Source organism: Amblyomma mixtum, chromosome 7 (genome assembly GCF_055824585.1).
Source record: "Amblyomma mixtum isolate Tamu chromosome 7, ASM5582458v1, whole genome shotgun sequence".
NCBI lineage: Eukaryota > Metazoa > Arthropoda > Arachnida > Ixodida > Ixodidae > Amblyomma > Amblyomma mixtum.
The window spans coordinates 84,811,368-84,954,496 of NC_143018.1; the positions used below are offsets into that span (position 1 = coordinate 84,811,368).

General features: G+C 43.2%; 1 protein-coding gene across 1 annotated transcript; it reads left to right on the forward strand.

Moving 5' to 3' along the window:
• Window positions 1–39,800: 39,800 nt before the first annotated feature.
• LOC149336685 (uncharacterized) lies at window positions 39,801–108,820 on the forward strand. Its single transcript, XM_089554207.1, has 11 exons — window positions 39,801–39,900; window positions 57,189–57,251; window positions 57,541–58,079; window positions 60,666–60,668; window positions 68,289–68,682; window positions 76,772–77,310; window positions 80,370–80,374; window positions 85,963–86,289; window positions 107,989–108,144; window positions 108,260–108,347; window positions 108,434–108,820. The coding sequence occupies exons 1-11, from the start codon at window positions 39,801–39,803 to the stop codon at window positions 108,818–108,820; spliced, it is 2,601 nt and encodes an 866-aa protein (XP_089410333.1).
• The last annotated feature ends 34,309 nt before the right edge of the window (window positions 108,821–143,129 follow it).

Consider the following 143,129-nt stretch of genomic DNA (forward strand, 5'->3'; position numbering starts at 1 on the left):
TCAGCTGCACACGCCGTGCCGGGTTTTTTTTCGTGTTAGTTTCCTGGAAATTTTTTGCTAGTAACGCACTAAAATGCTCTGCAGGGCATGTCGGCATGTTTATTGAGGATAATCTTATAGATATTAGTTGTACTGAATCAAATCTTCCAGCACCAATCATGCCTGTCGGATTTCCTCTTACGCGGATTTTTCGGTGGAAAGGGGACTTCATTGCTGACATCACTCGACAAGGCACTTAGGTGGGCTCCTTCCTTGTTTTCATTATCATTGGACTCTGAATTCACAAGCAGTTTTGAATTTCTTCGTCCGTCAAAGCGCGGACGAGTGTGACACATTGCCTCACATGGCTCCTGTACGGAAACCAAATCGAAGCGACTTAGATGTGGAAACATGCCCGCTATCTGTTGTGTAAAATTTACCCTACAAGATCTATGAGTTTATAGCGTCTCTCCATAGATGGCGCTGCCTGTTTGCATCGTTTTTTTTTTACACAAGTATTATCGGGAGCGGCAGGGGGTGAGTTAAAAAGCCAAATCGAGTTAGCTCAGGACAGGCAGGGGGTGTGCATATGTGGTAGCCCGAGTTATATCGAGAGTGGCGGTGAAGGGTTAAGCACAGTAGCTCATGCATTAAAGCGAGGGTTAAAAGTTTTGAATAGGGACTGCGTGATGACATCTATATTTTTAATCGTGACTCAGTTAAAGTTAAGAGCATGTAAAACATTTCTTTTACCTTTAGATCTATACTTGGGCACTGTGAAGCACTAAAGAATTTTGTACAAATTGCATTAGCCTGCCACTGAATGAGTCTTTCCTTATGACCATAAGCATTGGGACACCTAGCAACAATGTGCACAAACTTGTTTGGAACCATGGTATGGTCTTCCTTTTAACTATGCTCGCATCGTATTTTGCATTTCTTCCCTACAGCCGTATGACGATGCATTAAGTACTAGTGCCTGTCTGCACTGCTGGTGCTGCCACCTCTCGAGCACGAATGTAACCCATTCTGCAATTCTTCAATTTTCTGCACACATAAAAATCCCCTGCATGCAAATGTCAGAGTTGCCTATTCTGTTTCATGAACCTTTATGCCTGTGCAAGTGCAGAAATTGCTTTTGTGCTATTTGTGTGACTTTTCTTACTTTGCTACCATAAACCGTTTATTGGCCACCTGGATTAGGTTCTCGGTCTTTTTTGCAGGGCACTAGGTTCTCAACTTGATGCTACTTTGCTGTGGGCCTTTTTTAATCTTCTCACTGTGCATAGAAAATCCATCCTGCATGTGAAACTCGTCGGGTATATGCTAAATGCTTGTGAACCTAGCCTAGGAGCTCACATAACCAAAACAAGGTGGCTCACTGAAACATACCAGCGTCTCTTGGTGTGATGGTGATATACAGACATTTTATAATAAGGGAGTAATTACTCATTTGCATCTACCCAAGCGCAGCCATACGGCTACAAATTCGCTCTCGGCTACAAATACGGCTACAAATTCAATTCACTCTCGCCCTACCATAACCTTGCCGTCCCGGTTAACACAGTTGGTAGAGCGACTGCTCCGGTGAAGCAGTGGTCCCGGGTTCGAACCCCGGAGCAGGACGAATTTTTCTTTAACTACGAAATTTCTGAGAAAGCTATATAGCTTTCCTTTGTAGCCGTATGGCTTCGCTTGGGTGGATGCCAATGAGTAATTACTCCCTTATTACAAATTTACTCCACCTTGGAGGATTCCCCTAAACATTTGACGAACAGGCATTTTTTTCTGACTTTATTAAGTGACTAAAAACGGGCTCAGTAGTGCTAACAGTGAGATGCTTTTCTGACTTTGGAATGTTCCGACACCTCAAATTATCCCTTTTGTTAATCATTTCTCTTCAGCACATCCCATCTTTTTACACTCTGTGCTCTACCAGCTTGCCCAGATACAAAGTAGACTAGGTCCAGCTTCCAGTATTTGGAAATGAAGCTAGCTTCATTAGTAGTAGTAGTAATAGTAGCACAGCAGTAATAAGTGGTTCTAGTGACAAGTCATTTGTACGTTCTCATGAAATGGATTCAGCAGTTAACCGTACACATCTTTAATTTTGTTTTTTGTCGCACTATGGAACATTGCTCTGTTCATTTTTGCAAGCATGGGAGTGTGTAAACAATCGCTAGGAGGCAATAGTGTGAATTTCCTGAAGCCATGTTTCTTGGCAAGCTAGCTTCATTAGTAGTAGTAGTAATAGTAGCACAGCAGTAATAAGTGGTTCTAGTGACAAGTCATTTGTACGTTCTCATGAAATGGATTCAGCAGTTAACCGTACACATCTTTAATTTTGTTTTTTGTCGCACTATGGAACATTGCTCTGTTCATTTTTGCAAGCATGGGAGTGTGTAAACAATCGCTAGGAGGCAATAGTGTGAATTTCCTGAAGCCATGTTTCTTGGCATCTAATGTAAAGTCAGCATTTTAGTTTTGTTATAAGTTTAGATGTTGCAAATATAGTAGTATGAAAGCTACTTCCCTGTTAAAAGCATACTTGAGTGCAAAGCGATAAGTTCTGACTCTTCCCCAAAACTGCTGCCTTTTTGACATGCTAGATCCATGTTTTTTGCTGTCTATGCCTAATATTCACATTTCCTCTCTTCAGTGAGAAATGCAAGAAAGACTTAAAGCAGATGTTTTGAATCTTCCACATGCTTGATTTATTTTCACACGTCTTCTGACAGTGGTTGCCTCTTTAAATATCAAGTGTGTTGGCTTTGCACTCTTTTGTATCTTGTTTGTAGTGACTAGCTGAATTGTTGTTTTGAATGTATATAAGAGCTTTCCGACTGGATGTAGCCCTTTGAATCTAGTCAGCTGAGTGCAAGTACCTCAATTCTTCAGCAAGCACTGGAATGACCCAGTTCTACTGCTGTCCACATTCACCTTTGGTATCCCTAGTCTCATGAAACACTGCAGTCATTACCCTTCTTGGTCTTGCTTCCGGATTTGTGCCGTGCGTCCTCAGCTTGTCGCAGTTCCAGTTGTGTTGATGTGAGAAGTCTTAAACAGAAATGCATGAATTGTGGTAAGAATATGTCGGGGGTATATTTTCTTTTCTTTTTTTTTTTCAGGTTGTAAGCGGATCTTCTGAGATTTCCAAGAAAGTGCGAAACACCACTCCATAAATCAAATTACTTTGGGCCAGGACATTGTCACTTCCTTCCTTTTACACTGCAGGCGAAACTGTTTCACTGTGTCTTGGAATTTCCTGTTGTGCATGGGAACATTCACATATTTGAGCAGAAGTGCTACATGATGCTTACCAGCTTGCTAGTATTCCTATGGATTTACCTTGGATATCCTTATCTTATTTTCACAGCTCCTGTTCTCCTCCAAGCTGTTTCATACTTTGCCTTGCCAGCAGTAGTGTTCCCGAGGTGCAGTTATTGCCAAGATGGTGGCTGCATTTGCCCAGAAAGGGTTTTTTCAAAACTTTATCAGTGTTTTTAACGGCATTGCAGCTACACAATGCACCTTGACTCTACAATAGCCCTGCTTGAAGCATGAAAATTGCTCACCTGATTAATTTTTTTTTTGTTTTGCATGGCACTTTACTCTGAATTAGATGTGACCTTGCTATTTTCCTGTATTGTGCTTGGGATGGCTCACAGAGAATGTGTTCCACAGGCGAGTTGCGTCAAGGTGTATATAAACTGGCAGTGAAGCTTGCCTTAAATGTCATAGTACTTGTGAAATGCACCTTGAGACTTACCACTTTCTCTTGGTAGAAGCAGTTAACCTGGCCAATTGTGACGTTTTAGAAAACTGAATTTATGAGTGCTAACATTTTGGGCAAGGATTCCAAAATACTTTCCCAAGTTCACTTTTCAACGTCGTGTTTTCTCTCCTGTAGTTTGTTTTTTTCTTTAGCACATTCCATCTCTCTTCCCTCTCAGTTGCCAATATGTTGTTTAGCCAATATTGCCAATATTTTGTTTAGACTAAGTCTGGCTGCCACTGTTTGCAAGTGAACCTGGCCTAAGAGTAATAGCAGCAGCGGTGATTGCAGTAATGGTAATAATCTCTGTTCATCTGGATGTGCTCGTGGTATGCAGTTACCAGTTAAGTAGAGCTGCATGTAATATTTTATTGTTGCACACTTGATGCATTACTCTGCTTATTTTTGCAGGCATTTAAGCTAATATTAGAAAACCAAAGAAAAAAGTCTTGCAGCAAAATATGCCTCAAGACAACTGCTCTGCCTGACAGTCGTAGTCTAAAATGGCGTGTTTTGGCAATTTTAACCTGTAATGAATGCGGCTCAGTGGGCCACTTACAGTTTTTTGTTTATGGTACTTCTGTTGATGTTTTTGTGACTTAGTGGCAACTAAGCTTTGGGCGAATGTTCCTGTAAGACATGCACATAAATGCACAAAGAGAAGAGTGAGTTCAAGCTTTATGATTGCGGTTCATGAACTATGCTATGGTATTGCATTTTCATACCATGTGGAGTCTTTCCATAGCAATGTATATGATGAAATTTCCTTAAACGAGCCTGAGTTTATGCTGCGCTGCCTGAAGAAGTGATTTGTCTTGATGCTGTTAAATTTCCATAAATATGGCTGTCTTGCCACTTTATTATGATTGTTCTTTTTGAATCATATTTGCACTCTGAACATTAATGAGAGGCTGTGTATGAGTGTCCGCCGTGGTGGCTTAGTGATTATGGTGCTCGGCTGCTGACCCGAAAGACGTGGGTTCGACCTCGGCTGTGGCGGTTGGATTTCGATGGAGGCTAAATTTAAGAGGCCCGTCTACTGTGCAATGTCAGCGCACGTTAAAGAACCCCAGGTGGTCTAAATTTCTTGAGCCCTTCACTACGGCGTCCCTCATAGCCTGAGTCACTTTGGGACGAACCCCCATAAACCAAACCAGTGATAAGTGTCAGGTGTCTAAACAGTTCGACGGTGGTGAGGACCCAAGCTCTTAGACTGCCTGTTTCTCATAATGTAAAAAAGATCTGTGGGATACTTTTGGAAAATTTGGTATAAACTTGGAAAGTTACTCATATTAAAGTATTTTCCCAATTTAAAAGCAATTTTACCTTAGCAGTTGCCGAGTCCTCGCAGCTTGAGCATCCATATCACATGTGCTATGTGCAGGATTCGATCCAGTGGCGCTGGGTACCCACCAGTGATGCGATAGGTACAAGCTTTCCACTGACCTGGTGCTCAGGTTATCTGTGGTGAAATGCTTGGAAAATGGGCCTCTGACCCCACCTTGGATAAGTGCAGAGACTCTGTGCCATGGCACTCTTTGGCGACGGCTACCCTTGATCCATAAGAATCCATCATCAGCATCATAAATTCAAAGCAGGTTTGATAAGCGCCTTGCTTTGTCTTTTCTAACAATCTTGACATGCCCAACAGCGAGTATCATTTCTCAATAATAAGGAAAAGTGAGATGGATACAGAAAATATTCAGTTTACATCACTCCATGCTTTGCAGATGGAAGTGACAAAGTAAGACTGCTGCCTTGTATCTTTTGGTAGTGCATCCCATTTTAAATTTGAAGAGTGTTGGATTTTCATTGTTTTCATCTTGTATGTATACTGGCTATTAAGAGAATTTTTTTGCAAATCAAAGTAGTTCTTAAGTCATTGCAGTACCTGGAAGCTAATTTACACTGCTGAAGTATCTGAATCCTGTAACAAGCAGCTGAGTGATCCAGTTCGTTTAGTGTCTGCGTACATCTGTGATATCAGAGTCACTATGAAAACACTAGTTTAAGGCTCCTTTCTTTCTGCAACATTCTGCATTTGTGTCATCCAACCTTCGCTTGTCACAATGTTGCTTGTTATGCAAATGAAGGCTGGAAAAGAAAGTTCATGAATACGGATGCTTTTATTGGGTTTTATGGGGTTTAGCATCCCGAAGTGACTTAGGCTTTGAGGGATGCCGTAGTGGAGGGCTTGGGATAATTTCGACCACCTTGGCTTCTTTTATGTGCCCTGACATTGCACAGTGCAAGAGCCTGTAGCATTTCATCTCTATCGAATTGTGACCCTCGAGTGTGGAATTGAACCAGCATATTTCAGGTTTGCAGTCGAGCACCATAACCACTGAGCCAGAGCGGCAGCGGCAGCTTTGAATAGAGATGGAAAGCTTTGGCTGAAGATAATTTTTTCCTAATTTTTATTTTCAGGTCGCAAGTCTATCTTCTCATATCTTCAATGAAGTGCAAGTCCCTATTCCATCAAATTGTTGACCACTTTTGTACAAATTATTTTGCTTGTTTTATTCTCACTGCAGTACAGCTTGTTAGGTATTGACTTAGCACTTGGTCTGATGAGCATTGTCATGTTCCCAATTTTTTGTAATAATCTTTGGCTGACCAGTTTTGTACTTCAAGTCTGATGTCATGCTTTGGCAACTCTCCAATATTTGTAAATTTTGCCCCCCATATTTAACTTTAGTTTCACCAGAGCAAATGCTCTCCTCCCATCTCACACCTTCTCTACTGGTAGGATTGCAGCTTTGTGTCAATGTATTCCTTAGGTGCACGATATCCTTTTTGCCCATTTTCAAGAAGATAGTTGCACATATATCAAATTTTTTGATGACCAAACTGACATTGTTAAGAGGTACTGTAGGTGGTAGTAGAAAGGTTGTAGAACTGTGATAGTCATGCCGATAGCATCGGTGCATTGTCAGGTGTCTCAGCGCTGCAGCGTTGAAACCACACTTACCATGTGCATGTGATGTTTTTAGGGTGTGTGCCTGGATTGTCTACACTTTGGTAGTGTAATTTCTTCAATGAGGTTTGAGCAGTGACTTGATAATACTCAATTTTTGGATTTATAACAATAATTTTGGATTTAAAACAATTAAATGAGGAAGAACAACGCACAACACAAGGCACACATTGTGTTGTTCTTTTTTTTTTCTGTTCTATGTATCTCCAGTACAGTGGTGTTGCATTCTAAATAGTCTGGATGACAAATATGATTAGCCAGCTGTCCCCAGAATCTAGCTTACGAACACTGAGGGGTGTGACTGCGTCAGGAAGCCCCGTAATATATGCCGCTGTTCAGACATGGTTTCTATGCCATGCTTTGCCGTTAAAACTCGTGGAATAAAATTTTCTTGCTGAGATGTGAGGTGAGATATGTGCTGAGATAGGTGAGATGGTGCCTTGAACTGTGCGCAGTGGAAATCAGTTTATTTTTTCATTTTCAAAGTCTTTTTATGCCACCACTGCACTTTGTTGAGTTATGTACAGCTTTTAAATTATTTAGACGCAGCCTTCTGCAGATGCTCTTGCGAGTAAGGAACCATGATTATTAGAACTGCTTTAAAATTTTTTGTGTGAAATTGTGTATTATTTTTCATTTTCATTTCTCTGCCTTGTTTTTGCTTTTGCAAGCAGATTATATGGGCCCCACAGTTTTTTTTTTTAAGTCTTGTAAGTGGTGTGTAGATTAATATTTACACTGTAGAGTTGATCTCCAACAAATGTAACAGCTGAAAAATCAATGGTCCCCTTGCTCCATTAAAATTCATCCTGGGGGATGTTTTCATCTTTTTTACTTTTTTTGTGAGCTCAGATTGGTGAAAAGACAAAATAGGACTAACGGGGCTAAGGTCATACAGAGGCTCAGAATATTTGTAGCTTTTACATATGCAGCCACTTTTGTAGTGGCATGCTGTTAATGACCTTCTATATGCTGGATGTTATCTACATGCCAGGTTGGAATGGAAGGAATGTTTTGTGTCAAGTCTAAGCTTTATTTAACTTTGACTTGCTGACTGGCTAGAGCGAAACAGAACTGTGCGAAGACGACGAGACAAAAGAAGGCACGAATACACATACACAAAGCGCAGACTTCCAACTGACTTTTAGCAAAAGCAGGGTGCTTATAAAGGCTATCACAGCAAACAAGGAGACAAGCAGAAGCAAAGGCAATGTGCGTACGGCATTGACAGTGTCAACAAGACCACGTGTGGTTTCGACCCATGGAAAGCTCGGATGTGTCCATCTAAGAAATCGATCTCTTGCCTTGAAAGAGATAAAGAAGGCGCGCTAACACACTTATTGCCCCTTTTGGAAATGAAAGAAGCCTCGATAACTTCTCTTTTGGTTTTTATTTTGGCCTTAGAAAGGAACTTTGTTTTTTCCAGGTAAGGAGAACAGTTTTTGGTGTTGCAGCTCTTACAATGCAAGGGTAGATTGCTGCCAGTGCCGCTGCTGAGGGATCGCCTGTGTTCCAAAGCGCGCATATTAAAACAACGGCCAGTCTGGCCTATGTAGGAATTACGACCGCAGGACAGAGGTATTTCATAAACAACTTCTGAAACACATTTTATGAACTTGTTCCGGTGGTTCTTCTTGCCAGTGGTTGGTTCCTTTCTTGTTCCAGTCAGTAGAGGGCACACTTTTTTCAATTTGCAGGGTGCCGGAAAAACAACGCGAATCCCATACCTTTCCACTACTTTCTTGATTTTATGGGAAAGGCAATGAAAATACAGCATGACGAATGGTGGCTCGGGTTCTGAGCATCTTTTATCTTTTTCATGTGAAGATTTTAGCCTTTGAGGCAGGCTTTCGCATCGATTTCTTAGACACATCCGAGTTTTTCGTGGGTCGTAACCACACGTGGTCTTGTTGACACTGTCATTGCCGTACGCACGTTGCCTTTGCTTCTGCTTGTCTCCCTGTTTGCTGTGATAGCCTTTATAAGCACCCTGCTTTTGCTAAATAAAATCAGTGGGAAGTCTGCGCTTTGTGTGTGTGTATTCGTGCCTTTTGTCCCGTCGTCTTCGCGCAATTTTGTTTCGCTCTAACCATGAACCAACTAGCCCAACATCATGTCTTACTGACTTTGCCACCCAATGTGTCAAACACATAAGAGTGACTGATTGGAGGCACCTTTGTCATTTATTTCTCCTTCTTAAAGGTGGCAACAGTGTAGAACTGTGGAGTGAGGCATATCCCTAGCATTTTGGTAAACTTTTTTTTTTGTTGTGCAGGTTCAGTCACTGATGGCAAATCCAGCTCGCCAACACAAGAAAAATTGCGAGGAAGGCAATTGTTCCTGTGCCATGATTGTGGTTATGCTACAACTGTCATCACAAACTTCAAGAACCACCAGCGGAGACACACTGGGGAGTGGCCCTTTGAATGCAGACATTGTGGCAAGAGCTTTGCAGTGAAGGGGAACCTAGTACAACACCTTCGCACCCACACAGGAGAGAGACCATACAAGTGCACCCATTGCAGCAAGAGTTTCAAAGCGAAGAGTGTCCTGGTAGACCACCTTCACATCCACACAGGAGAGAAGCCATACCAATGCTACCTGTGTCCACTATCCTTTGCATGCAGGTCGAACTTTAGGAGGCACGTACAAAAACACTAGAATTGAATATGCTGCTTCCTCACTTTTGCTTGGGGATATTAGCGTGTAGGAAGCAATTTGAGTACGGTGAACAGCATAGCCATGCAAAAGTGTCCGCTATTCTATGAAGCCCTAGCATGTTATTTTGCAAGCTTTCACTGGTGACCTAAAGTGAAGTTAAGTTTGTTCATCAATGTGCCTTCTATCATAGACTGCTGTGTTATAGTCTGCCATATTGACAAGGAACATGTTTCATTTTGGGTTGACATTGCCTTGCTGAGTCACTCAGGAACTCAGGACATGAACTGCAAAGCATGATCAATGAATTTGACAGGCAGAGCAAAACGGTGGGGCTAAAATGTAACATACAGAAATCTAAAGTAATATTCAACAGTCTAGCAAGAGAACAGCAGTTCGCAATACATGGCGCAGTGCTGGAGGTAGTAAAAGAATATGTCTATTTAGGGCAGGTAGTGACAGCTGATCCAGTTCATGAGAGGGAAATAACTAGAAAAATAAGAATGGGGTGGAGCACATATGGCGGGTTCTCTCAGATCATGAATGGCAGTTTACCAATATCCCTCAAAAGAAATGTTTACTACAGCTGTGTCTTACCGGTACTCACCTATGGGGCAGAAACACGGACGCTATCAAAGAGGGTTCAGCTTAAGTTAAGGACAACGCAGCAAGCTATGGCAAGAAAAATTATAGGTGTAATGTTAAGAGATCGGAAGCGGGCAGAGTGGGTGAATGAACAAACGCAGGTTAATGACATCCTACTTGAAATCAAGAGGAAGATCTGGGCTTGGGCAGGGCATGTAATGTGAAGGCAAGATAATTGCTGGTCCTTAAGGGTAACGGAGTGGATTCCAAGAGAAGGGAAGCGTAGCAGGGGGCGGCAGAAAGTTAGATGGGCAGATGAGATTAAGAAATTTACGGGAATATGGTGGCCACAACTGGCGAAGGACAGGGTTAGTTGGAGAGACATGGGAGAGGTCTTTGCCCTGCAGTGGGCGTAGGGAGGCTGATGATGATGATTGCAAACTCTTCTGGTTCTCTGCTCGTGAAAATTTGAACGGCATGAGGAAAGTGCTCTAGGCACAGATAAGTGTGGTTATGTAGTAAAACTTCTTTTTACTTACTATAGGGGTGCTATGCAACCCAGCTCTTTCCTGCAGAAAGCATTTTCTAGGCTGCTTAAGAAAGCCAGAACAGAATACTGTATGCACTTTGAATGTTCATTTGAGTTTAATTTGCACATGAGACATCATAAAGATTCCTTTTTCATCCAAGTGTGGTCTAGCTGTATGGGCTTTGGAACTTTAAAATTTGTGTTGGGTTGGTGCAAACAGAAAGCAAATTTTTGTCTTAAGATGATCCATTACCTTGATGCAAAGTTTCATGCTAGTGAAAGAAAGACACTGTTTCTTTGATCTTTGAGTTCCTTTTTTAAGTATTTTGCCTGTTAGATGTTTTGCAACATGTGAGAATTGTTTATGATTGATGTTGTGTGTTCGTTTCGGGTTGAAATAAAGCTGCAGTTTTGCTTGCATGTTTTCACATTATGGAGAAAGTAGTTGTTATTGCTGGGCTATATCATCTTACGCTACCTTCAGAGCCTAGTACTAACAGTTCTATTAGTATAGTCATGGCAGTAGTAGAAATAACAGTAGTTCTAGTAATTAACAGTATTTGTGAGTACTCAGAATGTGCATGTAAAATGCTTTGAGCAATTAAGCACAATAGTTCATGCATGAAAGTGAGGGTCAAATATTTTAAGTAAACTGTCACATTGAAGGAATGACGCGACAATGTCAGCTGTTCAGTGCAGGCACCCGACTGACTAGCCTGGCCGCAGCGCGTTCAATATAGCCGTTAAAATGCCCCCTGCCGGATCGGCAGGTTGTCATAATACATCATCCCTCCCCTCCGCATAGAATGGGACGTGCACAATAAAGCCCACGAGCGGAACGAAACACGACCCGAAACATGGTTTATGGCGAATATCGCACCACAGCTCTCGGTGTTCGGCTGCTTTGACGAAGGGGTGTCTGCTACATTGGCTGCGTTGTTCCGGTACACTCCGAGACGTCAGCGTCCGCGCAGGAAGACTCAGACGGTGAGTTCGCGTTCTCCTCAGAATGGCCTGAGTCGATGCTTCCAGCAACCATTACAGTCGTAGTATCAGGTGACCGTAAACCCTCTTCCCCGGCAACGACGTCGCCAGCCAGAGTTCTTGGAAGAACCGCATGCGGTGCTACTCTTACATGATCGTGGTGCCTCGTCCACACGTGGCTATCCAGAAGTCTCAGTACTGCTGCAAACCCTTCATCCGACTCCACCGCGGCCGGCACCCAACTCTGCCCAGGTCGGAAATTCAGCATGAATACCTGTTTTCCTGGCTCCAGGTCGGTCACTCTGACTGATATTCGGTTCCTGCAAAGATTTTCATGTAGCTGGTTCACCATGACTGCCTTCCGGAGATCCGGCCGAAGTAAGTCAAGGGCTGTTTTCAGCTTCCTGCCCAGTAACAGCTGAGCAGGACAGTAGCCAGCTACCTCATGCGGTGTGGTCCTGTATGTTAGTACGATTCTAGCAAGCTGTGTATGAATATCTCACAATCCGGCCTTCTTCAGTTTCTGCTTGATGGTCTACTGCCCGCTCCGCTGCTCCATTGGACACTGGGTGGTATGGTGGCACCAGTATCTGCTGGATGCCATTCTGTAAAGGTACCTTGAACTCCTCACTTACAAACGCCGGGCTGTTGTCCGACACGACGTCTGGCAAGCCCTGACCTGCAACGATCTGTCTCAGGCTCTGGATTAACTGCTGCAGATGCAGTCGCCACCGGATAAACCTCTATCCATTTCGAAAATGCGTCCATCACGGTGAATAAATGCACATTCCGCACCGGGCCGGCGAAATATACATGCAAACGAGAAGTGTAACCAAAACATGCACTTCAAAAAGGATAACTATTCTTGCGAGTGAAAGAGGTGTGTCTTAATCATTTCTAGAGACTTATGGAATTTGTAAACGCAGTAAATGTAAAAAAAAAAATTATTTTCTCGTCTTCCGTCCCGACCGAGGCAGTCTTTTCCTGGTCTTTTTAAAGCCCCTTAATGAACTAAAGATAACGACATCTCCTCTCTCCTCCTCCCATGCCAGCACTCCTTCTCTCGGCTCCTCCCGGGCGCCGACGGTGGCAGCACCTAGGCAGGAGGAAGCTAGCAGACGCTCCCAACGCCCTTTGGCGCGCAGTAGACCGTGCGTGCATTTTCTGCCCTGGCTTCGCTTGAAATGAGATCGTGACATGGGAGATTAAAGAATTATTTACTCAAATAACTGGCACGAGCAGCGTTGCACTCTTTTGTCAAAACTTCTTGTACTGTGATCGATTTGACTGCGGTCGACGTGGTGGAGGTGCCGTGGGCGGCCAAGGGTATCCTTGTAATGTTGTTTCCCAATGCTCGCACAATGGTGAGCAGTGAACTGCGCGCCCAAATCAATTGTTTGTACTTTCTGAATCGATTCAGCCGCAATAGGATCATCACATGGGAGATTTTAAAAAATTATACTTATCCAAACAACTGCCTCTTCCCATGTTGCACTGCTTTATCAGAACTTTTTGTACTGCAGTCGCTTTGACTGCGGTGCACTCGGTGGACATGGTATGCGCAAGCGAGCTCGCGGCACAGCATTGAATATCCTTGGAATGTTGTTTTTCGACTGGCGTCTTTTGTCGAATCCTATTCAAAATTTAACTCCACCAAGGGGAAGTGACGCAACATACGACTTGGCGTGGGGCCTAAGCTTTATGTGGACGGATGGCGGCGTAATGCTGCAATAATATATTCTGCTCTCAAAGGCGCATTTGCTCGTGCAATCAGCTGTGTGTGGGCACCTACTCTTCTCAGTTTTAATTTTTTTTAGTGCAGAAAAGCTTAGCAATTATTTCAGAGTTCCTATATACCTCAGACACCTTGTAGGCTAACTTAAAGGACCCGAGTAACGGTAGTCCCTCACTGTTGTTTTTAAATAGGTGAATACGATGTCCTAGTTGCGGACTGTAACACAGCTGTGACGAGAATAATTTTGAAGTAGGGTTAATTGTAAAAACAGCAGCTAGGCTAATTGTAGAGAAGCAGAGGGTAAAAAAGGCTTTTACCTGGTACCTCGCGCACATCTACAGTGCTGCATGACTCACTAGAATGTTGCTTGTTCAAGTGATTGTCACCTTAGGTCAGCATGTGCAATAATGGCTTATAAGAGGACATTGTCTTCCCTCGTGTAATTGCCGTGCATAACGTGCAACAGCCTGGACTGCCGCAGATAATTAATCGCTTTCGGTCGAAGCAGCGCAAAGAAAAAAATTCAAGCGCTGAAACAGCAGAACAGAATTTACTCAGTCTCGTTGAAAGCAAAACGTTCGTTTAGGAAGTTGTTTGACGAGAAAATTGAAGACAAGTGTATGCAACGATGTTTGACGGAAGTCGTTTGCATTCTCAAGTATTATCCACACAGATATCGAATATTCAAGCTATAGTTCAGTTATTGTGGTTATAGGCACAGTAACGACCGATATTTTAATATGAACCCTGTAACGTACGGGAGTGACGACACGCACGCCAAGGAGAGTGCTGAACAAAGAGGGATTTTTATTTCGACGCGCGCCGAGGACTGGAGAACGCGCAAGGCACCTTGGGAGCTCAGGGTTACCGGCTGGGTAGTGCGCTTCCGCTAGGCTGGGCTACGTTACAAGCCCTACCAGAACAAATACTGTTAGCAAAGAACGCAGCATGAATGCTAGACCTGCACCATGAGCAGCATGAACAGCGGGGGCTTCAACTGCGAGAACCGCCTTTTATAGTATCGAGTTCGCGAGAGGAGGAGTCCAACTGCAACAAAATAAATACGTCCAGCGATGAACGCAACATGACAGCTAGACCTGCACCGCGAGCAGCATGAACAGCGTCGCTCAAACAGCGAGAACGGGCAGTTTAGTATCGCGTTCGTGAACGAAGGAGTCCAACTGCAACAAAATAATACGTCCAGCGATGAACGCAACATGACAGCTAGAGCTGCACCGCGAGCAGCATGAACAGCGTCGCTCAAACAGCGAGAACGGGCAGTTTAGTATCGCGTTCGTGAACGAAGGAGTTCAACTGCAACAAAACAAATACGTCCAGCGATGCGCACAACATGAAAGGTTGACCTGCACTGCGAACAGCGTAAACGGCGGAGCTCAAACAACATGGGCAAGTTTTGAGCCGAGCCCGCGAACGAGTCAGACTACAATCTAACCAATACGCCACGAAATGCGCGCGAGATGAAACTGCCCCTGCAGAGCCTAGCAGAGCCAGCAGCGTGAACGGCAGGGCTAAGACATCGAAGAGCACGGCTTTCGTAGCCCCTGAGCGAACGAATCCGTCCACAACATCCCAAACGGCATCAACTGCGAAGAAAGACTGCAGTCGCTTGCTGTTTAGAACAAATCCTCCGAAAGAAAATGCGACTGACAACTGAAGAACGGCCATTTACATACTAACGACGGGGATCCCGCTCATTATAAATGTTTTCCCGGCCGATCCTATATGCCAGCAGCCAAACGTTTCGGCAAGCCGCATCGCATTTTCCGGACGTAATGACGAAAAACCTTTTCCCACTGCCTCTTCGATTGTTGCAACCGCAAGCGCAAATGAAGCTCGGCGTCGCCGCAACGCGTAGATGTCGTCAAAGCTGGCGAAACGCTTCCCGCCAAAGCCCTCTCACACCAAGAAGAAAACGAAGCGCGATTTCTACCCCCGGCAATGGCGCCGGCGTCTGTTGCGCACGACTACAGCCTCAGCACGACCGGCTTTATTGCTGTTGCGTAACCAAAAAGCGCGCCCTAACACGTGACCACAGCGCCTCGGCCAATGGGAGTCTCGATTTTCCCGGCCGAGCGCTAGGAGAGGAGAAGAGCCTGAAAGTTCAAAGCTTTTCAGTCTTTTGTCAAAGGTGTGCGGGCGTGCTGGCGCGAAAAACATATCTCTCCTGTAGGTTCGTGTTCGGCGAAGGTATGTGCTTTGCATGTGCGTATGTTCACGCTCATTGGTGCGAAATGCAGCGACTGTAACTTATGTCACTGCTGCTGTTTTCCCGAGGCGGCAGCGTCAGCAAAAGTTTGAAGGGATGAAGACCTTCTTTTGCACTCCGCGTTCGAACTCCTTTTGGCGCGCTTTCTGTTGGAGCAGTGATAGCAATAATAAGGCCGGGCGTTATCAGAGAGCGTTCGAACGTTGCAAAGCGACTTATCAAGAGAAGAGCCGCGCCGCGGTGGCTCAGTGGCTATGGTGCTCGGCTGCTGGCCCGAAAGACGCGGGTTCGATCTCGGCCGCGGCGGTTGAATTTCTTTGGAGGAGAAATTCGAGGCCCGTGTACTGTGCGATGTCAGAGCACGTTAAAGAACCCCAGGTGGTCGAAATTTCTGGAGCCCTCCACTACGGCGTCTCTCATAGCCTTAGTCGCTTTGGGACGTTAAACCCCATAAACCAAACCAACCAAACCTTATCAAGAGAAGACTGGCGGCTAAATTGGTAAGTCAGTATACTGCGGTCATCGATCCTCGGCTACGGGGAAAAAAAAAGAAATGGCGCATCGACTACGTATCTTGCATCTGACTTGGCCAACACGTGATCCCTTTGAAAATACTGTGTACAAGTGTAGAAAAGTCGCGTTGTATATCGAACTGCAGTTTCCTTCTTCGTTTGATACCCGCCGCGGTATACAGTGGTTACGGCGCTCGGCTGCTGGCCCGAAAGACGCGGGTTCAATCCCGGCCGCGGCGGCTGAATTTTGGAGGCGAAATTCTAGAGGCCGTGTACTGTGCGATGTCAGTCCACGTTAAAAAACCCCAGGTGGCCGAAATTTCCGGAGCCCTTCACTTCGGCGCCTCTCATAGCCTCAGTCGCTTTTGGACGTTAAACCCCAATAAATCAAATCAACAAATCAAATGATACGTTTAATATATCGGGACTGTGCTCCAGGGTCGTCAGTGGGGTGAACAGCATCCGGTTCTGTAGTTTAGTTGTGCACCGCCCCCTTATTTTGAAAATGGAAGTTGTTTTTTAGGAAAGTGTTGTGTCCCCTTATTGCTTTTGTGTGTGTGCGCCCCCCGCATCCTCCTCCTAACGACCACTCGCATCCTCCTCCTAACGACCACTCAATCCTCCTCCTAACGACGACTTGCCCCTCGTCGCACGCTGTCACCAGATGCCCCCCCATGATGCGCCCCCGCACCCTCCTCCTGTTCTGGGAAGCCACTCCCTCCCGTGGACGCTTCTCCACTCCCTCCTTTCTTCGGGCGGCCAGTTCGGCTCCTGCCTCGGTCGACGCTGGTCGCACCCTCATCGGCTTTAAATAAACGAAGTCTTAAAGTACCGTGTGCGTCTTTCGCTGCATTCAACACAGCGACCGGACACGACAGTGGCGACGAGAAAGTGGATTCGACCCGCGCTACGCAACGCTATTGACAAGCCATGGCTACGCGAGGGTTTCCCAATCAGATACCAGAGTTCAACGGCTCATCGTGGTCATCGTGGGTTGGACGCCTTCAGTTCTACTTTGAAGCTAACAACATCACAGACCCAGCCTTGAAGAGGGCCAACCTGCTGACGCTGTGCGGGGAGCAGACCTACGATACTGTCTGCGCCCTTATTCAGCCAAGCACACCAGCGGCAGTGTCTTACGACAACATCGTAAAAGCGCTGCAAAAGCACTACGACCCAAGGCCATCCGAGGTCTACAGCCGGGCTCGCTTCCAACGACGAGATCAACTGGGAGGAGAAACTGTGAGCGCCTACGTAGCCGCGCTCAAGAAGCTCGCTGCCGACTGCAATTTTGGAACGCTGTCGACAACAGCTACCGGGCAGGAGGGAGCTTCTTCTGCTAACACCACCATGCTTCCCTTGGACGTGATGTTACGCGACAGATTTGTGTGCGGACTGAGTGACGAGTCACTGCAGCAGCGCCTGTTCGCTGAGAAGGACCTCACATTCAGCAAAGCTTACGACATCGCCGTTCGAGCGGAGAGCGCCGGTCACCAGCAGAGAGGGATTCGCCGGAACACCGAGCCGGTACACCAGACAAGCAACCAGGTGCGCAAGCCTTCTGTTGTTGTAAAATCGGTCAAAAAGGCACAACGCTGCTGGCGGTGTGACGACCAACACAACCCCCAGGGATGTCGATTTCAGTCAGCCACGTGTAATTTTTGCCACAAGCGAGGGCATATCGAAAGAGCATGCATTACGAAACGGAGACTTGCCAAGATAAAGTCACCTTCCCAGCCTAATCACAGCGTCAACGCCTCAGAGAATACGCCGCTATCTGATCTCCATGGAACAACATCAGCAACACCATCTGTGTTGTACGACCTGAACACCATGAATCTCGGCACGCGACCGAAGATTTTTACAGAAGTAAGCGTACATCACCAGCTGATTAAGTTCGAGGTGGACTCCGGCGCAGCCTGTACTCTGATCAGTGAGGACACGTTCCGAACTTCATGGCCATCTGACGCACCCGCCCTGCAACAAGACGACACGCACCTGCGAACGTGGTCAGGACAGAATCTGCCACTATTGGGCTCTGCCAACGTGCAGGTTAACTACAACGGCCAGACCCATACGCTACCTCTGCTTGTGAAGGGCACAGGATCAAGCCTTCTAGGGAGAAACTGGTTTTCTCCACTAGGCGTGATGATATGCGGCATACACCAGACGCCGAGCCAGAACATGGTTGAGCAACTGCAAGAGAAATACGAAAGAGTATTCTCGGAAGAGATTCCAGGAAACGAAGGGCCCCCGGTCACACTGGAGTTGTTGGACAACGCGCAACCCAAATTTCTGAAGGCCAGGCTGGTGCCGTTTGCTCTCCGAGATTCAGTTGAAAAAGAGTTGGACAAACTGGAGCAGCAAGGTGTCATCGAGCCGACGCAGCATTCAGAATGGGCCACACCACTTGTCGTAGTTCGCAAGAAGAACGGAACCATACGCCTCTGCGGAGACTACCGGAGCACCGTCAATCTTGCGACTAAAGCGTCCTCTTACCCGCTACCGACACCTGAAGAAGTATTCAGTGTACTACGTGGCGCAAGAGTCTTCAGCACATTGGACCTCACCCAGGCGTATCAGCAGCTGAAGGTGAGCGAGTCAACTGCTGAATTATTGGCAATTAACACACTGAAAGGCTTGTACAAAGTCAAGCGACTGCCTTTTGGCGTAGCTGCAGCCCCGGCCATATTTCAAAAATTCATGGAGACAGTGCTTCAGGGCATCCCAGGAGTTTGTGTCTACCTTGACGATGTCATCATCAGTGGCACTTCCACTGAAGAGCATGCAGTGCGCCTAGAGCTCGTTCTCGAAAGGCTAGCAAACGCTAATTTGTGCATAAGCAAATCGAAGTGCTGTTTTGCGGTGCCAGAGGTGCAATTTCTGGGACACCAAATTGATGCGGAAGGCATTCACCCTACCGAGGACGAAGTGCGAGCGATCACAGAAGCACGAGCTCCAACAAACAAGCAGGAGCTACAGGCTTTTCTCGGACTCTTGACGTTCTACGACCGGTTCTTGGAACAAAGAGCTACCGTGGCCAACGACTTATACCAACTCCTTCGGAAAGATGTGACATGGACATGGTCGCCACGCCATCAGCAGTCATTCGATGCCCTGAAAGACCTGATTCGAAGATGTACAGTCCTCCGCCACTACGACGAAAGGAAGCCTCTGCTTTTGGCTTGCGACGCATCACCGCACGGAGTCGGCGCGGTTCTATCGCAAACTGACGAGCAAGGAAGGGAAGCTCCCATCGCCTTCGCCTCACGTACGTTGTCGCAAGCAGAACGCAACTACGCGCAACTTGACAAAGAAGGGCTAGCCATCGTCTACGCGGCGACACATTTTCACCAGTACATTGCCGGCCGGAAGGTGACCTTTATAACCGATCACCGACCGCTATTGGGCATTCTGGGACCACAAAGGCCTATGCCACCAACTTTGTCTCCGCGAATGACACGTTGGTGCATCAAACTCTCAGCGTACGACTACGCTCTGGTCTACCGCAATGGGAGTAAACATCAAAACGCCGATGCGCTAAGCCGTCTGCCACTAGACGCAACTGTTGACGAACCATTTCCACCAGGAGACGTTCTGATGTTCGAAGCACTGCCAGAACCTCCGCTTACAGCAGGCACAGTTGCAGCATCTACGCAGAAGTGCGCAGCTCTCCGGCTAGTTTACACAGCTGTTCAACAAGGCAACGTGCATAAACTCAAAGGGGACAACTTCGACGCTTACCGCAGGCGAGCTACAGAGTTGAGCACCCATCGCGGCTGCATCATATTTGGGTCCCGAGTTGTGATGCCGAGAGAACTACGCGCACAAGCTATGTCTCTCATCCACGCCGGACATCGGGGCATCGTTGCAATGAAAAAGTGTGCCAGAAGCTACATGTGGTGGCCTGGCATTGACAACGACATCGAAACAGTGGTGCGAGAATGCAAGCCTTGCCAGAGCAGCCGGAGCGCCCCGCCGAAAGCTCCTGTCCCAGAATGGGAAAAGCCAGACACACCATGGCACACACTGCACATTGATTTTGCAGGACCAATTGAGGGCTGCACTTTCCTTGTGGTCGTAGATGCCTACACAAAGTGGCTTGAGATAAGGCAAATGGGACAGACGACTTCGGCAGCAGTCATTGACAACCTCCGATCACTATTTGCAACGTTCGGCCTGCCGCGGAAGGTAGTGTCGGACAACGGAACACCGTTTGTGTCTGCGGAGATCCTCAAGTTTTATCGCGACAACGGGATCTCATCAGTTACATCGGCCCCCTACCACCCAGCGACAAACGGACAAGCCGAGCGCTACGTAGCCGAGCTAAAACGCGCCCTTGAAAGAGATCAGACAGGCTCGCTGCAGCGCCGCCTTGCGCGCTTTCTCTTCAAGCAGCACACGACGGTTCAGAGCACAACAGGCGAGACCCCCTCGAAAATGATGTTCGAGCGTGAAATGCGAACCCAGCTCACAGCCATCCTCCCCGAGCCAAAGGCAGAGACGTTCCGGGAAGAAAAAGCAATTCCGCGCTGCGGCACGCTTAATGAGGGGCAGCGCGTCCTCGCCCGACAGTTTCTGAAAAAGCCACGCTGGGAGGAAGCTACAATTGTCAGACGCATAGGCCTGCGCTCTTGGCTCGTCAACATACATGGCACAGTAGCACGCCGACATCTCAACCAGCTGCGTAGATTTACGACGCCGTCTGAGAGCTGTCCGCCAGCGGAGAGAACACGTGCACCATCTTCCCACATAGCCTGGCACCTCTTCCCGGAAGAAGAGACTTCGCCCAGGACAGACCTAGGAGACACAGCGAACAACAGCCAGCCTACAAGTATTTCTCCCCCGAGCGCACAAAGCCAGCGCGCCTCCACGCGTGAGCGCCGACCCCCTGCACGATACCAGGCAACTTTCTAAGGGGGAAGGAAGTGTTGTGTCCCCTTATTGCTTTTGTGTGTGTGCGCCCCCCGCATCCTCCTCCTAACGACCACTCGCATCCTCCTCCTAACGACCACTCAATCCTCCTCCTAACGACGACTTGCCCCTCGTCGCACGCTGTCACCAGATGCCCCCCCATGATGCGCCCCCGCACCCTCCTCCTGTTCTGGGAAGCCACTCCCTCCCGTGGACGCTTCTCCACTCCCTCCTTTCTTCGGGCGGCCAGTTCGGCTCCTGCCTCGGTCGACGCTGGTCGCACCCTCATCGGCTTTAAATAAACGAAGTCTAAAAGTACCGTGTGCGTCTTTCGCTGCATTCAACACAGCGACCGGACACGACAGAAAGGAAATGGCGTAGTAACTGTCTTACATATATATCGCGATGGACACCCGAACCGCGCTGTAACAAAGGAAGGAGTGAAAGAAGAAAGGAAAAAAGAGGTTCCCTATATAGTGGAGGGCTCCCGAATAATTTCGACCACCTGAGGATCTTTAACCTGCACTGACATGGCACAGCACATAGGTGCATTTTGCATTTCGCCTCCATCGAAACGTGGCCTCTGCGCCTGTTTCGCTTTAGAAGTCGCTTTGAGCTATTGCATATGAAAGATATTGGAACAAAGTATCCCATCAAAGACCTATTTACAAAATACAGGCTCATGTAGCCGAATAGCCAACAGGAAGCAGCGCCCAAGTACGTGTACCGCTATTGTCATCCTCTCTGCCTGCACCTATATATGACCGTGGCACAACTCTCTGGCGGCAAAACATTCCGGGTGCTTAGCTGCAAGCTCGTCGCTTCAGCTAGTGTGTAGATGGGTTGACAATATTGGAAAATTGAGCAATTACATAGGCTATATCAGTCACCTGAAGGAGCACTCGGGAGTGGCCCATGTAGCGGGAATATAGGTTTTTAGGCCTAGTGAGATAGGCACCAAAGGAGGACAAGCTATCCTGGAAGGACGTGGGCTTCCCAATGACGGCAGTCATAAACCGGCTGCTCATTCGTTTGTGACAAGAAGAGACAAGCGCTGGCAAATTGGCACGTGAGCTAACTCCGCTTGCATGCAGTGACATGTGCATACTGTGTTTTTCATGCGCGAGCAGGCAGTACGGATGTATCTGGGCCCTAGGACAATGAAGGGTGCATGGGGAACAAAAGATAAAATGGCAAAATGGTCAGCTTGTGGTAGTTGGAACATGAACGCAGGACTGTTTTTCTCAGAAACTAGCGCCCTCAATCGGTAAATAATTGTCATATGGAGTACCATGGTGTAGGATGTCCTCTTGCAGAGGAAAACATTAATATTCTTAGCGCAGCTTATGGCTAATGAGTTAGTATAGCGTATCTGGCTGTAGAATGAGTGACAGTGACCATCGACTTATCACCTAAGCAGGACCGTCGAAAGATACCAGCAGGTTGTGACCAATGTGATATAAAGGTTCGAGTGAATGTCAGTAGGCTGAAGAGCGCTAGCTGGCGGTGCAAATGGCCTTTTCCTACCTCCGCACTGGTCACAGGAGGCAACTAGCCTCTTTCGTTGCAGCACAAAGCGGTTTATAAAAAACAGCTGCGCACCTGTTTGTACATACTCTACACACCAAGATGGCCAGCGGTTGGCAGGTATTTCCTCAAGACGCCCAAGGGAAGCCACTAGGGCAAAAGAAGCAGCAACTCAGGCCCATTAGAGTGGATATTGCGGCAATAGTACTGTATAGCAAATCGTAGGGAGGAATTGCTTTCTGAGTCGAGGTCTCCAATTAGCAATCGTAATTAGAGATCACTGCACTGTTCTTGGGTGATATTGAGAACTTCTGGTATGAGGAAGAGAAATTAATGTCGGCCTCATTGCAGTGGGGCAGCACAGGGTGAAGGGACAAGCAGCCTAAGTTGTGGAGGTTTACGTGACGGTGAGCGAATACTCTTGCAAACATAAGGCCCGGTGCCAGGTCAGCCCGTAGCATTTTTTTTCTTAATTTTTAACGAAGAAAGCCAGAAAAGCACAATAGTTGGTCAGGACTGGGAAATGCGAACTGAGCAGAGCACGGTGAAAATTGGCAGCAGCCTGAGCAAGCACCGAACACTGACATTCATTGGTGTACATTAAATAATTCCGCTCGGCAGGTAGCATAGTAAAGACGAGTTCATGGTTCTGCTGTTGTTTGGCTAGGACAACACCAGCACTGTGTCCGCAGCTGTGGATGAGAACTTGAGTTGTGCCTGAAGCATCGAAATTGAAAAAAATTGATGGCGAGTTGATGGATTGATTTTTTTTATCGCACAAATTTTCCTAATAGGCACAATGCATTACCGGTAATAACTCCTACTATGGTGGCACAGCATTTGAAGTGCTATTGTTGCTATGCATAACATTGCAACCTAAATCCCAATGCATCGTAACTACATTTAAGTGGTCTTTATTTGCAAAGATTCGTATTACTGCTAATGAGTTGCAAGAAAAATTTTTAAAGTGGAAGCTTCAAAGCTTCAATTTTCTGCATGCATAAAAAGCCTCTGCATGCAAATGTCAGAGTTGCCTATTCTGTTGTTTCATGAAACTTTCTGCCTTGCAAGTGCAGAAATTGCTTTTGTGCTGTTTGTATGACTTTTCCTACATAAACGCGTTTATTGAGAACCTACATTAGATTCTCAGTATTTTTTAGAGGGCACTAGGTTTTCAACTGGATGCGATTTTACTGTGGGCCTTTTTTCATCTTATCATCTTCCCGCTGTGCATAGAAAATCCATCCTGCATGCAAGACTCATCGGGTATATGCTAACTGGTTGTGAACCTAGCCTACAAGCTCATATATCCGAAACAAGGTGCCTCACAAGACCGTACCAGTGTCTTTTCGTATGGTGGTGATATACAGGTACTTCATCTGACTTTAAGTGACAAAAAACGAGCTCACTAGTGCTAACAGCTAGATGTTTTTCTTTGGAATATTCCGATACCTCAAAGTGTCCTTTTTGTAGATCATTTCTCTCCAGTACAAGCCATTTTTTTGCACTGTGCGCTGTACCAGCTTTCTCAGATGCAATGTGGACTAGGTCCAGCTTCCACTGTTTGAAAATGAAGCTAGCTTAATTAGTAGTAGTAGTAATAGTTGCACAGCAATAATAAGTTGTTCTAGTGACAAGTCATTGGTGTGTTCTCAAGAAATGGATTGAGCAGTTAACCGTACACATCTTTAATTTCGTTTTTTGTCGCACTATGCACACTGCTCTGTTCATTTTTGCAAGCACGGGAGTGTGTAAACAATCGCAAGGAGGCAATGGCCCAATTTCCTGAAGCCATGTTTCTTGGCATCTAATATAAAGTCAGCATTTTAGTTTTGTTGTAAGTTTAGATGTTGCAAATATAGCAGTATGAAAGGTAATCCTCTGTTAAAAGCATACTTAAGTACAAAGCGATAAGTTCTGACTTTTCCCCAAAATTGCTGCCTTTGTGACATGCTGGATCCATGCTTTTTGCTATCTGTGCCTAATATTCACATTTCCACTCTTCAGTGAGAAATGCAAGAAAGACTTAGAGAACATGTTTTGAACCTTCCACATGCTTTATTTCTGATTTTCAGACATGGCTTCTGACAGCGGATGCCTCTCCAAATGTCAAGTGTGTTTGTATGTTTTTTGTATTGACTTGCTTAATTATATTTTTGAAAGTGTTTAAGAGTTTTCCGAATGGATGTAGACCTTGAATCCAGTCAACTGAGTACAACTACCTGAATTCCTCAGCAAGCACTGGAATGACCCAGTTCTACTGCTGTCCACATGCACCTTTGGTATCCCTATTCTTATGAAACGCTGCAGTAATTATCCTTCTTGGTCTTGCTTCCAGATTTGCACCGTGCGGCCTTAGCTTGTCGCAGTTACATTTGTGTTGATATATGGAAGAGAAAGGCATGAATTGTGGCAAGAGTATATCTGTCGTATAATTTTCTTTTTTTTTTTCAGGTTGTAAGCGGATCTTCTGAGATTTCCGACAAAGTCCGAAACACCACTCCATAAATCAAATTACTTCGGGCCAGGACATTGTCACTTCCTTCCTTTTACACTGCAGGCGAAACTGTTTCACTGTGTCTTGGCATTTGCTGTTGTGCGTTGGAACATTCACGAATTTGAGCAGGAGTGCTAAATGATGCTTACCAGCTTGCTAGTATTTTTATGGATTTACATTGGATATCCTTATCTTGATTTCACAGCTTCTGTTCTCCTCCAGCTGTTTCATACTTTGCCTTACCAGCAGTAGTGTTTCCGAGGTGCATGTGTTTGCCAAGATGGTGGTTGCATTTGCCCAGAAAAGGTTTTGTGATAACTGTATCAGTGTTTTTTAAAAGCATTGCAGCTACACAGGGCACCTGGACTCTATAATAGCCCTGCTCGAAGCTTGAAGATTGGTCACTAGATTGATTTTTTTGTTTCTTTTTTTGCATGGAACTTTACTATCAACTAGATGTGACCTTGCTATGGGCCTGTATTGTGCTTGAGATGGCTCGCAGGGAATGTATTCCAGAGGCGAGTTAACCTGGCCAATTGTGACATTTTAGAAAAATGAATTTATGAGTGCTAACATTTTGGGCAAAAATTGCAAATTCGTTCCCAAGTTCGCTGTTCAACACTGTGTTTTCTGTCTTGTAGATTGTTTTTTTTCTTTAGCACATTCCATCTCTCTTCCTTCTCAGTTGTACCAGACTGCCAATATGTTGTTTAGTCTAGGTCTGGCTGCCACTCTTTGTAGATGAACCTCACCTAAGAGTAGCAGTAGCAGCAGTTGTAGCAGTAATAGTAATATTCTCTGTTCATCTGGACGTGCTTGTGGATGCTGTTACCAGTTAAGTAGAGCTGCATGTGACATTCCATTTTTTTGCATACATGATGCATTACTCTCTTTATTTTCGCAGGCATTCAAGCTAATATGAGAGAAGCTAACAAAAAATTTTTGCGGCAAAATATGCCTCAAGGCAACTACTCTGCCTGACAGTCGTAGTCTAAAATGGCATATTTTGGCAATATTAACTTGTAATGAATGTGGGCACAGTGGGCCACTTCAAGATTTTGCTAATGGTACCTCGGTTGGTGTCTGTGATTGAGTGGCAACTGGGCTTTGGGCGAATGTTAATGTAAGACATGCACATAAATGCACATAGACAAAAGTGAGTTCAAGCTTCCTGATTGCAGTTCATAAAATATGCTATGGTATTGCACTTCCATACCATTTGAAGTCTTTCCCCACAGCAATATGTGAGATGACATTTCCTGAAACGAGCCTGTGTTTATGCTGTGCTGCATGAAGAAATGATTTGCCTTGTTGCTGTTATATTTCCAGAAATATGGCTGTCTTGCCACTTTATTATGATTGTTCTTTTTGCATCATATGTGCACTCTGAACATTAATGAGAGTCTGTGTATGAGTGGCCGCCATGGTGGCTTAGTGGTTATGATGCTCGGCTGCTGACCCGAAAGACAAGAGTTCGATCCCGGCCGCGGCTGTCGAATTTCGATGGAGGCGAAATTTTAGAGGTCCGTGTACTGTGCGATATTAGTGCACGTTAAAGAACCCCAGGTGGTCGAAATTTCTGGAGCCCTTCACTACTACGTCCCTCATAGCCTGAGTCGCCTTGGGATGTTGAACACCCATAAACCAAACAAGTGTATGAGTGTCAGGTGTGTAAACAGTTCGAGGGTGGTGAGGACCCAAACTCTTTGACATGAGGTATGTGCGGGGTTCAATCCAGTGTTGCTGGGTGCCCACCAGTGATGCGAAAGGTGCAAACTTTCCTCTGACCTAGTGCTCAGGTTATCTGTGGTGAAATGCTTGGAAAATGGGCCTTTGACCCCACCTTGGATAAGTGCAGATACTCTGTGCCGCGGCACACTTTGGTTGTGGCTACCCTTGATCCATAAGAATCCATCATGATCATCATGAATTCAAAGCAGGTTTGATAAGCGCCTTGCTTAGTCCTCTCTAAAATTCTTGACATGCCCAGTAGCCAATATCATTTCTCAATAATAAGCAAAAGTGAGACGGATACAGAAAATATTAAGTTTACATCACTGCATGCTTTGCAAATGAAAGTGACAAGTAAGACTGCAGCCTTGTATATTTTGGTACTCCATCCCATTTTATATGTGAAGAGTGTTGGATTTTCACTGTTTGCATCTTGTATGTATACTGGGTATCAAGAGATATTGTTTGGCAAATCAAAGTCGTTTTAGGTTGATGCAGTCCCTGGAAGCAAATCTACACTGCTCAAGTATCTGAATCCTGCAAAAAGCAGCTGAGTGATCCAGTTCGTTTGGTGTCTGAACGCATCTGTGATAACCTACCTGTATGAAAGCACTAGCTGCAGGCTCCTTTCTTTCTGCAGCATTCACATCAGCCAACCTTCTCTTTTCACAATAGCACTTGTGCAAATGAAGGCTGGAAAAGAAAGTACATGTATATGGACACCTTTGTTGGGTTTTATGGGGTTTAACATCCCAATGTGACTCGGGCTATGAGGGATGCCGTAGTGCAGGGCTTGAGATAATTTCGACCACCTTGGCTTCTTTTATGTGCCGTGACATCACACAGTGCACGAGCCTGTAGCATTTCAGCTCTAATGAAATGTGACCATCGAGTGTGAAATTAAATCAGCACGTTTCAGGTTGGCAGTCGACCATCATAACCACTGATCCACAGCGGCAGCTTTGAATAGAGATGGAGAGCTTTGGCTGAAGATAATTTTTCTTTTCCTTATTTTTTTTTTCAAGTCGTAAGCCTTCTGGTATCTTCAATGAAGCTCAAGTCCCATCATATTATGGACTGCTTTTGTGCAAATTATTTTGCTTGCTTTTTTCACACTGCAGTGCAACATGTTCGCTGATGGGCATTGTCTTATCCAAATTTGTTGTAATAATCTGCGGCTGATTAATTTTGTACTTCAAGTTTTGATGTCAGGCTTTGGCATCTCTCCACTATTTATAAATATGCCCCACATATTTAACTTTACTTTCACCAGAGCAGATGCTCTCCTCCCATCTCGCACCTCCTCTACAGGTAGGATTGCAGCTTTGTGTCAAAGTATTCCTCAGATGCACGATGTACTTTTTGCACATTTTCACGAAGATAGTTGCACTTGCTCAGAGTACCTTTTTTGATGACCAAACTGACATTGTTAACGGGTGCAATAGGTGGTAGAAAGATTGTAGAACTGTGATAATCATGTGGGTAGCATCGGTGCATTGTCAGGTGTCTCAGTGCTGCAGCGTTGAAACCACGCTTGTCATGTGCATGTCATGTTTTTAGGGTGCATGTCTGAGATTGTCTGCACTTTTGTGGCCTTATTTCTTTGATGAGGTTTGAGCAGTGACACCTTGCATATATCCAATTTGTTGATTTAAAACAATAAGATGAGCAAGAAAAAAGCTCGACACAGGGCACACCTTGAGTTGTCCATTTTTTTTCCCGTTCTATGTATCTCCAGTACCGTGGTGTTGCATTCTAAATAGTTTGGACGACAAATATGGTTAACCAGGTGTCCCCAAAATCTGGCTTATGAGCACTGAGGGGTGTGATTGTGTCAGGAAGCCCCATAATATATGCCGCTGTTCAGACATCGTGCTATGCCGTGCTTTGCCGTTGAAACTCATGGAATCAAATTTTCTTGCACAGATGTGAAGTGTGATATTGAGGCAGCCTTGTGCACACGGTCGTACATGTAAACAACCATGATTATTAGAACTGCTTTAAACTTTCTGGTAAATTTTAATTTGTGTGAAGTTGTGTATTATTTTGCATCTTTATTTCTTTGCCAAGTTTTTGCGGTTTTTCGAGCAGATTATATGGGCCCCGTAGTTTTTTTTAAGTTATGCAACTGGCGTGTAGTTTGATATTTGAACCGTAAAGTTGATCTCCGAAAAATGTAATGGTTGGAAAATCAGAGTGGTCCCCTTGCTCCATGAAAATTCATCTGGTGGATGTTTTTCATATTTTTACCTTTTTTGTGAGCTCAAGTTAGTGAAAATACAAAGATGGGACAAACGGTGCTAAAGTCATACAGAGGCTCAGAATATTTGTAGCTATTTACATATGCAACCACTTTTGTAGTGGCATGCTGGTAATGACATTCTGTATGCTGGATGTTATCTGTGTGCCAGCTAAAAAGGGAAGAATGGTTTGTGTCAAGTCTAAGCTTTATTTAACTTTGACTTGCTGACTTTGGCACCCAATGTGTCAACAACATAAGAGTGACTGATTAGGGGCACCTTCATCATTTATTTCTCCTTCTTAAAGGTGGCACCAGTGTAGAACTATGGAGTGAGGCATATCCCTCGCATTTTGGTAAACTTTTCTTTTCTTAATGCAGGCTCAGTCACTGATGTCAAATCCAGCTCACCAACACAAGAAAAATCGCGAGGAAGGCGACAGTTCTTGTGCCAAGATTGTGGTTATGCTACAACTTTCCGCGCAAACTTCAAGCGCCACCAGAGGACACACACTGGGGAGCGGCCCTTTGAATGCAGACATTGCGGCAAGAGCTTCGCATATAAGTGGAACCTGGTGGACCACATTTACACGCACACGGGCGAGAAGCCACACAAATGCACGCATTGCAGCAAAAGATTCACTCAGCAGAGCCACCTAGTAGACCACCTTCGCATCCACACAGGAGAGAAGCCGTACCAATGCCAGCTGTGTCCACTATCCTTTGCGTGCAGGTCGAACTTTAATAGGCACGTGCAAAAAAAACACTAGAATTGAAAACTGCTCCTTCCTCACTTTTGCTTGCAAACGTTAGCGTGTAGGTAGCAAGTATCATGAACAGCATAGCCATGCAAAAATGTCCACTATTTTATAAAGCCCTAGCTTGTTATTTTGCAAGCTTTCACTGGTGACCTAAAGTGAAGTTTGTCCATCAACGTGCCTTCTAACAAAGACTGTGTTGTGTTACGGTCTGCCATATTGACAAGGAACATGTTTGATTTCGAGTTGAACGATTGCAAACACTTCTGGATCTGTGCTCATAAAAATTGGAATGGCATGAGGAAAATGCTTAGTCACAGATAAGTGGGGTTGTGTAGTAAAATTTCATTTTACTTACTATAGGGGTGCTGTGTGCAACCCAGCTCTTGTGTGTTTCCTGTAGCAAAGCATATTCTAGGCTGCCTAAGAAAACCAGAACAGACTATTGTATGCACTTTCATGTTTATTTGCGTTAAATTTGCACATGAGACATGATAAGAATTCCTTTTGCAATCAATAGTGGTATTGCTATTAAGGCTTTGGAACATTAAAATATGTGTTGGGTAGGTGCAAACATGTAGCAAATTTTTGTCTTGAGATGATACATTACCTTTGTGCAAAGTTTCAAGCTACAGTGAAAGAAAGACGCTGTTCCTTTAATGTTTGAGTTACATTTTGAAATATTTTGTCTGTAAGATGCTTTGCAACATATACGAATCTTGTGTTTGTTATTTGTGCTATGTGTTCTTTCCTGGTTAAAATAAAACTACAGTTTTGCTGAAATGTTTTCACATTATGGAGAATGCAGTTGTTGCATTGTTATTTCATCTAATGCTACCTTCTAAATAACCTTGTCTGTAATTTTGGTGTACAGGAGAGTGGCCAAGCTTCAAGTAAAAGGGTAGAAGTTTGGGCAAGTTTGTATGGTGTCATGGTGAATATGCCTGCATGAATGACAGAGTCATGAAAGGAGATAATACAAGTGCTGTCCCCATCATGTTCCTGTTTTTTGTGCTGGTAGGTTTGCCATGATTTCAAATAAAATTTATAATTGCAACGTTTCCAATGAGGGACAGAAATGTTGCCCAGTTGATTACTTTCAGATTTGTGCAGTTATAGATGCATAAAAGGACCAAGAGAGTGTCAGGTATCGTTTATGTCCAGGCATTGTGTCAGGCGGTAACTTCTTTGTAGTACAATAGTAATTCCCATCTGCTCTGTATGTGTCCCTACATTAAAAGTATGGACTGCACTCTTATCTACGATGACTTGAATTACAGACTTTCATATAAGGGACGAGCTGCTTAGCAAAACCACCTGCATATTGCAGTGTGTCTTACCACGTAGTGTTTCAGCAGTAAATGTCATGGTGTACAGAGTGTAATTTCATTTATTAGATACATTGCTCAGTTGAAAGGAGCATGGGCAGCCCTAAACCCAGAAATGTGCCTGGTTTGCTTACTTTGCCAAAATATATTAACAATTACACCATGCACCACTTTCAGCAATTGGGCAAAATACAAACATGTCGAATACACTTCAAGCTTTATGAGATTTTCTTTTAAATATGCAGCAGTGGTAATGGGTTCTGTCTGGAGAAAGCAAAACTTAATGCGACACATGCTCAGTTATCTTTATAAAAGAAATGGAGAACATTTTCTTTTAATCTGGCACGAGTGGGAGTTTGATAAGCAAGAAACCAGATAGTGCTGGTTTTTATAATCAAATTTTGTTTTCAACGAAAAATACATGTATGACCTGACCCACCCTGGTTGCTACCCTTCCAATAGCTTGATGTTTTGGCGAACTAGTTGGTTCAGAAACATAACGAGGCTTATAGTATAACTGTAGACACACAGACATTATCAGAACAGTTGGTCGTTAAGGGAACACATAGGTCAAAAAATGACAGATTTTGCCGAAAAATAACTTCTTTCATTCTTGCTTGTTTTATTTGCTTCACAAAAACCCCTAAAGGCCCTCACTATGAGGGTATTACATGAAGGGCGTCGAAAGCGAAGAAGTACCAGGATGCAGTGTAAACATGCAATTACAGCAACATGGCAAAGAAAACAATAAAGAAAGCTAGAAAAACAGAGATGGATAGGCTGCAGATATCAAAATATGGCAGAAATACAACATAAAATGTGGTCATATCAAAGAAAGCAACATAAATACAAAAAATGAAAACTATAAACACAGACAGTAAGCAGACGAAAAGTACCTGAAAAACTGTGCATGGCTCTTACTTTTTTAAAGCCCTTGAAATACTGTTGCATTCATTTTAGTTGCGATATTAAATGACAGCCGATTCCAGTCAATAATGGTTTTAGGTAGGAATATTTGGCAAATGATTTTGTGTGGCATATGGTGCGCTTGGTCTTGAAAGATTGGTCACAGCGCGAATGGAAGGACTGCTTAGGGGGAGTGAAAGAAATGATTGTGAAGCAATTAACTATAATAAATTACTCTGAAAAAGTGTTAGGCCAACAAGCTTGCGACAGTGAGAGCAGTGATCTCATCCAGCCTGAGCTTTTAACACCATGACACTACTGAAACTCGAGCAATTTGAAGAAATGAAAAGATCACCACGATTTCGCAGGGATTCGATATCTATGATGTCGAATTTCTCTGGGTCCCATATTGCTGAGGTGTATTCGATTTTAGGTCCAATCAAACCAGTATAAGGAAGCATAGGCACCAAGTTTTTAACCTGCAGGAGAGGGGGGGGCGGGGGCAGTTAGCACCCTCTCTCTTTTTCATTCACCCCCCCCCCCTCCTCCAGGCATGCTCCTAGGCAAGAGATATTTATTTCACTCTCAGGAGACAGAGTACATTACAGAGGGGAACAGCCATTCACAGCAATATAGAAGATAAAAAAATGGTAAGGGAGCCAAGTACTGATCCTTGAGAAACCCCATAACCTAGTGGTACGGTAGAGGAATCAGTGTCATTAATGCTGACAATTTCAACACGAGAAGAAGGAAATCCGCAGATCTAGTTTAGAACTGCAGGGTCATTGTTCAGCACACTTAGTTTATGCATTACCAGTGAGTTTTAACTTTATCGAATGCTTTAGCAATGTCGAGAAATATGCAGTAAAGATGAAAAAGCGGTGTCCAAATAGAAGTGCAAGTCGTAAGTGAAGGAAAGTTTAGGGTTTATGGTTTCTGGGTGTTTAACATCCCGAAGCGACTCAGGTTATGAAGGAAAGTAGTTGAATCTCGCAAGAGAAAAACTTTCGGAAGCCAAGCTCTGTTAGAGAGAAGAAATTGTTATGCTCCAGAAAATTAACAAGATGTGTAAATATATCTGCCATTATTTTGCATGCTATTGATCTCAAAGATATAGGTCAATGGTTGGATGAATTCGGATTATCCCCGGCTCTATGTACTGGTATGACCACAGATGTCTTCCAGTCTTCAGTAGTATGCCATGATGATACGATAGTGAGAATATGCATTTCATGATGGCAGAACTATACTCTTTAGCATTCCTCATAAATTTGCCATTTATACCATCAATTCCGCTAGAAGATGTTAGTTTGAAATCGATAATTGGTATGAGACCTTGTAAGTCGAACATGGTGGGATCCATTGCAAAATGATCGCACAGCTGGAGATTGGGATGTCGGATAACATTGGATGAAGAAGGAAACAACTTAGCGAAAGTATAATTTAATACAGTAGCACAGAGGTGGTCGGGAGCAGGTTCACCGGTGGGTACAATAACGACTCTTTATTGGTGTTTCCTGGTTTTGGGGGTTAGTAATTAAGACGAGTGAATGCTCTGCTAAGCATGGTAAACCAATCCGACTCCATTGTTAAACTCATGCTTCCCGTTAATTGACAGCAACTACACATCGTCGAAGTTGCAGCATGTTGCTCATCCTTGGGTCCGTTGAAGGTAGGCACATGCCGCATGCAGTTGTGGGAGTGCCGTCGGCTCCGCATACGCAACTTTGGCGAAGCGCAGCGAGTCACGTGATTCAATATAGTTGCGGGATGAGTGAGTGTTGTTGGCTCAACGCGCACAGCTGGGACGAGGTGTGGTGTGGCGAATCACGTGGCGTGACGTCGGAGCCAATCGTCCGCTCCTCCTGATTTGGTCAAACTTCACAGCCACATGACCTTCAGCTTCGTATGGGAGTAGTAGAGCTTTCGGTCTAAAACGAATGTCAGCAGCTTACCCCGCCACAATCCAGAGATCAACATCGTCAAAGACTCGCGCGGGACGAATTTGGCCTGGCTTAGCTTAAATCAGCTTACTTGATTTCCAGTGTGATCAGCCATGTTCAGTTCTGCAGTCTTTCCCCAGATACCCTGGATAGATACCCCAGTCCCTCCCAGAACCAGCGTCGCGTGTCCCCGTTATTTCTATCCAGCACGGCTGGGCCTCTGCGGCGGCTTTGCTGGCCTCGCGTTCTTGTGTGTGTTCCATCCGCTCACGCCGACAATCTCTACAAAAATGAGATGCTAGACAGAACAATACAGTAGAAGAGGAGGCCAAAGTGATCAGTGAGGATGAAGTCTGAAAAGTGACAGCTCAGTCAGCAGTGCCATGCCTTGAATATGTTTCAGTTGCATTGTGCTGACAAGGTTTGCAAAATTACAGTATATTTGCCAAGCTTGGCAGGAAGTATTTGAGCCTTTGTGTGGTCACTCTTGCAATTCACTGACGCAATGGCTTCCAGCTGGACGCATTAGTCGCCAGAAATAGGCCCATCAAATGGAAAGGGCAGCTACTGCATGGTGAACGTTGGACAGGTTAGCAGCCAACTGTAATAGACACACATTATCACGGTGTTACTCCCAACCATGCAGTCACTTAACCAACTGCTTTCTTCCAGATCACTTCAGCTTCTTCTTCGATTGTGTGAACCCTGCTTTTTTGCCTCTGAATTATGTACAACAGTGTACAGCACATCAGAAGGAAAGGTGACTGTGTGATAATTAGGTTTTTGGAAGTAATTTAATCCTGTGAAATAACACAAATGTTACTTCGAACTCTCTTCATGCTGTTATATCTACGATCACACAAAATTAGTCCATTCATTGCAGAAAAGTTAACAACAAAGAGAAGTGGCCACCACTAAAAGCTGTGACTGTAGGATTCATACTGAAACTTCTGCAACAAAAACTGCACAACCGCTTAGGTGCTGTAATTGTAAATTTTGCCTGCAGCAAAGGCTCGCTTATGCAAATAAGTTCAAATTGCCAATCAAATATCACTGAGAGAAAAATGCAAGACAAAATGACAAAAAGAAAACTGTTCAAGATAGGATAAAGATAAATCGGTCAGCAAGTACTGCAGCTTTATTTCTACCACTAAAGTACAAGCAGTGGACACCAACAGGATATGAAACATTGAAGTATGCTCTCATGAGATGCAATGCGTACAACGCTGTTGAAAATTAAAAATGAAAGGCAGTGATCACTCTTGTGTTTCCACCAGAATGGCTTCAAATAAATACAATGTACCATTTCAAGACAGGGATCGCCCAGTATATTTGGGTGATCCCTCAACACAGCTTTGCTTACAGGATTCTCTGTGAACACTATCAAGAAAAGTATTAGACTAACAAAGCGAACATCATCTATGACAGTGTCACAGTACTGCTGCACCTTTCTTTTTTTCTTTGCAGTCATAACATGAATTAATAAATCACAATTCTTACTCTTTTTGTTTACAACACAGACTATAGGGTCTCACCCAGAAATATGTCTTCCTAATCAACCCTATAGCTGCGGTCATGCTAACCTCAGTATTGTCGTTACAGCGAAAATAATGCTCAGTGAGCCAACTGCAGCATGCAGATAATTTCGCCACACACTTGATTCACAAAGATAGATCAGTTAAGACAAGTTGTAGATGGTCACACTGAAGGGAGTTTTTTCAATTCTCCATCTATGTGACACAATACACACAACAGAGTATGGGGATGGTGCAAAATCAATTTTTTAAAATTAGACCCAACATCTTAATACAACCAATGAGAAAGTTACCCGAGATTCATTTAATGCATTCAAAACCCCACATTAGTAACAGATTTCCAAATCACTCTCAGGCAGCAGAGAATGAAGCGCTGGAGCTATAATATTTTGCATGATATGTGCAGAACAAAGCTGCAGATCGAATGTCATTCGGAATGTGGTACAACTCTTACGACTAAAACAAAAAAAAGTGTCAGCCAAACTTTATTGCAGTTTAGCATGCAACAAGAACCAAGCACAGTAAAAAATGGTGAAAAATGTTCTGACAGTATAATTGCGAGCAGAAAATTATGAATGATTGGGGAAAGAAAAACACTGCATTAACTTTGCAATGCCGCGAATACAGGCAATGCAAAATCAGGCACAGAATTAGGATTTCCATTTACATCACACCGCATCTGCAAAAAAAAATGCACCAGGCCACACTTTTAGGTCAATTCATGGATACAACAGCAAGAATGGAAAAAAAAGTCCTTCCCATGTCTCATTACATAAAGGCAAGCTCTGGGTCCAACAGAAAATTATTACACAGCCAACACATCAGGCCTGGCCAGTGGGTTTCCCAAATGCTGCTGTTTCGAGTTCACGTGTAGAAAGCCAGGTTTATTTACAGTCATTGACTCCTAAAATCTGGCACATAACTCTAAAAACATTGATCCCTTCAGCGAAGAGCTTATCCCCAAACTGGCAGACTTAACAATGCACAATTGCACAATGGCTGCCTGGAACTGCACTGCATAATGCTGGAAGAACACCCGATAGATTTAAAGAGAAAATGTTTTTAGAAGAACATACCCCACTGAACACAGTAACGTCTTTTTGAGATCTTATATACGTCTTCGCAAGATAAGCGAGACATCTTGCCGACAGAATAAAAACCTCTACAGACGTCTTAAGAGCATCCTCTGGAAAATCTTACGAACGTCTTATATGTTTCTAGCAAGGACATCTTGAAAGATCTTGTAGCTTTCCTGTAGCAGGGCTAATGCACCACAAATTTTGGGATAGAAGACGTGCAAGCTGCCCACAACATGTCTTTTATAACATTTATTATTATTCTTTAAACAGCTACATTTAGAAATATAAGGCATTCTGTGAGACATTCAAGGTCTAGGGAGGACTTCTAATAACATTTTGTAGCTCTCCTATAACACTGCAAATTTTGGAATACAAGACGTTGCTCAAGATCTCAACAAGATGTTTTATAACGTCATCTATACTTTTCCAAATAGATACTTGCACACCAGTTAAGAAGTTTAAAGCACCATGCAAGAGCTGCTCTACATTTTGTAAAAAAAAGTGCCCCCTACCCCACCCCCCCCCCCCCCAAAAAAAAGGAAGCAAGGTACTTAAATGAAAAATGAGTTGTAGTCACGCTTTCAGCAGAATAAAGTTTTATTTCACAACTTTAAGAAAACAAGAACAGACCTTATATCATATACAGTTGTGCACTTGTACAATACTGCAAACACATAAGTTCTTATATTTATTAAAACTTGAGTAACCTGTCATATTAATATTAAAAAAGATACGGTAGCAACCTAGCTGTTACAACAGAGCTGCACTTCAGCTTACAACTATACAGCACAAACTGCTATGCAGAGTATTAAATAGCACAGGGGCCCATTTACTCAGATTGCAGAATAATACAAGTCAAGAATGTATACAATAGTAAAGTGCACATGTATTTCAGTGCCCGTATGACATAATGTTGCACTCACAAGATGCTTTCAAGGCACAGGTTAATTTGCCAAGACCTTGCTAGGGCTTAAAAACCGTCTGTGCAATAAAAAGAGACTGCAAAGCGAGATTTGTTTACAGGGGCTTACAGCCAAACAAGAGCAAAGTTCACATTAAATTTAAAAACATTGGAAATGGCTTGACAAACACTTCCAGCAAGAAAAGAAGGCACAGCATAAGTTATGCTTGGAGGTATTCTTACAGAACAGTATCCCATTTTGTCCAATGGATAGGTTCAAATACACAGATCAAATGAGCATAGACCCATTCCAGCACTTGTGCAATTAGCAACAGCTATATATATAGATGCTGGCAATGGCTTGGCAAAACTCAGTTTCACTAAAATGGATGGCATGATAAACATACATTTATGCCTAGAGCTGTTTTTCCACATCAGTATCAGAGAATGTAGGCAGGAAGCCATTCTCCACTAAGGCAGGACTAAAAAGAAAAAGTCAGCAAAGAAACATTTGTTAACCCTTAACATGACTAGACCAGTTTGCAAAAAAAAAAAATCTGCACCTTTCAGGACAGGGGCTCCATGCAGGGGAGGCACCTGCTGATGCAGTTGCATAAAAACAGGACAAAAAGAAAAACGGCTACGGCTAGAACTGTTCTACATCAGTATCACAGGTGTAGCCAGGAACTGATTCAAGCACTAAGGCAACAACTAAAAACAAAATAAAGCAAAGCAGCATATGTTAACACTTAACATGACTAGAACAGCTTGGAAAAAAAAAAATCTGCACCTTTCAGGACAGGGGTTCGAGACACAGGGGAGGAACTTGCTGGTGAGGTTGCACAGAGAAAAGAAGCTCTGTCTAGAGCTGTTCTAATCAGTACAACGTTATGTGGCTGGGAAGACATTCCCCCACTAAAGCGACATGTTTAAAAAAAGAAAAGGTCTTCAGCTTTCAGTACATGGGTCCTCACACGCAGCATCCAGATCAGGGGCTCGATAGAGGGGAGGGACCTCCTGATGTAGTCCTGTAGAGGTGTTGAGAATTGCAGTGCTAGATTAGTGTTCTGGCCATTCATAATGAAATTCATGATCAGCATAACTACAGCCACTGAGCTCAAGGACAAGCACATTTCTGAACACTATAGCAGGCAGTGAGATGGAGAAAGACTACAGCTGACAGCATCATGATTTATACCCATTACACTTCACAAAACAGTCATTCCGAAGCAACTAATTTAACAAAGAGTACGTTGTTGGGAGAGTCGGTCAGACATATCTTCAAAGTATACTGCACACACAAAAACAAGGACGTGAAGGTACACACAACAAGCGCAGAGCAACTAACAAGCAACCAAAGCTGCTAACCCACACAGAATAGAGAAAAGTGCTCCTTTAACCACGAATGCCATTTAAGCTCCACAAGCAGAGATCCACAATGGCAGCCACCTTTTTCGCACGAATGAGCACAATATTTCATGCTGGATTTGCCACCTGCTGCCACTGAACAAAAACTATGGCACTAAACGGGCATAAAAGTTACAGCTGCAGAAAACGGTAGCACTACATCCATCCTTTCTCAGGCATGTAGCCAGAAATTTTTTTCAGGAGGCACCAAAATTGATAATTTTGCCAAGCAGGGGAGGCGAGGAATACCCATCAGGAACACTGACAAGAGAGCATAGCATGCCCCCTATGGAATAAGTCTGCTAGGGAAGCTGCAGTATTTATTTCTCTACTGAATACTGTAAGTTTTCGTACCTTTTGGCTGCCTTCTTGACACGGGCTGAACAATTTTTGAGCCATGCCATTACACCATCTTGTATATCTTTTAATGTCGCTTGTGACATGCTTTGCATCTGGCTTACTGCTTCTGCAGATAAACAGTAAATTGTGGACATTTCTAGAAATACATGACAGTACATGTCATACTTAAAAGGAATACGAGAAATGATTAAATTTGCTCCTAATGCGGATAAAAGTAGGCTTCACCGTGAATCAGAAACATGGCATCAGACTCCTCTCGAGCACTTTGTGGTTTATTTTTCCCCACTTCTGGAAAAAGCAACTCTTCTCAAGTTACAACTTGGTTTAACCATTTCTCGTGTCATGTCAGCAAATACCTGCAACAATTTTTTTAAAAGTGCAGTCGATTTAATATTCTGAACAAGGAGTGAACTGGAAATCAAATTAGGCTCAGAAGGGAAGCCTTGTTATTACACTGCAGTTCATATTACAGATTCCGCCACACACTTTCAAGGTAATAAATGTTCAGTTAAAACAAATTTTCATTACTTTTTAATCAATGGTTTGGTACCTTGCCACAGTCATGGCTGGTTATATAGCTGTATGAATTTTCATATATTCCTGTACTATTGTGATTGTTGAACAAAAGGAAATCAGGCTGTATACACGTGTGGCACTATTAAGCACACAGCCTTGGACACACGAAGGCACACCCATGTCACATGGGAGCATGCCATGCAGCCTGGTCTGCAGCTCATCTCTAGCGATGACGACCATGGCCCAGCTCTGCTGCAGTCCGACACAACCAGGAGTGTGATAAGCAGCATGGGACTGGGTCAGTCTGCTGCTAAATGACATGCATTCTCTTTCGATGCCTATATTCTACATGGAGAGCCCAAGTTTAGCGTGCTGCAACGACTACAAGGTGGTCTTGGAAACGCAAGAATTAAATACACCTATTACACCAAAAATTAAACACACCTAAACTACAGTCACCCACATACTTGTCTAGAGTGCTGGATCAACAAGCTCTATTGAGAATTATTCATCACTGTCTTAGTGTATTATTTTTTCAGACACCGATAAACTAGTCAAAATCATTGCAAACATCTACGCACAAAACTGTGTTCTCTACACCACTCATAACTGACAGCATTGTATTCTGTAGTGCGTGGCTCAAGTGCTTGCAACAGGTGTGTGGACGACAGCACAAAAATCTCCCAGACTGTGGCGACTGAATGTGCAAATTTACAACCCACTCCATTTTAGTTTATAAGCTTACTGGTTGAAATGGCTGAATTCAATTCTAAAATTCAATATTACTGACAATACCTCACTTCATTTTTCTAATCCGAGTATTATTACTCCTTCACTACAAACACTTCAACATTCACCCACCATAATCTCGAATCAATTTATTTTGCATTAAAAAAGTCAATTAGAACATTCCAACCAGATGAGAATTTAAGGCATACCGGTTGTATGCTTCAAAAATAAAGATAAAGGTGGATCATTCCTGGTTATCCCTTTTTGCTTAATTTAGTGAAACCATGCCCCACACAGCATTCACTGGAGTTAAAAAAAATCAAACCCAGAAGCCAATTTACATAGCAATTCATCCACCTTAAGGCTTCCATTAGCAGATAGCCATGTTACCTTGTTTGCCCCATGAAGTACTAAATATGCAGTTTAACATTACTATTTCACTAAAGAAAGAGGCTAAGGACTGACTCTGAACAACAACGAAAAGGCCCAGGTAGGCAAATGCTTTTTTTCCCCTTTTGGCCGTAGAGGCTGAATTTTTGGCCAAGTTCATTTGTCAAAAGCCGTGCCAGTATGCGCGCTGTCGCTGAATGCGGGTTGTTTCCGCCCGTACTGGCAAGCTGACTGACCTGCATAAAGAACCCGGTAAGCCAGAAAAACATCCATTTCTCGAAGTAACCACAGCTGTGTGCCTGCCACTAAAAAAGTTCCTCATACAGGTATCTAAAGCTCCAAATGGATTAAACAATAAGGGAAAGTAAAGCTGCCTCAACAACAACAGAAAAGAAAACTAATGCACAGATGAAATATGCAAGACTAAGCACTGCTTGCATTACTTTTAATGAAGCACAAGGTATTGATTTCACATTTATAGGTAAATGAGGTTAGGTATGGTTGCTGCTGCCAAACATTACAACTCAATTATTTTCATCTTAACTGCAGTGGAGTGGAAGGTGCAAGCACAAGATGACATCTTTGAGCATACTCTTCTCATGTGCTCACCAGTCAACTTAAGAGGCAAGAAATCTGCCTTGAGCTTGTTTCCACTCCACTGCACACAACTTCCGAGGCGAAGTTTAATACTATCCACTGAAATCTAAAACTCATGTGCAGCTCAATTAACTGATGGGACCTGCATGCAAAAAATGTTTAAGCAAATGAGTTTAATCATACCATCTCAATACACAGTGCCTGGCTGGCCTCCAGCTTTTTTTCAGTCTCAATGACATCCTGTTCAGTTTTTAGAGGTAGCATGGCAATGATGTTGTCCGCACAGCCCTGGTGCACTTATTACACAGAAAGCATTTTCTTTATACCCCTGACGTCCTTCTTGAGCACACACAGCTCTCGCAGGACAAGCAGAGAGGTATCTGGAAAAGCAACAATAAAGCCATAAAAATGGGCGCACAAACACCTCCAGAATGTGACTGTCCTCGCTCACAAGGTTCTGTATTTCAAATCAATGAACATTTTGGTTTTTTTTAGCACATGCATGCCTTACGCTCCATTTTTTTATCTGCTTGTTCTGAGAATATTAATAATACTGTAACTGCAAACAGCAGACTATTCAATACGCAGCCATGCATTATTAATTGATGCTGCACATTTGTTGATGGACTACGCATCTGCATGCTGTTTTCCGCCTCCATCTTATGCAGAAAGGGTACAAAGCTAGGTCACATGGAGTTGCTAAGCATGTCTTGAAACCTGTTGGTGTTCAATGAAGCTAAGAAACCCGAGAGCCCGTGGGTTAGTCTACGAAATGCCCCTGCTGAGTCACCCTTGGCTTGCAAACAGAAAAAAGCAAAGTAATGCAAGACACAAACTGAAATTTGATAGTAAATTTGTTACATTGTTACACATACCTTGTGCAGAGCAAGGCACCAAAACATCTTGGCGACTGCCAGGAGGTGGCTCCACAGGTGACTGCACTGGCACTAATTTTTAAAACACACAAAAATCCGTATTTAATCAAACTTTCTCAATAAGTTTCTCATGCAAAGCATACTTATGAATCTGTTCTGATGTGGATGTTTGCCATTAGTAGGCAGCATGTGGTAACCCTTACTCTGTGTACTTTTGCAATTCTGATGCCCTACAGGTCATTAAACTTTCATTTATAAACCTGCTCCAAGCAAGAGAGCATTATGGTTTAGATGTGTTTTTTGCAGAGTATGATATTTCTTGTCACAAATCCTTGAAGAGAGCTACACTGCACTTTATTGACAAAGCTGAAGTTTTGGTTAATCTTGCATATTAAGCATCCTTAAAATGTAACCTATAATAGCATACTACCCTCCTGTTTGGGCTTAGTTCTTTCATGTTGCGTACTGCCAAGCACTTCAAATATTTTTATTTACCTGATGGCACTATATCCAAGCAATTAAATTTAAGATTTGTTAGGAGCATGCAAGCAAATACCATTCTAACTTGAATGGCCTTGATGACTTGGAGGAGACTGAGTGGCAACTGCTGAACCGCGTTCCTCGATAGGCTCTGCAGGTGCAGTTTCATGTCGCGGCCATTTCGTGGCATATATACGCCACGAAATTCGCGCGACATGAATTAAACTGCCCCTGGAGAGCCTAGCAGAGCCAGCAGCGTGAACGGCGGGGCTAAGACAACGAGAAGCACGACTTTCGTAGTCCGCGAGCGAACGAATCCGTCAACATGCCAAACGGCATTAACTGCGAAGAAAGACTGCTGTCGCTCGCTCTTCACAACAAATCCTCCGAAAAAAATGCGGCTGACAACTAAAGAACGGCAATTCACATAGTAAAGACGGGGATCCCGCTCATTATCAATGTTTTCCCGGCCGATCCTATGCCTGCAGCGAAACCTTTCGGCAAGCCGCATTGGTTTTTCCGGACAGGGTTGCCAGGTCCTAAATTTTGAAAGGAGCCACAAAAAGAAGAAAAGTAGCCAAAAAAGTAGCCAACTAGCTGCCGAAGTGTCAAAATTAGCCAAAAATAGCGCCAAAGTTGCATAAAAGCGTCACCAGAAGCATAAAGGGCGTAAGAAATATATAATTCTGGTAGGACGCAGGGCAATCGTGAATGCGAATAACTTTGAAGTACAAAAGCATCGTAAATCAAATGAAAGGAAATACATGAACACCATGGGACAGAAGCACGGAAACGCGCGAGGAATTTCTGAAGGGAAAGAGAGTGTGGGAAAAGTAATCAGAAATGTTTTTCTTCTTTTCAGAGGAGAAATAATTGGTGTTCCTAAGCCACAGCCATGGCAATTTTAATTCCCAAATATATGTGTGTGTGTATATATATATGGCATGCCTGGCATTGATTTTTGCATGAAATTTCTTCACTGCTCCTTAAACAAGGGTTTGATTTTGATGTCCCTATTTCTTTTTCCGTTTCTCTCTTGTGATCTTTTTTCAGCTTTATATTGCAAAATCAGACTGATCGCCACATGCAGTTCATATGTTCTAAAGACATAAAAAGCATAGCATTGGTCAAATTTTTTCAAGTCACATGGCTTCCTTTTCAGCCGTATACTGGGGAACTCATGGCTCTCCGGATATCGCTGGACGATACAAAGAGTCTTCGTCATCGCGTTTCAAAGCCCTTTGCTCTTCCCCGTTCCCCAGTAATCGGCTAAAAGGAAACAGTATTTGCCCTGAAAAATTTTAACCAAGACTGTAATTCCCAGCATCATCCAATTGGATGTCGGGCTAGCATGTGTGGCCGATCAATACGCTTTGAACCAGTATCCAACTGAGGAAACAAGGTATATCAGCTAAGTAGCAATTCACATCCTTATTTAGCTGAAGCGCATTGAGTGAATGGTGATAGGACATTTCTTCTTGCTGGTTCTAAGGAAACCTACATAACAGCATTGCATAGCGGAGGCGGAATCTCGCCTGGGAGAACACAGGAGCGAGAAGTATTTTAAGTCTGGGACATAATTACAGGCAAAATTTCAACAAAAAGACTGGCACCGCAGAATAATGGTGTTCACGTATGGCATTCTGACAAGCAAAGATGCATGGACCATTGGCAGAAAAAGAGGTCCATTACAGTCCTAACTTCGATTTCAAAAGTAGCCAAAAAGTAGCCAAGTAGCCAAAATTTTTGTCGCCAAGCGGTCCTAAAAGTAGCCAATTTGGCGCAAAGTAGCCAAACCTGGCAACCCTGTTTCCGGACAGAATGACGAAAAACCTTTGCCCACTGCCTCTTCGGTTGAAGCAACCGTAAGGGTAACGGAAGCTCGGCGTAGTTGGTATATTAGCTCTATGGCGTCGCCGCAACGCGTAGACGTCGTCAAAGCTGGCGGGAAACAGCGCGCGCTGGATGGATGGATGGATAGGAGCGCCCCCTTTGAAACGGGTGATGGCAATCAAGATGGCAATTGCCATCATGCTAACATGTGACCACAGCGCCTCGGCCAATGGGAGGCTCGATCCGGCCGCGCGCTAGGCGAAAGGAACCGGAAACTTCAAAGCTTCTCCCTACTTTTGCTCTTTTTCGTCAAAGCTGTGGGATGCGGGCGCGAAAATTATCACTCCTGTAGTTCCGTGTTCGGCGAAAGTAGTGCGTTGTATGTGCGTATGTTCACGCTCATTGGTGCGAAATGCAGCGACTGCTTGGAGGAAGAGCGACTCTAACATATGTCAGTGTTGCTGTTTTCCCAAGTCGGCAGCGTCCGCCAAGTTTTCTTCTTTGAACTCCACGTTCGAACTTCTTCTGGCGCGCTCTTTGTTGGAGCAGTGATAACAATAATACGGCCGGGCGTTGTCAGAGAGTGTTCGAACGTTGCAAAGCGACTTGTCAAGAGAAGACTGGCGGCTAAATTGGTAAGTCAGTGTACTACAGTCATTGATTCTCGACTACGAGAAAAAAAAAAAAAAGAAATGGCCCATCCACTACGGATCTTGCATCTGACTTGGCCAACACGTGATCCCTTTGAAATTCCTGTGTACCAGTGTTGAAAAGTCGCGTTGTATATCAAACTGCAATTTCGCTGTTCGTTTGATAGCCACCGCGGTGGCTCAGTTGTTACGACGCTCGGCTGCTGGCGCGAAAGACGCGGGTTCGATCCCGGACGCGGCTGCTCAATTTTGATGGAGGCGAAATTAAAGAGGCCCGTGTACTGTGCGGTGTCAGTGCACGTTAAAGAACCCCAGGCGGTCGAAATTTCCGGAGCTCTTCACTACGGCGTCCCTCATAGCCTGAGTCACTTTGGGACCTTAAACCCCAATAAATCAACAAATCAAATGATAAGCTTGATATATCGGGAGTGTGCTCCAGGGTCGTCGCTATAGGGTGGACGGCATCCGGTGCGGTAGTTTAGTTGTGCCCCCCCCCCTTATTTCGAAAATGAAAATTGTTTTTTAGGAAACGAAATGGCATACTAACTGTCTTACATATATCGCGGTGGACACCCGAACCGCGCTGTAAGGGCAGGGATAAAGGAAGGAGTTAAAGGAAAAAAGAGGTTCCCTATGTAGTGGAGGGCTCCCGAATAATTTCGACCACCTGAGGATCTTTAATCTGCGCTGACATGGCACAGCACACGGGCGCCTTTTGCATTTTGCCTCCATCGAAACGGGGCCTCTGCGCCTGTTTTGCTTTGGAAGTCGCCTTGAGCTATTACGTATGAAAGGTATTGGACTGAAGCATCGCATGGAAGACCTATTTACAAAATATAGGCTCATGTAGCCGAATAGCCGACAGGAAGGGGCGCCCAGTACATGTACCGCTATTGACATCCCCTTTGCCTGCACCTATATGACTGTGACAAGACCCTTCGGCGACAGCACATTCCGGGTGCTTAGCTGAAAGCGCGTCGCCTCAGCTAGTGTGTAGGTGGGTGAACACTGTTGGAAAATTGAGCAATTACATAGGCTATATCAGTCACCTGAAGGAGCACTCGGGAGTGGCCCATGTAGCGGGAATATAGTTTTTCAGGCCCAGTGAGACAGGCACCACAGGAGGACAAGGTAGCCTGGAAGGACGTGGACTTCCCAATGAGGGTAGTCATAAACCGGCTGCTCATTCGTTTGTGACGAGGAGAGACGGGCGCTGGCAAATTGGCACGTGAGCTAGCTCCGCATGCATGCAGTGACATGTGCATACTGTGTTGTTGATGCGCGAGCAAGCAGTACGGATGTGTCCAGGACCTAGGACAATGTAGTGTGCATGGGGAACAAAAGATAAAATGGCAAAAAGACAGCGGTGTCACAGTGGCCAACGTAACGTAAGGTGGAGCAATTTCCCAATTACTTTTGTCGGCTCAGGCCTTTGCAAATGTGAAGGTCCCTTGGGGTCTGCGCCTGGTCCCACGCTGTGTGGCTCATTATGTATCACTGGAGTTCTACTGCCTTGAAGACCAGAACTGTCGTCGTTAGGCCTGGAAAATATAGGACATCCCTGGATCTTGCAGGAGCCCCACAACCATGCTTAGAGGCAAACCCCTTTCGGGACTTTACTTTTGCGAAAGCCATATAAAGGAGAGTATGCCGGTCAATGTTCGGTCGAGGCATTCAGTCGGTGGATTCGAGGAATTATAGGCTGTGTGGTCAGCTTGTACTAGTTGGAACGTGAGCGGAGGACTGTTTTCGGCAGAAAATAGCCCCCCTAATCAGTAAATAATTGTCATATGGAGTACCATGCTGAAGGAAGCCCTCTTGCAGAGAAAAACTTTTGGTATTGTTAGCGCACGTTATGGCTAATGGGTTGGTATAACGTACCTGGCTGTAGAATAAGTGATAGCGACCATCGACTTATCACCTAAGCAGGACATTGGAAAGGTACCAGCAGGTTGAGATCAATGCAATATAAAGGTTCCAGTGAATGTCAGTAGGCTTAAGAGCACAAGTTGGTGACGGAAATCACAGGAGGCAACATAGCCTTATGTGTTGCGGCACAAACTGGTTCTTGCAAAAATGCTGCGCACCTGTTTGTGTGTAATCTACACGCCCAGACAGCGAGCGATTGGCAGGTATTTCCTCAAGACGCGTAAGCAAAGCCACTAGGGCAAAAGAAGCAGCAACTCAGACCCATTAGAGTGGATATTGAGGCAATAGTGATGTCTAGCAAATCATAGGGAGGAATTCTTAAAATGTCGAGGTCTGCAATTAGCGATTGTAATGAGAGATCACGGCGCTGTTTGTGGGTGATATTGAGAAGTTCTGATATGAGGAAGAGAAACTAAATATGGTCCCTCTCATTGCAATCGGGCGGTACAGGGTGAAGGTCAAGCAGCTAAATCGTGGTGATGTACGTGACGGTGAGCGAATACTCTTGCAAACATAAGGCCCGGTGCCAGGTCAGCCCGTATCGCTTTTTTTTTCTCTCTTTAGCGAAGAAAGCCAGAAGAGCAGAATTGCTGGTCAGGACTGCGAAATGCCAACTGAACAGAAAACGGTGAAAATTGGCAGCAGCCCGAGCAAGCACCGAACACTCACATTCATTGATGTGCATTAAATAATTCCGCTCAGCAGGTGGCATAGTAAAGACGAGTTTATGGTTCTGCCATTGTTTGGCTAGGACAACACCAGCACTGTGTCCGCAGCCGTGGATGAGAACTTGTGTTGTGCCTGATGCATCAAAATGGAAAAAAATTGATGGCAAGTTGCATGGATTGTTTTTTTTTTATCGTACAGCTCAAATGTTCCAAATAGCCACAGTGCATTACTGGTAATAACTCCTACTATGATGGCACAGCATTTGAAGTGCTGTTGCTATGCATAACATTGCAACCTAAATCCCAATGCATCAAAACCATATTTAAGTGGTCTTTATTTGCAAAGATTCTTGTTATTGCTAATGAGTTGCAAGAAAAATTTTTTAAGTGGAAACTTCAAAGCTTCAGTTTTCTGCATGCATAAAAAGCCCCTGCATGCAAATGTCAAAGTTGCCTGTTCTGTTGTTTCGTGGAACTTTCTGCCTTGCAAGTGCAGAAATTGCTTTCGTGCTATTTGTGTGACTTTTCCTACATAAACTGGTCACCTGCATTAGGTTCTCAGTATTTTTTACACGGCACTAGGTTCTCAAGTGAATGAGATTTTGCTGTGGGCCTTTTTTCATCTTCCCACTGTGCATAGCAAATCCATCCTGCGTGCCGGACTCATTGGGTATATGCTGACTGCTTGTGAACCTAGCCTAGAAGCTCATACATCCAAAACAAGGTGACACACAAGAACATACCAGCGTCTCCAGGTATGGTGGCGATATACAGGCACTTTACCTGACTTTATTAAGCGACAGAAAACGAGCTCACTAGTGCTAACTGCGAGATGCTTTTCTGACTTTCGAGTGTTCGGATACCTCTAACTGTCCCTTTTGTAGGTCATTTCTCTTCAGCACATGCCATCTTTCTGCACTCTGTGCCATACCAGCTTGCCCAGATACAGTGTAGACTAGGTCCAGTTTCCAGGGTTTGGAAATGAAGCTAGCTTAATTAGTAGTAGTAGTAATAGTAGCACAGCAATATTAAGTTGTTCTAGTGGCAAGTCATTTGTACGTTCTCATGAAATGGATTGAGCAGTTAACCGTACACATCTTTAATTTTGTTTTTTGTCGCAGTATGGCACATTGCCTTGTTCATTTTTGCAAGCATGGGAGTGTGTAAACAATCGCTAGGAGGCAGTGGCCCCAATTCCCTGGAGCCATGTTTTTTACATCTAATATAAAGTCAGCATTTTAGTTTGGTTTTAAGTTTAGATGTTGCAAATATAGCAGCATGAAAGCTACTTCTCTGTTAAAAGCATACTTGAGTGCGAAGCGATAACAAGGGAGTACTTACTCAACGGCGTCCACCCAAGCGCAGCCATACGGCTACAAAGGAAAGCTACACAGCTTGCTCAGAAACTTCGTAGTTAAAGAAGAATTCGTCCTGGTCCGTGGTTCGAACCCGGGACCACCGCTTCACCGGAGCAGTCGTTCTACCAACTGAGCTAACCGGGACGGTAAGCTTATGGTAGGGCGAGAGCAAATTGATCAATAACTCGACGTGGGAACAGTGTTGATCAAATGTTTAGGGGAATCCTCTAAACATTTGAAGCGATAAGTTCTGACTTTTCCCCAAAATTGCTGCCTTTTTGACGTGCTAGATCCATGTTTTTTGCTCTCTATGCCTAATATTCACATTTCCACTCCAGTGAGAAATGCAAGAAAGACTTAAAGCAGATGTTTTGAATCTTCCACATGCCTGATTTCAGATTTTGAGACGTGGCTTCTGACAGTTGCCTCTTTAAATCTCAAGAGTGTTGGCTTTGCACTTTTTTGTATGTTGTTTTTAGTGACTAGCTGAATTGTTGTTTTGAATGCATGTAAGAGCTTTCCAACTAGATGTAGCCCTTTGAATCCAGTCAGCTGAGTACAGGTACCTGAATTGTTCTGCAAGCACTGGAATGACCCAGTTCTACTGCTGTCCACATTCACCTTTGGTATCCCTATTCTCATGAAACACTGCAGTCATTACCCTTCTTGGTCTTGCTTCCTGATTTGCACCGTGTGGCCTTAGCTTGTCGCAGTTCCAGTTGTGTAGATGTGGGAAGTCTTAAAGAGATATGTATGGATTGTGGTAAGAGTATGTCTGGGGTATATTTCTTTTCTTTCTTTTTTTCAGGTTGTAAGCGAATCTTCAGAGATTTCCGACAAAGTGTGAAGCACCACTCCATAAATCAAATTACTTCCAGCCAGAACATTGTCACTTTCTTCCTTTTACACTGCAGGCGAAACTGTTTCACTGTGCCTTGGAATTTGCTGTTGTGCATCGGAACATTCACAGATTTGAGCAGAAGTGCTACATGATGCTTACCAACTGGCTAGTATTTTTATGGATTTGCCTTGGATATCCTTATCTTGTTTTCTCAGCTCCTCTTCTCCTCCATGCTGTTTTATACTTTTCCTTACCAGCAGTAGTGTTCCTGAGGTGCAGTGTTTGCCAAGATGGTGGTGCATTTGCCCAGAAAAAGTTTTGTAATAATTGTATCAGTGTGTTTTAACGGTATTGTAGCTGCACAATGCACCTGGACTCTACAATAGCCCTGCTCGAAGCGTGAAAATTTGTCACCAGTTAACCTGACCAATTGAGAGGCTATAAAAAACTGAATTTATGAGTGCAAACATTTTGGGCAAGGATTACAAAATATTTTCCCAAATTCACTGTTCAATGTCGTGTTTTCCGTCTTGTAGATTAATTTTTTCCTTTTGCACATTCTATCTCTCTGCCCTCTCAGTTGCGCCAGACTCCCAATATGTTGTTTAGCCAATATGCCAATATTGCCAATATGTTGTTTAGGCTAGGTCTGGCGGTCGCTGTTTGCAAATGAACCCGACCTAAGAGTAGGAGCAGCAGCAGTGATAGCAGTAATAGTAATAATCTCTGTTCAGCTGGATGTGCTTGTCGTATCCAATTACCAGTTAAGTAGAGCTGCATGTGACATTCTGTTTTTATTGCACACATGATGCATTACTCTGTTTATTTTTGCAGGCATTCAAGCTAACATGAGGAAAACAAAGAGAAAAGCTTTGCAGCAAAATATGCCTCAAGCAACTACTCTGCCTGACAGTTGTTATCTAAAATGGCATGTTTTGGCAATTTTAACTTGTAATGAATGTGGGTACAGTGGGCCACTTCAAGTTTTTTGCTAATGGTACTTCTGTTGCTGTTTTATGTGACTGAGTGGCAACTAGGCTTTGGGCGAGTGTTCTTGTAAGACATGCACATAAATGCACATGCACATAAATGCACATAGACAAGAGTGAGTTCAAGCTTCATGATTGCGGTTCATAAAATATTGTGTGTTATTGCACTTTCATACCATTTGGAATCTTTCCCCACAGCAATGTATAAGATCAAAATGTCCTGAAACGAGCCTGAGTTTATGCCGCGCTGCCTGAAGAAATGATTTGTCTTGTTGCTGTTAAATTTGTATAAATATGGCTGTCTGGCCACTTTATTATGATTGTTCTTTTTGAATCAGATTTGCACTCTGAACATCAATGAGAGACGGTGTATGAGTGTTCGCCGTGGTGGCTTAGTGATTATGGTGCTCGGGTGCTGACCTGAAAGACGTGGGTTCGATCCCGGCTGTGGCGGTCGGATTTCGATGGAGGCGAAATTTAAGAGGCCCATGTACTGTGTGATGTCATTGCATGTTAAAGAACCCCAGGTGGTCTAACTTTCCGGAGCCCTTCACTACGGCGTCCCTCATAGCCTGAGTCGCTTTGGGACGAACCCTAAACCAAACCAGTGTATGAGTGTCAGGTGTGCAAACAGTTCGACGGTGGTGAGGACTCAAGCTCTTAGACTGCCTATTTCTAATAATGTAAAAAAATCTGTGGGATAATTCTGGAAAATTTTGGAATAAACTTGGAAAATTACTCATATTAGAGTCGCATCCCAATTTAAAAGCAATTTTACCATAGCAGTTGCAGAGTCTTGCCAGGTTAAAGGTGCAGTGAAGAGGAATCTGAACTCGTCTTTTTGCCGTGTGCACTCAATCTCCACGTTTCGAGCATTCTTAGAAACCTCGATTTATTGCCCTGTATGGCCGATTTCACTAATTAAATCGGATTAACGTCTGGCTCCCGCCTTTATTTTTTGAATTCTCCCCGTACGATGGGCGGAGTCGACCAATGCGTGGAGTCCCTTTCAGCCAGCTTCGTGGAGGCTTTGCTTTCGCTTTATTTTGTTTTTTAGGTTTCCGTGAATAAATAGTTTCATTCGCAGATATTATCGCCGCAAAATAAGTGCAAAGAAATAAAAATACGCATGGACTCTTTGCTTCTACGGATTACTACGTATTACTCCGCTGATGGCAGAGCGGCAAGCCGCCACGGGACTGGGTGAAAGGCACTTCACGTATTGGTCGACTCTGCCCACCAAACGGGGAGAATTCAAAAAATAAAGGCGAGAGCCGGACGTTAGTTCGATTTAATTAGGGAAATCGGCCACACAAGGCAATAAATCGAAGTTTCTAAGAATGTTCAGAACGTGTAAATTGGGTTCCCGCGGCAAACAGACGAGTTCAGATTCCTCTTCAGTGCACCTTTAAGCATCCATATCGCATGCGCTATGTGCGGGGTTCGATCTAGTGCTGCTGGATACCCACCAGTGATGCGATAGGTACAAGCTTTCCACTGAGTTGGTGCTATATGGGTGGCCTGGGCGATCAGGTCATGCTTGTCGTCCTGTGCTAGACAGAACAGAATCCCACTGGGACGGGGAAGAGGTGGGGCATGGGGGGTACTGAGGGAGGACTGGGGAATGCATAGAGGGTTGGATGTGCTCCTCAAAAACATTGATTTGCAGTGTAGCATACATGTGGGTAAAGCAAATGAGCAAATTGGTGTCATGACCAGCACTGTCTGTATTTATGTGTGTCCGTTCTCACTTCACGGCAACATTATCGTGACTAAAAAGAAGAAAGAATATTGGAAGTAGTAAAGGCAAATCTAAATGCACACCCATCAGGTTTATGACTCAACTGGGCACAGGTGGCTTAAAATGCCAATCACTTTGGTCAGGATTCACATTGTTATTTCGTTACTATGCTTACCTTAAATTTATACCTTGCGCATCAGCCAAAGCTATATCAGCTTAAGGTGCGAGGTTACACTAAAAAAACTTGGTTTTTTTAATTTAGCCGCAGAACTATGATAACCTTTCTTTTTCTGATTAAGCATATATTATTCAACTTATACAACTATCTAAAGTACAACAATTGGTTCAATTCAATTTTTTGCAGTTAATTTTTCTCAAAAGTGTGTTAAAACAGCTAGTCGCGCTAGAAGTGATAACTACTGGAAAGCTGAACTGAGGAAAGTTTTGGCATTTGTGTAGCTGGATGTGTGACCTCATATTTCTTGAGAGTAAACTTCTTGAGCCCCACTTTTTATCATCTCCAACCTATGTCCACTGCCACCAAAAATTTTCCCAATCAACCCTATCCTGTGCCAGCGGCGGCACCTTATAACCTCATCTGCCCTCTTGACCTGATTCTTTCTGCTGTGCTTGCTTTGTCTCTAAATCCAGCCCGTTACCCTCAATGATAATCGGTTAGCTTGCCTTGACGTTACACGAGGTGCCCATGCCTGTTTTGTTGTTTAGACTAGAATATTTTAGCTTCAGTTAATAACATCGTAGCTGAAATAACAAAGCCGGCATAGGTCAAGGAAAAAACACAATTGTGTTTTTTCATAAAGCACGTGTCGTTGCATAAAGCATGGGTTGCAAGCTCCCGTGCTTTACGTGCAGCATTACAGAAATCTAAGGTCGTCTCCATCGCACTGTCCCTTGGAGATTTCTTCCCGTGAGAGTTCGTTGGCATTGTTAACATAAAGCTGTTTGCATTATAATGCTGTTTGCGTTATGTTAGCATTATCATAGCATGCTATAGCGGAAGCCCGTAGGCAAGAGATGACCTAAGGAACAGTATGGTGAGGACGTAAATCATTTTTGTAATACAGACTTTGTAGTTATTACAACTGCCGTATGTAAGACAAATTATTGGTCTGTGCATAGTCATATTCTCTTTATGTAGATGTCTAGACTATGTAGACTGGGCATACTTACAGTATGCACAAATATCTGGTAAATGTCGAGCTGGATGTCTGCACTACGTACTATACCTCGGACTGGACACTAGTTTTGTGGTATAGGTACGTAGATTTTTGGTAAACTGTACTAAAATGGATGTCTAGTAGAGGTGTCTAATGTCCAGCGTAAATATCTCGATGTCCATGTGACGTTTGATGGTTTACGGGGTTGTAAAATGGGCCTTTGACCCCACCTTGGATAGATGAAGATACTTTGTGCCATGGCATTCTTTGGCCGTGGCATAGTCCTTCAATGTTTTTCTGGTCACGAAACTCCGGCCAAAGTTTCATATAGGGACACCGCGTGCCACTAGTGGCACGGCTGTCGGCGAGGGGGCACAAGTCGCTGCAGGAGCCTGCTCGCAGTGGCTGATTTGCGGCCAGCAGGCTCATATTCGCTTGGTAGTTGTGCTTTCTGGAGATCGGTATTTGGGCTTGGGATGGACGCTACTTTACTGGTTATAACCTGTAAGCTTGGCTGCAACATCGAGACACTAAAGACCCTGTGCGATCGACGACGGCCGCTAGTAAACCTTGTTAGCGGCTGTTTTCTGGCAAACAATTAACGCACTTGCTTGCTCTCGTTGCTTTTTACAAAAGAGCGATTTTTGTACATTGGTCCAGCCTTTGCATTGATTTTTACCGCAACTTGCCTACAACGCCATTCAGGAAGATCTAGCTTAGCGATCAGTAACATATCTATATGTGTCTGGGTTGCACCTGTCTTGGCCGAGTCCTCTCTTTCATCTAAGTGCACAAGGCTGCTTAGGGCTGGCGTTTACCTTGTGACAAATACTGCAACCTCAGTAATGCTGAGAACAAGACGTTTTGGCGGCATTTTAAGAACGGGAGTGCGCGCTACAAAAGTGATCACATGACGAATGCGCGGTAGTTTGATGGTGTTATCCCAAATTTTTTTTTTTTTTCTGACATTTTCGGAGGTGGCATAGCCAGCTGCATGAAGACTATTCCTACATAAACCATTTATTTGCACTTTGTCACGCTGTGACTACGGAGGCGCTGACAAGTGCAAGGAAATTGTGAATTTTTGTTTTTCATTGCTCGTGTGCCGGCTTCGCTCTACCAAAATAAGAGAGAAGCTCTGAGTGGCCACACAGTAAACCAAAATTAAGCAATGACAGAAATCACGGAGAAACATGTACAAAAAATACAAAGCGCTAGGGGCTAAATGTGGTTAAACCGAGCAGATGTGCGAATGCGTGTGTTTAGCCTTTTTGGCTCATGGTTTTGCTTTGCTTGGTCATAGGCACGTCTGGCGACAATAATTGACTGAAGTTATGCTACGATCGAGTTTAAGCTGGTCTGATGTGTTCGTTCCGAAGGTGGAAGTTGAAGACGACGGTGTACAATGCTCAGCGCGAGAGTGTGTTGCAGTTTAGTTTTTTGCTGTTTGGGTCTGCACGAAACCCTGGCCAATCTCCCACCGTGGGTATGTACCATTGTTTTTGAGGCAACAACAACAGCACGAGGCGTGATGGGCTGCTGCGATAGCACAGCGCTCTCGTGGATCCCATTTTAAATTTGAAGAGTGTTGCATTTTCATTGTTTGCGTCCTGTATGTATACTGGCTATTGAGAGAAATTGTTTTGCAAATCAAAGTTAATTGTTGGGTTTTATGGGGTTTAGCATCCCAAGGTGACTCGGGCTATGAAGGATGCCGTAGTGGAGGGCTTGGGATAATGTCGACCACCTGAGCTTCTTTAACGTGCCCTGACATCGCACAGTGCATGAGCCTGTAGCATTTCATCTCTATCGAAATGTGACCATTGAGTGTGAAATTGAACCAGCATGTTTCAGGTTGGCAGTCGAGCATCATAACCACTCAGCCAGAGCGGCAGCTTTGAATAGAGATGGAACAGTTTGGCTGATGATAATTTTTCTTTTTCCTTTCTTTTTTCAGGTCGTAAGCCCATCTTCTGGTATCTTCAATGAAGTGCTAATCCCTATTCCATCAAATTGACTACTTTTGTACAAATTATTTTGCTTTTATTTTCACTGTAGTGCAACTTGTTAAATTGTGACTTAGCACTTGCTGTGATGAGCATTGTCACATTCCCAATTTGCTGTAATAATCTGTGGCTGACCAGTTTTGTACTTCAAGTTTGATGTCATGCTTTGGCAACTCTCCAATATTTATAAATTTTGCCCCACATATTTAACTTTACTTTCAACAGAGCAAATGCTCTCCTCACATCTCACACCTTCTTTACAGGTAGGATTGCAGCTTTGTGTCAAGGTATTCCTCAGATGCACGATGTACTTTTTGCCCATTTTCACGGAGACAGTTGCACATGCTCAGAGCACCTTTTGTGATGACCAAACTGACATTGTTAATGGATTCAATAGTTGGTAGAAAGATTGTAGAACTCTGACAATCAAGTGGATAGCGTCGGTGCATTGTCAGGTGTCTCAGCGCTGCAGCGTTGAAACCACGCTTGTCATGTGCATGTCATGCTATTACGGTGATTGTCTGAGAGAGTCTGCACTTTGGTGGTCGTATTTCTTTGATGAGGTTTGAGCAGTGACACCTTGCATATATCCAATTTTTGGATTTAAAACAATAAAATGAAGAAAAAAGCAGAGCAAAGGGCACACCTTGAGTTGTCCATTTTTTTTTCTGTTCTATGTATTTCAAGTACTGTGGTGTTGCATTCTAAATAGGTCGGACGACAAATATAGTTAACCAGCTGTCTCCAGAATCTGGCTTATGAACACTGAGGGGTGTGATTGCGTCAGGAAGCCCTGTAATATATGCCGCTGTTCAGACGTTCTATGCCGTGATTTGCCGCTGAAACTCATGGAATAAAATTTTCTTGCACAAATGTGAAGTGAGATATATTGAGCCTTGAACTTTAAGCAGTGGAATTCATTGTTTTCTTTTTCCGTTTTCAATGTCTCGTTATGTTGCCACTGCATTTTATTAAGTTATGTTGAGCTTTTAAATTATTTAGAGGCAGCCTTCCGCTCTTGGTCTTGCGTGTGAACAAGCATGATTATTTAAACTGCTTTAAACTTTCTGGTAAATTTTAATTTGTCTGATGTTGTCTATTATTTTTATCTTCATTTCTCTGCCTTGTTTTTGCTGTTGCAAACAGATTATATTTGCCCCAAAGTTTTTTTTTTAGTGATGTAAGCAGTGTGCGGTCTAATATTTTCACCGTAAAGTTGATCTCCAACAAATGTAATGGCTGAGAAATCAGAATGGCCCTCTTGCTGCACTGAGTGTCATCTGGGGGATGTTTTTCTTATTTTTTACCTTCTTTCTTGTCAGCTCAAGTTGGTGAAAAGACAAAGATGGGACTGACAGGGCTAAAGTCATACAGAGGCTCAGAATGTTTGTAGCTCATTACATATGCAGCTGTAGTGGCATGCTCTTAATGACCTTCTATATGCTGGATGTTATCTACGTGCCAGATAGGAAGGAAGGAATGTTTGGTGTCAGGGCTAAGCTTTATTTAACTTTGACGTGCTGACTTTGGCACCCAAAGTGTCAACAACATAATAGGGACTGATTAGGGGCACCTTCATCATTTATTTACCCTTCTTGAAGGGGGCATCAGTGTAGAACTATGGATTGAGGCATATCCGTCGCATTCCGGTAAACGTTTTTTTTCTTTGTGCAGGCTCATTCACTGATGTCAAATCCAGCTCACCAACACAAGAAAAATTGCGAGGAATGCGACGGTTCCTGTGCCATGATTGTGGTTATGCTACAACTGTCCACACAAGCTTCAAGCGCCACCAGAGGACACACACTGGGGAGCGGCCCTTCGAATGCAGGCATTGCGGCAAGAGCTTCGCAGTGAAGAGGACCCTGGTAGCCCACATTTACACCCACACGGGTGAGAAGCCACACAAATGCACGCATTGCAGCAAAAGATTCACACAGAAGGCCACCCTGATTGTGCACCTCCGTACTCACACAGGCGAGAAACCGTTCACTTGCAGTTATTGTCCCCAAAGCTTCACTCAGCAGAGCCACCTAGTAGAGCACCTTCGCACCCACACAGGAGAGAGACCACACAAGTGCACCCATTGCAGCAAGAGTTTCAAAGTGAAGTGTGCACTGGTAAACCACCTTCGCATCCACACAGGCGAGAAGCCGCACCAATGCCAGCTGTGTCCCATGGTCTTCGCAAGGAGGTCGGACCTAAAGAGGCACGTACAAAAAAAACACTAGAATTGAAAACTGCTTCATCCTCACTTTTCCTCTCGGACATTAGCGTGTCGGTAGCAAGTATCATGAACAGCATAACCATGCAAAAGTCTCCACTATTCTATAAACCCTAGCATGTTAATTTGCAAGCTTTCACTGGGGACCTAAAGTGAAGTTAAGGTTGTCCATCAACGTGCTTTCTAACAAAGATTGTGCTGTGTTGCGATCTGCCATATTCACAGGGAACATGTTTGATTTCGGGTTGAACGATTGCAAGCACGTCTGGTTCTCTGCTCATAAAAATCGGAACGGCATGAGGAAAGTGCTCCAGTCACAGATAAGTGTGGTTGTGTAGTAAAACTTCATCTTACTTACTATAGGGGGGCTGTGTGCAACCCAGCTCATGTGTGTTTCCTGTAGCAAAGCATTTTCTAGGCTGCCTAAGAAAGCCAGAACAGAATATTGTATGCACTTTGAATGTTCGTTTTCATGCAATTTGCACATGAGGCATCATAAAGATTCCTTTTTCGTCCAAGAGTGGTCTTTTCTATTAAGGCTTTGGGACTTCAAAATTTGTGTTGGGTAGGTGCAAACAAGAAGCAAATTTTTGTCTGGAGATGATGCATTACCTTGATGCAAAGTTTCATGCTACTGTGAATGAAAGACACTGTTTCTTTGATCTTTGAGTTCTTTTTTAAAGTGTTTTCCCTGTTAGATGCTTTGCAACATATAAGAAGAATTTTGTTTATCATTTATGCTATGTGTTCTTTCCGGGTTGAAATAAAGCTGCACTATTGCTGGCATGTTTTCACACTATGGAGAAAAAAGTTGTTATTGCTGGGCTCTTTCATCTTCCGCTCCCTCCTAAGCCCAATACCAACAATTCTATTAGTAGTCATGGCAGTAGTAGAAATAATAGTACTTCAAGTAATTAACAGTATTTGTGAGTGCTCAGAATGCGCATGTAAAATGCATTGAGCAATTAAGCACAGTAGCTCATGCATTGAAGCATGGGTCAGAAGTTTTAAGTAACCACTGCTTGAAGACATCTATTTTTTGATCATGATACAGTTAAAGTTAAGAGCATGTAAAACATTTCTTTTAGGTTCAGATGTATATTTGGACACAGTGAAGCACTAAAGCATTTTGTGTGAATCTCATTAGCCTAGCACTGAATGATTCTTTCTTTGTGACCATAAGTATGGGGACACCTAGCAACAGTGTGCACAAACTTGTTTGGTACCATGGTATGGTCTACCTTTTCTTAATTATAACAATGCTGTCATTATTTTGCCTTTCTTCCCTACGGCTATATGGTGCTGCAGTAAGTACAGAGGGCAAAACGCATGCCTAGAACAACCAAAGTGTGTATTCCGAAGCTCTCAAAGCCGCTGCGACCAAGAAAGCAAGAAATGATGATGAAATTCTATGAGTTTAACAGCACATGTTTACTTCCAGACCATTTTTAACCAAATCTTATCGCTAGTTATCGCGTGTTACGCTCGGAGCGTGTTCTAGACATGCGTTTTGCCCTCTGTACTAGTGTGCCTGCACCGTGGTGCTGCCACCTTGAGCACGAATGTAATCTACTTGTTTATTTTCATAATGGTGCAGAATTGCTTGGAATGACTCTCTCTCTGTTCTTCTGTCTTTAAAGCATTTTTTTTGTTTTTGTTATTACTGGTGTCATTGTTATAAGTAGTGGTGTGACAGTTTTAACAGTTGTATTGGCTTTTTCCTTTTTCTTTTCTTGACATTGTACTTGTACAGGTGGCAAGCTTGGTCACAGCCATGTGTGTCCAGTGGACATCGGTAAAACCAGATGTAAAGCAGCATGTGAAAGCCCACAAGAAGTTAGCTGTTTCAGTATCACTTTTACCTGAAGGCATTCGCATGCAAGTGAAGACGAGAATACCGAACAAACAGCATTTATCCTAAGGCATCTACTCCTCCATAAAGCTCCTGCTCATTCTGCTAGCTTTCAGTAATGCACTTGTGTGCAACCTTCATGCGTTGTGCTGATTGGCCAGCTTAGTTGCGGGGTCTTTTTTAATGGGGCAGTGTATGGTTTGTGTGGGTATAAATTATATATGAAAGCACCAAAAGAGGATTTGTTAACTTCACTGCATGTTGGGATTGTCATTTCAATGCATCTGAGCTCTTTAACCTCAGTTATGTGCTTCACAGTTCATCATCCTTGGCTGGTATCTACACAGTGCGTTCTTGGTATTCATGGTGACCTCAGCGATCAAAAGTCAGCTGTATTACATAACTACTTGCATAGTGCTGTGTGCCTTACCACCTAGTGCTTCAGGGTTGTGGTTTGCATAGTGTAGGTATGTCTCTTTGTGAGAAAGGTTATTAGACCATCCTCAGAAGTTTGCCAGGTCGTTCTCCTCTAATTCAATGGTTTGTTTAAAGGACAGTGGCTGCAAAGCCTTTAGTTACTGTATTCATGTTGTGAGAACAAGAAATGAACTACACTAATTTGGGTAATGGATGATGTTGGCTCTGGGAGGCCAATGGTGTTCTTTATAACGCTTGATGTGTTTTGTAGTGCATCAACAACGTATTTAAGACTCCATTGTACAGCTTGTTCGTATTGGGGGCAGTGGAGCAGAAGGAATGAAGGTATGCTGACGAGTAACAGATGTGTGTACCGTATTTGCACGATTGCAGACTGACCTGTTTTTTTTTTTTTTTGAAAATGTGAAGTGGGGAGGTCGACTTACAATCGATACCAAAGCGTGCCACCATAAATGAAGGCGAGACAAACGAGATACCAGGGATGCTACTGCGTGGCTGCATTTTTCCTGTGGGGCTCTGTCGCATATCTCTCTTGGTGCTGGCCTTGAGCAGCTGCTTTGTCAATGCGCAGAACCAGCAGCCTGCCCAAGAGCGGCGGCGATGGCAGCTATGGATAAGTGGCGGACTGGTACTTCTTGCCTTCCCCATGTGTGGCTGCAGACTGCGGCTACTATAAGCTGTGGTGGCCCAATAGCGCTGTGGCGTTCTGCTCTTAAAAAAGACGTGTCAGCGTCCTCCAAGTTTTTTTTTTTTTTACTTTAACTGCGCACTCGAAGCTCAAGGGAGTCTCGATAGTTGTTGAAAGGGCCGCTGTTCCAGTTGTGGGAGCACGGTCACCACTGTACTGCCACTCGGAACGGCAGTGGTGTCAGGGAGTGTTGGTAGCTGACGGAAGAGCCGACACTGGTCACGAGTAGTTTGTCTTTAGATGTGACATATTTGATGACCGCCCGCCCACCATGTTTTACCACTTTTTAACGTAGTGCTTCGTCAGTCGTTATTTGTGCTCTGGGCCCGGTAAGAGTTCGGCGCTTGTTCATGGCTATATTCAAGATGATTGTCATGATTTACGCTGAAGAAAAGAACTGCGCTGCGGGGAGCACGGTTTACATCTCGGAACGGGTGATAAAGGTCTGGCAGCTGGAGCAAGGCAGAATTTTCAGCTGTTCCACGTGATTTCGTGATGTTGCCATATGTGAAGTGCGGAATTTCTCTGGACAATGACCTTAGACTGATATGCTGTGGGACCGCAGCAGCGATCACGGCGACAGTGCTAGTGAGGACAGTGGCGTAAGGGCGGATGAGTAGTCCAGTAACTAATACGCTTTAGTTTTGAAATGGCACGCTTGCGCACGGCAGCCGATAGCGTCTGAGGTGGCCAGGTAATGCTATTGCATTCTGCTATTAAAGGGGAATCTTAAGGGACCTCTAAGTTTCTTTTTCCTGATATGAGATAAGGGGGGTTGACTTGCATTCGAGTCGACTTACAATCGTGTAAATACGGTAGTTTGTTTTGGAGCACAGGAAAGCAGTAGTCTGGTGGATGCCCCTCACCTCGTTCTCTTCGCTTGCACTCCACTGCGAACAGGTTGTGAAATTGAGTAAAAAAAAAAAGTTGTAATGTGGAAGCTTCAATTTTCTGCTTACATAAATAGCCCCTGCTTGCAAATGTCTGAGTTGCCTACTCTGTTTCATGAAACTTTCTGCCTGTGCAAGTGCAGAAATTGCTTTTGTGCTAATTGTGTGACTTTTCCTGCTGTGCTACCATAAACGACTTTATTGGTAACCTGCATTAGGTTCTGAGTATTTTTTCACAGGGCACTAGGTTCTCAACTTGATGCGACTTTGCTGTGGGCCTTTTTTCATCTTCCCACTGTGCATAGAAAGTCCATCCTGCATGTGAGACTCACCGGGTATATGCTGACTGCTTGTGAACCTAGCCTAGAAGCTTCCATATCCAAAGCAAGGTGGCTCACAGGAACATACCAGCATGGTGGAGATATATACAGGCACTTCATCTGACTTTATTAAATGACGAAAAATGATCTCACTAGTGCTAACAGTGAGATGCTTTTCTGACTTTTGAATGTTCGGATACCTCTAATTGTCCTTTTTGTAGATCATTTTTCTTCAGCACATGCCATCTTTTTGCACTCTCTGTTGTACCAACTTGCCCAGATACGACGTAAACTAGGTCTAGCTTCTATTGTTTGGAAATGAAGCTATAGCTTAATTAGTAGTAATAGTAATAGTAGCATAGCAATAATAAGTGGTTCTAGGGACAAGACATTTGTACGTTCTCATGAAATGGTTTGAGCAGCTAACCGTGCCCATCTTTTATTTTGAGGCGGAAGCATTTAATGCCTCATCGTTGTAAACTGGAGTTGTCAACAGAAATGTCACGCTTTTCAACTGGTCGAAATGGTCAAAATGGAAAGCAGCAAAACCGCGCTTCTGCCTTATCGCACTTTAGGTCAACAAAGTGCCCATCTGAATTTTTTTTTTTACGCATTCATGGCGAATTGCTCTGTTCATTTTTGCAAGCATGGGAGTGTGTAAACAATCGCAAGGAGGCAATGGCCCCAATTTCCTGAAGCCATGTTTCTGGAGATCTAATATTAACTCAGAATTTTAGTTTTGTTGTAAGTTTAGATGTTGCAAGTATAGCAGCATGAAAGCTACTTCTCTGTTGAAAGCGTACTTGAGTGCAAAGCAATAAGTTCTGACTTTTCCCCAAATTTGCTGCCTTTTTTGACATTCTAGATTAATGTCTTTTGCTATCTGTGCCTAATATTCACTTTTCCTCTCTTCAGTGAGAAACGCAAGAAAGAGATGTTTTGAATCTTCCACATGCTTGATTTCTGATTTTCACACGTCTTCTGACAGTGGATGCCTCTTTAAATCTCAAGAGTGTTGGCTTTGCACTCTTTTGTATCATGTTTGTAGCAACTAGCTGAATTCTTGTTTCGAATGTATATAAGAGCTTTCCGACTGGATGTAGCTCCTTGAATCCAGTCAGCTGAGTGCAAGTACCTGAATTCTTCAGCAAGCACTGGAATGACCCAGTTCTACTGCTGTCCACATTCACCTTTGGTATCCCTAGTCTCATGAAACACTGCAGTCATTACCCTTTTTGGTCTTTCTTCCAGATTTGCGCCGTGCGTCCTCAGCTTGTCGCAGTTCCAGTTGTGTTGATGTGGGAAGTCTTAAAGTGATATGCATGAATTGTGGTAAGATATGTCTGGGGTATATTTTCTTTTCTTTTTTTTTTCAGGTTGTAAGCGGATCTTCTGAGATTTCTGACAAAGTGCGAAACACCACTCCATAAATCAAATTACTTCTGGCCGGAACATTGTCACTTCCTTCCTTTTACACTGCAGGCGAAACTGTTTCACTTTGTCTCGGACTTTGCTGTTGGTGCGTTGGCACATTTACAAATTTGAGCAGGAGTGCTACATGATGCTTACCAGCTTGCTAGTATTTTTATGAATTTACATTGGATATCCTTATCTGGATTTCACAGCTCCTGTTCTCCTCCAATCTGTTTCATACTTTGCCTTACCAGCAGTAGTGTTCCCGAGGTGCAGTGTTTGCCAAGATGGTGGCTGTATTTGCCCAGAAAGGGTTTTTTGATAATTGTATCAGTGTTTTTTACAGGTATTGCAGCTACACAATGCACCTGGACTCTACAATAGCCCTGCTCGAAGCTTGAAAATTGCTCACCAGATTGAATTGTTTTTTTGCATGGCACTTTACTCTGAATTAGATGTGACCTTGCTATTGGCCTGTATTGTGCTTGGATGGCTCACAGGGAATGTATTCCACAGGCGAGTTGCGTCAAGGTGTATATAAACTGGTAGTGAAGCTTGCCTAAAAGGTCGTAGTACTTGCGAAAGACACCTCGAGCCTTAACACTTTCTCTTGATATAAGTAGTTAACCTAAGCAATTGTGACGTTTTAGAAAACTGAATTTATGAGTGCTAACATTTTGGGCAAGGATTGCAAAATACTTTCCCAAGTTCACATTTCAACTTCGTGTTTTCTGTCCTGTAGTTTGTTTTTTCTTTAGCACATTCCATCTCTCTTCCCTCTCAGTTGCCAATATGTTGTTTAGCCAATATGCCAATATTGCCAATATTTTGTTTAGACTAAGTCTGGCTGCCACTCTTTGTAAATGAACCTCGCCTAAGAGTAGCAGTAGCAGCAGTTATAGCAGTAATAGTAATATTCTCTTTTCATGTGGATGTGCTTAGGGTGTGCAGTTACCAGTTAAGTAGAGCTGCATGTGACATTCCATTTTTTTGCATACATGATGCATTACTCTATTTTCGCAGGCATTCAAGCTAATATGAGAAAAGCAAACAAAATTTTTGTGGCAAAATATGCCTCAAGGCAACTACTCTGCCAGACAGTCGTAGTCTAAAATGGCATATTTTGGCAATATTAACTTGTAATGAATGTGGGCACAGTGGGCCACCTCAAGATTCTGCTAATGGTACCTCGGTTGGTGTTTGTGTGATTGAGTGGCAACTGGGCTTTGGGCGAATGTTCCTGTAAGACACGCACATAAATGCACATAGACAAAAGTGAGTTCAAGCTTCGTGATTGCGGTTCATAAAATATATGCTATGGTATTGCACTTCCATACCATTTGATGTCTTTCACCACAGCAATATATGATATGAAGTCACCTGGAACGAGCCTGTATTTATGCTGTGCTGCGTGAAGAATTGATTTGCCTTGTTGCTGTTACATTTCCAGAAATATGGCTGTCTTGCCACTTTATTATGATTGTTCTTTTTGCATTATATGTGCACTCTGAGCATTAATGAGAGTCTGTGTATGAGGCCGCCGCGGTGGCTTAGTGGTTATTGTGCTCGGCTGCTGACCCGAAAGACGAGAGTTCGATCCCGGCCGCGGCTGTCGAATTTCGATGGAGGCGAAATTTTAGAGGTCCGTGTACTGTGTGATGTCAGTGCATGTTAAAGAACCCCAGGTGGTCGAAATTTCTGGAGGCCTTCACTACTACGTCCCTCATAGCCTGAGTCGCCTTGGGACGTTGAACACCCATAAACCAAACGAGTGTATGAGTGTCAGGTGTGTAAACAGTTCGAGGGTGGTGAGGACCCAAACTCTTTGACATGAGGTATGTGCGGGGTTCGATCCAGTGTTGCTGGGTGCCCACCAGTGATGCGAAAGGTGCAAACTTTCCTCTGACCTAGTGCTCAGGTTATCTGTGGTGAAATGCTTGGAAAATGGGCCTTTGACCCCACCTTGGATAAGTGCAGATACTCTGTGCCACGGCACACTTTGGTCGTGGCTACCCTTGATCCATAAGAATCCATCATGATCATCATGAATTCAAAGCAGTTTTGATAAGTGCCTTGCTTAGTCCTTTCTAAAATTCTTGACATGCCCAGTAGCCAATATCATTTCTCAATAATAAGCAAAAGTGCGACGGATTCAGAAAATATCCAGTTTACATCACTGCATGCTTTGCAAATGGAAGTGACAAGTAAGACTGCAGCCTTGTATATTTTGGTAGTGCATCCCAATTTAAATGTGAAGAGTGTTGGATTTTCACTTTTTGCGTCCTATATGTATACTGGGTATCAAGAGAAATTGTTTGGCAAATCAAAGTCATTTTAGGTTGATGCAGTCCCTGGAAGCAAATCTAAACTGCTCAAGTATCTGAATGCTGCAAAAAGCAGCTCAGTGATCCAGTTCGTTTGGATTCTGAATGCATCTGTGATAACCAACTTCTATGAAAGCACTAGCTGAAGGCTCTTTTCTTTCTGCAACATTCTGCATTTGCATCAGCCAACCTTCGCTTTTCACAACATCGCCTGTTGTGCAAATGAAGGCTGGAAAAGAAAGAACATGTATATGGACACTTTTGTTGGGTTTTATGGGGTTTAACATTCCAATGGGACTCGGGCTATGAGGGATGCCGTAGTGCAGGGCTTGGGATAATTTCGACCACCTTGACTTCTGTTATGTGCCCTGACATCACAGAGTGCATGAGCCTGTAGCATTTCATCTCTATCGAATTGTGACCATCGAGTGTGAAATTGAACCAACATGTTTCAGGTTGGCAGTCGAGCATCATAACCACTGAGCCAGAGCGGCAGCTTTGAATAGAGATGGAGACATACCTGAAGATAATTTTTCTTTCCCTTATTTTTTTTTCAGGTCGTAAGCCTTTCTTCTGGTATCTTCAATGAAGTTCAAGTCCCATCATATTATTGACTGCTTTTGTGCAAATTATTTTGCTTGCTTTTTTCACACTGCAGTGCAACATGTTCGCTGATGGGCATTGTCTTATCCAATTATGTTGTGATAATCTGCGGCTGATTAATTTTGTACTTCAAGTTTTGATGTCAGGCTTTGGCATCTCTCCACTATTTATAAATTTTGCCCCACATATTTAACTTTACTTTCACCAGAGCAGATGCTCTCCTCCCATCTCGCACCTTCTCTACAGGTAGGATTGCAGCTTTGAGTCAAAGTATTCCTCAGATGCACGATGTACTTTTTGCACATTTTCACGAAGATAGTTGCACATGCTCAGAGCACCTTTTGTGATGACCAAACTGACATTGTTAACGGGTGCAATAGGTCGTAGAAAGATTGTAGAACTGTGATAATCATGTGGGTAGCATCGGTGCATTGTCAGGCGTCTCAGTGCTGCAGCGTTGAAAGCACACTTTTCATGTGCATGTCATATATTTAGGGTACGTGTCTGAGATTGTCTGCACTTTGGTGGCCTTATTTCTTTGACGAGATTTGAGCAGTGATATACTGAATATATCCAATCTGTGGATTTAAAACAAAACGAGCAAGAAAAAAGCCCGACACAGGGCACACCTTGAGTTGTCCATTTTTTTTTCTGTTCTATGTATCTCCAGTACCGTGGTGTTGCATTATAACTAGTTTGGATGACAAATATGGTTAACCAGCTGTCCCCAAAATCTGGCTTATGAGCACTGAGGGGTGTGATTGTGTCAGGAAGCCGTATAATATATATGCCGCTGTTCAGACACCGTGCTATGCCGTGCTTTGCCGTTGAATCTCATGGAATCAAATTTTCTTGCGCAGATGTGAAGTATGATATTGAGGCAGCCTTCTGCACATGGTCTTACGTGTAAACAACCATGATTATTAGAACTGCTTTAAACTTTCTGGTAAATTAGTGTGAAGTTGTGTATTATTTCGCATCTTTATTTCTTTGCCAAGTTTTTGCTGTTTTTCGAGCACATTATATGGGCCCCATAGTTTTTTTTTAAGTTATGCGAGTGGCGTGTAGTTTGATATTTGCACCGTAAAGTTGATCTCCGAAAAATGTAATGGCTGGAAAATCGAAAAAACTCTTGCTCCATGAAAATTCATCTGGTGGATGTTTTTCATATTTTTACCTTTTATTGTGAGCTCAAATTAGAGAAAATACAAAGATGGGACAAACGGTGCTAAAGTCATACAGAGGCTCAGAATATTTGCTGCTCTTTACATATGCAACCACTTTTGTAGTGGCATGCTGGTAATGACCTTCTATATGCTGGATGCTATCTACGTGCCAGCTAGGAAGGAAGGAATGTTTTGTGTCAGGTCTAAGCTTTATTCAACTTTGATGTGCTGACTTTGGCACCCAATGTGTCAACACCATAAGGGGGACTGATTAGGGGTGCCTTCATCATTTATTTACCCTCTTGAAGGTGGCATCAGTGTAGAACTATGGAGTGAGGCATATCCCTCGCATTTTGGCAAACTTTTTTTTTTCTTTGTGCAGGCTCAGTCACTCACGTCAAATCCAGCTCGCCAACACAAGAAAAATCACGAGGAAGGCGACAGTTCCTGTGCCAAGATTGTGGTTATGCTACAACTGTCCACACAAGCTTCAAAAACCACCAGAGGACACACACTGGGGAGCGGCCCTTTGAATGCAGACAATGCGGCAAGAGCTTCGCAGTGAAGGGGAACCTGGTAGCCCACATTTACACCCACACGGGCGAGAAGCCGCACAAATGCACGCATTGCAGCAAAAGATTCACGCAGAAGGGCGGCCTGATTGCGCACCTCCGTACTCACACAGGCGAGAAACCGTTCACTTGCAGTTGTTGTCCCCAAAGCTTCACTCAGCAGAGGCACCTAGTAGACCACCTTCGCACCCACACAGGAGAGAGACCATACAAGTGCACCCATTGCACAAAGAGCTTCAAAGTGAAGTGTGCCCTGGTAGACCACCTTCGCATCCACACAGGCGAGAAGCCGTACCAATGCCAGCTGTGTCCACTATCCTTTGCATGCAGGTCGAACTTTAATAGGCACGTGCAAAACAAACACTAGAATTGAAAACTGCTCCTTCTTCACTTGCTTGGGGATGTTGGCATGTAGGTAGCAATTTAAGTACAGTGAACAGCATAACCATACAGAAGTGTCCACCATTCTATAAAACCTTAGCGTGTTAATTTGTAAGCTTTCACTGGTGACCTAAAGTAAAGTTTGTCCATCAACGTGCCTTCTAACAAAGACTGTGCTGTGTTGCGGTCTGCCATATTCACAAGGAACATGTTTGATTTCGGGTTGACCGATTGCAAACACTTCTTGTTCTCTGCTCGTAAAAATTGGAGCGGCATGATGAAAGTGCTCCAGTCACAGATAAGTGTGGTTGTGTAGTAAAATTTTATTTTACTTACTATAGGGTGCTGTGTGCAGCTCGGCTGTTGTGTGTTTCCTGCAGCAAAGCATTTTCTAGGCTGCCTAAGAAAACCAGAACAGAATATTGTATGCACTTTGAATGTTTATTTGTGTTAAATTTACAAGTGAGACATCATAATAATTCCTTTTTAATCTAAGAGTGGTCTTGCTATTAGAGCGTTGGAACTTTAAAATTTGTATTGGGTTGGTGCAAACATGAAGTTAATTTTTGTCTTGAAATGATGCATTATCTTGATGCTAAGTTTTATGCTACTGTGAAAGAAAGACACCGTTTCTTTGAGTTCCTTTTTTAAGTATTTTGCCTGTTACTGCTTTGCAGCATATGAGAAGAATTTTTTTTGTTATTTATGCTGTATGTTCTTTCCGGGGTGAAATAAAGCTGCAGTTTTACTGGCATGTTTTCACATTATGGAGAAAGTAGTTGTTATCGCGGGGCTATTTCATCCTACGCTGCCTCCTAAGCCCAGTACTAACAGTTCTATTAGTATAGTCAGGGCAGTAGTAGTAGCTTAAGTAATTAACAGTATTTGTGAGTGCTCAGAAAGCGCATGTAAAATGCATTGACCAATTAAGCACAGTAGCTCTTGCATTAAAGCGACAGTCAAAAGTTTTAAGTAAGCACTGCGTGACGACATCTATATATTTTATCATGACCCAGTTAACAGCATGTAAAACATTTCTTTTAGCTTTAGATGTATACTTGAGCACTGTGAAGCACTAAAGAATTTTGTACAAATTGCATTAGCCAGCCACTGAATGAGTCTTTCCTTATGACCATAAGCATGGGGACACCTAGCAACAATGTGCACAAACTTGTTTGGAACCATGGTATGGTCTTTCTTTTCTTAATTAGAACTATGCTCTCGTCGTAATTTGCATTTCTTCCCTACAGCCGTATGATGATGCTGCATTAAGTACTAGTGCCTGTCTGCACTGCTGGTGCTGCCACCTCTCGAGCACGAATGTAACCCATTCTGCAATTCTTCAATTTTCTGCATACATAAAAATCCCCTGCATGCAAATGTCAGAGTTGCCTATTCTGTTTTATGAACCTTTTTTCCTGTGCAAGTGCAGAAATTGCTTTTGTGCTATTTGTGTGACTTTTCTTACTTTGCTACCATAAACCGTTTATTGGCCACCTGCATTAGGTTCTCGATGTTTTTTACAGGGCACTAGGTTCTCAACTTAATGCTACTTTGCTGTGGGCCTTTTTTAATCTTCTCATTGTGGATAGAAAATCCATCCTGCATGTGAAACTCTTCGGGTATATGCTAACTGGTTGTGAACCTAGCCTAGGAGCTCACATAACCAAAACAAGGTGGCTCACAGGAACATACCAGCGTCTCTCGGTATGGTGGTGATATACAGGCATTTTATAATAAGGGAGTAATTACTCATTGGCATCCACCCAAGCGCAGCCATACGGCTACAAATTTGCTCTCGGCTACAAATACGGCTACAAATTCAATTCGCTCTCGCCCTACCATAACCTTGCCGTCCCGGTTAGCTCAGTTGGTAGAGCGACTGCTCCGGTGAAGCGGTGGTCTCGGGTTCGAACCCTGGGCCAGGGCGAATTTTTCTTTAACTACGAAGATTCTGAGAAAGCTGTATAGCTATCCTCTGTAGCCGTATGGCTGCGCTTGGGTGGATGCCAATGAGTAATTACTCCCTTATTACAAATTTACTCCAACTTGTAGGATTCCCCTAAACATTTGACCAACAGGCATTTATCTGACTTTATTAAGTGACGAAAGACGGGCTCAGTAGTGCTAACAGTGAGATGCTTTTCTGACTTTGGAATGTTCCGACGCCTCAAATTATCTCTTTTGTTAATCATTTCTCTTCAGCACATCCCATCTTTTTGCACTGTGCACTGTACCAGCTTTCTCAGATGCAATGTAGACTAGGTCCAGCTTCCAGAATTTGGAAATGAAGCTAGCTTCATTAGTAGTAGTAGTAATAGTAGCACAGCAATAATAAGTGGTTCCAGTGACAAGTCATTTGTACGTTCTCATGAAATGGATGGAGCAGTTAACCGTACACATCTTTAATTTTGTTTTTTGTCGCACTATGGAACATTGCTCTGTTCATTTTTGCAAGCATGGGAGTTTTGATTTAGATCAATATTTGAGTGCGTAAACAATCGCAAGGAGGCAATAGTGTGAATTTCCTGAAGCCATGTTTCTTGGCATCTAATATAAAGTCAGAATTTTAGTTTTGTTATAAGTTTAGATGTTGCAAATATAGCAGCATGAAAACAACTCTCTTAAAAGCATACTTGAGTGCAAAGCAATAAGTTCTGACTCTTCCCCAAAATTGCTGCCTTTTTGACATGCTAGATCCATGTTTTTTGCTGTCTATGCCTAATATTCACATTTCCTCTCTTCAGTGACAAACGCAAGAAAGACTTAAAGCAGATGTTTTGAATCTTCCACATGCTTGATTTATTTTCACACGTCTTCTGACAGTGGTTGCCTCTTTAAATATCAAGTGTGTTGGCTTTGCACTCTTTTGTATCTTGTTTGTAGCAACTAGCTGAATTGTTGTTTTGAATGTATATAAGTGCTTTCCGACTGGATGTAGCCCTTTGAATCCAGTCAGCTGAATGCAAGTACCTGAATTCTTCAGCAAGCACTGGAATGACCCAGTTCTACTGCTGTCCACATTCACCTTTGGTATCCCTAGCCTCATGAAACACTGCAGTCATTACCCTTCTTGGTCTTGCTTCCGGATTTGCGCCGTGCGTCCTCAGCTTGTCGCAGTTCCAGTTGTGTTGATGTGAGAAGTCTTAAACAGAAATGCATGAATTGTGGTAAGAATATGTCGGGGGGTATATTTTCTTTTCTTTTTCTTTTTCAGGTTGTAAGCAGATCTTCTGTGATTTCCAACAAAGTGCGAAACACCACTCCATAAATCAAATTACTTCAGGCCAGGACATTGTCACTTCCTTCCTTTTACACTGCAGGCGAAACTGTTTCACTGTGTCTTGGAATTTCCTGTTGTGCATAGGAACATTCACAGATTTGAGCTGGAGTGCTACATGATGCTTAGCAGCTTGCTAATATCTTTATGAATTTACATTGGATATCCTCATCTTATTTTCCCAGCTCTTGTTCTCTTCCAGCTGTTTCATACTTTGCCTTTCCAGCAGTAGTATTCCCGAGGTGCAGTGTTTGCCAAGATGGTGGCTGCATTTGCCCAGAAAGGGTTTTGTCATAACTTTATCAGTGTTTTTTAAAGGCATTGCAGCTACACAATGCACCTTGACTCTGCAATAGCCCTGCTGGAAACATGAAAATTGCTCACCTGATTAAATTTTTTTTTGCATGGCACTTTACTCTGAATTAGATGTGACCTTGCTATTTTCCTGTATTGTGCTTGGGATGGCTCACAGAGAATGTGTTCCACAGGCGAGTTGCGTCAAGGTGTATATAAACTGGTAGTGAAGCTTGCCTTAAATGTCATAGTACTTGTGAAATGCACCTCGAGACTTACCACTTTCTCTTGGTAGAAGCAGTTAACCTGGCCAGTTGTGACGTTTTAGAAAACTGAATTTATGAGTGCTAACATTTTGGGCAAGGATTCCAAATTACTTTCCCAAGTTCACTTTTCAACGTCGTGTTTTCTGTCCTGTAGTTTGTTTTCTTCTTTAGCACATTCCATCTCTTCCCTCTCAGTTGCCAATATGTTGGTTAGCCAATATTGCCAATATTTTGTTTAGACTAAGTCTGGCTGCCACTGTTTGCAAGTGAACCTGGACTAAGAGTAATAGCAGCAGCGGTGATTGCTGTAATAGTAATAATCTCTGTTCATCTGGATGTGCTTGTGGTATGCAGTTACCAATTAAGTAGAGCTGCATGTAATATTTTATTGTTGCACACTTGATGCATTAGTCTGCTTATTTTTGCAGGCATTTAAGCTAATATGAGAAAAACAAAGAAAAAGTCTTGCAGCAAAATATGCCTCAAGATAACTACTCTGCCTGACAGTCGTAGTCTAAAATGGCGTGTTTTGGCAATTTTAACTTGTAATGAATGCGGGCACAGTGGTCCACTTCAAGTTTTTGCTAATGGTACTTCTGTTGATGTTTGTGTGACTAAGTGACAACTAGGCTTTGGGCGAATGTTCCTGTAAGACATGCACATAAATGCACATAGACAAGAGTCAGTTCAAGCTTCATGATTGCAGTTCATAAAATATGCTATGTTATTGCACTTTCATACCATTTGGAATCTTTCCCCACAGCAATGTATAAAATCAAAATGTCCTGAAATGAGCCTGAGTTTATGCCGCGCTGCCTGAAAAAATGATTTGTCTTGACGCTGTTAAATTTCCATAAATATGGCTGTCTTGCCACTTTATTATGATTGTTCTTTTTGAATCATATTTGCACTCTGAACATTAATGAGAGGCGGTGTATGAGTGTCCGCCGTGGTGGCTTAGTGATTATGGTGCTCGGCTGCTGACCCGAAAGACGTGGGCTCGACCTCGGCTGTGGCGGTTGGATTTCGATGGAGGCGAAATTTAAGAGGCCCGTCTACTGTGCAATGTCAGCGCACGTTAAAGAACCCCAGGTGGTCTAAATTTCCGGAGCCCTTCACTACGGCGTCCTTCATAGCCTGAGTCGCTTTGGGACGAACCCCCATAAACCAAACCAGTGATAAGTGTCAGGTGTCTAAACAGTTCGACGGTGGTGAGGACCCAAGCTCTTAGACTGCCTGTTTCTCATAATGTAAAAAATATCTGTGGGATAATTCTGGAAAATTTGGTATAAACTTGGGAAGTTACTCATATTAAAGTATTTTCCCAATTTAAAAGCAATTTTACCTTAGCAGTTGCCGAGTCCTTGCGGCTTGAGCATCCGTATCACATGTGCTATGCGCAGGGTTCGATCCAGTGCCGCTGGGTACCCACCTGTGATGTGAAAGGTACAAGCTTTCCACTGACCTATTGCTCAGGTTATCTGTGGTGAAATGCTTGGAACATGGGCTATTGACCCCACCTTGAGTAGATGAAGATGCTTTGTGCCATGGCACTCTTTGGCCATGGCTACCCTTGATCCATAAGAATCCATCATCAGCATCATCAATTCAAAGTAGTTATAATAAGTGCCTTGCTTTAGCTTTTCTGAAAATCTTGACATGCCCAATAGCGAATATCATTTCTCAATAATAAGCAAAAGTGAGACGGATGCAGAAAATATTCAGTTTACATCACTGCATGCTTTGCAAATGGAAATGACAAAGTAAGACTGCTGCCTTGTATCTTTTGGTAGTGCATCCCATTATAAATTTGAAGAGTGATGGATTTTCACTGTTTTCATCTTGTATGTATACTGGCTATTAAGAGAAATTGTTTTGCAAATCAAAGTAGTTCTTAAGTCGATGCAGTACCTGGAAGCTAATCTACACTGTTCAAGTATCTGAATCCTGCAAAGAGCAGCTGAGTGATCCAGTTCGTTTAGTGTCTGAGTACATCTGTGATATCAGAGTCGGTATGAAAACACTTGTTGAAGGCTCCTTTCTTTCTGCAACATTCTACATTCGCATCGTTCAACCTTCGCTTGTCACAATGTTGCTTGTTATGCAAATGAAGGCTGGAAAAGAGAGTTCATGAATACGGATGCTTTTGTTGGGTTTTATGAGGTTTAGCATCCCGAAGTGACTCAGGCTATGAGGGATGCCGTGGTGGAGGGCTTGGGATAATTTCGACCACCTTGGCTTCTTTTTTGTGCCCTGACATTGCACAGTGCACGAGCCTGTAGCATTTCATCTCTATCGAATTGTGACCCTCGAGTGTGGAATTGAACCAGCATGTTTCAGGTTGGCAGTCGAGCACCATAACCACTGAGCTGAGCCACAGCGGCAGCTTTGAATAGAGATAGCTTTGGGTGAAGATAATTTTTTTCCTAATTTTTATTTTCAGGTCGCAAGACTATCTTCTCGTATCTTCAATGAAGTGCAAGTCCCTATTCCATCAAATTGTTGACTACTTTTGTACAAATTATTTTGCTTGTTTTATTCTCACTGCAGTACTGCTTGTTAAGTATTGACTTAGCACTTGGTCTGGTGAGCATTGTCATGTTCTCAATTGTTTGTAATAATCTTTGGATGACCAGTTTTGTGCTTCAAGTTTGATGTCATGCTTTGGCAACTCCCCAATATTTATAAATTTTGCCCCGCATATTTAACTTTAGTTTCACCAGAGCAAATGCTCTCCTCCCATCTCACACCTTCTCTACAGGTAGGATTGCAGCTTTGGGTCAATGTATTCCTTAAGTGCACGATGTACTTTTTGCCCATTTTCAAGAAGATAGTTGCACACACTCAGATCATCCTTTTGGTGACCAAACTGACATTGTTAAGAGGTACTGTAGGTGGTAGTAGAAAGGTTGTAGAACTGTGATAGTCATGCCGATAGCATCGGTGCAATGTCAGGTGCCTCAGCGCTGCAGCGTTGAAACCACGCTTGCCATGTGCATGTGATGTTTTTAGGGTGTGTGCCTGGATTGTCTACACTTTGGTAGTGTAATTTCTTCGATGAGGTTTGAGCAGTGACTTGATAATACACAGTTTTTGGATTTATAACAATAATTTTGGATTTAAAACAATAAAAATGAGGAAGAACAACGCACAACACAAGGCACACATTGTGTTGTTCTTTATTTTCTGTTCTATGTATCTCCAGTACAGTGGTGTTGCATTCTAAATAATCTGGACGACAAATATGATTAGCCAGCTGTCCCCAAAATCTGGCTTACGAACACTGAGGGGTGTGACTGCATCAGGAAGCCCCGTAATACATGCCGCTGTTCAGACTTGGTTTCTATGCCAAGCTTTGCCATTGAAACTCAAGGAATAAAATTTTCTTGCTTAGATGTGAGGTGAGATATATTGTGCCTTGAGCTGTAAGCAGTGGAAATCATTTTTTTTTTTCATTTTCAGTCTCTTTATGCCGCCACTGCATTTTGTTGAGTTATGTACAGCTTTTAAATTATTTAGAGGCAGCCTTCTGCACATGGTCTTGCGTGTAAACAACCATGATTATGAGAACTGCTTTAAATTTTTTTTCTGAAGTTGTGTATTATTTTTCACCTTCATTTCTCTGCCTTGTTTTTGCTGTTGCAAACAGATTATATGGGCCCCACAGTTTCTTTTTTTAAGTCTTGTAATAGCATGTAGTTTAATATTTGCACCATAAAGTTGATCTCCAACAAATTTAACAGCTGAAAAATCAGAATGGTCCCCTTGCTATATTAAAATTCATCCTGGCGGATGTTTTTCATGCTTTTTACTTTTTGTTTTTTGAGCTCAAGTTGGTGGAAAGACAAAGTTTGGACTAACGAGGCTAAAGTCATACAGAGGCTCAGAATATTTGTAGCTCTTTACATATGCAACCACTTTTGGAGTGGCATGCCGTTAATGGCCTATATGCTGGATGTTATTATCTACGTGCCAGCTAGGAAGGAAGGAATGTTTTAGGTGAAGTCTAAGCTTTATTTTACTTTGACTTGCTGACTTTGGCACCCAATGTGTCAACAACATGATTAAATGCACAGTGACTGATTAAAGGCACCTTTGTCATTTATTTCTTCTTCTTGAAGGTGGCACGAGTGTAGAACTATGTAGGAAGGCATATCCCTCCCATTTTGGTAAACTTTTTTTTTCTTTGTGCAGGCTCAGTCACTGATGTCAAATCCAGCTCACCAACACAAGGAAAATCACGAGGAAGGCGAGAGTTCCTCTGCCAAGATTGTGGTTATGCTACAACTGTCATTACAAACTTCAAGCGCCACCAGAGGAAACACACTGGGGAGCGGCCCTTTGAATGCAGACATTGCGGCAAGAGCTTCGCAGTGAAGAGGACCCTGGTAGCCCACATTTACACCCACACGGGTGAGAAGCCACACAAATGCACGCATTGCAACCAAGGATTCACGCAGAAGGGCACCCTGATTGCGCACCTCCGCACTCACACAGGCGAGAAACTGTTCACTTGCACATATTGTCCCCAGGGCTTCACACAGCAGAGCCAGCTGGTACGCCACCTTCGCACCCACACAGGAGAGAGACCACACAAGTGCACCCATTGCAGCAAGAGTTTCAACGAGAAGCGTGGCCTGGTAGACCACCTTCACACTCACACAGGCGAGAAGCCGTACCAATGCCAGCTGTGTCCACTATCCTTTGCATGCAGGTCGAACTTTAATAGGCACGTGCAAAAAAAACACTAGAATTGAAAACTGCTCCTTCTTCACTTGCTTGGGGATGTTGGCATGTAGGTAGCAATTTAAGTACAGTGAACAGCATAACCATACAGAAGTGTCCACCATTCTATAAAACCTTAGCGTGTTAATTTGTAAGCTTTCACTGGTGACCTAAAGTGAAGTTTGTCCATCAACGTGCCTTCTAACAAAGACTGTGCTGTGTTGCGGTCTGCCATATTCACAAGGAACATGTTTGATTTCGGGTTGACCGATTGCAAACACTTCTTGTTCTCTGCTCGTAAAAATTGGAGCGGCATGATGAAAGTGCTCCAGTCACAGATAAGTGTGGTTGTGTAGTAAAATTTTATTTTACTTACTATACGGTGCTGTGTGCAGCTCGGCTGTTGTGTGTTTCCTGCAGCAAAGCATTTTCTAGGCTGCCTAAGAAAACCAGAACAGAATTTTGTATGCACTTTGAATGTTTTTTTGTGTTAAATTTGCACTTGAAACATCATAATAATTCCTTTTTTCATCCAAGAGTGGTCTTGCTATTAGAGCGTTGGAACTTTAAAATTTGTGTTGGGTTGGTGCAAACATGAAGTTAATTTTTGTCTTGAGATGATGCATTATCTTGATGCTAAGTTTTATGCTACTGTGAAAGAAAGACACTTTTTCTTTGAGTTCCTTTTTTAAGTATTTTGCCTGTTACTGCTTTGCAGCATATGAGAAGAATTTTTTTTGTTATTTATGCTGCATGTTCTTTCCGGGGTGAAATAAAGCTGCAGTTTTGCTGGCATGTTTTCACATTATGGAGAAAGTAGTTGTTATCGCGGGCCTATTTCATCCTACACTGCCTCCTAAGCCAAGTACTAACAGTTCTATTAGTATAGTCATGGCAGTAGTAGTAGCTTAAGTAATTAACAGTATTTGTGAGTGCTCAGAAAGCGCATGTAAAATGCATTGACCAATTAAGCACAGTAGCTCTTGCATTAAAGCGACGGTCAAAAGTTTTAAGTAAGCACTGCGTAACGACATCTATATTTTTAATCATGACCCAGTTAAAGTTAACAGCATGTAAAACATTTCTTTTAGCTTTAGATGTACACTTGGGCACTGTGAAGCACTAAAGAATTTTGTACAAATTGCATTAGCCTGCCACTGAATGAGTCTTTCCTTATGACCATAAGCATGGGGACACCTAGCAACAATGTGCACAAACTTGTTTGGAACCATGGTATGGTCTTTCTTTTCTTAATTAGAACTGTGCTCTCATCGTATTTTGCATTTCTTCCCTACAGCCGTATGATGATGCTGCATTAAGTACTAGTGCCTGTCTGCACTGCTGGTGCTGCCACCTCTCGAGCACGAATGTAACCCATTCTGCAATTCTTCAATTTTCTGCATACATAAAAATCCCCTGCATGCAAATGTCAGAGTTGCCTATTCTGTTTCATGAACCTTTTTTCCTGTGCAAGTGCAGAAATTGCTTTTGTGCTATTTGTGTGACTTTTCTTACTTTGCTACCATAAACCGTTTATTGGCCACCTGCATTAGGTTCTCGGTGTTTTTTACAGGGCACTAGGTTCTCAACTTGATGCTACTTTGCTGTGGGCCTTTTTTAATCTTCTCACTGTGTGTAGAAAATCCATCCTGCATATGAAACTTCGGGTATATGCTAACTGGTTGTGAACCTAGCCTAGGAGCTCACATAACCAAAACAAGGTGGCTCACAGGAACATACCGGCGTCTCTCGGTATGGTGGTGATATACAGGCATTTTATTATAAGGGAGTAATTACTCATTGGCATCCACCCAAGCGCAGCCATACGGCTACAAATTCAATTCTCTCTCGCCCTACCATAACCTTGCCGTCCCGGTTAGCTCAGTTGGTAGAGCAACTGCTCCGGTGAAGCGGTGGTCTCCGGTTCGAACTCTGGACCAGGACGAATTTTTCTTTAACTACGAAGTTTCTGAGAAAGCTGTATAGCTTTCCTAGTGCCGTAGGCTGCGCTTAGGTGGATGCCAATGAGTAATTACCAGCTTAATACAAATTTACTCCACCTTGGAGGATTCCCCTAAACATTTGACCAACACTGTTCCCACTTCGAGTTATTGATCAATTCGCTCTCGCCCTACCATAACCTTGCCGTCCCGGTTAGCTCAGTTGGTAGAGCGACTGCTCCGGTGAAGCGGTGGTCTCGGGTTCGAACCCTGGACCAGGACGAATTTTTCTTTAACTACGAAGTTTCTGAGGAAGCTGTATAGCTTTCCTTTGTAGCCGTATGGCTGTGCTTGGGTGGACACCAATGAGTAATTACTCCCTTATTACAAATTTACTCCAACTTGGAGGATTCCCCTAAACATTTGACCAACAGGCATTTTATCTGACTTTATTAAGTGACGAAAAACAGGCTCACTAGTGCTAACAGTGAGATGCTTTTCTGACTTTCGAATGTTCCGACACCTCAAATTATCCCTTTTGTGAATCATTTCTCTTCAGCACATCCCATCTTTTTGCACTGTGCACTGTACCAGCTTTCTCAGATGCAATGTAGACTAGGTCCAGCTTCCAGAATTTGGAAATGAAGCTAGCTTCATTAGTAGTAGTAGTAATAGTAGCACAGCAATAATAAGTGGTTCCAGTGACAAGTCATTTGTACGTTCTCATGAAATGGATGGAGCAGTTAACCGTACACATCTTTAATATTGTTTTTTGTCGCACTATGGAACATTGCTCTGTTCATTTTTGGAAGCATGGGACCTTCGATTTAGATCAATATTTGAGTGGGTAAACAATCGCAAGGAGGCAATGGCCCCAATTTCCTGAAGCCATGTTTCTTGACATCTAATATTAACTCAGAATTTTAGTTTTGTTCTAAGTTTAGATGTTGCAAGTATAGCAGCATGAAAACTACTCTGTTAAAAGCATACTTGAGTGCAAAGCGATAAGTTCTGACTTTTCCCCAAATTTGCTGCCTTTTTTGACATTCTAGATTCATGTGTTTTGCTATCTATGCCTAATATTCACTTTTCCTCTCTTCAGTGAGAAACGCAAGAAAGACTTAAAGCTGATGTTTTGAATCTTCCACATGCTTGATTTCTGATTTTCACACGTCTTGTGACAGTGGACGTCTCTTTAAATCTCAAGAGTGTTGGCTTTGCACTCTTTTGTATCTTGTTTGTAGTGACTAGCTGAATTGTTGTTTTGAATGTATATAAGTGCTTTCCGACTGGATGTAGCCCCTTGAATCCAGTCAGCTCAGTGCAAGTACCTGAATTCTTCAGCAAGCACTGGAATGACCCAGTTCTACTGCTGTCCACATTCACCTTTGGTATCCCTATTCTTATGAAGCGCTGCAGTCATTACCCTTCTTGGTCTTGCTTCCGGATTTGCGCCGTGCGTCCTCAGCTTGTCGCAGTTCCAGTTGTGTTGATGTGAGAAGTCTTAAACAGAAATGCATGAATTATGGTAAGAATATGTCGGGGGGTATATTTTCTTTTCTTTTTTTTTTCAGGTTGTAAGCAGATCTTCTGTGATTTCCAACAAAGTGCGAAACACCACTCCATAAATCAAATTACTTCAGGCCAGAACATTGTCACTTCCTTCCTTTTACACTGCAGGCGAAACTGTTTCACTGTGTCTTGGAATTTCCTGTTGTGCATAGGAACATTCACAGATTTGAGCTGGAGTGCTACATGATGCTTAGCAGCTTGCTAGTATTTCTAGGCATTTAACTTGGATATCCTTATCTTACTTTCACAGCTCCTGTTCTCCTCCAGCTATTTCATACTTTGCCTTACCAGCAGTAGTATTCCCGAGGTTCAGTGTTTGCCAAGATGGTGGTTGCATTTGCCCAGAAAGGGTTTTTTCATAACTGTATCAGTGTTTTTTAAAGGTATTGCAGCTACACAGTGCACCTGGACTCTACAATAGCCCTGCTGGAAGCATGAAAATTGCTCACTTGAATAATTTCTTTTTTTTTCGCATGGCACTGGTGTGACCTTGCTATTTTCCTGTATTGTGCTTGGGATGGCTCACAGAGAATATGTTCCACAGGCGAGTTGTGTCAAGGTGTATATAAACTGGTAGTGAAGCTTGCCTTAAATGTCATAGTACTGGTGAAATGCACCTCGAGCCTTACCACTTTCTCTTGGTAGAAGCAGTTCACCTGGCCAATAGGGGATATTCAAAATTCCGCAAGTGCGCTTTCCCGCATAACAATTTTGCCCCAAACAAGATGGCCGACTTCGCTGTAAAGGAACTACGTGGGCTACAGGACAGGCGCTAACAGTGTGGATAGAATGTAAGAAACGTATTTTGGAAGAATCAAACAAAAAACCAGTCTTTCTTGCTTTGTTTCAGCTGGAAATGCATGGTCAGCCATCTTGTTTGGGACAACATTGTTATGCGGGAAAGCGCACTTGCGGAATTTTGAATATCCCCTATTGTGACGTTTTAGAAAACTGAATTTATGAGTGCTAACATTTGGGCAAGGATTGCAAAATACTTTCCCAAGTTCACATTTCAACGTCGTGTTTTCTGTCCTGTAGTTTGTTTTTTTCTTTAGCACATTCCATCTCTCTTCCGTCTCAGTTGCCAATATGTTGTTTAGCCAATATTGCCAATATGTTGTTTAGACTAAGTCTGGCTGCCACTGTTTGCAAGTGAACCTGGCCTAAAAGTAATAGCAGGAGCAGTGATAGCAGTAATAGTAATAATCTCTGTTCATCTGGATGTGCTTGTGGTATGCAGTTACCAATTAAGTAGAGCTACATGTGACATTGTTTTTTTGCACACATGATGCATTAGCCTTTTTATTTTCGCAGGCATTTAAGCTAATATGAGAAAAACGAAGAAAAAAGTCTTGCAGCAAAATATGCCTCAAGGAGGTTAATCTGCCTGACAGTCGTAGTCTAAAATGGCGTGCTTTGGCAATTTTAACTTGCAATGAATCCGGGCACAGTGGGCCACTTCAAGTTTTTGCTAATCGTACTTCTGTTGATGTTTGTGTGACTAAGTGACAACTAGGCTTTGGGCGAGTGTTCCTGTAAGACATGCACATAAATGCACAAAGATAAGAGTGAGTTCAAGCTTTGTGATTGTGGTTCATGAACTATGCTATGGTATTGCATTTTCATACCATGTGGAGTCTTTTTCCATAGCAATGTATTTGATGAAATTTCCTTAAATGAGCTTGAGTTTATGCTGTTCTGCCTGAAGAAATGATTTGTCTTGATGCTGTTAAATTTCCATAAGTATGGGTGTCTTACCATTTTATTATGATCGTTCTTTTTGTGTCATATTTGCACTCTGAGCTTTAATGAGAGTTGGTGTATGAGTGGCCACAGCCTTGGCTCAGTGGTTATAGTGCTCAGCTACTGACCCGAAATGCGGGTTCAATTCCAGCCGCGGTGGTCGAATTTCGATGGAGGTGAAATTCTAGAGGCTCGTGTACTGTGTGATGTCGTTGCACATTGAAGAATCCCAGGTGCTCAAAATTTCTGGAGCCCTGAAGTAAGTCGTCCTTCATAGCCTGAGTCAATTTAGAACCCCCATTAACCCAACCAGTGTCAGGTGTGTAAACAGTTCAAGGTTGGTGAGGACCCAAACTGTTAGACTGCCTGCTTCTCATAATGTAAAGAAGATCTGGGATAATTCTGGAAAATTTAGAATAAACTTGGAAAGTTACTCATATTAAAGTATTATCCCAATTTAAAAGCAGTTTTACCATAGCAGTTGCCGAGTCCTCGCAGCTTGAGCATCCGTATCACATGTGCTATGCGCAGGGTTCGATCCAGTGCCGCTGGGTACCCACCTGTGATGTGAAAGGTACAAGCTTTCCACTGACCTATTGCTCAGGTTATCTGTGGTGAAATGCTTGGAACATGGGCTATTGACCCCACCTTGAGTAGATGAAGATGCTTTGTGCCATGGCACTCTTTGGCCATGGCTACCCTTGACCCACAAAAATTCATCATCATCATCATGAATTCAAAGTAGTTATGATAAGCGCCTTGCTTTGTCTTTTCTAAAAATCTTGACATGCCCAGTGGCAAATATCATTTCTCAATAATAAGTAAAAGTGTGACGGATGCAGAAAATATTGTTTACACCACTGCATGCTTTGCATATGGAAGTGACAAGTAAGACTGCTGCCTTGTATCTTTTGGTAGTGCATCCCATTATAAATTTGAAGAGTGATGGATTTTCACTGTTTTCATCTTGTATGTATACTGGCTATTAAGAGAAATTGTTTTGCAAATCAAAGTAGTTCTTAAGTCGATGCAGTACCTGGAAGCTAATCTACACTGTTCAAGTATCTGAATCCTGCAAAAAGCAGCTGAGTGATCCAGTTCGTTTAGTGTCTGAGTACATCTCTGATATCAGAGTCGGTATGAAAACACTTGTTGAAGGCTCCTTTCTTTCTGCAACAGTCTGCATTCGCGTCGTCCAACCTTCGCTTGTCACAATGTTGCTTGTTATACAAATGAAGGCTGGAAAAGAAAGTGCATGAATATGGACACTTTTGTTGGGTTTTATGGGGTTTAACATCCCGAAGTGACTCAGGCTATGAGGGATGCCGTAGTGGAGGGCTTGGGATAATTTTGACCACCTTGGCTTCTTCTATGTGCCCTGACATCACACAGTGCATGCGCCTGTAGCATTTCAGCTCTAATGAAATGTGACCATCGAGTGTGGAATTGAACCAGCATGTTTCAGGTTGGCAGTCGAGCACCATAACCACTGAGCTGAGCCACAGCGGCAGCTTTGAATAGAGATGGAGAGCTTTGGCTGAAGATAATTTTTTTCCTAATTTTTATTTTCAGGTCGCAAGACTATCTTCTCGTATCTTCAATGAAGTGCAAGTCCCTATTCCATCAAATTGTTGACTACTTTTGTACAAATTATTTTGCTTGTTTTATTCTCACTGCAGTACAGCTTGTTAGGTATTGACTTAGCAGTTGGTCTGGTGAGCATTGTCATGTTCTCAATTGTTTGTAATAATCTTTGGCTCACCAGTTTTGTGCTTCAAGTCTGATGTCATGCTTTGGCAACTCTCCAATATTTGTAAATTTTGCCCCACATATTTAACTTTTGTTTCACCAGAGCAAATGCTCTCCTCCCATCTCACACCTTCTCTACAGGTAGGATTGCAGCTTTGGGTCAAAGTATTCCTTAGGTGCACAATTTACTTTTTGCCCATTTTCAAGAAGATAGTTGCACACACTCATATCAACTTTTTTGATGACCAAACTGACATTGTTAAGAGGTATTGTAGGTGGTAGTAGAAAGGTTGTAGAACTATGATAGTCATGCCGATAGCATTGGTGCATTGTCAAGTGTCTCAGCGCTGCAGCGTTGAAACCACGCTTGCCATGTGTATGTGATGTATTTAGGGTGCGTGCTTAAATTGTCTACACTTTGGTAGTGTAATTTCTTCGATGAGGTTTGAGCAGTGACTTGATAATGCACAATTTTCAGATTTATAACAATAATTTTAGATTTAAAACAATAAAATGAGGATGAACAACGCAGAACACAAAGCACACATTGTGTTCTTTTTTTTTCTGTTTTATGTATCTCCAGTACAGTGGTGTGTCATTCTAAATGGTCTGGACGACAAATATGATTAGCCAGCTGTCCCCAGAATCTGGCTTACGGACACTGAGGGGTGTGACTGTATCAGGAAGCCCCGTAATACATGCTGCTGTTCAGACTTGGTTTCTATGCCAAGGTTTGCCATTGAAACTCATGGAATAAAATTTTCTTGCTTAGATGTGAGGTGAGATATATTGTGCCTTGAACTGTAAGCAGTGGAAATCATTTTTTTTTTTTTCATTTTCAGTCTCTTTATGCCGCCACTGCATTTTGTTGAGTTATGTACAGCTTTTAAATTATTTAGAGGCAGCCTTCTGCACATGGTCTTGCGTGTAAACAACCATGATTATGAGAACTGCTTTAAATTTTTTTTCTGAAGTTGTGTATTATTTTTCACCTTCATTTCTCTGCTTTGTTTTTGCTGTTGCAAACAGATTATATCGGCTCCACAGTTTCTTTCTTTAAGTCTTGTAAGTAGCGTGCAGTTTAATATTTGCACCGTAAAGTTGATCTCCAACAAATGTAACAGCTAAAAAATCAGAATGGTCCCCTTGCTATATTAAAATTCATCCTGGTGGATGTTTTTCATCTTTTTTACTTTTTGTTTTTTGAGCTCAAGTTGGTGAAAAGACAAAGATGGGACTAACGAGGCTAAAATCATACAGAGGCTCAGAATATTTGTACCTCTTTACATATGCAACCACTTTTGGTGTGGCATGCTGTTTATGACCTTCTATATGCTGGATGTTATTATCTACGTGCCAGCTAGGAAGGAAGGAATGTTTTAGGTGAAGTCTAGGGTTTATTTTACTTTGACTTGCTGACTTTGGCACACAGTGTGTCAGCAGCATAAGGGTGACTGATTAGTGGCACTAGTGTAGAACTATGGAGGAAGGCATATCCCTCGCATTTTGGTAAACTTTTTTTTTTTGTGCAGATTCAGTTACTGATGGTAAATCCAGCTCGCCAACGCAAGAAAAATTGCGAGGAATGCGACGGTTCCTGTGCCATGATTGTGGTTATGCTACAACTGACGTCACAAACTTCAAGCGCCACCAGAGGACACACACTGGAGAGCGGTCCTTTGAATGCAGACATTGTGGCAAGAGCTTCGCAGTGAAGAGGACCCTGGTAGCCCACATTTACACCCACACGGGCGAGAAGCCACACAAATGCACGCATTGCAGCCAAGGATTCACGCAGAAGGGCGGCCTGATTGCGCACCTCCGTACTCACACAGGCGAGAAACCGTTCACTTGCAGTTATTGTCCCCAAAGCTTCACTCAGCAGAGCCACCTAGTACACCACCTTCGCATCCACACAGGCGAGAAGCCGTACCAATGCCAGCTATGCCCACTATCCTTTGCGTGCGGGTCGAACTTCAAGAGGCACGTGCAAAAAAAACACTAGAATTGAAAACTGCTCCTTCTTCACTTGCTTGGGGATGTTGGCATGTAGGTAGCAATTTAAGTACAGTGAACAGCATAACCATGCAGAAGTGTCCACCATTCTATAAAACCTTAGCATGTTAATTTGTAAGCTTTCACTGGTGACCTAAAGAGAAGTTAAGGTATTCTATCAACGTGCCTTCTAACAAAGGCGGTGCTGTGTTGCGGTCTGCCATATTCACAAGGAACATGTTTGATTTCGGGTTGACCGATTGAAAACACTCCTGGTTCTCTGCTCGTAAAAATTGGAACGGCATGAGGAAAGTGCTCTAGTCACAGATAAGTGTGGCTGTGTAGTAAAACTTCATTTTACTTACTATAGGGGTGCTGTGTGCAGCTTGGCTGTTGTGTGTTTCCTGCAGCAAAGCATTTTCTAGGCTGCCTAAGAAAGCCAGAACAGAATATTGTATACACTGTGAATATTCGTTTTTGTGAAATTTGCACATGAGGCATCATAAAGGTTCCTTTTTCGTCCAAGAGTGGTCTTTTCTATTTGGGCTTTGGAACTTCAAAATTTGTGTTGGGTAGGTGCAGACAAGAAGAAAATTTTTGTCTGGAGATGATGTATTACCTTGATGCAAAGTTTCATGCTACTGTGAATGAAAGACACTGTTTCTTTGATCTTTGAGTTCTTTTTTTAAGTGTTTTCCCTGTTAGATGCTTTGCAACATATAAGAAGAATTTTGTTTATCATTTATGCTGTGTGTTCTTTCCGGGTTGAAATAAAGCTGCACTATTACTGGCATGTTTTCACATTATGGAGAAAGTAGTTGTTATTGCTGGGCTATTTCATCTTACGCTGCCTCCTAAGCTCAGAACTAACAATTCTATTAGTAGTCATGGCAGTAGTAGAAATAATAGTACTTCAAGTAATTAACAGTATTTGTGAGTGCTCAGAATGTGCATGTAAAATGCATTGAGCAATTAAGCAAAGTAGCTCATGCACTGAAGCGTGGGTGAGAAGTTTTAAGTAAACACTGCTTGAAGACATCTATTTTTTATCATGGTACAGTTAAAGTTAAGAGCATGTAAAACATTTCTTTTAGGTTCAGATGTATACTTGACCACAGTGAAGCACTAAAGCATTTTGTGTGAATCTCATAGCCTGACACTGAATGATTCTTTCCTTATGACCATAAGTATGGGGACACCTAGCAACAATGTGCACTATCTTGTTTGGTACCATGGTATGGTCTACCTTTTCTTAATTATAACAATGGTGTCGTATTATTTTGCCTTTCTTCCCTACAGCTATATGGTGCTGCTGTAAGTACTAATGTCTGCCTGCACCGTGGTGCTGCCACCTCGAGCACGAATGTAATCTACTTGTTTTTGCTTTGCACCGTTTTTGCCCGATTGCAGGTTGACCTGTTTTTTTTTTTCGAAAATGTGAAGTGGGGAGGTCGACTTACAATCGATACCAAAGCGTGCCATCATAAATAAAGGCGAGACAAACGAGATATCAGGGATGCTGCAGCATGGCTGCATTTTTCTTGTAGGGCTCTGTCGCATATCTCTCTTGGTGCTGGCCTTGAGCAGCTGCTTTGTCAATGCGCAGAACCAGCAGCCTGCCCAAGTGCGGCGGCGATGGCAGCTATGGATAAGTGGCGGACTGGTGCTTCTTGCCCTCCCTGTGTGTGGCTGCAGATTGCGGCTACTGATAAGCTGTGGCGGCCCAATAGCGCTGTTGCGTTCTGCTCTTAAAAAAGACGTGTCAGCGTCCTCCAAGTTTTTTTTTTTTTACTTTAACTGCGCACTCGGCGCTCAAGGGAGTCTCGATAGTTGTTGAAAGGGCTGCTGTTCCAATTGCGGGAGCACGGCCACCACTGTGCTGCCACTCGGAACGGCAGTGGTGTCAGGGAGTGTTGGTAGCTGACGGAAGAGCCGACACTGGTCACGAGTAGTTTCTCTTTAGATGTGACATATTTGATGACCGCCCGCCCACCATGTTTTACCACTTTTTAACGTAGTGCTTCGTCCGTCGTTATTTGTGCTCTGGGCCCGGTAAGAGTTCGGCACTTGTTCATGGCTATATTCAAGATGATTGTCATGATTTACGCTGAAGAAAAGAACTGCACTGCAGTGAGCACGGTTTACATCTCGGAACAGGTGATAAAGGTGTGGCAGCTACAGCAAGGCAAAATTTTCAGCTGTTCCATGTGATTTCGTGATGTTGCTATGAGTGAAGTGTGGAATTTTGTTGGACGATGACTTTAGACTGATATGCTGTGGGACCGCAGCAGCGATCACGGCGACACTGCTAGTGAGGACAGTGGCGTAAGGGCGGATGAGTAGTCCAGTAACTAATAAGCTTTAGTTTTGGAATGGCACACGGGCACGATTACTCACGGCAGCCGATAGCGTCTGAGGTGGCCAGGTAATGCTATCGCATTTTGCTATTAAAGGGGAATCTTAAGGGACCTCTAAGTTTTTTTTTTCCTGATAAAGTCATCGTCCAACAGCAGCACTCTACCTATAGAACAATGTGCAGAACAATTTAACAACCACTTCTCACAAGTTTTTACAGATGAATTGCCCATTTGCAATCCACTGCAGCTTCCTGAGGCCAATATCCAGATTCCTTTTTCACCCATTCACATATCTGCTCTTGGCGTGGCTCGTGCAATTGACCGCCTACCCCACCACACTAGCCCAGGACCCGATGGTATCAACGCGAAGCTGTTAAAAATAACCTGCCAGCACACAGCTTTCCTGCTATCACTCATTTTCCAACAGTCACTCGATACAACATGTGTGCCAGAAGATTGGAGGTCCGCTTATGTAATCCCGGTATTTAAATCTGGAGAAAGATCCGTTCCTAATAATTACAGGCCAATTTCATTAACCTCGATATGTTGCAAGGTATTCGAACACATAATATACACAAATATTATGACTCATCTTAACCAGAACAACTTGCTTCACAACAACCAGCATGGCTTCCGCAAACATTTATCGTGCCAGACACAGTTATTTGAGCTAACAACGGACCTTCATCAAGCAATCGATTCTTCCCTCTACATTGACTCCATCTTTATTGATTTCTCTAAAGCCTTCGATCGCGTGCCTCATAACCGTCTGATGATAAAAATACGCAACTTGCAGCTGGATCAACATACTACGCAGTGGATTAACGCATTTCTAACAAACCGCTTTCAGTCAGTTAAATTAGGGAGCTTCTTATCAAGACGTACAGGTGTTGCTTCAGGAGTACCTCAGGGTTCGGTGCTGGGTCCACTGCTTTTCTTAATATATATTAATGACATCGCGTCGAACATAACATCAACAATACGATTATTTGCAGGTGACTGTGTAATTTACCGAGTAATATCTAGCTCTCGCGACATCGTTGCTCTCCAGACTGATCTTGATGAGCTAACTAATTGGTGCGGCAGGTGGCAAATGGTAATTAACGCCGATAAAACTAAACACCTCAAGTTTACTTCCGTTGCCAACATGAGCCCTAATGCCTACTCAGTTAATACTACCATTGAAACTGCAGCGTCGGTAAAATACCTCGGTGTAAATTTTAACTCTAATTTATCCTGGAGCACTCATATTGAACAAATCACTAACAAAACCTTAAAAAAACTTGGTCTTCTTAAACGCCGACTGCACCAAGCCAACCAGGACACAAAACTACACGCATTCAACATGCTGATCAGGCCTGCGATAGAATACGCGTCGGTGATCTGGAACCCTCATCACGTCTATCTCATCAACATGTTGGAATCTATTCAAAACAAAGCTGCTCGTTTCATCCTTTCCCATTACTCTCGGTATCAAAGTGTAACAGCACTGAAACTATCGCTCCATCTCTCGCCTCTGGTCATGCGCAGAAAATTCAGCCGTTTATCCTTTTTCCATACTATCTACCACAGCAACACACCATTTTCAAGCTCTCATCTTCTCCCGGCACCGCACACATCGGCTCGTGTAGATCACAAGCAGAAGATTAAACCTATTTTCGCTCGGACAGAACGATACAAATACTCACCATTGGTCTTGTCTATCGAAGAGTGGAATTTGCTTCCTTCTAGCATTGCGACTATCGCTGAAACATCCTCATTTCAAACAGCTCTTTGGTCCTATTTAGAAAATTCTAACATATGTTGATGTGCGTTCTTTTTTTTTGTTTCTTGTTTTTTTTCTTGGTTGCTCTAGAGTGTGTGTGTGCTGGCCGTAACGTTCCGCAAAATGTTAGATGCTGTGTTTAGTAACTTTCGAAGCCGGGATTTTTCTTGATTTTTTGCGCGGTTTGCTACATGTGAATTTTTTTCAAATACCTCATATTAGCCTTTTTTTTTGTTCCTCTTATTAACTTGTACCTGCCTTCTTAACTTGTTTACTTCTGTTTTCAGCCGTTTGTATTCTGTGTTTTATATCTGTTGTTTTCTTTGATGAATCCCCCCCATGTAATGCCCGCATTGGGCCTTTAGGGTATTGAAATAAATAAAAAATAAATAAATGAGATAAGGGGTGTTGACTTGCGTTCGAGTCGACTTACAATCGGGTAAATATGGTAGTTTGCTTTGGAGCACAGGAAAGCAGTAGTCTGGTGGATGCCCCTCACCTCGTTCTCTTCGCTTGCACTCCACTGCGAACAGGTTGTGACATCGAGTAAAAAAAAAAAAGTTGTAATGTGGAAGCTTCAATTTTCTGCTTACATAAATAGCCCCTGCATGCAAATGTCTGAGTTGCCTTCTCTGTTTCATGAAACTTTCTGCCTGTGCAAGTGCAGAAATTGCTTTTGTGCTATTTGTGTGACTTTTCCTACTGTGCTACCATAAACGCCTTTATTGCTAACCTGCATTAGGTTCTCATTTTTTTTCACAGGGCACTAGGCTCTTAACTTGATGCTACTTTTCTGTGGGCCTTTCTTCATCTTCCCACTGTGCATAGAAAGTCTGTCCTGCATGTGAGACTCATCGGGTATATGCTGACTGCTTGTGAACCTAGCCTAGAAGCTTCCATATCCAAAGCAAGGTGGCTCACAGGAACATACCAGCATCTCCTGGTATGGTGGAGATATATACAGGCACTTCATCTGACTTTATTAAATGGCAGAAAATGAGCTCACTAGTGCTAACAGCGAGATTCTTTTCTGACTTCGGAATGTTCGGATACCTCTAATTGTCCCTTTTGTAGGTCATTTCTCTTCAGCACATGCCATCTTTCTGCACTCTGTGCTGTACCAGCTTGCGCAGATACAACGTAAACTAGGTCCAGCTTCTATTGTTTGGAAATAAAGCGATAGTTTAATTAGTAGTAGTAGTAATAGTAGCATAGCAATAATAAGTGGTTCTAGGGACAGGTCATTTGTACGTTCTCATGGATTGGATTGAGCAGCTAACCGTGCTGCCCATCTTTTATTTTAAGGCGGAAGCCTTTAATGCCTCATCGTTGTAAGCAGGAGTTGTCAACAGAAATGTCACGCTTTTCAACTGGTCAAAATGGAAAGCAGCAAAACCGCGCTTCCGCCTTATCGCACTTTAGGTCAACAAAGTGCCCATCTGAATTTTTTTATTACGCATTCATGGCGAATTGCTCTGTTCATTTTTGCAAGCATGGGAGCTTTGATTTAGATCAATATTTGAGTGGATAAACAATCGCAAGGAGGCAATGGCCCCAATTTCCTGAAGCCATGTTTCTGGACATCTAATATTAACTCAGAATTTAAGTTTTGTTGTAAGTTTAGATGTTGCAAGTATAGCAGCATGAAAGCTACTTCTCTGTTAAAAGCGTACTTGAGTGCAAAGCAATAAGTTCTGACTTTTCCCCAAATTTGCTGCCTTTTTTGACATTCTAGATTCATGTGTTTTGCTATCTATGCCTAATATTCACTTTTCCTCTCTTCAGTGAGAAACGCAAGAAAGACTTAAAGCAGATGTTTTGACTCTTCCACATGCTTGATTTCTGATTTTCACATGTCTACTGACAGTGGATGCCTCTTTAAATCTCAAGAGTGTTGGCTTTGCACTCTTTTGTATCTTGTTTGCAGCAACTAGCTGAATTGTTGTTTTGAATGTATATAAGAGTTTTCCGACTGGATGTACCCCCTTGAATCCGGTCAGCTTAGTGCAAGTACCTGAATTCTTCAGCAAGCACTGCAATTTCCCAGTTCTACTGCTGTCCACATTCACCTTTGGTATCCCTAGTCTCATGAAACACTGCAGTCATTACCCTTCTTGGTCTTGATTCCAGATTTGCGCCGTGCGGCCTGAGCTTGTCGCAGTTCCAGTTGTGTTGATGTGGGAAGTCTTAAAGAGAAATGCATGAACTGGGGTAAGAATATGTCTGGGGTATATTTTCTTTTTTTTTCAGGTTGTAAGCGGATCTTCTGAGATTTCCGACAAAGTGCGATACACCACTCCATAAATCAAATTACTTCCGGCTGGGACATTGTCTCTTCCTTCCTTTTACACTGCAGGCGAAACTGTTTCACTGTGTCTTGGAATTTGCTGTTGTGCATAGGAACATTCACAGATTTGAGCAGAAGTGCTACATGATGCTTAGCAGCTTGCTAGTATTCCTATGGATTTACCTTGGATATCCTTATATTGATTTCATAGCTCCTGTTCTCCTCTAGCTGTTTCATACTTTTCCTTACCAGCAGTAGTGTTCCCGAGGTGCAGTGTTTGCCAAGATGGTGGCTGTATTTGCCCAGAAAGGGTTTTTTGATAATTGTATCAGTGTTTTTTACAGGTATTGTAGCTGCACATTGCACCTGGACTCTACAATAGCCCTGCTTGAAGCGTGAAAATTTTTCACGAGATTGAATTTGCATGGCACTTTACTCTGAATTAGATGTGACCTTGCTTTTGGCCTGTATTGTGCTTGGGATGGCTCACAGGGAATGTGTTCCACAGGCGAGTTGCGTCAAGGTGTATATAAAGTCGTGATGAAGCTTGCCTTAAATGTCATAGTACTTGTGAAACGCACCTCGAGCCTTACCACTTTCTCTTGACAGAAGCAGTTAACCTGGGCAATTGTGACGTTTTAGGAAACTGAATTTATGAGTGCTAAAATTTTGGTCATGGGTTGCGAAATACTTTCCGAAGTTCACTTTTCAACGTCGTGTTTTCTGTCCTGTAGTTTGTTTTTTTCTTTAGCACATTCCATCTCTCTTCCCTCTTAGTTGCCAATATGTTGTTTAGCCAATATGCCAATATTGCCAATATTTTGTGTAGCCTAGGTCTGGCTGCCACTGTCTGCAAGTGAACCTGACCTAAGAGTAATAGCGGCAGCGGTGATAGCAGTAATAGTAATAATCTCTTCATCTGGATGTGCTTGTGGTATTCAATTACCAGTTAAGTAGAGCTGCATGTGGCATTGTTTTTGTTTACACATGATGCATTACTCTCTTTATTTTCGCAGGCATTCAAGCTAATATGAGAAAAACGAAGAAAAAAGTCTTGCAGCAAAATATACCTCAAGGAAGCTACTCTGCCTGACAGTCGTAGTCTAAAACGGCATGTTTGGCAATTTTAACTTGCAATGAATCCGGGCACAGTGGGCCACCAAGTTTTTGCTAATCGTACTTCTGTTGATGTTTTAAGTGACAGCTAGGCTTTGGGCGAGTGTTCCTGTAAGACATGCACATAGACAAGAGTGAGTTGAAGCTTCATGATTGCGGTTGATGAACTATGCTATGGTATTGCATTTTCATACCATGTGGAGTCTTTTTCCGTAGCAATGTGATGAAATTTCCTTAAACGAGCCTGAGTTTATGCTGCGCTGCCTGAAGAAATGATTTGTCTTGATGCTGTTAAATTTCCATAATTATGGCTGCCTTACCATTTTATTATGATCGTTCTTTTTGCGTCATATTTGCACTCTGAGCTTTATTGAGAGTTGGTGTATGAGTGGCCACAGCCTTGGCTCAGTGGTTGTAGCACTCACCTACTGACCCGAAATGCAGGTTTGATTCCAGCCGTGGTGGTCGAATTTCGATAGAGGCGAAATTCTAGAGGCTAGTGTACTGTGTGATGTCGTTGCACATTGAAGAATCCCAGGTGCTCAAAATTTCTGGAGCCCTGAAGTAAGTCGTCCTTCATAGCCTGAGTCAATTTAGAACCCCCATTAACCCAACCAGTGTCAGGTGTGTAAACAGTTCAAGGTTGGTGAGGACCCAAACTGTTAGACTGCCTGCTTCTCATAATGTAAAGAAGATCTGGGATAATTCTGGAAAATTTAGAATAAACTTGGAAAGTTACTCATATTAAAGTATTATCCCAATTTAAAAGCAATTTTACCATAGGAGTTGCCGAGTCCTCGCGGCTTGAGCATCTGTATCACATGCTCCATGTGCAGGGTTCGATTCAGTGTTGCTGGGTGCCCACCAGTGATGCAATAGGTACAAGCTTTCCTCTGACCTAGTGCTCAGGTTATCTGTGCTGAAATGCTTGGAAAATGGGCCTCTGACCCCACCTTGAGTAGATGAAGATGCTTTATGCCATGGCACTCTTTGGCCACGGCTACCCTTGATCCATAAGAATACATCATCATCATCATGAATTCAAAGTATTTATGATAAGCACCTTGCTTTGTCTTTTCTAAAAATCTTGACATGCCCAGTGGCGAATATCATTTCTCAATAATCAGCAAAAGTGAGACGGATGCAGAAAATATTCAGTTTACATCACTGCATGCTTTGCAGATGGAAGTGACAAAGTAAGACTTCTGCCCTGTATCTTTTGGTAGTGCATCCCATTTTAAATTTAAAGAGTATTGGATTTTCACAGTTCGCATCTTGTATGTATACTGGCTATTAAGAGAAATTGTTTTGAAAATCAAAGTAGTTCTTAAGTCGATGCAGTACCTGGAAGCTAATCTACACTGCTCAAGTATCTGAATCCTGTAACAAGCAGTTGAGCGATCCAGTTCGTTTAGTGTCTGAGTACATCTGCGACATCAAAATCGCTGTGTAAACACTAGTTGAAGGCTCCTTTCTTTCTGTAACATTCTGCATTCGCATCGTCCAACCTTCACTTGTCACAATGTTGCTTGTTATGCAAATGAAGGCTGGAAAAGAAAGTTCATGAATACGGACGCTTTTGTTGGGTTTTATGGGGTTTAGCATCCCTAAGTGACTCAGGCTATGAGGGATGCCGTAGTGGAGGGCTTGGGATAATTTCGACCACCTTGGCTTCTTTCATGTACCCTGACATCACACAGTGCACGAGCCTGTAGCATTTCATCTATCGAATTGTGACCCTCGAGTGTGGAATTGAACCAGCATGTTTTAGGTTGGCAGTCGGGCACCATAACCACTGAGCTTAGCCACAGCGGCAGCTTTGAATAGAGATGGAGAGCTTTGGCTGAAGATAATTTTTTTCCTAATTTTTATTTTCAGGTCCCAAGGCTATCTTCTGGTATCTTCAATGAAGTGCAAGTCCCTATTCCATCAAATTGTTGACTACTTTTGTACAAATTATTTTGCTTGTTTTATTCTCACTGCAGTACAGCTTGTTAAGTATTGACTTAGCACTTGGTCTGATGAGCATTGTCATGTTCCCAATTTTTTGTAATAATCTTTGGCTGACTAGTTTTGTGCTTCAAGTTTCATGTCATGCTTTGGCAACTCTCCAATATTTATAAATTTTGCCCCGCATATTTAACTTTAGTTTCACCAGAGCAAATGCTCTCCTCCCATCTCACACCTTCTCTACAGGTAGGATTGCAGCTTTGGGTCAATGTATTCCTTAAGTGCACGATGTACTTTTTGCCCATTTTCAAGAAGATAGTTGGACACACTCAGATGAGCCTTTTGGTGACCAAACTGACATTGTTAAGAGGTACTGTAGGTAGTAGTAGAAAGGTTGTAGAACTGTGATAGTCACGCCAATAGTATCGGTGCATTGTCAGGTGTCTCAGCGCTGCAGCGTTGAAACCACGCTTGCCATGTGCATGTGATGTTTTTAGGGTGCGAGCCTGGATTTTCTACACTTTGGTAGTGTAATTTCTTCAATGAGGTTTCAGCAGTGACTTGATAATACACAATTTTTGGATTTCTAACAATAATTTTGGATTTAAAACAATAAAATGAGGAAGAACAACGCACAACACAAGGCACGCTTGTGTTGTTCTTTATTTTCTGTTCTATGCATCTACAGTACAGTGGTGTTGCATTCTAAAAAGTCTGGATGACAAATATGATTAGCAAGCTGTCCCCAGAATCTGGCTTACGAACACTGAGGGGTGTGACTGCGTCAGGAAGCCCCGTAATATATGCCGCTGTTAAGACATGGTTTCTGTGCCATGCTTTGCCGTTGAAACTCATGGAATAAAATTTTCTTGCTGAGATGTGAGGTGAGATATGTTGTGCCTTGAACTGTGCACAGTGGAAATCAGTTTATTTTTTCATTTTCGAAGTCTTTTTATGCCGCCACTGCACTTTGTTGAGTTATGTACAGGTTTTAAATTATTTAGAGGCAGCCTTCTGCAGATGCTCTTGCGTGTAAACAACCATGATTATTAGAACTGCTTTAAATTTTTTGTGTGAAATTGTGTATTATTTTTCATTTTCATTTCTCTGCCTTGTTTTTGCTTTTGCAAACAGATTATATGCGCCCCACAATTTTTGTTTTAAGTCTTGTAAGTGGTGTGTAGATTAATATTTACACCGTACAGTTGATCTCCAACAAATGCAACAGCTGAAAAATCAGAATGGTCCCCTTGCTCCATTAAAATTCATCCTGGGGGATGTTTTCATCTTTTTTACTTTTTTTTGTGAGCTCAAATTGGTGAAAAGACAAAATAGGACTAACGGGGCTAAGGTCGTACAGAGGCTCAGAATGTTTGTAGCTCTTTACATATGCAACCACTTTTGTAGTGGCATGCTGTTAATGACCTTCTATATGCTGGATGTTATCTACATGCCAGGTTGGAATGGAAGGAATGTTTTGTGTCAAGTCTAAGCTTTATTTAACTTTGACTTGCTGACTGGCTAGAGCGAAACAGAACTGCGCGATGAGGACGGGACAAAAGAAGGCACGAATACACATACACAAAGCGCAGACTTCCAACTGACTTTTAGCGAAAGTAGGGTGCTTATAAAGGCTATCACAGCAAACAAGGAGACAAGCAAAGGCAATGGGCGTACAGTATTGACAGTGTCAACAAGAGCACGTGTGGTTTCGACCCATGAAAAGCTCGGATGTGTCCATCTAAGAAATCGATCTCTTGCCTTGAAAGAGATAAAGAAGGCGCGCTAACACACTTATTGCCCCTTTTGGAAATGAAAGACGCCTCGATAACATCTCTTTCGGTTGTTTTGGCCTTAGAAAGGAACTTTGTTTTTTCCAGGTAAGGAAAACAGTTTTTGGTGTCGCAGCTCTTACAATGCAAGGGTAGATTGCTGCCAGTGCCGCTGCTGAGGGATCGCCTGTGTTCCAAAGCGCGCATATTAAAACAACGGCCAGTCTGGCCTATGTAGGAATTACGACCGCAGGACAGAGGTATTTCATAAACAACTTCTGAAACACATTTTATGAACTTGTTCCGGTGGTTCTTTTTGCAAGTGGCTGGTTCCTTTCTTGTTCCAGTCAGTAGAGGGCACACTTTTTTCAATTTGCAGGGTGCCGGAAAAACAACGCGAATCCCATACCTTTCCACTACTTTCTTGATTTTATGGGAAAGGCAATGAAAATATAGCATGACGAATGGTGGCTCGGGTTCCGAGCATCTTTTATCTTTTTCATGTGAAGATTTTAGCCTTTGAGGCAGGCTTTCGCATCGATTTCTTAGACACGAGTTTTTCGTGGGTCGTAACCACGCGTGGTCTTGTTGACACTGTCATTGCCGTACGCACGTTGCCTTTGCTTCTGCTTGTCTCCCTGTTTGCTGTGATAGCCTTTATAAGCACCCTGCTTTTGCTAAATAAAATCAGTGGGAAGTCTGCGCTTTGTGTGTGTGTATTCGTGCCTTTTGTCCCGTCGTCTTCGTGCAGTTTTGTTTCGCTCTAACCATGAACCAACTAGCCCAACATCATGTCTTACTGACTTTGCCACCCAATGTGTCAACAACATAAGAGTGACTGATTGGAGGCACCTTTGCCATTTATTTCTCCTTCTTAAAGGTGGCACCAGTGTAGAACTATGGCGGAAGGCATATCCCTAACATTTTGGTAACCTTTTTTTTTTGTTGTGCAGGTTCAGTCACTGATGGCAAATCCAGCTCGCCAACAAAAGAAAAATTGCGAGGAAGGCGATTGTTCCAGTGCCATGATTGTGGTTATGCTACAACTGTCATCACAAACTTCAAGAACCACCAGCGGAGACACACTGGGGAGTGGCCCTTTGAATGCAGACATTGTGGCAAGAGCTTCGCAGTGAAGGGGAACCTAGTACAACACCTTCGCACCCACACAGGAGAGAGACCATACAAGTGCACCCATTGCAGCAAGAGTTTCAAAGCGAAGAGTGTCCTGGTAGACCACCTTCACATCCACACAGGAGAGAAGCCATACCAATGCCACCTGTGTCCACTATCCTTTGCATGCAGGTCGAACTTTAGGAGGCACATACAAAAACACTAGAATTGAATATGCTGCTTCCTCACTTTTGCTTGGGGATATTAGCGTGTAGGAAGCAATTTGAGTACGGTGAACAGCATAGCCATGCAAAAGTGTCCGCTATTCTATGAAGCCCTAGCATGTTATTTTGCAAGCTTTCACTGGTGACCCAAAGTGAAGTTAAGTTTGTTCATCAATGTGCCTTTTATCATAGACTGTGCTGTGTTATAGTCTGCCATAGTGACAAGGAACATGTTTCATTTTGGGTTGACATTGCCTTGCTGAGTCACTCGGGACATGAACTGCAAAGCATGATCAATGAATTTGACAGGCAGAGCAAAACGGTGGGGCTAAAAAGTAACATACAGAAATCTAAAGTGATATTCAACAGTCTAGCAAGAGAACAGCAGTTCGCAATACATGGCGCAGTGCTGGAGGTAGTAAAAGAATGTCTATTTAGGGCAGGTAGTGACAGCTGATCCAGTTCATGAGAGGTTAATAACTAGAAGAAAAAGAATGGGGTGGAGCACATATGGCGGGTTCTCTCAGATCATGAATGGCAGTTTACCAATATCCCTCAAAAGAAATGTTTACTACAGCTGTGTCTTACCGGTACTCACCTATGGGGCAGAAACACGGAGGCTATCAAAGAGGGTTCAGCTTAAGTTAAGGACAACGCAGCAAGCTATGGCAAGAAAAATTATAGGTGTAACGTTAAGAGATCGGAAGCGGGCAGAGTGGGTGAATGAACAAACGCAGGTTAATGACATCCTACTTGAAATCAAGAGGAAGATCTGGGCTTGGGCAGGGCATGTAATGTGAAGGCAAGATAATTGCTGGTCCTTAAGGGTAACGGAGTGGATTCCAAGAGAAGGCAAGCGTAGCAGGGGGCGGCAGAAAGTTAGATGGGCAGATGAGATTAAGAAATTTACGGGAATACGGTGGCCACAACTGGCAAAGGACAGGGTTAGTTGGAGAGACATGGGAGAGGTCTTTGCCCTGCAGTGGGCGTAGGGATGCTGATGATGATGATGATTGCAAACTCTTCTGGTTCTCTGCTCGTGAAAATTTGAACAGCATGAGGAAAGTGCTCTAGGCACAGATAAGTGTGGTTATGTAGTAAAACTTCTTTTTACTTACTACAGGGGTGCTATGCAACCCAGCTCTTTCCTGCAGAAAGCATTTTCTAGGCTGCTTAAGAAAGCCAGAACAGAATACTGTATGCACTTTGAATGTTCATTTGTGTTTAATTTGCACATGAGACATCATAAAGATTCCTTTTTCATCCAAGTGTGGTCTAGCTGTATGGGCATTGGAACTTTAAAATTTGTGTTGGGTTGGTGCAAACAGAAAGCAAATTTTTGTCTTGAGATGATCCATTACCTTGATGCAAAGTTTCATGCTAGTGAAAGAAAGACACTGTTTCTTTGATCTTTGAGTTCCTTTTTTAAGTATTTTGCCTGTTAGATGTTTTGCAACATGTGAGAATTGTTTATGATTGATGTTGTGTGTTCGTTTCGGGTTGAAATAAAGCTGCAGTTTTGCTTGCATGTTTTCACATTATGGAGAAAGTAGTTGTTATTGCTGGGCTATTTCATCTTACGCTACCTTCATAGCCTAGTACTAACAGTTCTATTAGTATAGTCATGGCAGTAGTAGAAATAACAGTAGTTTTAGTAATTAACAGTATTTGTGAGTACTCAGAATGTGCATGTAAAATGCTTTGAGCAATTAAGCACAGTAGTTCATGCATGAAAGTGAGGGTCAAATATTTTAAGTAAACTGTCACATTGAAGGAATGACGCGACAATGTCAGCTGTTCAGTGCAGGCACCCGACTGACTAGGCTGGCCGCAGCGCGTTCAATATAGCCGTTAAAATGCCCCCTGCCGGACCGGCAGGTTGTTATAATACATCATCCCTCCCCTCCTCATAGAATGGGACGTGCACAATAAAGCCCACGAACGGAACGAAACACGACCCGAAACATGGTTTATGGCGAATATCACACCACAGCTCTCAGTGTTCGGCTGCTTTGACGAAGGGGTGTCTGCTGCGTTGGCTGCGTTGTTCCGGTACACTCCGAGACGTCAGCGTCCGCGCAGGAAGACTCAGACGGTGAGTTTGCGTTCTCCTCAGAATGGCCTGAGTCGATGCTTCCAGCAACCATTACAGTCGTAGTATCAGGTGACCGTAAACTCTCTTCCCCGGCAACGACGTCGCCAGCCAGAGTGCTGCAAACCCTTCATCCGACTCCACCGCGGCCGGCACCCAACTCTGCCCATGTCGGAAATTCAGCACGAATACCTGTTTTCCTGGCTCCAGGTCGGTCACTCTGACTGATATCCGGTTCCTGCAAACATTTTCATGTAGCTGGTTCACCATGACTGCCTTCCGGAGATCCGGCCGAAGTAAGTCAAGGGCTGTTTTCAGCTTCCTGCCCCGTAACAGCTGAGCAGGACAGCAGCCAGCTACCTCATGCGGTGTGGTCCTGTATGTTAGTACGATTCTAGCAAGCTGTGTATGAATATCTCGCAATCCGGCCTTCTTCAGTTTCTGCTTGATGGTCTACTGCCCGCTCCGCTGCGCCATTGGACACTGGGTGGTATGGTGGCACCAGTATCTGCTGGATGCCATTCTGTAAAGGTACCTTGAACTCCTCACTTACAAACGCCGGGCTGTTGTCCGACACGACGTCTGGCAAGCCCTGACCTGCAGCGATCTGTCTCAGGCTCTGGATTAACTGCTGCAGATGCAGTCGCCACCGGATAAACCTCTATCCATTTCGAAAATGCGTCCATCACGGTGAATAAATGCATATTCCGCACCGGGCCGGCGAAATATACATGCAAACGAGAAGTGTAACCAAAACATGCACTCCAAAAAGGATAACTATTCTTGCGAGTGAAAGAGGTGTGTCTTAATCATTTCTGGAGACTTATGGAATTTGTAAACGCAGTAAATGTAAAAAAAAAATTATTTTCTCGTCTTCCGTCTCGACCGAGGCAGTCTTTTCCTGGTCTTTTTAAAGCCCCTTAATGAACTAAAGATAACGACATCTCCTCTCTCCTCCTCCCATGCCAGCACTCCTTCTCTCGGCTCCTCCCGGGCGCCGACGGTGGTGGCACCTAGGCAGGAGGAAGCTAGCAGACGCTCCCAACGCCCTTTGGCGCGCAGTAGACCGTGCGTGCATTTTCTGCCCTGGCTTCGCTTGAAATGAGATCGTGACATGGGAGATTAAAGAATTATTTATTCAAATAACTGGCACGAGCAGCGTTGCACTCTTTTGTCAAAACTTCTTGTACTGTGATCGATTTGATTGCGGTCGACGTGGTGGAGGTGCCGTGGGCGGCCAAGGGTATCCTCGTAATGTTGTTTCCCAATGCTCGCACAATGGTGAGCAGTGAACCGCGCGCCCAAATCAATTGTTTGTACTTTCTGAATCGATTCAGCCGCAATGGGATCATCACATGGGAGATTTTAAAAAATTATACTTATCCAAACAACTGCCTCTTCCCATGTTGCACTGCTTTATCAGAACTTTTTGTACTGCAGTCGCTTTGACTGCGGTGCACTCGGTGGACATGGTATGCGCAAGCGAGCTCGCGGCACAGCATTGAATATCCTTGGAATGTTTTTTTTTGACTGGCGTCTTTTGTCGAATCCTATTCAAAATTTAACTCCACCAAGGGGAGAGAGAGAGAGAGAGAAAACTTTTATTGCTCTTTCAAGAGATTCGCGGAGATGAAGACTTCTTGGTCGTCCTGCTTGGGCGCTGGCGACTTGAGTCTTCGAGCAAGGGTGGGCCCTCAGTCCAGGGCTCCACTGAGTCGTGCCGCTTCAACAGCGTGCTGTACCAAGGCCCTCTGGACCTCGAGCTCGCTGCTGGAGAGACAGCTCTCCCATTGCTCCTCACTCGGTGGTTGATAATTGTGGAATGCTATGTTTCTTTCGCACTCCCAGGTAATGTGATAGAGTGTAGGTGTACCGCCGCACCAGGGACAGTCTGAAGTGACGCAACATACGACTTGGCGTGGGGCCTAAGCTTTATGTGGACGGATGGCGGCGTAATGCTGCAATAATATATTCTGCTCTCAAAGGCGCGTTTGCTCGTGCAATCAGCTGTGTGTGGGCACCTACTCTTCTCCGTTTTAATTTTTTTTAGTGCAGAAAAGCTTAGCAATTATTTCAGAGTTCCTATATACCTCAGACACCTTGTAGGCTAACTTAAAGGACCCGAGTAACGGTAGTCCCTCACTGTTGTTTTTAAATAGGTGAATACGATGTCCTAGTTGCGGACTGGAACACAGCTGTGACGAGAATAATTTTGAAGTAGGGTTAATTGTAAAAACAGCAGCTAGGCTAATTGTAGAGAAGCAGAGGGTAAAAAAGGCTTTTACCTGGTACTTCGCGCACATCTACAGTGCTGCATGACTCACTAGAATGTTGCTTGTTCAAGTGATTGTCACCTTAGGTCAGCATGTGCAATAATGGCTTATAAGAGGACATTGTCTTCCCTCGTGTAATTGCCATGCATAACGTGCAACAGCCTGGACTGCCGCAGATAATTAATCGCTTTCGGTCGAAGCAGCGCAAAGAAAAAAATTCAAGCGCTGAAAAAGCAGAACAGAATTTACTCAGTCTCGTTGAAAGCAAAACGTTCGTTTAGGAAGTTGTTTGACGAGAAAATTGAAGACAAGTGTATGCAACGATGTTTGACGGAAGTCGTTGTTTGCATTCTCAAGTATTATCCACACAGATATCGAATATTCAAGCTATAGTTCAGTTATTGTGGTTATAGGCACAGTAACGACCGATATTTTAATATGAACCCTGTAACGTACGGGAGTGACGACACGCACGCCAAGGAGAGTGCTGAACAAAGAGGGATTTTTATTTCGACGCGCGCCGATGACTGGAGAACGCGCAAGGCACCTTGGGAGCTCAGGGTTACCGGCTGGGTAGTGCGCTCCCGCTAGGCTGGGCTACGTTACAAGCCCTACCAGAACAAATACTGTTAGCAAAGAACGCAGCATGAATGCTAGACCTGCACCATGAGCAGCATGAACAGCGGGGGCTTCAACTGCGAGAACCGCCCTTTTAGTATCGAGTTCGCGAGAGGAGGAGTCCAACTGCAACAAAATAAATATGTCCAGCGATGATCGCAACATGACAGCTAGACCTGCACCGCGAGCAGCATGAACAGCGTCGCTCAAACAGCGAGAACGGGCAGTTTATAGTATCGCGTTCGTGAACGAAGGAGTCCAACTGCAACAAAATATGTCCAGCGATGAACGCAACATGACAGCTAGACCTGCACCGCGAGCAGCATGAACAGCGTCGCTCAAACAGCGAGAACGGGCAGTTTAGTATCGCGTTCGTGAACGAAGGAGTTCAACTGCAACAAAACAAATACGTCCAGCGATGCGCGCAACATGAAAGGTTGACCTGCACTGCGAGCAGCGTAAACGGCGGAGCTCAAACAACATGGGCAAGTTTTGAGCCGAGCCCGCGAACGAGTCAGACTACAATCTAACCAATACGCCACGAAATGCGCGCGAGATGAAACTGCCCCTGCAGAGCCTAGCAGAGCCAGCAGCGTGAACGGTAGGGCTAAGACATCGAAGAGCACGGCTTTCGTAGCCCCTGAGCGAACGAATCCATCCACAACATCCCAAACGGCATTAACTGCGAAGAAAGACATGCAGTCGCTTGCTGTTTAGAACAAATCCTCCGAAAAAAAAATGCGACTGACAACTGAAGAACGGCCATTTGCATACTAACGACGGGGATCCCGCTCATTATAAATGTTTTCCCAGCCGCCAAACCTTTCGGCAAGCCGCATCGCATTTTCCGGACGTAATGACGAAAAACCTTTTCCCACTGCCTCTTCGATTGTTGCAACCGTAAGCGCAAATGAAGCTCGGCGTCGCCGCAACGCGTAGACGTCGTCAAAGCTGGCGAAACGCTTCCCGCCAAAGCCCTCTCACACCAAGAAGAAAACGAAGCGCGATTTCTACCCCCGGCAGTGGCGCACGACTACAGCACTACCGGCTTTATTGCTGTTGCGTAACCAAAAAGCGCGCCCTAACACGTGACCACAGCGCCTCGGCCAATGGGAGTCTTGATTTTCCGGCCGTGCGCTAGGAGAGGAGAAGAGCCTGAAAGTTCAAAGCTTTTCAGTCTTTTGTCAAAGCAGTGATGCCAACCCTAGGGATTTATCCCTAGATCTAGGGGTTTTTTGTTTGCTTCAGGGATCTAGCGTCTTTTTGTGAAATCTAGGGATTTTGAGAGGCCCTAGAATTTCTACTCTAAGCGGCTTAATGGCAGGTGTGTGATTATTTTGCGCTTGGAACAAAAAAAACTATGAAAAATGCTAATTAGTACTCCTTTATTTTTAGTATTCTGCCGAACCGAGAGAGGGCGAAAGCAGTTCTGCAACGCGACATTATCGACTGCTGCACAGGGAGGAAAAACGAAACCATGTGAATTTCAAACTTTAACGTGCGTGCCATCTCTGGCGCTTCGAGTGACTGCTCCTCTACGAAATACGAAGTTGAATTTTGACTTGTAGTGCCTGGATCAACGCGCTACGTTTACGCTCACCGCTTACCTTTACCAAAAAGTGCCACAATTCGCATTCTCCACGTATGCTAGACCACTTTATTTAAACATGCTGTTCAACCAAAAAACACATTCAAAGTTGTAAGGAATCACTTTCTGATTTTGTAGTTACCAATCTTACGTCTGTATCATTGCTGTGTAACTATAATAGGATTTTTGGTTATGTCAGTTTCTCGGGACGTCAATCCTTAGTAGCTCCAAAACTATTTGACGATCTTTGATTGGGACTATGATTAATAAATAACTGTGCGGTGAGATGCGCCATTTCACCGCTTCTGAATATTCTCTATGAGGCGAGAAGAGCTCTTTCATTAATTCAATCATTTTCATCTTTCTGTGTGCCTCTTAAAACAATCCTTAAAACAACCCTTAGTGGTGTCTGAATAAAATACTTTCATGTGTTGACGAGGCTTAGCAGAAAATGCCAGCTCTTTCAACTTGGTATCAACTGCATTTATTTTTCAAAGGGTTGCATAGGTTCTTTGCGCGTAAAGTTAAGCCGGCTGAAGGAGCAGCTCAAAGGCGGGTGCGGTGAAACGGGAGTCGTCTGCTCGTGAGCGTCGTTGCTCACTATATTTCTCTCCAGTGAGCACACGGCTCTGTAAAAGCTGGTGCCATCTGTGGGCCCTCTATGTAAGGTAAATCTACAAAAAAAGTGCAATTGTGACTATAGTCGGATACAACTTAAGTCTGCAGTGAAGCTCCGCCCACATTCAGCCTCCGAGCACAGAATTCCTCCACGACGAAAAAGTAGTGCACTGCTTAAACGTTTCTTGTTACGTAAACAAGAAGCTTAGCAGAATAAAAAAATTATGAGGTCTAGAATTTTGATACCTGGATTGTTTGATATAGTCAAACATTAAAAAGCTGATTTCTTTTACAGTTACGATTGGCCAGCGGAGTAATACAGGACGCCGCGGACCGTGGCCCAGTGTTAGCAACTGCTGTTTTTTTAAGTTGTATACTACTATAACACGCTTTTATTCATGTCTGACGAAATGTATAACCAATACACGAAACAGTGAACGGCGCTGCGAGATTGTTGAAGCTCAAATGGTCGCATTAACAATTAAACAATTATAGGCTAGAGATTTTTCTTCAATCTAGGGATTTTTGGGGGGTTCAATCTAGGGAGAAAACGTTGACCTGAGTTGGCATCACTGTGTCAAAGGTGTGCGGGCGTGCGGGCGCGAAAAACATCTCTCCTGTAGGTTCGTGTTCGGCGAAGGTATGTGCTTTGCATGTGCGTATGTTCACGCTCATTGGTGCGAAATGCAGCGACTGTAACTTATGTCACTGCTGCTGTTTTCCCGAGGCGGCAGCGTCAGCAAAAGTTTGAAGGGATGAAGACCTTTTGCACTCCGCGTTCGAACTCCTTTTGGCGCGCTTTCTGTTGGAGCAGTGATAGCAATAATAAGGCCGGGCGTTATCAGAGAGCGTTCGAACGTTGCAAAGCGACTTATCAAGAGAAGAGCCGCCGCGGTGGCTCAGTGGCTATGGTGCTCGGCTGCTGGCCCGAAAGACGCGGGTTCGATCCTGGCCGCGGCGGTTGAATTTCTTTGGAGGAGAAATTCGAGGCCCGTGTACTGTGCGATGTCAGTGCACGTTAAAGAACCCCAGGTGGTCGAAATTTCCGGAGCCCTCCACTACGGCGTCTCTCATAGCCTTAGTCGCTTTGGGACGTTAAACCCCATAAACCAAACCAACCAAACCTTATCAAGAGAAGACTGGCGGCTAAATTGGTAAGTCAGTATACTGCGGTCATCGATCCTCGGCTACGGGGAAAAAAAAAAAGAAATGGCGCATCCACTACGTATCTTGCATCTGACTTGGCCAACACGTGATCCCTTTGAAAATACTGTGTACAAGTGTAGAAAAGTCGCGTTGTATATCGAACTGCAGTTTCCCTCTTCGTTTGATACCCGCCGCGGTATACAGTGGTTACGGCGCTCGGCTGCTGGCCCGAAAGACGCGGGTTCAATCCCGGCCGCGGCGGCTGAATTTTGGAGGCGAAATTCTATCGACTGTTGCGGAAATATACGCGCCCCGTAAAATGATTTTTTCAGCTAAACGGGCGCATTGTTCGAGCTCAAATTTCGCACAGAAATGGCATTTGGTCGGCAGAATTGTTTAATACCACGTTTGCTTGGGGTACTTACCTGATTCGACCAGAATAAGTCGGATATTCACATCGTCTGCGGCGACGACGAAGGAAATTAAGCCGCTCTCTCAGCGATCGCACTGGTGGCGCCATCTCGTTTGTTCGCCGCGAAGTTTAAGCAAATGTGGGGGATGTTTGCGGGAAGTTTGAAGGCTCTCTTTCAAATGTTTTTTAATTGGTCACAAAAAACGCAGTTTGGCAAAAACTGCGCGAAATTCGCAACGTTTCGAATGCCTTTAGCAATAAATCTTTTCGAGCTTCGGGTGTCGTCTGCGTTCGTCTGTTCGCTACCGACTGCAGCTTCTGAGTCTGTGCTTTCAGTCTTGCCTTCTTTCGTAAAGTACGGAAGCTTACTACCGACAAATGAGACCGTACACTGACGAAGAGAAGGCCATGACCGTGTCATGGATGTGCGCATCCAATTTTATCCGCTTCGTGCGTAAGAAGTTTCGTGCGGAGTTCCATCGTCGACCGCCGCATCGAGAATCTCTGAAAAGGTGGGTCGACAAGTTTCTGTCAACTGGAACTGTCGGAAGGACGAAAAGATGCGATGTTGGAAGCTCCAGTTCATACTGTTCACTGATGAATCTATTTTTTATCTTTACGGCGCAGTGAAGAGGCAAAATACGCGCCAGTGGTCCCGGGAAAACCCCAGGTTTTCAACAACACGTCCTGTTCACTCTCCAGGTGTGGCAGTTTGGTGCGGGATTTGGAGAGAAGGGGTCGTAGGAACATTTTTTTTTCAGTGATACTGTCACTGCCGACTCTTACCTGTCGCTGCTGCAGAACGATGTTCTGCCTGAACTGAACGAAAGACACATGCAGCAAGAGGTGTGCATTTTCCAGCACGACGGTGCCCCAGCGCACTACGCCTCAAAGGTTCGGCGTTTTTTGGATGAAAATTTCACGCGCAAGTGGATGGGCCGCGGGTCCGAAAACATGCCCTGGCCTCCGAGGTCACCTGATCTCACCCGGTGCGATTTTTTTGTTTGGGGCTTCATAAAATCGCTTGTATACAGCGCCGGTACACTGACGAGCATCGCTGCGCTCACGGCCCGCATTGAGGACGCGTTTGACCAGATCACTGATGAAATGCGGGCAAACGTGTTCAGAAACTATGAAGAGCGCCTGGAGAGGTGCATCCAAGCCAACGGCGGCCACTTTGACGTCTGAGCTGCACAGGATCTCAAGAACAAGTCGCGAAACGGCCCTTATCAGGGCCACCAAAATCCTGCCTGGTGGGAGCTAACGCACCGCCGCTACTCCTTACCCGAGCCTCTGCAAATAAAGGAGAAAAAAATGGTATCTACACAGATAGCATAATGCAAAAATGCTTTCAGGAGGGTGTCAGAGCGCTCATAGCGTTTATTCTGTGGCAGTGTACGACATCAAACCGCACCGGTAGCGAACAGACGAAAGCAGACGACACTCGAAGCTCGAAAAGATTTATTGCTAAAGGCATTCGAAACGTTACGAATTTCGCGCAGTTTTTGCCAAACTGCGTTTTTTGTGACCAATTAAAAAAACATTTGAAAGAGAGCCTTCAAACTTCCCGCAAACATCCCCCCACATTTGCTTAAACTTCGCGGCGAACAAACGAGATGGCGCCACCAGTGCGATCGCTGACAGAGCGGCTTAATTTCCTTCGTCGTCGCCGCAGACGATGTGAATATCCGACTTATTCTGTTCGAATCAGGTAAGTACCCCAAGCAAACGTGGTATTAAACAATTCTGCCGACAAAATGCCATTTCTGTGCGAAATTTGAGCTCGCACAATGCGCCCGTTTAGCTGAAAGAATCATTTTACGGGGCGCGTATATTTCCGCAACACGCGATAGAGGCCGTGTACTGTGCGATGTCAGTGCACATTAAAAAACCCCAGGTGGCCGAAATTTCCGGAGCCCTTCACTTCGGCGCCCCTCATAGCCTCAGTCGCTTTTGGACGTTAAACCCCAATAAATGAAATCAACAAATCAAATGATACGTTTAATATATCGGGACTGTGCTCCAGGGTCGTCAGTGGGGTGAACAGCATCCGGTTCTGTAGTTTAGTTGTGCACCGCCCCGCTTATTTTGAAAATGGAAGTTGTTTTTTAGGAAAGGAAATGGCATAGTAACTGTCTTACATATATATCGCGATGGACACCCGAACCGCACTGTAACAAAGGAAGGAGTGAAAGAAGAAAGGAAAAAAGAGGTTCCCTATATAGTGGAGGGCTCCCGAATAATTTCGACCACCTGAGGATCTTTAACCTGCACTGACATGGCACAGCACAAGGTGCAGCACATGGGTGCATAGCACAGGAGGAAACATAGCCTCATGCGTTGTGGCACAAACTGGTTCTTAAAAAACAACTGCGCACCTGTTTGTTCGTACTCTACACACCAAGACGGCCAGCGATTGGAAGGTATTTTCTCAAGATAGCTAAGTGAAGCCACTAGGGCAAAAGAAGCAGCAACTCGGACTGATTGGAGTGAATATTGCGGTAATAGTACTGTCTAGCAAATCGTAGGGAGGAATTGTTTTCTGAGTCGACGTCTGCAAATAGCGATTGTAATGAGAGATCACCTCGCTATTCGTGGGGGATATTGAGAAGTTCTGGTATGCGGAAAAGAATCTAAATATGGTCATTGCAATCGGGTGGCACAGGGTGTAGGGACAAGCAGCCTAAGTCGTGGTGGTGTACGTGATGGTGAGCGAATGCTCTTGCAAACATAAGGCCCGGTGCCAGGTCAGCCCGTAGCATTTTCTTTTTTTTTCCTCTTTAGCGAAGAAAGCCAGAAAAGCACAATTGTTGGTCAGGACTGGGAAATGCCAACTGAACAGAGAACGGTGAAAATTGGCAGCAGCCCGAGCAAGCGTCGAACACTCACGTTCATTGATGTACAATAAATAATTCTGCTCGGCAGGTAGCATAGTAGTGGCGAGTTCATGGTTCTGCCATTGTTTGGCTAGGACAGCGCCAGCACTGTGTCCGCAGCTGTGGATGAGAACTTGAGTTGTGGTTGATGCATTGAAATGGAAAAAAATTGATAGCGAGTTGATGGATTGATTTTTTTTATCGTACACCACAAATTTTCCTAATAGGCACAATGCATTACCGGCAATAACTCCTACTATGGTGGCACAGCATTTGAAGTGCTATTGTTGCTATGCATAACATTGCAACCTAAATCCCAATGTATCGTAACTACATTTAAGTGGTCTTTATTTGCAAAGATTCTTATTATTGCTAATGAGTTGCAAGAAAAATTTTTAAAGTGGAAGCTTCAAAGATTGTATTTTCTGCATGCATAAAAAGCCCCTGCGTGCAAATGTCAGAGTTGCCTATTCTGTTGTTTCATGAAACTTTCTGCCTTGCAAGTGCAGAAATTGCTTTTGTGCTGTTTGTGTGACTTTTCCTACATAAACGCGTTTATTGAGAATCTACATTAGGTTCTCAGTATTTTTTAGAGGGCACTAGGTTTTCAACTGGATGCGATTTTACTGTGGGCCTTTTTTCATCTTATCATCTTCCCGCTGTGCATAGAAAATCCATCCTGCATGCAAGACTCATCGGGTATATGCTAACTGGTTGTGAACCTAGCCTACAGGCTCATATATCCAAAACAAGGTGCCTCACAAGACCGTACCAGTGTCTTTTCGTATGGTGGTGATATACAGGTACTTTACCTGACTTTATTAAGTGACAGAAAACGAGCTGACTAGTGCTAACAGGTAGATGTTTTTCTTACTTTGGAATATTCTGATACCTATTCTTATGAAGCGCTGCAGTAATTATCCTTCTTGGTCTTGCTTCCAGATTTGCACCGTGCGGCCTCAGCTTGTCGCAGTTACATTTGTGTTGATATATGGAAGAGAAAGGCATGAATTGTGGCAAGAGTATATCTGTCGTATAATTTTCTTTTTTTTTTCAGGTTGTAAGCGGTTCTTCTGAGATTTCCGACAAAGTGCGAAACACCACTCCATAAATCAAATTACTTCGGGCCAGGACATTGTCACTTCCTTCCTTTTACACTGCAGGCGAAACTGTTTCGCTGTGTCTTGGCATTTGCTGTTGTGCGTTGGAACATTCACGAATTTGAGCAGGAGTGCTAAATGATGCTTACCAGCTTGCTAGTATTTTTATGGATTTACCTTGGATATCCTTATCTTGATTTCACAGCTTCTGTTCTCCTCCAACTGTTTCATACTTTGCCTTACCAGCAGTAGTGTTCCCGAGGTGCAGTGTTTGCCAAGATGGTGGTTGCATTTTCCCAGAAAACGTTTTGTGATAACTGTATCAGTGTTTTTTAAAAGCATTGCAGCTACACAGGGCACCTGGACTCTACAATAGCCCTACTCGAAGCTTGAAGATTGGACTCTACAATAGCCCTGCTCGAAGCTTGAAGATTGGTCACCAGATTGATTTTTTTGTTTCTTTTTTTGCATGGAACTTTACTATCAACTAGATGTGACCTTGCTATGGGCCTGTATTGTGCTTGAGATGGCTCGCAGGGAATGTATTCCAGAGGCGAGTTAACCTGGCCAATTGTGACATTTTAGAAAAATGAATTTATGAGTGCTAACATTTGGGGCAAAAATTGCAAAATTCGTTCCCAAGATCGCTGTTCAACACTGTGTTTTCTGTCTTGTAGATTGTTTTTTTCTTTAGCACATTCCATCTCTCTTCCCTCTCAGTTGTACCAGACTGCCAATATGTTGTTTAGTCTAGGTCTGGCTGCCACTCTTTGTAGATGAACCTCACCTAAGAGTAGCAGTAGCAGCAGTTGTAGCAGTAATAGTAATATTCTCTGTTCATCTGGACGTGCTTGTGGATACAGTTACCAGTTAAGTAGAGCTCCATGTGACATTCCATTTTTTTGCATACATGATGCATTACTCTATTTTCGCAGGCATTCAAGCTAATATGAGAGAAGCTAACAAAATATTTTTGCGGCAAAATATGCCTCAAGGCAACTACTCTGCCTGACAGTCGTAGTCTAAAATGGCATATTTTGGCAATATTAACTTGTAATGAATGTGGGCACAGTGGGCCACTTCAAGATTTTGCTAATGGTACCTCGGTTGGTGTCTGTGATTGAGTGGCAACTGGGCTTTGGGTGAATGTTAATGTAAGACATGCACATAAATGCACATAGACAAAAGCGAGTTCAAGCTTCCTGATTGCAGTTCATAAAATATGCTATGGTATTGCACTTCCATACCATTTGAAGTCTTTCCCCACAGCAATATGTGAGATGACATTTCCTGAAACGAGCCTGTATTTATGCTGTGCTGCGTGAAGAAATGATTTGCCTTGTTGCTGTTATATTTCCAGAAATATGGCTGTCTTGCCACTTTATTATGATTGTTCTTTTTGCATCATATGTGCACTCTGAACATTAATGAGAGTCTGTGTATGAGTGGCCGCCGTGGTGGCTTAGTGGTTATGGTGCTCTGCTGCTGACCCGAAAGACGAGAGTTCGATCCCGGCCGCGGCTGTCGAATTTCGATGGAAGCGAAATTTTAGAGGTCCGTGTACTGTGCGATATCAGTGCACATTAAAGAACCCCAGGTGGTCGAAATTTCTGGAGCCCTTCACTACTACGTCCCTCATAGCCTGAGTCGCCTTGGGACGTTGAACACCCATAAACCAAACGAGTGTATGAGTGTCAGGTGTGTAAACAGTTCGAGGGTGGTGAGGACCCAAACTTTTTGACATGAGGTATGTGCGGGGTTCAGTCCAGTGATGCTGGGTGTCCAACAGTCATGCGAAAGGTGCAAACTTTCCTCTGACCTAGTGCTCAGGTTATCGGTGGTGAAATGCTTGGAAAATGGGCCTTTGACCCCACCTTGGATAAGTGCAGATACTCTGCCACGGCACACTTTGGTTGTGGCTACCCTTGATCCATAAGAATCCATCATGATCATCATGAATTCAAAGCAGTTTTGATAAGCGCCTTGCTTAGTCCTTTCTAAAATTCTTGACATGCCCATTAGCCAATATCATTGCTCAATAATAAGCAAAAGTGCGACGGATGCAGAAAATATCCAGTATACATCACTGCATGCTTTGCAAATGGAAGTGACAAGTAAGACTGCAGCCTTGTATATTTTGGTACTGCATCCCATTGTAAATGTGAAGAGTGTTGGATTTTCACTGTTTGCATCTTGTATGTATACTGGGTATCAAGAGAAATTGTTTGGCAAATCAAAGTCATTTTAGGTTGATGCAGTCCCTGGAAGCAAATCTACACTGCTCAAGTATCTGAATCCTGCAAAAAGCAGCTGAGTGATCCAGTTCGTTTGGTGTCTGAACGCATCTGTGATATCAGACTTTCTATGAAAATACTAGTTGAAGGCTTCTTTCTGCAACATTCTGCATTCACGTCGTCCAACCTTCGCTTTTCACAATATCGCTTGTTATGCAAATGAAGGCTGGAAAAGAAAGTACATGTATATGGACAGTTTTGTTGGGTTTTATGGGGTTTAACATCCCAATGTGACTCGGGCTATGAGGGATGCCGTAGTGGAGGGCTTGGGATAATTTCGACCACCTTGGCTTCTTTCAAGTGCCCTGACATCACACAGTGCATGAGCCTGTAGCATTTCAGCTCTAATGAAATGTGACCATCGAGTGTGAAATTGAACCAGCATGTTTCAGGTTGGCAGTCGAGCATCGTAACCACTGATCCACAGCGGCAGCTTTGAATAGAGATGGAGAGCTTTGGCTGAAGATAATTTTTCTTTTCCTTATATTTTTTTCAGGTCGTAAGCCTTCTGGTATCTATGAAGTTCAAGTCCCTATTCCATCATATTATTGACTGCTTTTGTGCAAATTATTTTGCTTGCTTTTTTCACACTGCAGTGCAACATGTTTGCTGATGGGCATTGTCTTATCCAAATTTGTTGTAATAATCTGCGGCTGATTAATTTTGTACTTCAAGTTTTGATGTCAGGCTTTGGCAACTCTCCAATATTTATAAATTTTGCCCCACATATTTAACTTTACTTTCACCAGAGCAGATGCTCTCCTCCCATCTCACACCTCCTCTACAGGCAGGATTGCAGCTTTGAGTCAAAGTATTCCTAAGATGCACGATGTACTTTTTGCACATTTTCAAGAAGATAGTTGCACTTGCTCAGAGTACCTTTTTTGATGACCAAACTCACATTGTTAACGGATGCAATAGATGGTAGAAAGATTGTAGAACTGTGATAATCATGTGGGTGGCATCGGTGCATTGTCAGGTGTCTCAGTGCTGCAGCGTTGAAACCACGCTTGTCATGTGCATGTCATGTTTTTAGGGTGCGTGTCTGAGATTGTCTGAACTTTGGTGGTCTTATTTCTTTGATGAGTTTTGAGCAGTGATATACTGAATATATGCAATCTGTGGATTTAAAACAATAAAATGAGCAAGAAAAAAGCCCGACACAGGGCACACCTTGAGTTGTCCATTTTTTTTTTCTGTTCTATGTGTCTCCAGTACCGTGGTGTTGCATTCTAAATAGTTTGGATGACAAATATGGTTAACCAGGTGTCCCCAAAATCTGGCTTATGAGCACTGAGGGGTGTGATTGTGTCGGGAAGCCCTATAATATATGCCGCTGTTCAGACATCGTGCTATGCCGTGCTTTGCCGTTGAATCTCATGGAATCAAATTTTCTTGCACAGATGTGAAGTGTGATATTGAGGCAGCCTTCTGCACATGGTCTTACGTGTAAACAACCATGATTATTAGAACTGCTTTAAACTTTGTGATAAATTTATTTTGTGTGCAGTTCTGTATTATTTCGTATCTTCAATTCTTTGCCAAGTTTTTGCTGTTTTTCGAGCAGATTATATGGGTCTCGTAGTTTTTTTTAAGTCATGCAAGTGGCGTGTAGTTTGATATTTGCACCTTAAAGTTGATCTCCGAAAAATGTAATGGTTGGAAAATCAGAGTGGTCCCCTTGCTCCATGAAAATTCATCTGGTGGATGTTTTTCATATTTTTACCTTTTTTTTTTGTGAGCTCAAATTAGAGAAAATACAAAGGACAAACGGCGCTAAAGTCATACAGAGGCTCAGAATATTTGTAGCTCTTTATATATGCAACCACTTTTGTAGTGGCACGCTGTTACTGACCTTCTGTATGCTGCATGTTATCTGCGTGTAAGCTAGGAAAGGAAGAATGTTTTTTGTCAGGTCTAAGCTTTATTTAACTTTGACTTGCTGACTTTGGCACCCAATGTGTCAACAACATAAGGGGGACTGATTAGAGGCACCTTTGTCATTTATTTACCCTTCTTGAAAGTGACACTTGTAGAACTATGAGGAAGGCATATCCCTCGCATTCTGGTAAACTTTTTTTTTCTTAATGCAGGCTCTGTCACTGATGGCAAATCCAGCTCGCCAACAAAAGAAAAAACGCGAGGAAGGCGACAGTTCCTGTGCCAAGATTGTGGTTATGCTACAACTGTCATCACAAACTTCAAGAGCCACCAGCGGAGACACACTGGGGAGCGGCCCTTTGAATGCAGATGCAGACATTGCGGCAAGAGCTTCACAGTGAAGGCGAACCTGGTAGCCCACATTTACACCCACACAGGCGAGAAGCCACACAAATGCACGCATTGCAGCCAAGGATTCACGCAGAAGGGAACCCTGATTGCGCACCTGCGTACTCACACAGGCGAGAAACCGTTCACTTGCAGTTGTTGTCCCCAAAGCTTCACTCAGCAGAGCCACCTAGTAGACCACTTTCGCACCCACACAGGAGAGAGACCATACAAGTGCACCCATTGCACAAAGAGTTTCAAAGTGAAGTCTGCACTGGTAGACCACCTTCGCATCCACACAGGCGAGAAGCCGTACCAATGCCAGCTGTGTCCACTATCCTTTGCGTGCAGGTCGAACTTTAATAGGCACGTGCAAAAAAAAACACTAGAATTGAAAACTGCTCCTTCCTCACTTTTGCTTGTAAACGTTAGCGTGTAGGTAGCAAGTATCATGAGCAGCATAGCCATGCAAGAAAGTCCACTATTTTATAAAGCCCTAGCTTGTTATTTTGCAAGCTTTCACTGGTGACCTAAAGTGAAGTTTGTCCATCAACGTGCCTTCGAACAAAGACTGTGCTGTGTTACGGTCTGCCATATTGACAAGGAGCATGTTTGATTTCTCTGGCTCTGTGCTCATAAAAATTGGAATGGCATGAGGAAAATGATTAGTCACAGATAAGTGTGGTTGTGTAGTAAGATTTCATTTTAGTTACTATAGAGGTACTGTGTGCAACCCAATTCTTGTGTGTTTCTTGTAGCAAAGCATATTCTAGGCTGCCTAAGAAAACCAGAACAGACTATTGTATGCACTTTGAATGTTGATTTGTGTTTAATTTGCACATGAGACATGATAAGAATTCCTTTTGCATTCAAGAGTGGTATTGCTATTAGGGCTTTGGAACATTAAAATATGTGTTGGGTAGGTGCAAACATGTAGCAAATTTTTGTCTTGAGATGATACATTACCTTTGTGCAAAGTTTCAAGCTACAGTGAAAGAAAGACACTGTTCCTTTAATGTTTGAGTTACATTTTGAAATATTTTGTCTGTAAGATGCTTTGCAACATATACGAATCTTGTGTTTGTTATTTGTGCTATGTGTTCTTTCCTGGTTAAAATAAAACTACAGTTTTGCTGAAATGTTCTCACATTATCGAGAATGCAGTTGTTGCATTGTTATTTCATCTAATGCTACCCCCTGAATAACATTGTCTAATTTTGGTGTACAGGAGAGTGGCCAAGCTTCAAGTAAAAGGGTAGAAGCTTGAGCAAGTTCGTGTGGTGTCATAATGAATATGCCTGCGTGAATGACATAGTCGTGAAAGGAGATAATACAAGTGCTGTCCCCATCATGTTCCTGTTTTTCGTGCTGGTAGGTTTGCCATGATTTTAAGTAAAATTTATAATTGCAACGCTTCCAATGAGGGACAGAAATGTTGCCCACTTGATACCTTTCAGATTTGTGCAGTTATAGATGCATAAAAGGACCAAGAGAGTGTCAGGTATCGTTTATGTCCAGGCATTATGTCAGTCGGTAACTTCTTTGTAGTACAATAGTAATTCCCATCTGCTCTGTATGTGTCCCTACGTTAAAAGTATGGACTGCACCCTTGTTATCTGTGATGACTTGAATTACAGATTTTCATATAAGAGACGAGCTGCTTAGCAACCATTTGCATATTGCAGTGTGCCTTACCATGTAGTGTTTCAGCAGTAAATGTCATGGTGTACAGAGCGTAATTGCATTTATTAGATATATTGCTCAGTTGATAGGGGCTTGGGCAGCCCTAAACCCAGAAATGTGCATGGTTTGCCTACTGTGCCAAAATATATTGAGCATTACACCATGTGTCGCTTTCAGCAATTGGGCAAAATACGAATATGTGGAACACACTTCATTCTTTATGAGATTAGACACACAGACATTATCAGAGCAGTTGGTCGTTAAGGGAACACATAGGTCAAAAAATGACAGATTTTGCCGAAAAAAAACTTCTTTCATTCTTGCTTGTTTTATTTGTATCACAAAAACCCCTAAAGGCCCTCACTATGAGGGTATTACATGAAGGGTGTCGAAAGCGGAGAAGTACCAGGATGCAGTGTAAACTTGCAATTACAGCAACATGGCAAAGAAAACAATTACGAAAGCTAGAAAAACAAAGAGATGGATAGGCTGCAGATATCAAAATGTGGCAGAAATACAACATAAAATGTGGACATATCAAAGAAAGCAACATAAATACAAAAAATGAAAATTATAAACACAGACGGTAAGCAGACGAAAAGTACCTGGAAAACTGCATGGCTCTTACTTTTTTAAAGCCCTTGAAATATTGTTGCATTCATTTTAGTTGCGATATTAAACGACAGCCGATTCCAGTCAATAATGGTTTTAGGTAGGAATATTTGGCAGATGTTTTTGTGTGGCATATGGTGTGCTTGGTCTTGAAAGATTGGTCACAGCGTGAATGGAAGGACTACTTAGGGTGAGTGAAAGAAATGATTGTGAAGCAATTAACTATGATAAATTACTCTGAAAAAGTGTTACGCGAACAAGCTGGTGACAGTGAGAGCAGTGATCTCATCCAGCCTGTGCTTTTAACACCATGACACCACTGAAACTTGAGCAATTTGAAGAAATGAAAAGATCATCACGATTTTGCAGGGATTCGATATCTATGATATAGGATTTCTCTGGGTCCCATATTGCTGAGGTGCGTTCGATTTTAGGTCCAATCAAACCAGTATAAGGAAGCATAGGCACCAAGTTTTTAACCTGCAGGAGGGGGGGGGGGAGCTATAGCACCCTCTCTTTTTTCATTCACCCTCCCCCCTCCTCCAGGCATGCTCCTGGGCAAGAAATATTTATTTTACTCTCAGAATACAGAGTACATTACAGAGGGAAACAGCAATTCACAGCAATATAGAAGATAAAAAAACGGTAAGGGAGCCAAGTACTGATCTTTGAAAAACCCCATAACCATGTGGTACGGTAGAGGAATCGGCGTCATTAATGCTGACAAATTCAACACGAGAAGAAGGAAATCCACAGATCTAGTTAAGAACTGCAGAGTCATTGCTCAGCACACTTAGTTTATGTATTACCAGTGAGTTATTAACTTTATTGAATGCTTTAGCAAAGTCGTGAAATACGCAGTAAAGATGAAAAAGCAGTGTCCAAATAAAGTGCAAGTCGTAAGTGAAGGAAAGTTTAGGGTTTATGGTTTCTGGGTATTTAACATCCCAAAGCAACTCAGGCTATGAAGGAAAGTAGTTGAATGTCGTAAGAGAGAAACTTTCGGAAGTCAAGCTCTGTTAGAGAGAAGAAATTGTTATGCTCCAGAAAATTAACAAGATCTGTAAATATATCTGCCATTATTTTGCATGCTATTGATCTCAAAGATATGGGTCAATGGTTGGATGAATTCAGATTATCTCCGGCTCTATGTACTGGTATGACCACAGATGTCTTCCAGTCTTCAGTAGTACACCATGATGATACGATAGTAAGAATATGCATTTCATGATGGCAGAACTACACTCTTTACATTCCATATAAATTTGCCATTTATACCATCAATTCTGCTAGAAGATGTTAGTTTGAAATCGATAATCGGTATGATGCCTTGTAAGTCGAACATGGTGGGATCCATTGCAAAATGATCGCACAGCTGGAGATCGGGATGTCGGATAACATTGGATGAAGAAGGAAACAACTTAACGAAAGTATAATTTCCTACAGTAGCACAGAGGTGGTCTTGAGCGGGTTCGCCTTTGGGTGCAATAACGACACTTTATTGGCGTTTCCTGGTTTTAGGGGTTAGTAATTAAGACGAGTGAATGCTCTGCTAAGCATGGTAATCCAATCTGACTCCATTGTTAAACTCGTGCTTCCCGTTAATTGACAGCAACTACACATCGTCGAAGTTGCAGCATGTTGCTCATCCTTGGGTCCGTTGAAGGTAAGCACATGCCGCATGCAGTTGTGGGAGTGCTGTCAGCTCCGTATACGCAACTGTGGCGAAGCACAGCGAGTCACGTGATTCGATATAGTTGCGGGATGAGTGAGTGTTGTTGGCTCAACGCGCACAGCTGGGGCGAGGTGTGGCGAATCACGTGGCATGACGTCGGAGCCAACCGTCCGCTCCTCCTGGTTTGGTCAAACTTCACAGCCACACGACCTTCAGCTTTGTATGGGAGTAGTAGAGCTTTCGGTCTAAAACGAATATCAGCAGCTTACCCCGCCGCAATCCAGAGATCGACTTCGTCAAAGACTTGCGCGGGACGAATTTGGCCTGGCTTAGCTTAAATCAGCTTACTTGATTTCCAGAGTGATCAGCCATGGCCAGTTCTGCAGTTTTTCCCCAGATACCCTGGATAGATACCCCAGTCCCTCCCAGAACCAGCGTCGCGTGTGTCTCCGTTATTTCTATCTAGCGCGGCTGTGCTTCTGCGGCGGCACTTGCTGGCCTCGCGTTCTTATGTGTGTTTCACCGGCTCACGCCGACAACCTCTACAAAAATGAGACGCTAGACAGAACAATACAGTAGAAGAGGAGGCCAAAGTGATCAGTGAGATTGAAGTCTGAAAAGTGACAGCTCAGTCAGCAGTGCCATGCCTTGAATATGTTTCAGTCGCATTGTGCTGGCAAGTTTTGCAAAATTTCAGTATATTTGCCAAGCTTGGCAGGAAGTATTTGAGCCTTTGTGTGGTCACTCTTGCAATTCACTGACGCAATGGCTTCCAGCTGGATGCATTAGTCGCCAGAAATAGGCCCATCAAATGGAAAGGGCAGCTACTGCATGGTGCATGTTGGACAGGTTAGCAGCCAACTGTAATAGACACACAATATCACGGTGATACTCCCAACCATGCAGTCACTGAACCAACTCCTTCCTTCCAGATCACTTCAGCTTCTTCTTCGATTGTGTGAACCCCGCTTTTTTGCCTCTGAATTATGTACATCAGTGTACAGCACATCAGAAGGAAAGGTGTGATAATTAGGTTTTTGGAAGTAATTTAATCCTTTGAAATAACACAAATGTTACATCGAACTCTCATGATGCTGTTATATCTACGATCACACAAAATTAGTCCATTCATTGCAGAAAAGTCAACAACAAAGAGAAGTGGCCTGCAATAAAAGCTGTGACTGTAGGATTCATTCAGAAACTTCTGTGACAAAAACTGCACAACCACATAAGTGACATAATTGGAAATTTTGCCTGCAGCAAAGGCTCGCTTATGCAAATAAGTTCAAATTGTCAATGAAATATCGCTGAGAAAAATACAAGATGAAGTGGCAAAAAGAAAACTGTTCAAAATAGGATAAAGAGAAATCGGTCAGCAAGTGCTGCAGCTTTATTTCTACCACTAAAGTACAAGCAGCGGACATCAACAGGATATGAAACATTGAAGTATGCTCTCATGAGATGCATTGCGTACAGCGCTGTTGAAAATTAAAAATGAAAGGCAGTGATCACTCTGTATTTCTACCAGAATGGCTTCAAATAAATACAATGTACCATTTCAAGACAGGGATCGCCCAGTCTAATTGGGTGATCCCTCAACACAGCTTTGCTTACAGGATTCTCTGTGAACACTATCAAGAAAACTATTAGACTAACAAAGCGAACATCATCTATGACAGTGTCACAATACTGCTACACCTTTCTTTTTTTCATTGCAGTCATAACATGAATTAATAAATCACAATTCTTACTCTTTTTGTTTACAACACAGACTATAGGGTCTCACCCAGAAATATGTCTTCCTAATCAACCCTATAGCTGCAATCATGCTCTCCCCAGTATTGCAGTTACAGCGAAAATAATGCCCAGTGAGCCATACTGCTGCATGCAGATAATTTTGCCACACACTTTATTCACATAGATAGATCAGTCAAGACAAGTTGTAGATGGTCACACTGAAGGGAGTTTATTCAATTCTCCATCTATGTGACACAATACACACAACAGAGTATGGGGATGGTACAAAATCAATTTTTTAAAGTTAGACCCAACATCTTAATACAACCAATGAGAAAGTTACCCGAGATTCATTTAATGCATTCAAAACCCCACATTAGTAACAGATTTCCAAATCACTCTCAGGCAGCAGAGAATGAAGCGCTGGAGCTATAATATTTTGTCTGATATGTGCAGAACAAAGCTGCAGATCGAATGTCATTCGGAATGTGGTACAACTCTTACGACTAAAACAAAAAAGTGTCAGCCAAACTTTATTGCAGTTTAGCATGCAAGAAACAAGAACCAAGCACAGTAAAAAATGGTGAAAAATGTTCTGACAGTATAATTGCGAGCAGAAAATTATGAATGGTTGGGGAAAGAAAAACACTGCATTAACTTTGCAATGTCGCGAATACAGGCAATGCAAAATCAGGCACAGAATTAGGATTTCCATTTACATCACACCGCATCTGCAAAAAAAAATGCACCAGGCCACACTTTTAGGTCAATTCATGGATACAACAGCAAGAATGGAAAAAAAAGTCCTTCCCATGTCTCATTACATAAAGGCAAGCTCTGGGTAAAACAGAAAATTATTACACAGCCAACACATCAGGCCTGGCCAGTGGGTTTCCCAAATGCTGCTGTTTCGAGTTCACGTGTAGAAAGCCAGGTTTATTTAGTCATTGACTCCTAAAATCTGGCACATAACTCTAAAAACATTGATCCCTTCAGCGAAGAGCTTATCCCCAAACTGGCAGACTTAACGATGCACAATTGCACAATGGCTGCCTGGAACTGCACTGCATAATGCTGGAAGAACACCCGATAGATTTAAAGAGAAAATGTTTTTAGAACAACATACCCCACTGAACACAGTAACATCTTTTTGAGATCTTATATACGTCTTCGCAAGATAAGCGAGACATCTTGCCGACAGAATAAAAACCTCTATAGACGTCTTAAGAGCATCCTCTGGAAAATCTTACGAACGTCTTATGTTTCTAGCAAGGACATCTTGAAAGATCTTGTAGCTTTCCTGTAGCAGGGCTAATGCACCACAAATTTTGGGATAGAAGACGTTGTGCAAGCTGCCCACAACATGTCTTTTATAACATTTATTATTATTCTTTAAACAGCTACATTTAGAAATATAAGGCATTCTGTGAGACATTCAAGGTCTAGGGAGGACTTCTAATAACATTTTGTAGCTCTCCTATAACACTGCAAATTTTGGAATACAAGACGTTGCTCAAGATCTCAACAAGATGTTTTATAACGTCATCTATACTTTTCCAAATAGATACTTACGCACCAGTTAAGAAGTTTAAAGCACCATGCAAGAGCTGCTCTACATTTTGTAAAAAAAAGTGCCCCCTACCCCCCCCCCCCCCGCCCAAAAGAAAGGAAGCAAGGTACTTAAATGAAAAATGAGTTGTAGTCACGCTTTCAGCAGAATAAAGTTTTATTTCACAACTTTAAGAAAACAAGAACAGACCTTATATCATATACAGTTGTGCACTTGCACAATACTGCAAACACATAAGTTCTTATATTTATTAAAACTTGAGTAACCTGTCATATTAATATTAAAAAAGATACGGTAGCAACCTAGCTGTTACAACAGAGCAGCACTTCAGCTTACAACTATACAGCACAAACTGCTATGCAGAGTATTAAATAGCACAGGGGCCCATTTACTCAGACTGCAGAATAATACAAGTCAAGAATGTATGCAATAGTAAAGTGCACATGTATTTAAGTGCACATATAACATAATGTTACACTCACAAGATGCTTTCAAGGCACAGGTTAATTTGCCAAGACCTTGCTAGGGCTTAAAAACCGTCTGCGCAATAAAAAGAGACTGCAAAGCGAGATTTGCCTACAGGAGCTTACAGGCAAAAACAAGAGCAAGTTCACATCAAATCAGAAAACATTAGAAATGGCTTGACAAACACTTCCCGCAAGAAAAGAAGGCACTGTATAAGTTACGCTTGGAGGTATTCTTACAGAATCACATTTTGTCCAATGGACAGGTTCAAATACACAGATCAAATGAGCATAGACCCATTCCAGCACTTGTGCAATTAGCAACAGCTATATATATAGATGCTGGCAATGGCTTGGCAAAACTCAATTTCACTAAAATGGATGGCATGATAAACATACATTTATGCCTAGAGCTGTTTTTCCACATCAGTATCAGAGAACGTAGGCAGGAAGCCATTCTCCACTAAGGCAAGACTAAAAAGAAAAAGTCAGCAAAGAAACATTTCTTAACCCTTAACATGACTAGACCAGTTTGCAAAAAAAAAAAATCTGCACGATTCAGGACAGGGGCTCCATGCAGGGGAGGCACCTGCTGATGCAGTTGCATAAAAACAGGACAAAAAGAAAAACGGCTACGCCTAGAACTGTTCTACATCAGTATCACAGGTGTAGCCAGGAACTGATTCAAGCACTAAGGCAACAACTAAAAACAAAAGAAAGCAAAGCAGCATTTGTTAACACTTAACATGACTAGAACAGCTTGGAAAAAAAAAAAATCTGCACCTTTCAGGACAGGGGTTCGAGACACAGGGGAGGAACTTGCTGGTGAGGTTGCACAGAGAGAAAAGCAGCTCTGTCTAGAGCTGTTCTAATCAGTACAACGTTATGTGGCTAGGAAGACATTCCCCCACTAAAGCGACATGTTTAAAAAAAGAAAAGGTCTTCAGCTTTCAGTACATGGGTCCTCACACGCAGCATCCAGATCAGGGGCTCGATAGAGGGGAGGGACCTCCTGATGTAGTCCTGTAGGGGTGTTGAGAATTGCAGTGCTAGATTAGTGTTCTGGCCATTCATAATGAAATTCATGATCAGCATAACTACAGCCACTGAGCTCAAGGACAAGCCCATTTCTGAACGCTACAGCATGCAGTGAGATGGAGAAAGACTACAGCTGACAGCATCATGATTTATACCCATTACACTTCACAAAACAGTCACTCCGAAGCAACTAATTTAAAACGGTACGTTGTTGGGAGAGTCGGTCAGGCATATCTTCAAAGTATACTGCACACACAAAAACAAGGACGTGAAGGTACACACAACAAACGCAGAGCAACTAACAAGCAACCAAAGCTGCTAACCCACACAGAATAGAGAAGAGTGCTCTTTTAACCCCGAATGCCATTTAAGCTCCACATGCAGAGGTCCACAATCGCAGCCACCTTTTTCGGACGAATGAGCACAATATTTCATGCTGGATTTGCCACCTGCTGCCACTGAACAAAAGCTATGGCACTTAACGGGCATAAAAGTTACAGCTGCAGAAAACGGTAGCACTGCATCCATCCTTTCTCAGGCGTGTAGCCAGAAATTTTTTTCAGAAGGCACCAAAATTGATAATTTTGCCTACCAGGGGAGGTGAGGAATACCCATTAGGAACACTGACAAGAGAGCATAGCATGCCCCCTATGGAATAAGTCTGCTAGGGAAGCTGCAGTATTTATTTCTCTACTGAATACTGTAGGCCTAAGCCCAAGCAAAAAGAGCATATACAATAAAAAAAAGCAGATGAATGTCAAAAGCAGTTAGACCAGAAAATAAAAATAAAATAGAAAAGTAGAAAGTTTTCGTACCTTTTGGCTGCAGTCTTGACACGAGCTGAACAATTTTTCACCCATGCCATTACACCATCTTGTATATCTTTTAATGTCGCTTGTGACATGCTTTGCATCTGGCTTGCTGCTTCTGCAGATAAACAGTAAATTGTGGACATTTTTAGAAATACATTACAGTACATGTCATACTTAAAAGGAATACGAGAAATTATTAAATTTGCTCCTAATGCGGATAAAAGTAGCCTTCACCGTGAATCAGAAACATGGCATCAGACTCCTCTCGAGCACTTTGTGGTTTATATTTCCCCACTTCCGGTGAAAGCTACTTTTCTCAGGTTACAACTTGGTTTAACCATTTCTCGTGTCATGTCAGCAAATACCTGCAATTTTTTTAAAAGTGCAGTCGATTTAATATTTTGAACAAGAAGTGAACTGGAAATCAAATTAGGCTCAGTTAAGGGAAGTCTTGTTTTTACACTGCAGTTCATATTACAGATTCCTCCACACACTTTCAAGGTAATAAATGTTCAGTTAAAACAAATTTCCATTACTTTTTAATCAATGGCTTGATACCTTGCCGCAGTCATGGCTGGCTATATAGCTCTATGAATTTTCATATATTCTAGTACTATTGTGATTGTTGAACAAAAGGAAATCAGGCTGTGTACAGGTGTGGCACTATTAAACACACAGCCTTGGACACACGAAGGCACACCCTTGTCACATGGGAGCATGCCATGCAGCCTGGTCTGCAGCTCATCTCTAGCGATGACGACCATGGCCCAGCTCTGCTGCAGTCCGACACAACCAGGAGTGTGATAAGCAGCGTGGGACTGGGTCAGTCTGCTGCTGAATGACATGCATTCTCTTCAGATGCCTATACTCTACATGGAGAGCCCAAGTTTACTGTGCTGCAACGACTACAAGGTGGCCTTGGAAATGCAAGAATTAAATACACCTATTACACCAAAAATTAAATACACCTAAAGTACAGCCACCCACATAGTTGTCTAGAGTGCTGGATCAACAAGCTCTATTGAGAATTATTCATCACTGTCTTAGTGTATTATTTTTTCAAACACCGAGAAACTAGTTAAAATCGTTGCAAACATCTACGGACAAAATTTTGTTCTCTACACCACTCATAACTGACAGCATTGTACTCTGTAGTGCGTGGCTCAAGTGCTTGCAACAGGTGTGTGGATGACAGTACAAAAATCTCCCAGACTGTGGCGACTGAATGTGCAAATTTTAAAGCTACTCCATTTTAGTTTATAAGCTTACTAGTTGAAATGGCTGACTTCACTTCTATTATTCACTATTACTGACAATACCTCAGTTCATTTTTCTAATCTGAGTATTTTTACTCCTTCACTACAAACACTTCACCATTCACCCACCATAATCTCGAATCATTTTGCATTAAAAAAGTCAATTAGAACACTCCAACCAGATGAGAATTTAAGGCATACCGGTCGTATGCTTCAAAAATAAAGATAAAGGTGGATCTTTCCTGGTTATCCCTTTTTGCTTAATTCAGTGAAACTAAGCCCCATAGAGCATTCACTGGAGTTTAAAAATATCAAACCCAGAAGGCTCCCATAGCAGAGAGCCATGTTACCTTGTTTGCCCCATGAGGCACTAAATATACAGTTTAACATTACTATTTCACTAATGAAAGAGGCTAAGGACTGACTCTGAACAACAAAGAAAAGGCGCAGGTCGGCAAATGCTTTTTTTCCCCCTTTTGGCCGTAGAGGCTCAATTTTTGGCCAAGTTCATTTGTCAAAAGCCGTGCCAGTAGGCGCGCTGTCGCTGAATGCGGGTTGTTTCCGCTAGTACTGGCAAGCTGACTGACCTGCATAAAGAACCCGGTAAGCCAGAAAAACATCCATTTTTCGAAATAAACACAGCTGTGTACCTGCCACTAAAAAAATTCCTCATACAGGTATCTAAAGCATCCAAATGGATTAAATAATAAGGGAAAGTAAAGCTGCCTCAACGACAACAAAAAAGAAAACTAATGCACAGATGAAATATGCAAGACTAAGCACTGCTTGCATTATTTTTAATGAACCACAAGGTATTGATTTCACATTTATAGGTAAATGAGGTTAGGTATGGTTGCTGCTGCCAAACATTACAACTCAATTATTTTCATCTTAATTGCAGTGGAGTGGAAGGTGCAAGCACAAGATGACATCTTTGAGCTTACTCTTCTCATGTGCTCACCAGTCAAATTAAGAGGCAATAAATCTGCCTTGAGCTTGTTTCCACTGCACTGCACACAACTTCCGAGACAAAGTTTAATACTATCCACTAAAATCTAAAACTCATGTGCAGCTCAATTGACTGATGTGACCTGCATGCAAAAAATGTTTAAGCAAATGAGTTTAATCACACCATCTCAGTGCACAGTGCGTGGCTCGCCTCCAGCTTTTTTTCAATCTCAACGACATCCTGTTCAGTTTTTAGAGGCAGCATGGCAATGAGGTTGTCTGCACAGCCCTGGTGCACTTCTTTCACAGAAAGCATTTTCTTTATAGCCCTGACTTCCTTCTTGAGAACACACAACTCTCGCAGGACGAGCAGAGAGATATCTGGAAAAGCAACAATAAAGCCATAAAAATGGGCGCACAAACACCTCCAGAATGCGACTGTCCTCGCTCACAAGGTTCTGTATTTCAAATCAGTGAACATTTGGGTTCTTTTTAACACATGCATGCCTTCCGCTCCATTTTTTTACCTGCTTGTTCTGAAAATATTAATAATACTGTAACTGCAAACAGCAGACTATTCAATACGCAGCCAGGCATTATTAATTGATGCTGCACATTTGTTGATGGACTATGCATCTGCATGCTGTTTTCGGCCTCCATCTTATGCAGGAAGGGTACAAAGCTAGGTCACATGGAGTTGCCAAGCATGTCTTGAAACCTATTGGTGTTCAATGAAGCTAAGAAACCTGAGAGCCCGTGGGTTAGTCTACGAAATGCCCCTGCCGAGTCACCCTTGGCTTGCAAACAGAAAAAAAGCACAGTAATGAAAGACCACAAAATGAAATTTGGTAGTAAATTGGTTACATTGTTACACATACCTTGTGCAGAGCAAGGCACCGAAACATCTTGGCCACTACCAGGAGGTGGCTCCACAGGTGACTGCACTGGCACTAATATTTAAAACGCACAAAAATCTGTATTTCATCATAAACTTTCTCATAAAGTTTCTCATGCAAAGCAAACTGAGGAATCTGCTCTGATGTGAATGTTTGCCATCAGTAGGCAGCATGTGGTAACCCTTACTCTGTGTACTTTTGCAATTCTGATGCTCTACAGGTCATTAAACTTTCATTTGTAAACCTGCTCCAAGCAGAGAGCATTATGTTTTAGGTGTGTTTTTTGCAGAGTGTGATACTTCCTTGTCACAAATCCTTGAAGAGAGCTGCACTGCACTTTCTTGACAAAGCTGAAGTTTTGGTTAATCTTGCATATTAAGCCTCCTTAAAATGTAACCTATAATAGCAAACTACCCTCCTGTTTGGGCTTAGCTCTTTCATGTTGCGTACTGCCAAGCACTTTAAATATTTTTATTACCTGATGGCACTATATCCAAGCAATTAAATTTAAGACAGAAAGCTTTAACCATTTGTTAGGAGCATGCAAGCAACTACCATTCTAACCTGAATGGCCTTGATGACTTGGAGGAGACTGAGTGGCAACTTCTGAACCGCGTTCCTCGATAGGCTCTGATGCCACGAAATGGGCGTGACATGAATTAAACTGCCCCTGGAGAGCCTAGCAGAGCCAGCAGCGTGAACGGGGGGGCTAAAACAACGAGAAGCACGGCTTTCGTAGTCCGCGAGCGAATGAATCCGTCTACAGCATGCCAAACGGCATTAACTGCGAAGAGAGACTGCTGTCGCTCACTCTTCAACACAAATCCTCCGAAAAAGATGCAGCTGACAACTCAGGAACGGCCATTCACATAGTAAAGAAAGGGATCCCGCTCATTATCAATGTTTTCCTGGCCGATCCTATGCCTGCAGTGAAACCTTTCGGCAAGCCGCATTGCTTTTTCCGGACAGAATGACGAAAAACCTTTGCCCACTGCCTCTTCGGTTGAAGCAACCGTAAGCGTAACGGAAGCTCGGCGTCGCTGCAACGCGTAGACGTCGTCCTCCATTCTCGTCAAAGCTGGCGAAACGTTTCCCTCCAAACAGCGCGCGCTGGATGGATGGATGGATAGGAGCGCCCCCCTTGAAACGGGGTGATGGCAATTGCCATCATGCTAACATGTGACCACAGTGCCTCGGCCAATGTGAGGCTCGATCCGGCCGCGCGCAAGGAGACAGGAACCGGAAAGTTCAAAGCTTCTCGCTACTTTTGCTCTCTTTCGTCAAAGGTGTGTGCGTGCGGGCGCGAAAACTATCACTCCTGTAGTTCCGTGTTCGGCGAAAGTAGTGCGTTGTATGTGCGTATGTTCACGCTCATTGGTGCGAAATGCAGCGACTGTAGCTTATGTCAGTGTTACTGTTTTCCCAAGTCGGCAGCGTCCGCATAAGTTTTCGTCTTTTGAACTCCACGTTCTAACTTCTTCTGGCGCGCTCTTTGTTGGAGCAGTAATAACAATAATACGACCGGGCGTTGTCAGAGAGTGTTCGAACGTTGCAAAGCGACTTATCAAGAGAAGACTGGCGGCTAAATTGGTAAGTCAGTGTACTACAGTCATTGATCCTCGACTACGAGAAAAAAAAAAGAAAGAAATGGCCCATCCACTAAGGATCTTGCATCTGACTTGGCCAACATGTGATCCCTTTGAAAATCCTGTGTACTAGTGTTGAAAAGTAGCGTTGTATATCTAACTGCAATTTCGCTGTTCGTTTGATAACCGCCGCGGTGGCTCAGTTGTTACGAAGCTCGGCTGCAGGCGCGAAAGACGCGGGTTCGATCCCGGACGCGGCTGCTCAATTTTGATGGAGGCGAAATTCAAGAGGCCCGTTGTGCGGTGTCAGTGCACGTTAAAGAACCCCAGGTGGTCGAAATTTCCGGAGCTCTTCACTACGGCGTCCCCCATAGCCTGAGTCACTTTGGAACGTTAAACCCCAATAAATCAACAAATCAAATGGTAAGTTTGATATATCGGGACTGTGCTCCAGGGTCGTCACTAGGGTGAACGGCATCCGGTGCGGTAGTTTAGTTGTGCACCCCCCCCCCCTAATTTCGAAAATGAAAATTGTTTTTTTAGGAAACGAAATGGCATACTAACTGTCTTACCTATATCGCGGTGGACATCCGAACCGCGTTGTAAGGGAAGGGATAAAGGAAGGAGTTAAATAAGAAAGGAAAAAAGAGGTTCCCTATGTAGTGGAGGGCTCCCGAATAATTTCGACCACCTGGGGATCTTTAACCTGCACTGACATGGCACAGTACACGGGCGCCTTTTGCATTTTGCCTCCATCAAAACGTGGCCGCTTCGCCTGTTTTGCTTTGGAAGTCACTTTGAGCCATTACGCATGAAAGGTATTGGACCGAAGCATCGCATGAAAGACCAATTTACAAAATATAGGCTCATGCAGCCGAATAGCCAACAGGAAGGGGCACCCAATACACGTACCCCTATTGACATCCCCTTTGCGTACACCTATATGACCATGACAAGACCCTTCGGCGACAACACATTCCGGGTGCTTAGCTGGAAGCGTGTCACCTCAGCTTGTGTGTAGGTGGGTGAACAATGTTGGAAAATTGAGCAATTACATAGGCCATATCAGTCACCTGAGGGAGCACTCGGGAGTGGCCCATGTAGCGGGAATATAGCTTTTTAGGCCCAGTGAGATAGGCACCACAGGAGGACAAGGTAGCCTGGAAGGACGTGGACTTCCCAATGACGGCAGTCATAAACCAGCTGCTCATTCGTTTGTGACGAGGAGAGACGGGCGCTGGCAAATTGGCACGTGAGCTAGCTCCGCTTGCATGCAGTGACATGTGCATACTGTGTTGTTGATGCGCGAGCAGGCAGTACGGATGTGTCCAGGCCCTAGGACAATGTAGTGTGCATGGGGAACAAAAGATAAAATGGTAAAAAGACAGCGGTGTCACAGTGGCAAACGTAACATAAGGCGGAGCAATTTCTCAATCGCTTTTGTCGGCCCAGGCCTTTGCAAATGTAAAGACCCCAGGGGATCTGCGCCTGGTCCCATGCTGTGTGGCTCATTATGTATCACTGGAGTTCTACTGCCTTGAAGACCAGAACTGTCGTCGTTAGGCCTGGAAAATTTAGAACTTCCCTGGATCCTACAGAATCCTCACAACCGTGCTTAGAGGCAAACCTCTTTTGGCACTTTACTTTTGTGAAAGCCATATAAAAGAGAGTATGCCGGTCAATGTACGGTCGAGGCGTTGAGTCGGTTGATTCGAGGAATGATAGGGTGTGTGGTCAGCTTGCATTAGTTGGAACATGAGCGGAGGACTGTTTTCGGCAGAAACTAGCGCCCTTAATCAGTAAATAATTGTCATATGAAGTACCATGCTGAAGGAAGTCCTCTTGCAGAGGAAAACTTTTAGCATTTCTATTAATACATTAAAAAGACTTTTGCGCAAAAATTTCATTGTGTAGTTGTAGTTGGGTTCAAAGTTACTGTGATTTCTATAATGTTTACTTTCTTTTCGAGTGACTTTTCTGTAATGACTGCTTTTGAGTGGAATGGACTGTATTTAATTTATGTTCGTCATACTTACTTTTTGTACATTATTGATTATAAATGTCTCTCCTGATGGATTCTGCATTTTTATCATGGATTCTGCACAGGGTTTTGTTGAAACAGATTTTATTTTGCTCAAATATTGCCACAAGTGTTGTGCACAAGTTCAAACATCATGTTGAATTGTTTTCAATCTAAGTGGTTTGTATGTGTTTCTTCCTTAGTTTATGATTTGGTTATTCGTAGTGCATCGCTATCAACTTTGTTATCGGGTCAGGGGATGCAGCCAGGTACCGGTTTTGTACCTTTTGTTCCCGGCCCTTAGTTTTCTGTACTGAGAACTAAAATGTTAATAAACTCAACTCTATAGTGAACACATGTTATGGCGAATGGGTTGGTATAGCGTACCTGGCTGTAGAATCAGTGACAGTGACCATCAACTTATCACCTATGCAGGACTTCGGAAAGGTATGAGCAGGTTGAAACCAATGCGATATAAAGGTTGGAGCGAATGTCAGTAGGCTGAAGAGCACAAGCTGGTGACGCAAATCACAGGAGGCAACATAGCCTCATGCGTTGTGGCAGAAACTGGTTCTTAGAAAACAGCTGCGCACCTGTTTGTACGTACTCTACACACCAAGACGGCCAGCGGTTGGCAGGTATTTTCTCAAGACGCCTAAGCAAAGCCACTAGGGCAAAAGAAGCACCATCTCAGGCCCATCAGAGTGGATATTGCGGCAGTAGTTCTATCTAGCAAATCGTAGGAAGGAATTGTTTTCTGAGTCGAGGTCTGCAATTAGTGATTGTAATGAGAGATCACGGCGCTGTTCGTGGGTGATATTGAGAAGTTCCGGTATGAGGAAGAGAAACTAAATATGGTCCCCTTCATTGCAATCGGGCGGTACAGGGTGAAGGTCAAGCAGCCTAAGTCGTGGTGGTGTACGTGACGGTGAGCGAATACTCTTGCAAACATAAGGCCCAGTGCCAAGTCAGCCTGCAGCACTTTTTTTTTCTCTTTAGCGAAGAAAGCCAGAAGGGCACAATTCTTGGTCAGGACTGGGAAATGCCAACTGAACAGAAAATGATGAAAGTTGGCAGCAGCCCGAGCAAGCACCGAACACTCACATTCATTGATGTACAGTAAATAATTCCGCTCGGCAGGTAGCATTGTAATGACGAGCTCATGGTTCTGCCATTGTTTGGCTAGGACAACACCAGCACTGTGTCCGCAGGCGTGGATGAGAACTTGAGTTGTGCCTGATGCATCAAAATTGAAAAAAATTGATGGCAACTTGATGGATTGATTTCTTTTCATCGTACACCTCAAATTTTCCAAATAGGCACAGTGCATTACCAGTAATAGCTCCTACTATGATGGCACAGCATTTGAAGTGCTGTTGCTATGCATAACATTGCAACCTAAATCCCAATGCATCGAAACCATATTTAAGTGGTCTTTATTTGCAAAGATTCTTGTTCTTGCTAATGAGTTGCAAGAAAAATTTTTTGAGTGGAAGCTTCAAAGCTTCAGTTTTCTGCATGCATAAAAAGCCCCTGCATGCAAATGTCAGAGTTGCCTGTTCTGTTGTTTCATTAGACTTTCTGCCTTGCAAGTGCAGTAATTGCTTTTGTGCTATTGGTGTGACTTTTCCTACATAAACGCGTTTATTGGTCACCTGCATTAGGTTCTCAGTATTTTTTACTGGACACAAGGTTCTCAAGTGAATGCGATTTTGCTGTGGGCCTTTTTTCATCTTCCCACTGTGCCTAGCAAATCTATCCTGCCTGCTTATTTTCGCAGGCATTCAAGCTAACATGAGGAAAACAAAGAGAAAAGCTTTGCAGCAAAATATGCCTCAAGGCAACTACTCTGCCTGACAGTTGTTATCTAAAACGGCATGTTTTGGCAATTTTAACTTGTAATGATTGTGGGTACAGTGGGCCACTTCAAGTTTTTTGCTAATGGTACTTCTGTTGCTGTTTTATGTGATTGAGTGGCAACTAGGCTTTGGGCGAGTGTTCCTGTAAGACATGCACATAGACAAGAGTGAGTTCAAGCTTCATGATTGCGGTTCATAAAATATGCCATGTTATTGCACTTTCATACCATTTGGAATCTTTCCCCACAGCAATGTATAAGATCAAAATGTCCTGAAATGAGCCTGAGTTTATGCCGCGCTGCCTGAAGAAATGATTTGTCTTGTTGCTGTTAAATTTGTATAAATATGGCTGTCTGGCCACTTTATTATGATTGTTCTTTTTGAATCAGATTTGCACTCTGAACATCAATGAGAGACGGTGTATGAGTGTTCGCCGCGGTGGCTTAGTGATTATGGTGCTCGGCTGCTGACCTGAAAGTTGGGGTTCGATCCCGGCCGTGGTGGTCGGATTTCGATGGAGGCGAAATTTAAGAGGCCCGTGTACTGTGTGATGTCATTGCATGTTAAAGAACCCCAGGTGGTCTAAATTTCCAGAGCCCTTCACTGCAACGTCCCTCATAGCCTGAGTTGCTTTGGGACGAACGCCCGTAAACCAAACCAGTGTATGAGTGTCAGGTGTGTAAACAGTTCGACGGTGGTGAGGACCCAAGCTCTTAGACTGCCTGTTTCTAATAATGTAAAAAAATCTGTAGGATAATTCTGGAAAATTTTATAATAAACTTGGAAAATTACTCATATTAGAGTCGCATCCCAATATAAAAAGCAATTTTACCATAGCAGTTGCAGAGTCTTGCCAGCTTAAAGGTGCAGTGAAGAGGAATCTGAACTCGTCTTTTTGCCGTGGGAACTCAATCTACACGTTCCGAGCATTCTTAGAAACTTCGATTTATTGCCCTGTATGGCCGATTTCACTAATTAAATCTGATTAACGTCTGGCTCCCGCCTTTATTTTTTGAATTCGCCCCGTACGATGGGCGGAGTCGACCAATGGTTGGGGTCCCTTTCAGCCAGCTCCGTGGAGGCTTTGCTTTCGCTTTATTTTGTTTTTTAGGTTTCCGTGAATAAATAGTTTCATTCGCAGATATTATCGCCGCAAAATAAGTGCACAGAAATAAAAATACGCATGGACTATTTGCTTCTACGGATTACTACGTATTACTCCGCTGATGGCAGAGCGGCAAGCCATCACGGGACTGGGTGAAAGGCACTCCACGCATTGGTCGACTCCGTCCACCAAATGGGGAGAATTAAAAAAATAAATGCGAGAGCCGGACGTTACTTCGATTTAATTAGGGAAATCGGCCACACAGGGCAATAAATCGAAGTTTCTAAGAATGTTCAGAACGTGTAAATTGGGTTCCCGCTGCAAACAGACGAGTTCAGATTCCTTTTCAGTGCACCTTTAAGCATTCATATCGCATGCGCTATGTGCGGGGTTCGATCTAGTGCTGCTGGATACCCACCAGTGATGCGATAGGTACAAGCTTTCCACTGACCTGGTGCTATATGGGTGGCCTGGGCGATCAGGTCATGCTTGTCGTCCTGTGCTAGACAGGACGGAATCCCACTGGGACGGGGAAGAGGTGGTGGGGTATGGGGGGTACTGAGGGAGGACTGGGGAATGCATAGAGGGTTGGATGTGCTCCTCAAAAACATTGATTTGCAGTGTAGCATACATGTAGGTTAATCAAATGAGCAAATTGGTGGCATGACCAGCACTGTCTATATATATGTGTGTCCATGCTCGCTTCATGGCAACATTATCGTGACTAAAAAGAAGAAAAAATATTGGAAGAAGAAAAGGCAAATCTAAATGCACAATCATCAGGTTTCTGAGTCAACTGGGCGCAGGTGGCTTAAAATGCCAATCACTTTGGTCAGGATTCACATTGTTATTTCGTTACTATGCTTACCTTAAATTTATACCTTGTGCATCAGCCAAAGCTATCTCAGCTTAAGGTGTGAGGTTACACTAAAAAAATTTAGTTTTTTTTAATATAGCCGCAGAACTATGATAACCTTTCTTTTTCTGATTAAGCATATATTCAACTTATCCAACTATCTAAAGTACTTCAATTTTTTGCTGTTAATTTTTCTCAAAAGTATGTTAAAACAGCTAGTCGTGCTAGAAGTGATAACTAACTACTAGAAAGCTGGACTGAGGAAAGTTTTGGCATTTGTGTAGCTGGATGTGTGACCTCATATTTCTTGAGAGTAAACTTCTTGAACCCCACTTTTTATCATCTCCAACTTATGTCCACTGCCACCAAAAATTTTCCCAATCAACCCTATCTTGTGCCAGCGGCGGCCACCTTATAACCTCATCTGCCCTCTTGACCTGATTCTTTCTGCTGTGCTTGCTTTGTCTCTAAATCCAGCCCGTTACCCTCAATGATAATCGGTTAGCTTGCCTTGACGTTACATGAGGTGCCCATGCCTGTTTTGTTGTTTAGACTAGAATGTTTTAGCTTCAGTTAATAATATTGTAGCTGAAATAACAAAGCCGGCATAGGTCAAGGAAAAAATACAATTGTGTTTTTTCGTAAAGTACGTGTCGTTGCAAAAGCATGGGTTGCAAGCTCCCGTGATTGACGTGCAGCATTACAGAAATCTAAGGTCGTCTTCATCGCACTGTCCCTTGGAGATTTCTTCCCGTGAGAGTCCGCTGGCATTGTTAACATAAAGCTCTTTGCATTATAATGCTCTTGTAACATAATGCTCTTTGCGTTATGTTAGCATTATCATAGCATGCTATAGCGGAAGCCCGTAGGCAAGAGATGACCTAAGGAACAGTAGGATGAGGACGCAAATCATTTTTGTAATACAGACTTTGTAGTTATTACAACTGCCATATGTAAGACAAATTATTGGTCTGTGCATAGTCATATTCTCTTTATGTATATGTCTAGACTATGTAGACTGGGCATACTTACAGTATGCACAAATATCTGGTAAATGTCGAGCTGGATGTCTGCACTACGTACTATACCTCGGACTGGACACTAGTTTTGTGTTGTAGCTACGTAGATTTTTGGTAAACTACTAAAATGGATGTCTAGTGGAGGTGTCTAATGTCCAGCGTAAATATCTCGATGTCCATGTGACGTTTGATGGTTTACGGGGTTGTAAAATGGGCCTTTGAGCCCACCTTGGATAGATGAAGATACTTTGTGCCATGGCACTCATTGGCCATGGCATAGTCCTTCAATGTTTTTCTGGTCACGAAACTCCGGCCAAAGTTTCATATAGGGACACCGCGTGCCACTAGTGGCACGACGGTTGGCGAGGGGGCACAAGTCGCTGCACGAGCCTGCTCGCAGCGGCTGATTTGCGGCCAACAGGCTCATATTCGCTTGGTAGTTGTGCTTTCTGGAGATCGGTATTTGGGCTTGGGATGGACGCTACTTTACTGGTTATAACCTGTAAGCTTGGCTGCAACATCGAGACACTAAAAACCCTGTGCGATCGACGACGGCCACTAGTAAACCTTGGTAGCGGCTGTTTTCTGGCAAACAATTAACGCGCTTGCTTGCTCTGGTTGCTTTTTACAAAAGAGCGATTTTTGTACATTGGTCCAGCCATTGCATTGATTTTTACCGCAACTTGCCTACAATGCCATTCTGGAAGATCTAGCTTAGCGATCAGTAACATATCTATATGTGTCTGGGTTGCACCTGTCTTGGCCGAGTCCTCTCTTTCATCTAAGTGCACAAGGCTGCTTAGGGCTGGCGTTTACCTTGTGACAAATACTGCAACCTCAGTAATGCTGAGAACAAGACGTTATGGCGGCATTTTAAGAACAGGAGTGCGTGCTACAAAAGTGATCACATGACGAATGCGCGGTAGTTTGATGGTGTTATCCCAAATTTTTTTTTTTTTTGCTGACATTTTCGGAGGTGGCATAGCCAGCTGCATGAAGACTATTCCTACATAAGCCATTTATTTGCACTTTGTCACGCTGTGACTACGGAGGCGCTGACAAGTGCAAGGAAATTGTGAATTTTTGTTTTTCATTGCTCGTGTGCCAGCTTCGCGCTACCAAAATAAGAGACAAGCTCTGAGTGGCCACACAGTAAACCAAAATTAAGCATTGACAGAAATCACGGAGAAACATGTACAAAAAATACAAAGCGCTAGGGGCTAAATGTGGTTAAACCGAGCAGATGTGCGAACGCATGTGTTTAGCCTTTTTGGCTCATGGTTTTGCTTTGCTTGGTGATAGGCACGTCTGGCACCAATAATTGACTGAAGTTATGCTACGATCGAGTTTAAGCTGGTCTGATGTGTTCGTTCCGAAGGTGGAAGTTGAAGATGACGGTGTACAATGCGCGCAGCGCAAGAGTGTGTTGCAGTTTAGTTTTTTCCTGTTTGGGTCTGCATGAAACCCTGGCCAATCTCCCACCGTGGGTATGTGCCATTGTTTTTGAAGCAACAACAACAGCACGAGGCGTGATGGGCTGCTGCGATAGCACAGTGCTCTCGTGAATCCCATTTTATTATTTATTTTATTCAATAAACCCCTAAAGGCCCTCAATCGAGGGTATTACATAGGGGGGAGCAATGACAAACAACGCAAAATAAGAATGAGCAAGCACCAAGGTGCAAAACATAAATACAAAAAGCACATGTAGAAAACAAAACAAGAAAGAAATAAAAACCTGTAGTATACATTGTAATTTACACGAAAAAAGAACAGATAGCATTTTAGAGGCAATAACAATCGCAGGAACAAAACAAAATAATAAAACAGCTCAATGCAGCTAGTGGTACAATCAATTAGTAAAGCTAAACAGACATTTGGGTTAGAAGGTCGTGAAACTTGTTAAGATCCCTTTCAGAAGCGATGAGTGATGGTAGATTATTCCAGTCGACTATAGTATGTGGTACGAAAGAGTTAGGAAAAGAAGAAGTGTGGCATGATATGTGTTAAACTTTCAGCGGGTGGTCGCGACGTGGAAAAAAAGATTCAGGTGATTGAAAAAAATCGTTATGGAGCAGAACATGATGGTAAAGTTTATGGAAAAGGGTCAAGCGTGATAGTTTGCGGCGATGTGATAACGTAACAAGTTCGGCGCGAGCCTTTAGTGCGGTGACGCTAGTATGACGAGAATAATCAGAAAAGATGAATCTAACGGCACGGTTTTGCAAAGATTCCAAGTCATCTATAAGGTATGCTTGATCCGGGTCCCAGATGGCCGACGCATATTCGATTTTAGGCCGTATTAAGGTAACGTATGCTAGTTTTTTTAGGTGAAAAGGCGCTTGTTTAAGGTTACGTTTTAGAAGACCCAGAGAGCGGTTAGCAGCTGCAAGAATATGGCTAATATGGTAATTCCATGTTAAATTGGACTGAAGGTGTAGTCCCAAATACTTGTAGGAAGTAGAAAGTTCAACCGGGTTATTAAGGAGAGTGTAAGATGTCGGGATGCGGCAAGACTTGCGAGTGAAAGAGACAAGTTTAGTTTTAGAGGAATTAAGGGTCATTAACCAAGAAGAACACCAGTTACTAATGGAATCTAAATCAGTTTGCAAAGATTGGCGGTCAGAGTCGTTAGAAATGCTACGGTATATAACACAGTCATCAGCGAATAATCTGATTTTGGATGATACGCAGGCGGGTAAGTCATTTATGAAGATTAGAAAAAGTAAAGGTCCCAAAACGCTACCCTGGGGAACACCGGACGAAACGGGTGAGGAGGACGAAAGATGATTATTGACAGAAATGAACTGAGATCGACATGCAAGAAAAGCTTTAACCCAGGCAATAACATCGGAATGAATGTTCAAGTGGGTTAGTTTGAGCAAAAGTCTGTGATGGGGGACCCGGTCAAATGCCTTAGAGAAGTCAAGGAATAGCGCATCGACTTGTTTGCCTGCATCCACTGATGAAAAGAGGTCGTGAGTGAAGCCGGAAAGTTGAGTGTCACATGAAAAACCCCTTCGAAATCCATGCTAGTATTTGAATATGATGTTGTGGTGCTCAAGATAGCTGATAATATTAGTGTAAACAACATGTTCCATTAGCTTAGATATGGAGCTAGTTAAGGATATTGGACAATAGTTGAGGGGATTAGAGTGGTCACCAGATTTGAATATGGGTATTACTTTAGCTACGCGCCAATCGCTAGGAATCGATCCAGATGATAATGACTGAGAAAAGAGTGATGACAATACTGGATAAATGCTCTCAGAAATGTTTTTCAGAATCTTGTTGTTAAAGCCCAGCGGATCAGAGCTAGAAGTTAGTTTAACATTATTCAGGAGGGTTTTAATTCCTTCGTCATTAATAACTATTTGGGGCATAGAAACCTCAAGAAATCGATCTAGGCTGGGAGCTGTAGCGATGTCTTCTAAAGTAAATACGGATGAGAATGCTGAAAGAAACATCTGAGCACATTCAGATGCAGGAATTGGAGTGTTGTTCGAGTCAGTAAGGATAATGTCATCAGAGCTGCGGGGATTAATAACGCGCCAGAATCTTCGTGGGTTATTGGTGATGATTGTTGGCAAAATATTGCTGAAGAATTCCCTGCGGGTTTTTTTTAGTAATACTTGGTATTCTTTATCGCTTTGCTTATACCTTTCAAGAGAACGAGTAGTTCGATGCGCTTTGGCTTGCCTGTACAGACGTTTTTTCTTGTTATTAGCTCTACGAAGCCTGAGATCAAACCAGGGTACACTTGGGTAGCACTTTATCGATATAAGAGGAATGCACTCATTGATGAGGTTAGTAAGTGTAGTTTTAAGCAACATCCAGTTCTCCTCAACAGAATGAGAGGACCAATCAGAAAGGTATTGCACTGAGAAGGAGGTTAATTCGGAGTTCATTTTGTGAAAGTTATCCCTGTTATAGCATCTTATCTTTTTTGGAACAGTTTTCCTTTCGCTGAACAGATAGTTGATGTGCCCGGTGACAATGTCGTGATCGGAAATTTGAAGAGTGTTGAATTTTCATTGTTTGCATCCTGTATGTATACTGGCTATTGAGAGAAATTGTTTTGCAAATCAAAGTTAATTGTTGGGTTTTATGGGGTTTAGCATCCCGAGGTGACTCGGGCTATGAAGGATGCCGTAGTGGAGGGCTGGGGATAATGTCGACCACCTGAGCTTCTTTAACGTGCCCTGACATCGCACAGTGCATGAGCCTGTAGCATTTCATCTCTATCGAAATGTGACCATTGAGTGTGAAATTGAACCAGCATGTTTCAGGTTGGCAGTCGAGCATCATAACCACTGAGCCAGAGCGGCAGCTTTGAATAGAGATGGAACAGTTTGGCTGATGATAATTTTTCTTTTTCCTTTCTTTTTTCAGGTCGTAAGCCCATCTTCTGGTATCTTCAATGAAGTGCTAATCCCTATTCCATCAAATTGACTACTTTTGTACAAATTATTTTGCTTTTATTTTCACTGTAGTGCAACTTCTTAATTGTGACTTAGCACTTGCTGTGATGGGCATTGTCACATTCCCAATTTGCTGTAATAATCTGTGGGTGACCAGTTTTGTACTTCAAGTTTGATGTCATGCTTTGGCAACTCTCCAATATTTATAAATTTTGCCCCACATATTTTATCTTTACTTTCACCAGAGCAAATGCTCCCCTCCCATCTCACACCTTCCCTACAGGTTGGATTGCAGCTTTGTGTCAAGGTATTCCTCAGATGCACAATGTACTTTTTGCACATTTTCACGAAGATAGTTGCACATGCTCAGAGCACCTTTTCTGATGACCAAACTGACATTGTTAATGAATGCAATAGTTGGTAGAAAGATTGTAGAACTCTGACAATCAAGTGGATAGCGTCAGTGCATTGTCAGGTGTCTTGGCGCTGCAGCGTTGAAACCACGCTTGTCATGTGCATGTCATGCTATTACGGTGATTGTTTGAGAGTCTGCACTTTTGTGGTCTTATTTCTTTGATGAGGTTTGAGCAGTGACACCTTGCATATATCCAGTTTTTGGATTAAAACAATAAAATGAAGAAAAAAGCAGAGCAAAGGGCACACCTTGAGTTGTCCATTTTTTTTTCTGTTCTATGTATTTCCAGTACTGTGGTGTTGCATTCTGAATAGTTCACACGACAAATATAGTTAACCAGCTGTCTCCAGAATCTGGCTTATGAACACTGAGGGGTGTGATTGCGTCGGGAAGCCCCGTAATATATGCCGCTGTTCAGAGATCGTTCTATGCCGTGATTTGCCATTGAAACTCGTGGAATAAAATTTCCTTCCACAGACGTGAAGTGAGATATATTGTGCCTTGAACTGTAAGCAGTGGAATCCATTTATTGTTTTTTCATTTTCAATGTCCCTTTATGCTGCCACTGCATTTTATTAAGTTATGTTGAGCTTATAAATTATTTAGAGGCAGCCTTCTGCTCTTGGTCTTGCGTGTAAACAAGCATGATTATTTGAACTTTAAACTTTCTGGTAAATTTTAATTTGTCTGATGTTGTCTATTATTTTTATCTTCATTTCTCTGCCTTGTTTTTGCTGTTGCAAACAGATTATATGGGCCCCAAGTATTTTTTTTTAAAGTGATGTAAGCGGCGTGCGGTCTAATATTTTCACCGTAAAGTTGATCTCCAACAAATGTAATGGCTGAGAAATCAGAATGGCCCTCTTGCTGCACTGAGTTTCATCTGGGGGATGTTTTTCTTATTTTTTACCTTCTTTTTTGTGAGCTCAAGTTGGTGAAAAGACAAAGATGGGACTGACGGGGCTAAAGTCATACAGAGGCTCAGAA

What these genes read in the sequence shown, in the direction of transcription:
- LOC149336685 (XM_089554207.1), top strand. Translation starts at nt 39,801, where the DNA reads ATGCAGCCTGGTCTGCAGCTCATCTCTAGCGATGACGACCATGGCCCA. An exon ending in GTGTCCACTATCCTTTGCAT is followed by an intron (nt 68,683 to 76,771) that starts GCAGGTCGAACT and finishes TTCTTTGTGCAG; the next exon opens with GCTCAGTCACTGATGTCAAA. An exon ending in CATCGAGAATCTCTGAAAAG is followed by an intron (nt 108,145 to 108,259) that starts GTGGGTCGACAA and finishes TTTACGGCGCAG; the next exon opens with TGAAGAGGCAAAATACGCGC.